Source organism: Aedes aegypti, chromosome 1 (assembly GCF_002204515.2).
Source record: "Aedes aegypti strain LVP_AGWG chromosome 1, AaegL5.0 Primary Assembly, whole genome shotgun sequence".
NCBI classification, from domain to species: domain Eukaryota; kingdom Metazoa; phylum Arthropoda; class Insecta; order Diptera; family Culicidae; genus Aedes; species Aedes aegypti.
Window position 1 is genome coordinate 251,201 of NC_035107.1, and position 121,896 is coordinate 373,096.

A 121,896-nucleotide genomic window follows, 5' to 3' on the forward strand; every position below is an offset into this window, starting at 1 on the left:
AATCCAAATCTAATCCAAATTCGATCTAAATCCAATTCAAACCGATCCAAATCCAGCCCAAATCATATCCATTCGAAATCCAATTCAAACATAATCCGAATCAAATACAAATCATATCCAATCCAATACTAATCCTAATCCAATCTAAATCCAAACCAATCCAAATTCGAATCAACTCCAAATCAAATCCAAATGCTATCTAAATCCAAACAAATTTCAATACAAATCCAGTCCAATCCATATCGAATCCAAACCAATTCCAATCCAATTAAAATCAAATCAAAATCCAATATACAATTCTATCCAAATTAAATCCAATCCAAATCTACTCCAGATACGATCTAAATTCAATTCAATCCAAACCAATTCCAATCCAATTAAAATCAAAATCCAATGTAAAATTCTATCCAATTAAAATCGAATCCAATTCTCCAGTCCAAATCATATCCATTCCAAACCGAATTCAATGCTATCCAATACATTCCAAATCTAATCCAAGTCCAATGCAAGTTCAATTAAAATCTATTCCACATCCGAATCCAATCCGAATACAAATAAAATCCAATCTAATTCAAATCCAATGCAAATCCTATACAAATACGATCCAACTCCAATCCAAATATAATCTAATTCCAATGCAACTCCGATTCAAATCCAAATTGATTCAATTACAATTCAAATCCAATCCAAATCCAATACAATATAAACTTGAATCAAATCCATTTCCAATCCAAATCCAATCCAATCCAATTAAAAACCAATCCAACCAAAGCTCAATCCAATCCAAATTCGATTTAAATGCAATTCAAATCTTACCCGATTTCGATCTAAATCCTATCCCAATTCCAACTCAATCAATTCCAACTCTGTTTGAATCCAATACAATCCAAATCCAATGCAACTCCAATCCAAATCCGAATCAAACCCAAATTTAATCAACATTTCATTCAAATCCAATAGAAATCTTATCAAAACCAATCAAAATACTGTTCGGAACTCATCTAAATTATAGTTCAACCCACACTCAATGCAATTTAATCTGATCAAAATCCAAATCCAATAAACGCAATCAAAATCCGATTGAAATACAAAACAACTCCAATTTAAATGCAATACCATGTAAACCGAAAAAGTATCAAATCCAAAAAACAATCCTCTGAATATTATCTTTGTTTTTGATCAAACTATCTTCGAATCTGATGCATTTTAATCATCGGAATACGAATTTAATCACAGTTATCCGATAAAGACAACCAAATTTCACTTCACATTTCCTTTCAAACTTTTTCCAATTATTATTGTGTCAGTTTCATTGGCAGTCAGAAAAAAAACTTAACAATCAATCACTTCTATTCAGAATCATCACAAAGCATAAACTTGGAGACCTGTCGCCCTAGAAAATCTAACTTCGGAGACCTGTTACTCCTGAGAATATAATCTCAGAGACCTGCCACTCTGAAACGTATCCTCGGAGACTTGTCGCTCAGTTGAAAGTAAACTACAAGAACTGTCGCTCCAGAAAACTCCAGAAAACCAATCCAAACAAAATCCGAATCAAATACAAATCATATCCAATCCAAAACTAATGCTAATCCAATCTAAATCCAAACCAATCCAAATTCGAATCAACTCCAAATCAAATTCAAATGCTATCTAAATCCAAACAAATTTCAATACAAATCCAGTCCAACCCATATCGAATCCAAACCAATTCCAATCCAATTAAAATCCAAATCAAAATCCAATATACAATTCTATCCAAATTAAATCCAATCCAAATCTACTCCAGATACGATCTAAATTCAATTCAAACCGATCCACATCCAGTACATTCCAAATCCTATTCAAGTATAATGCAAATGAACTCCAAATCAAATCCAATACAAATCCAATTCAAACCCAAATTCAATCAACTTCAACTCAAATCCAATTCAGTCCATATCAAATCCAAACCAATTCCAATCCAATTAAAATCAAAATCCAATGTAAAATTCTATCCAATTAAAATCGAATCCAATTCTCCAGTCCAAATATTCCAAACCGAATTCAATGCTGTCCAATACATTTCAAATCTAATCCAAGTCCAATGCAAGTTCAATTAAAATCTATTCCACATCCGAATCCAATCCGAATACAAATAAAATCCAATCTAATTCAAATCCAATCCAATCAATTCAAATCCAATACAATATAAACTTGAATCAAATCCAACTCCAATCCAAACCAAATTTAGGTCAAATCTATACCAAATTTAATTCAATTCGCATTCAAATTCAATCATGTTCCAATTTAAACGCAATCAAAATCCGATTGAAATACAAAACAACTCCAATTTAAATGCAATACCATGTAAACCGAAAAAGTATCAAATCCAAAAAAAAAAACAATCCTCTGAATATTATCTTTGTTTTTGATCAAACTATCTTCGAATCTGATGCATTTTCATCATCGGAATCCAAATTAAATCACAGTTATCCGATAAAGACAACCAAATTTCACTTCACATTTCCTTTCAAACTTTTTCCAATTATTACTGTGTCAGTTTCATTGGCAGTCAGAAAAAAAAAACATCACAATCAATCACTTCTATTCAGAAACATCACAAAACATAAACTTGGAGACCTGTTGCCCCAGAAAATCTAACTTCGAAGACCTGTTACTCCTGAGAATATAATCTCAGAGACCTGCCACTCTGAAACGTATCCTCGGAGACTTGTCGCTCAGTTGAAAGTAAACTACAAGAACTGTCGCTCCAGAAAACTTTCCGTTGGAGATCTGTCGCTCCTCAAATATGTTCTCAGAGACCTGTCGCTCTGGAAAATTCAGTAGCGGAAACCTGTCGTTCCGGAAAATAGGCAAGGAGACCTGTCGCTCCACAAAGCATTCCGCTGGAGACCTGTCGCTCCTTATTATATGTTCTCAGAGACCTGTCGCTCTGGAAAATTCAGCAGCGGAATCCTGTCGTTCCGGAAAATAAGCAAGGAGGTCTGTCGCTCCACAAAGCATTCCGTTGGAGACCTGTCGCTCCTTATAATGTATTCTCAGAGACCTGTCGCTCTGGGAAATATAGTATCGGAAACCTGTCGTTCCGGAATACAAACAAGGAGACCTGTCGCTTCAAAATCCGTAATTGCAAGAACTCATCGTCCTTGTAATTAACGAAAACTATTGATCCGGAAGTCTTCAACAAAAGCACATTCCCTAGTTTCCATCACTACATACCTACCGATAAGCGCCATTGTGATAACTGGAACCAGCCGAACTCAATTTTGCAAGAAATTGCAAAATAAAATTAAAGGTGATCGTTCACCCCAAATGCCGTTGACAAACTGAAGCAAACTTCCAATAGTTCCGTTCATCTTCATCATTCAATTCGCGTATCGTGCTCAAATTTTATCTCTTTCTCACTCTCTCCTTCATTCAAGGCATCATCTTTCTTCTATCAAGAACGCATCCCCTATGATGATGTTTGATAGTATGTGTGTCTGTGATTGAGCGTTTCATCAAACGCTTATCCCATTCTCACATTCACCAATACAACCGAAGGCTACCATCGTGCAAGGGATAAAGCTTTTGTCAGCTTGAATGTCAAAAGAAAAGTTCACGCGCATGCGGACAAGCTTGTGCGTGCGCATTCTGCCTTGTGAGGATACACTGAGAGAATTGTTTCTACTATTTTTAAACATATTTTTATAACGCACATTTGATACACCACACTTAGCACCATCCCTAATCGCACCATCAGTCCAATCTGAAGTCAATAGAGCATCCTTTGACTAGAAGTAGTTCTGGATCAGTAATGATTGCATTCTTAATTTCCGAAACGTCTACAGCCACTGAATCTGTAATGGCGCTAATGTAGAGTTGATCATCACATTTGTCTACGTCTTCGTTAATTGTCGTTAGAGATAGCCGAGATAATGAATCTGCTATATTTTGTTTACCAGGCCTATAGACAATCCTAAACTTGAACGGTTGCAGCCTAAGTACCCATCTTTCAATGCGTCCGGGAGGCTGTGATGTGAGATCTTTTAGTGAACACACGTTGTCAGTCGATATTACTTTGCGAACTAAATATTAATAAACCCTAAGATAATTATTTCTATATATATGCACAATTTTAGAAGTTAGTGAATAATATCACATATTTATTCACTAATTTCTAAAATTGTGCATATATATAGAAATAACTATCTTAGGGTCTGTCTCATTTGCGTTGTTAAAACGAGTTCGAACTTAAATTTGACAGTTCAGGAATTATTTCCCCTCCAATCAATTAATGGACTGTCAAATTTAATTTGTATCTGGTCCAATTCGCAATCGTTGTCGATTTAGGAAATTTCAAAACAAAATATTGTCGCACCGACACCAAGCCGGACAGCGCACAACTCACACTCGACACGCTTTGAAATCAAATGATTCAAGAGCGGCGCTGCATTCTAACGATTTTTTTGAACACAGTGCACTAATCACATATTTGTGCGACGCTCAGACAATTAGAATTAAACAATTAAAAAACGTGTTTGTCCTTCTTTATACCGGATTCACAACATCTTCAAAAAAATCGTTTGAAGGAGAGTTTATCCGTAATGGTTTACCATAATGTCATTAGTGTGAAACCAAAGAAGAGACCGTGAAATAAAGTTTTCTACATTTGTACTATTGCATAGCCAGCATGAGCGCAACATCTCTTAGGGCGAATATTGTTAATACCCTAAAGAGTTAAATAAACATCAACGTTTTACGTCTTGAAAATCTATCACTGCACGACACTTGCTGGAGACTGTGAAAAGTTTTTCACAAAGGATTTTTCAATTTGAGCAACAAAATTAATGCTTTTTTAAATTTTCTAGGGAGTCCTACGTAAGAAATATTTTGAATTTTGATACACCCTCTCCCCCTAAAAGCCTTACGATTTTTTCGAATGAATTATTAGTGTGGGATAAAATTCTGATTCTCAATCCAGCCCACTTTTCAGGTCCCGTTTGGGTCCTATAACAACTGTGTAAAATTTCATCTCGATCGGTGAAACTATAATTTAGCGCAAGCCGTTAAAAGTTTGTATGGGATTTACTATGACAAAACTCACTTTTGCAAATAAAAATCGTCAGAGGACGCTTATTGATTTCTATAAAAAAAAATTGAACGCAGACCACGATATGTAATATTATGATGAAGAACATTATCGAAGACCACGAAGCACTCCAACTCTTGACAAAAGCAAAGTTTGAAATATCTATCAAGCTCATGATGCTGATGACAACCCAGGTAACCAATAAGCACTGTCATAAGCGGTATATGGGACGTTCAACGGCTTTTCAGTGCCAACTAGCATCATAAGACATTTTTAACTGCCTCTAGGCACTGTGACTTTTAAGCCCTGAAAGTAGCCGTATATAATTATATAACGCTATGCTACAGGGCTTGTAAACCCTGTGCCTATAAGCAGTAAACAACGGCTGCCAATGCTTATGAACAGCTTAAAGTGTCAAAACGTTCATGTCAATTATAGCATAACAAATATCAACCAAAACAAATTTATTGTGAGCCATGATGAAATTTGGTAGATTTTCACCGACTAAAGATGCTATTTATTAGATCAAGATCTAATGTGACGATATCTGAAAACAAACTATTGTGTAGCGAAATATGGCAAAATTGTATAAATAGTGGAAATACTGTACTGATGAATTGCCTCCGCAATATTGTTTCTGAGTTGCCTTGGGATTTGCTGATTCAGGAAGAGGGAATTATACGAAATAGATTAAAGAACATTTGGGGGGAATGGTGGAGGTTCATGCCAGGATATAATTACATTGAATTCCTTATTAACAAAATATGTTCAGAAAACTTGTTGAGGATTTTGGTTCTCTAGCAGTATCGTATGCAATGAATCCAGGGCCAATTAATTATTGCGGGCTTTATCAGCATCTTCAATTCCTTTCGAATATAAACAAACATGCTGCAGCAACTTTTTTGCTTTAAATATGCTACCGGTCAATGTAAATTATCAGTACGTCGGTGGAGCAGTTGGATAATGTGGTACAAATCATCTAATAGTATTCTAAGAATCATTAGTTCGAGTCTTGACCACGAAACAAAAAAGTCGACTAAGAATAAAAAAGGAAAAGTACAGAACGTAAACAAAATATTTTTTCTTTTTTTTTTGATCCCTGTGCTATAAAATTTTGACACCTATCCATTCAGAGACTCGGAACGAGTAGGCTGCTTATCAGCCAAATAATTCGCCAAAAGTGGTTCTACAACAGCCCTTAATTATGATATAGTTCCAATCAGCCCTGTTAGCCAAGCTTTTAAATCGACTATAGAACCGACTTGATGCCGTTTTATTCGGCTTAGTGGTTACTTGGGAAAGATCGCTGAACATTTTGAACGATCTAGTTCTATTGGACAAAAAATGCACTGTAATTATACAATATTTGAACAATGATAAACATTTGATACCTCTCCAATGAAACAAAAATAATATGAAAAAATAGAGAACTGTCAAATGAAATAACCAAATTATTGGTTGTTGCTAACAAAAAAAAATGAACTTAATTTGATAATCGCAAAACTATCAAAACGGTTTTTTAGTTTGTTTCAGCCATTATGACATTGTGAAAGCAAACTAATTTTGTGTATGTGTAATATTCGACGTAGAATTTTCGTTTAAATAAACTAGATTTTGTTTGTTTTGGGGTATGCAAAGACCTGGACTTAAATGATCAAGATAGAGATTAATAAGTGATTTCAAAACTACGAGTTTTCACTCAAAAGAATGCCTAAAAACGAAAATGGATGTTATAATTGTTTTCAAAAATTTATCCGGATTGGCATCAAAAATTCCTCAAAGAGCCCCGACAAAACATTCGGACTTCTCGACAAAAATGATTGAGAACTATTCACCTGAAACTTTCCAGAAAGAGGCAAAAATCCCTACCTTTTAGGCCTTTCAATTTTAGTTGCAACTAGTGACTTTTTAGTTACAAGGTCAAAAGTGACTCGCTAACAGCCCTGCAGCTATTCCTTTTGGCCAACACAGAAATTTTCTGATTGACCATGACCATCCGGATTGAACAACCTACACCTACGGAAGCTTTATATTTTGGACGCGGCAAAAGTTAGAAACGGTTTTTCTTCGAAGTTGGATTTCTCTCGGAATGTATGCTAGATACCTAACTTCGGAAGTGGAGCATTCGATTCGCATCCGGATTTGCTCTAATGCGCCCTGCTTCCGAAGTAGGGTATCTTGCATGGATACCGAGATAAATCCGGCGAATTGCATTTTCTAACTTACAATAGTTCCTTGGTGCAGCTGGGAGGTCAGACCGATGGCCACATCGGTAAACGAAGCGGGACGAAAAACGTGGACGACACCCATAACAAGAAACACGAACTTGAGAAATAATTCTCGATCTGTCAAAAATAAGTCTCCTCTGCAGAGCTGCCAGATGATTTGATAGAAAATCTGTATCCACCAGGAAGTGTAGAACTAGCCCTCGTGCGTTAAAATACACTCAAATAAAGATTAAAAAAAAAAAAAAAAAAAAAAGTATCCACCAGGTTAGAAAATCTGTGCTCCATACAAATTGAATCTGTGTCAGAATAAGAAAATCTGTGTAATACAGATAAATCTGTATATGTGGCAGCCCTGCTCCTCTGTGGGAAGGCTTGACCACGAAGATGCCCACCAGGTACACAGTGGTACCGACAAAACCACCAGAGGAATTTTGGTACGTGAACGGGAAGAACACGGAAGGCACACAAAGTACTTTTGCTCGTCGCGGCGGTCGGTTTATTACTACAATAACATAACATAAACAACAACATACATACGAATCACAGGGTCGGCGCAAGGCAATGATGATAAACATCGTCAACATAAAACAGACTGGTCCAAAATTACAACACTCCTCCTCGATATATTCATCACTTGTCTTAACAGTCACAAAGTCTTGAACAGTTCTCATTGGACAACACAGTCTCCACAAAGTTCCTCCTCTTGCACCAAACACTCCTGCTTCGTCAAGTATACCACAAAGTTCACATAGTCTATTCACGATGTCACACTTAGCATCGGTTTCCCTCGTCAAAACAGTCGTAAAATAGTTCTTGTTCACAGCACTCCTCCTCAACGGGATGCCCAGCTGCAGTTGTCCGGCGGTTGCCACTCTCCACAACTTTTAAAGCGTACAGCTCTCCACGAAGATCCGCTACTGCTTGCACTTTCCCGCTGGAACTCACTATTTGGCACTTGGACTTCACAAAGTTCACTCTCAGTCCCTTTTGTGCCAGCTTCCGGACTGAAAGCAATCCACAGTCCAGCTCTGGAATATACAACTCGTCTTTCACTGCGATTTCATTCGTTTTTCCTTTTTCATCGACGCACTTCAGGAAGCCTTCTCCAACACCGGCGGATCTCAGCACTGAGCCATCCGCCAAGTTCACTTCAACCTTCACACTTTCTTCGATCTTATCGAAGAACTTCCTGTCGCTGGTCATGTGGCTCGAACAGCCACTGTCCACGTACCAGCTGCTCCGCTTCCACTGACCTCCAACACCGAAACAAATTCCCGGGTTTTTCTTTACAGCTTTCTTCACTTCCGGTACCTTTTCTTCACTGTCACGTAGCAGTCGGCAATCTCTCCGGAAGTGGCCTGGTTTCCGACAGTAGTAGCACACTCGCTGTCTTCTTCTTCTTCTTGTGCCTTCGTTACTCGCTCCCAGCGCACGATCACTGCGCTCACTGGACACATCACGCTTCTCCATCCGTCGGTGGTACTCGTCCATCAGCCGCTGCTTCACGAACTCCAGAGTCTGGTCGTCATCTGGCCGGCTTTCCAAAGCCGTCACCAACCCGTTGTACGACTCCGGCAGACTGCGATACACCATCGCTACTTGCAGCGAACTCTCGAGCTTCTGCCCCGCACACGACAGCCGATCGAACAACTCTTCGATCGCGAACAGGTGCTTCTCCATATCCGCACCTTCTTCGTAGTTGAAACTACAAAGCGACACTCGCGACGTCACCGTAGCCTTTTCGTGGTACTTCTTCAAACGTTCCCACACATCGACCGCAGATTTTGCGTCCTTCACTAAAGCTAACTGATTGTCCTCGAGATTCAGAATGATCAAGGCCTTTGCCTTCTGATCTTCATTCGACCACGCCACAGTTACATGTTCAGGTTTCACTTCAGAAACCGTATGCCACAGATCGACACTGATCAGTAGCATTTCCATTTTCACCTTCCACGTTTGATAACTTCGATTATCCAAACGGGCGATAACAATTTTCTCAGCCATTTCTGAAATTTTCGTTTTTCCGTTGGCGCACACTGTACTCACGAAGGTACAGCCAACAACACTTTCGAACGTACCCGCCGTACAATACACACGCGCCGGCGGTACACCACACAGAGTTACTGTTCGATTTCAATCGATCACCACCACGGCTACGGCAACGAATTCGCGGCACAAAATGGCACAAAACTTCTTTCTTCGGCTTCGTGGGACAAAATGGTGCAATCTAACCACAGCCTAACCGGCACTCTGGACGCCGTTCTGGTTTTGAAGCCAGACAAACAAACGGCTCCAACGACCACACCAAACACTTCACAGTCCCGGTCGCAGCTGTTCTTCTCATACAGCAGCTGGACCACTAGCCAAACGAGTCTAATTGAATCAATTAGCTCCCACCGACCGGCACCACACAGGATAAAAATGTTCACGAAGCGATTTACACACCGCGATTGTTCCGAGCCAAACTTTCCGGTTCTTTCACTACACTGGGCCCATTACCTGTGGGAAGGCTTGACCACTAGTGTGGGACAAAATTTAGATTCTCGCTCCAGTCCACTTTTTGGATTGCATTTAGGTTCCATAACAACTCTGCAAAATTTCAGCTCGATCGGAGAAACTATATTTTAGCGCTAGCCGTTCAAAATTTGTATGGGATTTACTATGGGAAAACTTACTTTTGCAAAGAAAAATCGCCAGAAATCGCCCATTGAACTCTATAAAAATTCTAAACACAGACCTCGATAGGTATTTTTACGATGAAGAATATTGCCGAAGACCGCGAAACAATCCGACACTTGTGAAAAAAGTTATTCAATGAAAACCTATTGTCAACGCGACGTTAATTAACCCGTAAAGGAATAACAATAATAACAAAATCGGGCAAAATTTCCGAATAGTCTATGCTTAATAACTTTCGTCAACAGCATCGGATTGCTTTGCAGTCTTCGGCAATGTTGTTCATCGTAGAAATACCTATCGAGATCTGTGTTCAGAATTTTTATAGAGGTCAATGGGCGGCCTCTGGCGATTTTTCTTTGCAAAAATAACTTTTTCCATAGTAAATCCCATACAAACTTTGAACGGCTGGCGCTAAAATATAGTTCCTCCGATCGAGCTGAAATTTTGCACAGTTGTTATGGGACCTAAATGCAATCCAAAAAGTGGACTGGAGCGAAAATCTAAATTTTTCATATAATCGTGTCCCAGGCTATTGACCACGATGATGCCCACCAGGTACACAGTGGTACCGACAAAACCACCAGAGGAATTTCGGTACGTGAACGGGCACACAAAGTACTTTTGCTCGTCGCGGCGGTCGGTTTATTACTACAATAACATAACATAAACAACAACATACATACGAATCACAGGGTCGGCGCAAGGCAATGATGATAAACATCGTCAACATAAAACAGACTGGTCCAAAATTACAACATCCTCTGGAGCAGACTTATTTTTGACAGATCGAAATCAGAGGGGAAATAATTCCCGAACTGTCAAATTTAAGTTCGGACTCGTTTTAACAACGCAAATGAGACAGACCCTTAGGGTTTATTAATATTTAGTTCGCAAAGTAATATCGACTGACAACGTGTGTTCTTCGCTTAATGTGTAAATCCATTCGTTTGCTTGGTAATAACAAGCTACACACTCGGTTACCAATGGCTTTTAGGGCGAGATTTCCAAGTTATGCGAAAACTATTCACTGAATGGATCGTTTTTATCCAGGTTTATCGCCGTGAAACTCGTTGCAGGATCCACCCTATTGATCAGAATTATCAGTCACAGGGGAATGTATGAAAAACAATAATAATATTCTGACAGTACAGATGTCATGAATTATTTTCGTTCGACGATCGGACGTGGCGATTGTTTTTCAATAAGCAATCGATTTTCTCTGGATAATTTCGCATTGATATAGCGAATACCGCGAATTAGAAGTTCCGTAATAACGTGATCAATCGATAATGGGTCTTTGCAAGTGTCCTAAGCGGCAAGTGACTACGCAATTCTGCTTCGAACATCGGGTGAACGTCTGCGAAAATTGCATGGTTGTAAATCACACCAAGGTAATTCCGGCCTCGGCTAAAATTCGGCTCTGACATCATGAAGGAATGGAGTGCTAATTACGCTTGTTTCCTTCTAGTGTACGGTTCAATCATACATCCAGTGGCTAAAGGATAGTGATTTTGATTCGTCTTGTCCATTGTGCGGAAGTCCACTTGACAACGAGGATTGTGTGCGACTTATCTGCTATCGTAAGTAAAATATGCACGGTGTCCCGCTAGACCGTTATTATATAAATAAACTCAATCGAAAATGCACATAGGGTCATTCTGGCCCTCTGGGTTAATTCAAAAAATTCCTAAGGGGAATCTCGAGAAATCTTGATTTGAAGAATTTAGCTAAGACATTTGAAAAAATCTTTATAAGAATAATTCTAATTACAGTGCCCGTTCGGTTTTGGTAACATGCTAAAATTATTCATGTTGCCTGAATCGAACCGTGCCAACATCAAACGGTTGTTTCAATTAAACACATTGAATTTATCTATTATGATCATGGTGAACCTCAATAAAGCTCACAGAAACATTGAGAATAATAGGAATTTGTGAGTGATCCTGAATCCATTTTTTATATGCATTTCCCTGTTGCCAAAATCGAACGGGCACAGTGCCCAATTAGTCAATTGTGTAGCACCAAAAAAAAAACAACTTAGGCAACACTATCATTATAATTTACTAAAACTGAATTAAGCTATTATTAACATTGGCAGTTCAGATTCAGAGTAATTCTTCAGTTATTTTGCTCAAAACATCAAATCAATTTTTCACGAGATTCTTCTAAGCGATTTTTCTTGAATTCTCGCAAAATTTGTGATCTCGCCCTAAAAGCCATTGGTAACCGAGTGTGTAGCTTGTTGTTACCGAACAAACGAATGAATTTACAAGTTATTCGACAATTCTAGGATGAAGAGAAGATACTCCTTTATCTCCCAGTGGTGATAGTTTTGATCCTGGTCCATTCATTTGCTTAGAAATAAGGAGCTACACACTCGGTTACCAATGGCTTTTAGGGCGAGATCACAGGTTATGCGAGAATTGAGTCAAAAATGCAGAGTGACCTCATTAATCGTCCTGTATTCGGTTTTAATGGGCAATAATTTAGTTTTTCATAATAACGGTCTAGTGGGGCACCGTGATATCCATCTGAATGGTTAGCCTTCTCAAATTGGGACGTATTTCTGATTCCAGATGTGTTTCATTGGAAATGTTTGAATGCGAAACAACAATCCTTGCCGGCAAATACTGCACCTGGGGGACATACATGCCCAACCTGTAGCGATCCTATTTTCCCACCAGTCAATCTAGTCTCACCAGTGGCCGACGTTCTCCGGACAAGATTGGGACAGGTGAACTGGGCGAGAAACGTTCTTGAGCTTCCGTTGGTATGTTTTCTTCAACTTAAATTTGCTGAATCCATTGCTAAGTCTTTACAATTTCAGCTATCGGAAGATAAACCAGATTATTACACCACTGCGACCACTTCGGCTGGGGTTCACAATGGAAATACCTTTGCGTCCAGTATGTCCCAAACCAGATCGAACGAACGACCCGAAAGTCCTCACTCAATTGTTAACATGGAATCGTACGTTAGTAATGCATCACCTGCTCTAGATTTTCACGGTAAATATCTTGTTTTATATTGCCATTGAAGTTGATGAATTGAATACTTTTCGTGTAGAGTATCCTAACGGCATATCTGGGATTGTATAACATTTTTCGGTAAACCACGTTGCAGTACCATTTCGCGGTTTTTATAACCCAAATTTGGTTTTATTTGCTAATTTATCTTTTCTGTACCTCATAATCTAACTATTGTAATCTTTTGGCTTGAATTTCCACAATTTTCTGCTGATTCAAATGAATTTGGCGCATCACTAAAAAAAACTATTCCAGTTTCTTGAACTGTTTTAGGAAGTTAAGCAGGATGGTCGATTCTGGATTTATACGAATACTGTTCGAAGGTCATTTGAGACATTTCCATAATTATTTTGCACGGATCGATCAGAATTGCAGTACCATCAGTGCACCAGATTCCGCTCATTTAAGGGAAGCTATGTGTGGAAAAGTTTATTATGAAATAAGTATTGGGTCGATCAATACTATTTTTATGTCACAATGTAGCTCCAAGTATAGGTAATAAGCGGCAAAATAAGAAGAATTTAAAAAACTTTCATAAAATAATATTTAATTGCATTTGTTTTGCTCATGGTAAACGGATTTCGTTACGAACTCACTAAAAACTGCATTATTTCGAATTTCGTTATTTATCCTGATATTTTTTATGGTCAAACCATAGCAACTACTGCAATAAAAAAGGCTGTATACTAAAATCGACATTTCTTTAGAATTTTGTTAAATTTTCTGCATGAGCGGTTATTGGAACACACAAAAATACCTAGTGACCCAATAACCGCTCACGAGGTCTTGTGTTTTCAATATAAATAATTATTTTATCAAATGAAAATAACGTCAGACGACTTCATTTGAAAGTTGTTAATATTGCTAGAATGTATCCGTGCGACGTGTTGGTTTTTGACACGAATTTTTACACTAGTGAGCAAAAATAGGGGCATAAGCGGATACTGGTACACTGATGGTATTCGTAATTAATTCATAAACCATTGATATATTCCAATTCATTTGGAACTATTCAGACCAGTTCCGGACTCCCTAGATCTGGTGCCTGGGACATCAATTAAGGACCAAAGCCTATCATGCGACACATCAATCTTCACTTTTTTTTTCGGCCGGAAGTATAAAATGATGCATATTAATTATGTACAATGTTGGTCTGGGTCATTTGGCATAAGGTAATTTGATATAATTTCAATCTTCAAGATTTTTCGTTGGAAGTACCCTCCCCTTGGTTATGCGACCTTGCCGCGATGGGAGGGCATAATCCATTAGCCCATATGATGGAAACCAAAGGCGTAACTTGTAGTAGTGGTATCACATTTTGGCATTTTTTGCTTAAAGCCGCGTTATAATTCATATGGCATAGACGCACTAATATCTCGGATGTGATCCAACAGACATTCTGCGTCATTGATAGAATTGATGCCCATTTCAAATAATTAATCTATTCGAAGTGGACATTAATACTATTAATGACGTTCAGTTTGTCTTTTGCTAACCAGAATGATCCGTAGCCACTCTTACTATTAGCTAGCTAGACACATCGTTATCATATACGACGTAGGGAATACTTAGGAACTCTTAGGAAAATGACTAGTAGATTCACTGATTAGAAATAAGTGGCGTCAATATTATTTTAATATGGTTTTTACATTACCATAATAAGAAATCCCTCATTTGTAACAGCTCTATAAATAATCTAATTCCAGCTTCATTTTCGCAAAATTTACAAGTAGAAAGTAGGCGTTGTGAAGCATTGCATTTGCCACCGAAAAGTTAATCTTGAAGGAGACTGTAATAGAAGCCTAAGGTAACTTTACTCTTTAATATTCACTATAAAAATGACTATGGAAAGCAAGACGCTGAGATCGATCATTAGGGTACACTTGCTAGTTTCGAAAAATTGTTGAACAGACAAGGAAAGCGACTTTTTTCTTTAACCCACCGTCGGTCGCCCTAGTGTACTGAGTACACGCACTTTGCGAAAAGCCGAAAAACACGTTGAAAATCTCTTCAAATTGATCCGGGTGTTGGTTCTATTCCAAGATCTACTCTTCTTGTACAGAAGAAATTTTTCGAAAAAATCACCGAAAAGTATTCGAAAACATCGTGTTTTTAACCTAGGTTTTTACGCGTGTACTCAGTACACCAGTGCGACCGCTCGTGTAACTTTTTTTACCGGGCCCGTCACACGAGCGGTCGCATCGTGTACTGAGTACACGCAGAGCAATTTTGCTTTTCAATCTAAAGCTAGGCAAGATAGAGTATTGATGTCTTCGGCAAATTTCTTCAGTTCAATGGTACCAATTGGTCAGTGAACAAATGAAACTTTGGAAACATCCTCAACTTCCAGTGGCCATCGGATTGTTCCCTGGGGGAACCGATGAAGGGGACATTTTGCAATGCAACTTCTCGAACACAAATATCTCAGGATCTAGATTGTTTAGCACGATGGTGTCTTCGGCAAAGTTGTTCAGAAGGTCAAGGACTAATATGTGATAGGCCGCTTGTTTCGGAATTCTGCCACCAGTTGGCGCTAGTGAGCATGTAATGTTTCAAACACAGATATCTCAGGATCCCGACTACCTAGAAAGATGCGGTCTTCGACAAAGTTGTTTAGTAGGTCATGCACTAACATATTATAGGCCATCTAACTTGAAATTCTGCCATCAGATGGCGCTAGTGAGTATACAATATTTCAATCACGAATATCGCAGGATCCCGATTTTCGGCAAAGTTGTTCAGTAGTCCAAGGACTAATATGTGATGATCTATTTGATTTGGAATTCTTTCACCAGATGGTGTAAGTGAGCATAACATTTTTCGAACACATATATCTCAAGATCCCTATTATCTAGAAAGTTGACGTCTTCAACAAATGGAGATGCGTACACAATTACATTATGTCTCCGACCTCAGAGTCATTCCGGCAAGAACCCAAGAGCTGAGAATTCGATAATTTTTAAAATCGAATCTCGGAACATATTTTACCGAGATATCGGCGAACCGAATTTTTCACAAAATAAGTACTGTACGGTGTTGGTAACATTTGTTTTTGACCCCAAGGCAAAGGGTTTCCTAAATATGTTATGATATAGCATTAATTATAAACAATGTATATAACAAAATCAATTAATAGGATGATTTACTATTTCAATATCTTAATAATTTAACTACAAAACTGAGTCACAAAAAAAAGTTAAATTTCAGCATGCTTCGTTTATAGCAACATAAATAATATTGAATTTTGTTGCACTGGTATATTGTGAAACCTCCATGAGTCAATTTTTCGCTACTCGATATCCACTCATAGAACCATAATAAAATTCAAATTTCATGTTTACTGTAATTATCTCCAACAATAGCTTTTCAAGGTACTGTACATAACGCGATATTACAATGAGTCGATGATCCCTTCAATTTTCAGAGCGATCATAGAGCGTTGACTATAATGATAAACCCAGAAAATATGATTATACTAGAGATGCACTGAGAGCATTTTGAATTTATTTATAAACCACACAGGCAGTGACTATAGATCGTTGCACGCCTGACGTAACCTCAAAACTAAGTGGTGAACTCGCCAAGGGCGAAAAGCCACTCTAATAAAGATAAATAATAATAATAACCTCAAAACTCCGTATAAAAAAAATGTCAACAATTCCAGCAGTGGATGACAGAAATGGGGAATTTTTTGTGACCTCACCATGCACTCTTTTATCACATTCGATGTGATTCGAACAATGTTGTAGTGTGCGTGTCATCCCGTGAGTCTCCATAATAGACCGAGCTAACCGGAGACGTCACTTTCACTAACACACACCCATATTCATTTTTGTGTAACAGCTTTCTGCCGCCCATTGGATAGGCCTTTTCATGAGACAGGTCCGTGTTTCCATTCGTTTCTATCGGTGGAGGACCGGTGCATTCAAGGGACTGTCATTTCCATTCAAGACTTCAAAGACCTTCCGAATCAGTTGATTTGAAACATCTCGTGAAAAGGCCTATAAGGCTATCCATGAGGACTTTCCGCGATAGGACTGACAGCTAAAAGTGTGCATGTAACTGAATCGAGAGGGTAAACAAAACATGCGAGTATGAGCCTATGCGTGCTATAAAACGTTTGACTTTTACTGTGCGCCCTGTTTTCAAGTTGCCCGTGAGAGAGAGCGAGACAGCACCAACACACGGCGCACAGTAAAAGTCATCAGAACAAAAGAATTTATGGCACGTACAGAGGCTCATTATAAGAGCTTAACGTTTTCCTTTGAAATCGAACGGTCACTCCGATCACGAAACGTCAAAAAATCATGGTAAACAAAAAATCAGAGGGAGTTGTGTACAAGACACGACCGCATGACGTTAACTAAGCCAAGTGATTTTTTGCAATTGAATTTTAGTCGATTTTCATATTTGCAGCCTTCCTTTAGTTCAAACTCTAACATAATATCGTGATGGTCCCAACATTTTAGATTTTTAATTGACTTCCAGTATAAAAGAAGAATGCGCGAAGAAGCAGAAATTGGTCTGCTTTTATAGTGCACTAGCTAACCCAAAGGAATCGTGGAAGACAATATGAACGAGTTTGGTTGCGTAAGAAAGGAGTCGACAGTCTATCGTCAAAAATCAAAAGTTTTCTCCGTCCGAGTAAAATATTGTATAAATTTCTGACCGATTGGTGGGAAAATATTGAAAATCTACCGATAAATGGCTGAGTTATTACCATTCAAAATCTTACATAATTTCGTGACGGTCGCAACATTTTAGATTTTCAATTGACACCCAGTATATTGCCGTAGGACGTAGTTAACGTCAAAACCAGCTGATATTGCCTCATTGCTCGATTGGAACAACGTTTGACAGATCTTTGATTCCAGTATTCACACATCTCTATATAAACAAATTCTGTGGATAACCCTACTTTCTGGATAAACTTGAACTTCAAGTAGTGAAGTAAAATACCTTAAATTGAATGAAAGATGACAGATTTGACAGATACGAGTATTAAAAAAAAAGACAATTTCGATCTCAATTGTAAGACCGTCTTCAGTGACAAGACTGATTTATTTATAATGTCTGCTACGTTTGCTGGCATGAAATTTCACTCAAAATGCCGTTTATACTTCGGTGTGATGCAAACGCAAAAGTTTATGGCTGAGATGGTCATGTGAGAGTTTGAACGGCTTGCGCAAGATTGATGTAAACACTGTTTAAGTGGAATTAGAAAAAAACTTAGCAATCGCAGACAAAGAAGACCGTCTCCGCGAGTTTCGTCTCAGGAATAAACAACTGAAGATGTCATTTTCATGATTATGTATTTACGATCCTAGACATTTGGGTTGTAAATATAGCATACTTAGTAGCACCATCTACTGGTAGAATTCCGAACCAAATGTGGCCCATCACAAGTTTGTACTTGATTTACTGAACCATTTAGCTGAAAACTTTATCTTTCGATGTAATCGGGAACCTCAGATATTAGCAATCATAAATCGGCATGCTCACTAGCGCCACCTATTGGATGAATTTTAAAACTTGAGGTCCTTCGCATTTAGGTTTCATCTAATGAACAACATTGCCGAAGAAGTTATATTTCTTAGTAATGAGGATATCTCAGGACATTTATTCATGAATCAGGATCCAAAGATATCGTTTGAAAAATTCCATGATCACTAGCACCGTTTTGTGGAAGAATTTCTAATCAAACGGCATAGCATATGTTTAGTCCTTGATCTACTAAACAGCTTTGCCGAAGACACCATCTTGCTATAATATCGCTATCCTGAGATAGTCGCGATCAATATACACCATGCTCACTAGCGCCATCTGGTGGTAGAATTTCTAGTTGGGTGGCCTATCACATGCTAGACCTTGACCTACTCAACACTTTTGTCGAAGTCGTCAACTTTCTAGGTAATCGGGATCCTGTGGTATCTGTGTTCGAAAAATGTCACGCTCACTAGCGCCATCTGGTGAAAGAATTCCGAATTAAATAGATCATCACATATTAGTCCTTGAACTACTGAACAAACTTTGCCGAAAACACCATCTTTATAACAAATCGGGATCATGTGATATTCGTGATTGAAATATTGTATACTCACTAGCGCCATCTGATGGCAGAATTTCAAGTTAGATGGCCTATAATATGTTAGTGCATGACCTACTAAACAACTTTGTCGAAGACCGCATCTTTCTAGGTAGTCGGGATCCTGAGATATCTGTGTTTGAAAAATTACATGCTCACTAGCGCCAACTGGTGGCAGAATTCCGAAACAAGCGGCCTATCACATATTAGTCCTTGACGTTCTGAACAACTTTGCCGAAGACACCATCGTGCTAAACAATCTAGATCCTGAGATATTTGTGTTCGAGAAGTTGCATTGCAAAATGTCCCCTTCATCGGTCCCCCGGGGAACTATCCGATGGCCACTGGAAGTTGAGGATGTTTCCAAAGTTTCATTTGTCCACTGACCAATTGGTACCGTTGAACTGAAGAAATTTGCTGAAGACATCAATACTCTATCTAGCCTAGCTTGCGATTGACAAGCAAAATTGCTCCGCGTGTACTCAGTACACGATGCGACCGCTGGTGTAACTTTTTTTTGAGCGACTGACGGAAGGTTAAGGATATATGAACGTAATGACCAATAAACACTTTTAACAACAAAAAACGAAATTAACTAGAACTACTACTAAACAGCCTAATTTTGTTAAGACTTGAAGACAATTGACATTTAAGACTCTAATCTTACGTAAAAGACAGGAGTAATCAGAATAGCACTTGAATGACAAATTATTCAAAACCATTTCGGCTAGACAGTATTAGTAATGACACTACTACACTTCTATTTCAAACAAATTCTGATGGAGCTGCTGATTTTCACAATGCTTGCTTTTCTCATTTTCTCAGATCAGTTGGCAGTTTATACTCGTCCAGTGCAGACGTGTTCTCCCATTCGCTCCAGTGCTTTTTCAATCTTGATCTCTGCCTATTGTTTCGGCTGATCCGCATTGTTCTCTTTTTTCCGCGTGTTTAACAGTCGTGCTGCTATAGTGGGGCCCAATCACGTGGCGACAGAAGTGACACAGACCTAAATCCATTTAAGTTGAAAAAGTTATCGTGATCTTTGAGCAGGTGCCAGTATCAAAAGAGTAATCTGAAGTTTTAAAGAAAAACCCAACCCGTCTCGTCAGCATGGCGCTGGCGGACGGATTCTCGCCCCATTTTGGGGATCCAGGTGGACCCGGAGGTGGACAAGGGAACCCGACGAATTTGTTCAACGGTGAGTACACCGGACGGCGCCTACCCGACTACATGGATCGTGATGGATCTTCTGGACCACTACAAATTCTGAGGATGCAGGCTATCAATGGTTCACTTCCGAATGATCCATTTCTCTTACGACTATCCGTCGAGAAGTGTATTGGAGGACCCATTGTTGGAGCCTACAAAGAGAACAAAGGGCTCTCCTATGTTCTCAAGGTAAGAAGCCAAAGTCAGTTCAAGCGTCTCATCAAAATGGATCAGTTAAACGACGGTACGGCCATCCAAATCTTGGAACACCCGCAACTTAACCAATCCAAATGCGTAGTATCAAACTACGATTCGGTTGGACTCTCTGACGACTACCTTCGTGCTCAACTGAAAAACCAAGGTGTAAAGGACATTCGACGCATCATGCGAAAAACCTCTGCTGGCACGTGGGAAAACACTCCCACTATGATCCTTACCATTGCTGGTACAGTGATCCCACCGCATATAGATTTCGGCTGGTCTCGTTGCAGGACAAGAAATTATTATCCATCACCCATGTTATGTTTCCGGTGTTGGGATTACGGGCATACGGGGAAGCGCTGCCCACAGCCGTTCCGAGTTTGCGGTAAATGTAGTAAGGTACATCCCGACGATGAAGTTGCTGCAGCCGTTGACACACGAGAAGGAACAACGAATACAAACAAGGAACGTCCACCTTGCACAAATGCTCAGTTCTGCAAGATTTGCCAAGTAGACGACCATGCGGTTTCTAGCCGTAAATGCCCCGCATACGTGAAAGAAGTGGAAATACAGCATATTCGTGTGGACCTGGGAGTTTCCTACCCCCAAGCCCGGAAAGAATTCGAGACTCGCCATGGTATCAACACTAGTAATCTTTCGTATGCCGGGGTTGTTAACAATAGCAGAGACAAGGAAGTAGATGATTTGGTTGCCACGGTTAAGCGACTACAAGCTGACGCTAAACACAAAGACCAACGTATTGCTGAAATGGAAAAAAGTCTTCAAAACCGTAGTGTCGCAGACAGATTTGATACCGTTCAGAAACACGGAACTATAGAGGAACTCGTCCGTAGAGTATCTGAACTCTCACAAACTGTCTTGAGGCTTGAGGAAACATTAGCAGTAAAGGACGAAGAGATTGCGAAACTTCGATCAGCAAAAACAGGTTCTGAAATTCATTACAGTAATTCCGCAGTATCCATACCAGAGACACCGGTTGCCTTAGACGCTTCATTCTACAATTGCTCCACCGTCACGCCAAACACCGAACAAGAAATAACCTATCCGGAAACGACAAGTCAGTGTGCAGCATGGCTCACTGGAAAAGCTCAAAGCAAAGGGAGCTTCTCTAAAAAGGAAAAGCGACAGAAAGAGGAACATGATGACGGAGCGTCAGACGCAAGCATGAGTACAGCTCATTCAGGAGGGTCCGGAATCACGGAGGCCTCAGTAAATACCCGTTCATCAAACACAGCAAAACGAAATCATCCCAAATCTTATCATAGCAGCGACTCCCAAACCCTTTCTCCCAAGGCCAAGCGTAACACCAACAACCGCAAGACAGGAAAAAAGAGTAAAAAATAGAATTCAATCAATCAGATCACTTTGTTCAGTCCTCCCTACAAAACCTGACAATTAGAACCGTTATCAGACACCATACTATTTTCGATTCCAACATAACAGATGCGTACGATCAGATCAGGGAGATGACTGAACAACCAAGCAAGTTCGTCGAGACTGGTCCCCTTTCGACCAGTGAAAGACTTAAAATTTTACCAAAAATAAATTCAAGCAGAACTCATCACAGAGTAACACGATCAACCATATTACATCCAGCCGCCTACTTTCCTCCTCTCGGATTAGAAGCAACAAATAGTGAATTATACGATTTGCTACACAAAGCTCGTTACGGAAACACTACAATCATAGATCCAGGACCATCCCGTCTGTCAAATAGTACGAAATACCCTTCTTATACTAGCTCGGTACATGCTGCATTGGAATCTACCAATTTGGTCTCGCATACCATGGAGTCTCATTCAGGTTTGACACTACACGATCAAGTAAGTTATATTTCACCTAACTTTGTAACGAATGGCGAACAGCCCCAATCCCTTAACAAGTCTTTTCCGTGTTCTACTAACGAATGTAATCATTCTTCAACTCAATCACCCCTTGCAAACACTAGTCTGAATAGACAAAAAACGTTTGCTCTGCAATGGAATTTGAATGGTTTCTTTAATAATCTCCCAGATCTAGAACTTCTCGTACGGAATAAACAACCTGCCATATTAGCTCTACAAGAAATCCATAAGGTCACCGCCTTAACAATGGACAACACACTAGGTAAAAAATACAAATGGATCGCTAAAGTCAAATCAAACCTGTACCACTCTGTAGCAGTTGGTGTTCTTGCCGAGCTTCCATATTCGGTAATTCCGCTAGATACTGATCTCCCTATCGTTGCCATCCGCTTGTCTTGGCCATTCCCTGTTTCAATCGCTTCCTTCTATATACCAAACGGAAAGATACCAAACTTACACAGTCAGTTGACAGAAATCATAAAAAAACTACCAGACCCTGTTATACTCCTTGGTGACTGTAATGGTCACCATCATTCTTGGGGAAGCCCCAAAAACAATCTCCGTGGTTCGATTCTGGCTGACTTTGCCAATGAGAACGGACTCACCATTCTAAACGATGGATCGGTAACTTTTATCAAAGGACAGGTTGAGTCCTCAATAGATGTATCACTAGTCTCTGCACATATTGTTCCTCGTTTCCTTTGGACAGCTAGCACAGACCCTCTCGGAAGCGACCATGTCCCCATAACCCTAGAGCTAAATGACAGTACTCCAGCAACATCCCGGCGTCCTCGATGGATATTCGATCGAGCAAATTGGTTGGGTTTCCAAACCAGCATCGACGCAGCGCTTGACCAATCACCACCTGATTCGATATCAGACTTCTCCAAAATGATCACGGATTCAGCCCCACCTTTCATACCAAAAACAAGCTCAACACCAGGACGCCGTGCCCTGCATTGGTGGTCGGAGGACACGAAGCAATCTGTCAAATCCCGACGGAAGGCACTGCGAGCCGCCAAACGTTTTCCTCCAGGGCACCCTAAGCGAGAAGAGGCTTACCAGATCTACCGCGAAAAACGTAATGCTTGTCGGCAAATAATCAGGGATGCCAAAGAACAGTCATGGACTAGGTTCCTCGATAGTATAAATGATCAACAATCCTCCTCTGAGCTTTGGGCCAGATTCAACGCCTTACAAGGAAAACGAAGGGTCAATGGAATAGCCCTAAAAATTGGGAATGTTACCACTCGAAACCCATCCACAATAGCCAATGCACTAGCAGACCATTTTGCGGAGTTGTCCTCATTGCGTAGCTATCCAGATTCCTTTTTGAAAAAACACCCCTCACCAGAGAAGGCAATCCAAGGCTTTTCGGTTCCACCTGACAAAGGACAAGAATTTAATCAACCTTTCACTCTAATGGAGCTGAAATTTGCGTTGAACAAATGTAAAGGAAAATCGGCAGGGCCAGATGAGATAGGGTATCCCATGCTGAAAAACCTATCGATTCGTGGAAAACATACTTTACTAGAACTTATTAACAAAGAATGGAATGCTAATACATTACCAAAAGAATGGAATCACAGCTTAGTGATACCTATACCTAAACCGGGGGGAAATTCTACCGATCCAAAAAATTTTCGTCCCATCGCTTTAACAAGCTGCGCTGCTAAAGTGATGGAGAAAATGGCCAACAGAAGATTGGTCCAATACCTGGAAGGAAACAATAAATTAGACCAACGACAGCACGCATTTCGCCCGGGCCAGGGCACTGGGACCTATTTTGCTACCCTAGGACAAGTTCTTGATGACGCCGTTAGCCAAGGAGAACATGTCGAAATTGCTGCTTTAGATTTATCCAAAGCATACAACAGGACATGGACACCTAGAGTCCTAAATCAGTTAGCTAACTGGGGAGTTACCGGACATATGCTGTTTTTTATAAAAAATTACTTGTCCAATAGATCCTTTCAGGTTCAGATCGGAAACCATCGGTCACAAGTTGTCCGAGAAGAAACAGGAGTACCCCAGGGGTCAGTAATTGCTGTCACCTTGTTTTTAGTTGCCATAAACGGAGTATTCGAATGCCTCCCCAAAGGCGTATACATTTTCGTATATGCTGATGATATTGTCATCGTGGTGACTGGAAAAAAACCCAAATTCATCCATCGAAAACTCCAGGCCGCAGTTAACGCTGTAACAAGATGGGCAGTGTCTGTAGGTTTTGATATCTCTGCGGAGAAAAGTTTCAGAATGCATTTATGTCGCCACAAACACCGCCCTTCTCCGAAACCCATCACCATTAACAAAATAGACATTCCTAGTAAAAAATCCCTTAGAATACTCGGCATCACTCTAGACCAAAAACTGAACTTTAAGGAACATTTCAGTCATTTGCACACTAGTTGCAAAGCACGGTTGAATCTACTGAAGACTATTTCGCGAAACCGCACCAAAAGTGACCGGTCTTCTCGCCTCCGAGTAGCGAAAGCCATCTTAAATAGCAGAATTTTTTATGGTCTAGAACTGACTTGCATAGCTTCGGAAGAATTGATCCAAAAAATGGGACCAATATACCATGGAGCAATAAGGGCAATCTCGGGTCTCCTTCCGTCAACACCGGCCCTCTCCGCTTGCATCGAAGCTGGTGTACTTCCCCTGGAGTACTGTATAGCCGTGGAAATTGGTTGTAAAGCGGTCAGTTTCGCCGAAAAAACAAGAGACGATGGATCGGTAGCTTTCACAATTCGTGAGGCCAACCGCATCCTTCAAATTGTGGCCAGCGTTACGCTCCCACCGGTGAGCGGGCTTCACTGGTGTGGATCTAGGAGCTGGCAGTCTCCCAATCTTAAAGTCGACCATTACTTCAAGCGTAGATTCACTGCGGGATGCAATCAGGACAAGATTAAATCAGCTTTCGTACAAAGGATTAGCACCAAGTTCAACAACTTCGTAATTAGATATACTGATGGCTCTAAATGTGATAATGGAGTGGGAATTGGTATCTTCAGTGACGAGTTTACAGAATCGTACAAGCTAAGAAACATTTGTTCGGTTTTTTCAGCTGAAGCAGCTGCTATTTTCCAGGCAACAAAACGACCAACCAACAAACCTCTCCTAATAGTATCAGATTCGGCCAGCGTCCTAGAAGCCTTGACGTCACAAAGTCCTAAGCACCCTTGGATCCAGGCCATTCACGTAGCTGCACAATATAGGCATGATGAAACTGTTTTCACATGGGTTCCAGGACATCGCGGGGTCCGTGGAAATGAGAGAGCAGATTGTTTAGCAAACCGGGGTCGAACTAGTGTTTTACTCACCAAGGAATCCCCTGGACAGGATATTAAGGCTTGGGTGAAAAATACAGTTCATCTAGCATGGAGCAATCGATGGAATCGGGAAACATCTCTTTTTAGCCGCAAAATTAAAGGTGAAACTAATAAGTGGATTGATCGAAAGAGCCGAAAAGAACAAGTAATACTTTCGAGGCTTCGGACGGGCCATACGCGATTATCGCATAACATGGGTAGTGCTCCCCGGTTCAAAATTCTCTGTGACACTTGCAACATTCCAAACTCAGTTGAACACTATATATCAGAATGCCCAAAGTATGAAGCCTTCAGACATACACACAATATAGGATGCATTCGCGATGCACTGAGAAATGACAGTGCAGCTGAAAAGTCACTGTTTGGATTTCTCAAAGAGGCTGACCTCTTCAAAAACATCTAAAACACCAGCTCAATGATGAAGTCGGACCTGAAACGAAAGCTGAAATCCAATTATTGATAAATAACAACTCACCTGTTAATCGTTTGCTTTTGAAAGCAAATAATGTTTCAACTAAAACCATTTAGTTTTGAAATAAAAAATTTCCCTGTCTTTTCTATCTGCATCGATGTAAATAATAATATTTTCCTAGTTTTATTTTGACAGTTCTCCCTAGCAACGGACAACCAACATTGCGAGCCACCTGCCATCTCGCGGCCGATGTGAGAACACTATTCGCTATCGCTTTGTCGTGATTACCGCCACCTAGATGTAAACCAATGAACCGATACAATGACACACTGAACGAGACGGAACAACGATGAAACCTTACACGGAATTAAATTACAACACGAATAATCGATTATTGTATACTTACATTAGACTGTGATATATAACTCTGTAAACATTTTTTAAGATGAATCTTATAGATTCATCTTTTTATTCAGAGACGAACCAGCCAAGGGCTGAAAGTCTCTCTAATAAAGACAATAATAATAATAATTTTCTCAGAATCAAGGGAATGTGGGTACTTTTCAAAAACTACCAGGTCGCAATACTAATAAAAAAAACAATGTTCATGTGGGCGCCATTGCCTAGTCCGTCTGAGTATTGGTCCTGGTAGAGGGGAAACTTGGCAAAAGCCAGACCGAGGTTGACAAGTTAAGCTGTCAGGCAGCTCCAACTGAATACCATACACAAAAAAAAATCAATTTTCAAGATTTTTTGCTGGAAGTAGGTATAATATACTGCCCATAATCGCATAGTTTATGCACTTTTATGAATAGAGAATGTAGAAGGAAGCGAAAACAATCGGAATTTAGTTGAAAAATACCGTTAGAAAGGCTTCCGAAGCGTCCGCCAATTCGAAGCAGCACCATAACAAAGTCGTGAATCGAACGAAGGAAAATAGGGGAAAAGAATCGGTTTGTTCTGTTTCCGGGCCACTTTTTGTCTGATCAGTGCCGATCAAATTAATCGATTTAAGGTGCAAGTAAAAGTGATGCGAATGTCGAAAATTAAAAAGCAGTTTTCGCCCTTGAAATCAACAAATCAAAAAATAAAAACACAGCCTGTTTATTTTGCAAATAAAACAACTGTGTCTTTTTATTTGTTTTCGATTTGTCGATTTTAACGGCGAAAATTACTTTTTCACTTTTGACATTTGCTCCATTTTTACTTGGGCCTTAATTGATCCGGATCTTATGGATAGCTTCGATTCTTTTTGCCCATTTTTTACTTTTTTTTACCTAATCATTTATTTATTAGGCTCATGCGCCATTAGGCATTACGGAGCCGAGTTCTTCTAATTTTTTTTAACAAATTCATGGTGTTTTCTTAATTTTTTACTTTAGCTTTAGGGAATCGTAAAACTCACGGTTTGGTCGAGGTTAAGGGTAACAATAATTTCATGGAAGGGATAGGATAATGAGAACGTTCCGTTAAAATTCAGCAGTTTTAAGTTGTAACGTGTTTGCTTTGTTGCTGGTCGTACGTAGGGTGGGCAATGACAACCTGTAACGATACAAAAAGACGGGTTTCGAGGAGACACAAAGTGGACAAAAGGACCGACAATAAGGGGAACTCAAACAATGCAATCAGCTTGTTTGAAAAATCGTACATAGCTTCATGTACACAAGGTCAAGTTTACCCAACACATCTCTAATGACTTCCTTTTCTGATTTCCCTTGGGCCGTAATACCGTATTCGAAGCACTCCCAAACTACGGGGTTGATACCTTGGTAACCTGCACCGCAGCTGCAGTGATCGCTATCTGCGAGCCCTATTCGATAGAAATGAGAGCCTAGTAGTTGGACATAAGTTGACACATTACTTTGATAAAGTCTTGACTTAAAGTGCAAGAAAAAATCAAACAGAAGTCAGAACTGAAAAAAGCAGTTTTTTCCTTTTAAAACAACAAATTGATGAATATAAAAACACACAGTCTTTTTATTTGGCAAATAAAAGTGCTGTGTGTTATTATTTTCTTCGATTTATCCATTTAAAAAGAGAAAACTGCTTTTTTAGTTTTGACTTTTGCACCATTTTTACTTGGGCCTTAAGTCCAACCCTTTGAACCACGGCTTCTTCAATACCTGCGGGAGTATGGATTGTAACCACCTGCCCAATTCTCCGGCATCCCATTTTTGTTGCCAGCTGTCTTGTTCGATAAAGCTTTAAATATAAGTCGATAATGCTTTAAGATAAGGTCAGAAATCAGATCTTACGGGTGGGCTCCCCACCATGTTCCTGTGAGTGTACGCATGAAGTTGATTCGTTGCTGGCACTTCTGATACAGAAATCTAATTTGTCTCCCAGGTACTTTTAGCATCAAACCAGATCCCTAAATACATATGCGATAAACCTTGAGTAAGTTCCTTACCCATAAACTGAAGCACCAGCTCCGCCGGATCACGCTTCCTAGAAAAGACAACTTACTCAGTTTTCTCCGGAGAGAATTCGATACCCAGCTTCACAGCCCAAGCGGACAAATTGTGCAGCGTATCTTGCAATGGTCCTTGCAGATTGTCCACCTCTGGTCCTGTAACAGAAAAAACGGCGTTATCCGCAAGCTGTCTTAGCGTGCAATTTTCCATGAGACAATCATCAATGTCTCTTACATAAAAGTTGTAAAGAAGAGGGCTTAAACATGAGCCCTGGAGGAGACCCATGTAATTTATTCGAGAAGTTGTTGAGTTTCCATGTGAAAATTTCATGTGCTTCTCAGACAACAAATTTTACAAGTAAAGCCTGATTCGTTGCTGACAAGTAATTTTCCGGCCTATCTTGATACGCGGGAAATTTCTGCAAGGAATCGATCAAGAATGCGCTTTTTTCTGATCGCAGTACGCAATTGAAAAGAAATGTCAGTTCAAATGGGAGTTGTTGTAGAAAATTTCTGCAAGGAATCGGCGAGAAATTTCTTCAGCGATTCCTTTTCAAGCCTGATTCGCTGCTGACAAGTAATTTCTTGGCCTATCTTGATGCATGGGAAATTCCTGCAAGGAACCGCTCAAGGAAGCACTTTTTTTCTGATTGCAGTATGCAGTTGAAAAGAGATGTCAGTTCAAACGGCCCTCCCCTAGGACGTGTAATCTTGCCGCGATGGGTGGGCTTACCCCATTAGCACTTATATGGGAACCAAAGACATGTCCAGTCGTGGTGGTATCACATCAGGAAATATTTGTTTAATGCCGCGTCATCAACCATCTGGCATAGATGCATCAATCTTACGGATGTGATCCAACGGTGATCCTGTTACCAGGCATCGGGGTAACAGGAGCCGTAGCCACACTTTGATGCAGATAGGTTAGATTTTGTTTAAATGGTTATAATATTGACTAATGAGGAGAATGACTGAGGATCCATCGAGTAGAATGTGACACAAATGTTAATTTGTTATGCTTCTCTCATTAGAATCATAATAAAAAACCACATTTATTATGTCGGTATCATAAAACTACAACAACTTCATACTCGCAAAATTATAATAAATAGATAGGGCTTAGGCGCGATGAAGCTTTATTTTGGCACCGAAAAGTGGATCCGGACAATAAAAAATGACTTTCTATTTCTTTAGTATTTCTAGTATAGTTTTTAACACATAGAAATGTATTCACGACGATTCTAAATGAAAACAGACGAGACCAGATTTGAATATGAATAGATGTATAAAACAAACTGATAAAAATCATTATTGACCAACATGACAAAAGTAGTAAACTTAAAATATTCAACTTGTCCAAGTACTAATAAACATGTTAAAAAGGACCTTTAGCAATACTGACCAACGGGACTGAGGAAAAACTAGATCAACAGTCAACACATAAAGTTTCCGATGTCGTTGACTATAATCAGCGATGTAGCCAAATGTAATTCAATGAAAACTCACTAAATCCTGTTTATTCCTAATACTAATAACTTTCTTTCTTTCTTTCTTTCTTTTCATGTATAACAACTAACAACAACACCATCACGAGGGAGCAAGTGGTCTGTCGTATGTATCAAACGTCGTGTTAGGAGCCGAAGCACATAGATCAGCACGGACACGGATCGAATTACCATCAAACTGAGGTAAAAACGATCCATATGCGTTGGTGGGTATGCTAAGAAAGGGGTAAGTAACATTTTTAATTCTTAGCGAACACATATTGTATATCATTTCAGTCCCCCTATATATTCATGATACCGTACCAATAATACCGTACCAATAACTTTGTCTATCCAAACTGTAAACTAACTTGAGACATTATTCAATTGAATTCTCATTTTGAGAAGACCTCAGAACAATAACAATAAGACGAACATAAAGCACATCGATGACCATACCAAACCCATTTACAGTACATTTAGATTTGATACTTCTCCTCATATTAATTATCTACAACTTGGATTCGGTACTACAAGATGGCAACATAGACAGTCATCTCTCCTAGAAAAGTATTGTATTGATAAGCATTCCAGTACGACCTTCGGAAGATGAAGACTATTTAAAACCAAACACTTGATTCATATTTTGAAATTTATTCATATAGTATAACACATCACGTTTAAGACTAGTAGCATAAACGACTAAAATACTAGAGAATACATGACGTACAATGACGAGGCACTTCAGATAGTTCTTGTTCGCGTATAGATGGAAGTACATTTCATGTTTTTCACTTCAATAACCTTCATTCCATTCGGGAAAAAAGGATCTCCCTATCGCTATCGTTTGATATACGACCGCATTCTGTATAATTAACATTTTCTGTCTATCATTGTCAAAAGATGCTTGGAGATGACATCTGTGCTACAATTTGTCAACATAGACTACTACAACATAGCTCTGTATGTCATTTCCAAGAAATGCATTAATTAATAACATATATTTTCATGTCGCTTCTCCATGCGTAAAAAAGAATCCGATTGCTCAGAACTAAAGGATGACTATACAAACATGACTACGGGAGGGAATCTGAAGCAAAAACAATTTAATAAAACTACTTCTGCACAATATTCATCCAAAATAGTGTTAAAGCGGGCAACATAGGCTATTCCGTCTAAATATTGGCAAAAGTAGAGGTATAATTTGCACTACGGGGTCCAGCACAGACAACGAAGCTGTCATACAGCTCCAGCTGAGTACACCATAAAAAAAAAGAAAAGAGATGTCAGTTCAAACGGGAGTCGCTGTAGAAATTTTCTTCAAGGAATCGGCGAGAATATCGGGGCAAGTTTACACTCGTGGAGTTTGTCTGAAAGGACATCAACGCAAACGGCATCAAAAGTCCCCTTAATATCTAAAAAGACTGAGCCCATTTGTTATTTTTGAGCGTAGGCCAGTTGAATTTCAGTAGAAAGCAACGCAAGACAATCGCTCGTTCTTTCGCCTCTGAGGAATCCAAATTGAGTAGGTATCTGAGAGAAGGCCATTTGATTCAACCCATTTGGCCATCCGAAAGAGAATCATCTTCTCTAACAACTTTTGAAGACACGGCAACATCGTAATAGGACGGTAAAAGTCGTAGTCCGACGCAGGCTTTCCTGGCTTTTGGATGGCGATAACTCTCACTTGTTTCCAATCATCCGGAACAATGTTGCTCTCCAAGAATACATTGAATAAGTTCAACAACCGCCTCTTTGCAACGTCTGAGAAAGTTTTCAGCAAGTTGAACTTAATACTATCCATACCTGGACCAGAATTATTACATGAAAAGAGAGCAAGTGAGAATTCTACCATCGAAAAAGTTGAGTCCATTGCATTCCTTTTGTCTGGATAATCACGAATAGTCATTTGAACTTGGACAGAATCCGGGCAAACTTTCTTCGCGAAATCGAATATCTATCGAGAAGAGCATTCACTGCGCTTCCCGTGATAATCCGTTGACGAAGTTTCTCCAGTAATCGCGTTTCTTCGCTTTCACGAGGTCTTGAACTTGCGGCCAAGAGAACAAAGCCGTAATTATCGCGCGTGCCACGTTTTCGATAAATATTCATTAAACTCATCTGATCTTTCGCGATAGACTCCGGTGCATTCGTCATCCCAACAAGGGGTGGGCGGCCGACGTCGTGCTGAAGATCCTGTAACCGGTTTACGCTAAGCTTTAAGAGCATTATTTATAATCAACGCGGATAGATAACGTCGATGTGGTGTGTTCGACACGAATTATTGCTAACTGAAATTTTGATAGGCAGGTGATTACTACCATGTGGATCTTGAATTACTTTCCACTTGCAATCCAATGATAATGAATTCGAACAGATTGAGAGGTCTAATAGGGTCCTAAAGTGTTGAATGAAATCTTGTTTTTATTTAATAACACGAAAAAGAATGTTACTGTAACTACTTTAGCAATCTTTCCCGCTCAAATAACGGCCTGTATCATATTTAAACTTTAATTTAAAAATTGGGTCCATAAATGAACCTTGACACTGTTGATCATGTTTGATGTTCGCTTAGTTGACAAAAACACCACAGGGGTTTTAGTTTTAGCACTGGGGTTGTTCCTATATGACATTTCGGAAGAGACACGGAAAACAAAATACACTGATAGGCAAAATAAAGTGCCCACCTCACCAGTTTTCGCATTTCTCTCATTGATTTGGTTCAAATTAAAGTTAACACACTTAAATCTTTTTTGAAATTTTATTTTCGATATACTTTTAAAGTTGCACTTACGAAATTTTGACAAAAAAAAAAGAATTTTACTCAAAGAAAAAGAAAATCAATTTGTATTGAGAAAAAAATAGTGACAAAATAAAGTGCCCACTTCCTTCTTGGCCCCAGAAAAGGTGATTTAAGAAAAATAAAAAGCAATTTAATAGTTAATGTGTCCTCCTTTGGCCTTAAGGACTTGCTGGAGGCGCTTCGGCATGCTTTTCACTAGGTTTTGTAGGTGTTGTGGATCTAGTTCTTCCCAGGCGCGCTCCAAGGCTTCAAAATAATTATTTTTGTTGGTAACACCAGTTTTGTCAACCCTGGCATCGAGAATCGCCCAAAAATTCTCGATGGGGTTGAGGTCTGGGTTTTGTGGAGGCCATTCCAGCAGTTTAATCTGACAAGACCGGAAGAAAGACTTGGTCTTCTTGGCAGTATGCTTCGGATCGTTGTTCTAGAGAAATATGAATTTCTCTTCAAGGCCCGTCTGGATCAGCGAAACCTCCAGATTTTCCCGCAAGATGTTGATGTAGGAATCTGCCGTCATTATTCCGTCGATTTTCACGAGGTTTCCTACTCCACTCCATGAAAAACACCCCCAGACCATCACATTTCCTCCTCCATGCTTCACCGTTCCTTGGATGTGGCGCTCTGCACCACACACGAGCCCGCCGCTTTCGGTTAAACAGTTCGAGCTTTAGGAACGGTGACGCATGGAGGTGTGATGTGATGAAATGTGATGGTCTGGGGGTGTTTTTCATGTAGTGGAGTAGGAAGCCTCGTGAAAACCGACGGAATAATGACGGCAGATTCCTACATCAACATCTTGCGGGAAAATCTGGAGGTTTCGCTGATCCACACGGGCCTTGAAGAGAAATTCATATTTCTCTAGAACAACGATCCGAAGCATACTGCCAAGAAGACCAAGTCTTTCTTCCGGTCTTGTCGGATTAAACCGCTGGAATGGTCTCCACAATGCCCAGACCTCAACCCCATCGAGAATTTGTGGGCGATTCTCGATGCCAGGGTTGACAAAACTGGTGTTACCAACAAAAATAATTATTTTGAGGCCTTGGAGCGTGCCTGGAAAAACTAGAACCACAACACCTACAAAACCTGGTGAAAAGCATGCCGAAGCGCCTCCAGCAAGTCCTTAAGGCCAAAGGAGGACACATTAACAATTAAATTGCTTTTTATTTTTCTTAAATCACCTTTTCTGGGGCCAAGAAGGAAGTGGGCACTTTATTTTGTCACTATTTTTTTCTCAATACAAATTGATTTTCTTTTTCTATGAGTAAAATTCTTTTTTATATCAAAATTTTGTAAGTGCAACTTTAAAAGAACATCGAAAATAAAACATCAAAAAAGATTTAAGTGTGTTAACTTTAATTTGGGCACTTTATTTTGCCTATCAGTGTACACCCAAAATTTGAGTTTAAGCCTAGGGGTGTGATAAAAGCTAAAAAACATAAAAAAATGGTTTTTGGACTTAAACAAACAAAAAACATTTAAAAAATGAGTAAACATGTGTTTTTGGCCTGATCTCAAGCGTTTGGCACTAACATTGAGACAGGGCTTTAGGACCCTATTGGGGGATCTGGAGGTTTTTATTCGTGTTGCTTTCCCAGTGTTCAAAATTGTCAGATTGAAGTAGTGGCAAGGATCATATATTAAGGTTACGTGATTGTCGTCCCTCGGTGACCCCCAGACTGTTCCGTGAGAATTAAAATCTCTTAGACTCAACCATGGCGCAGGCATAGCTTCGCATATAGCCGCTAAGTCTCTGCGAGATATTTTAGCGTTTGGCGGTATATATAAATTTTCTATGCTGAGGCTTTTGTTGGATTAAACTGATCTACCATCCAAGCTTCCCAGCGGACAATATCTAGACCGGCGGACACAAAGAACCGGAACAGAACCGAGGGATTTGGGAACTCGCGTAACGTGATCGGAAGAATTGAAGCAAAGCACTTACGAAACAAAACGTCCTTTATTATAAACGGTTCGATAGTAACTGTACGCACACTGCGTCTTCGAATTCAATTGTTCTTCATACTGTTCTTCTTTCCTCTCTTTTGGTAGCTGTTATTCATACACATAGGCGTATACAGAAAATATTGCTCTTCACAACAGCTTTTACCTCGGGCTGTAATGTGACATGCAATTACTTCAATGCTTGTCATCAAGGGAAATCAATTCTGTAAAAGGAGTGAAGCTTGCTAATCCCTAAGAGCACCCCTCCATATCCATCCCCTCGATCCAGACGAATAATATTAAAATCGTGGAAAAAGGTATTTTTTTATCAGAAGTTAGCCATGTTTCACAAAGAGCAAATATGTCACAGCGAGTGCTGTGTACTAAAAAATTTGAACGCCTCCACATTTTTATAAGACTACTACAATTCCACTTCGATCATATCTCCAACCCTATCGAAAGATATGAACGAGTCAAGAAGCGGCCACTTTGAAGCTATTTGCTTTATAAAAGATTTCGCCAAGTAAAGTGCCATGTTGATTAGGTTTCTCGTTTCGGGTGAAATTTGAAACATTTCGAAGATGAAATCCGCTATCTCAGAAAAAGTCAGTTTTCGGGAGCACTGTTTGGTTCCTGCTGACGAGTTGGTTGAGTTTCTAGGCGAAAAACTGGGACAAGTGGGGTTTTAGATGTTCCCGGAAGTGACGGAAATTCTCCAGCTGAAAATGTGAAACTTGGAGGAGAGAATTTTTTGGTATTTCCACCATTTCTTGATTTTGCAGTTTTGTTTGATCCTCGGACAGCCACCACGGGACATTTCTGTATAAATCCGAAACTGACTGTCCTACTTGGCTTCCTAATGCAGTTCATAGAATTTGAATAGTTTTATGGTGTTGCGTCAAAATTGTATCGAAATCGGAAATTGTAGAAATCAGAATCAAAGAAACTACGAAACCGGAACAGTTTCGACACGTGTTTCTAGTTGTTGCTATGAATATCAATTCAAATTATGATTTCAAAACAATTCATAAATCTCACTCATGATCGATCCCATTTACAAAATGGTTTAGTATAAACTAAGAAGGGTGTATATATGTATGTGCGTATATACTCGTGCATGTAGATGCGTATGCATGTAAGTACACGTGTGTAATGTGCACATGTGTAAGTGTGAGTGACTCGAAAGAATATCATGTACCTTCTTCGTGGAACGGTACAAACCGCAAAACGGTTGACCGCGGAACCGTTTACTGCAAAATGTTGGACAAATGTTTCTGTAGTGATCGGGTTTCTCTTTGAATTGGTATGCGAAATTCAGTCGTATTTCGTTAGATTTTACGCTGCAGTACGAAGAAGCATAAATAGCTACAGAAACAAGAATAACAGTTGAATAACAGTTGGCCTGGCCATCAATTAGTAACGAAAGAGAATATCAATCATTGCAGATACGCCGTTTCGATACCTACTAAACGCGAGACTTATCATCACTTTATATTCCATTTGCAGCGAGCAGTCGACGTCCACTGTTGGCTCGGGAGTCCCCAATAGGGGCATCCGATAGGGACGATAATAAGTATAAGAGAAGGACACCCCAGGAAATATTCTCCCGCTGGTCTAGAAGACTGTACGCGCCATCCTCAAAGCCACCATGGAGACGAACGTGGTTCCTTGTGCTTGGAGGTTGCATTGGTTTTGTTTGCATCATTTACGTTCTAGCCACTTTGGGACGCCGCGGCGGAGATGGAGAAGTGGGCCTGATTTACAACCGTAATCTGCCGCACGAAGAATGAAGGAATGCTAAAATGGTAAAGCACCACCATTCCAACACGAAAACAACACAGATCAGTCTTTTACTATTCAAATTATTTCTATATTTGTTATTTTGTATTATCTAATATATTTCTAGGGTCACATCTACCAATTCAATTAATTTCTTCGATGAGAACTTTCTTTGAAGGTTGTGTTAGGATTTCGAAATTGTTATCTTGCAGATTTGCGGTTTTGGCCTTCTGTACCATTTTCACAGTTTCCGCTTTCAAACTTTGCACCGCTTCGGGAAGTTTGTCTTTGATAATCTTTTTAGGCTTGACGAGAGCTGCATAGTCGTCGTCTTCGTTGGCAACCTCTTCAATTTGTAATGGGAAAGAATTTGCTGGAGGGAGATCTGGGAGTTGACGACGAAGATCTTCAATTGCATCGGTGGCAAGTTTGTTTTTCGAATCCAACTGTAAAATCTGACAATACGTCTGGTAGGCCTGCAATAACTGAGTGGTGAGGAAATATGAAAACAGGAAACCAACTGTGGATACAAACCTCACGTCGTTTATCGTCAAGTTTGAGTGCTTCAGCCTTCCTACACAAAGCTTTTAGATTGTTAGGTTCTCCTTCCAAACATTTCTCGCAGTCAGATATGGCTTCTTTGTACCGCATCAGTTTGATATCTACAATAAAATATATGTATAAGAATACGAAAATTTGAAAGAACCGTTAAAATACCCAACTTGCAATAGCACGATTATTGAAGCAGGCATTTAATGGGTAAAGTGCAATGCTGTTGTTGTATTCTGAGAGAGCGTGCTGGTATTCCTTGCTTCGAAAATAATCATTGCCCTTTTCCTTGTACTTTATGGCCAGTATTTTTCTCTCTGCTTCGGTCATAGGGGTTACATCATCTGGCTGAACTTCTTGAATCATTCTATCATTTGAGTTTCTTTCATTTCGTTTCATAATAAACTCCTTGTGACGTTCTTCTTCCAGGTCCATCTTTAGAATTTCAGCATCCGGGTCATATCGATCCCAATTTTCATAATCACTTGATTTAATTCGGTTTTGCTGTGTTTTGGATGAACATTTTTTGTCGTTCAGCGATGTGGTCCTTACGGGTGGCAAATATCTTGGAGCATCTTCCTTCCCATCAAGCATGGCGTTCTGTATGTTCTGCATGTCCTTTTCCCACTGGGTCAGGTCTTGATTAATCTGGTCCCAACGATCACTCGCCATACTGTTCTTCGTAACCAATGGAGTCTCTTGACGGAATAACTTCGAACCAGGTTTAATTGACTTAAGCTGCCGCATGGCGAATGCCATCAAATCCGGATAGTGGCCCTCCTGGCCAGAGCGCAAAATTTTTATGATTTTTTCTAATTCGCTTCCATCGGTACACTTTTCAATATAACCGTAATCGAGGTGTTCTAGCAAAATGTCGTATTTTTCCAACAATCGTTTCGGTTTGTTAGACATTTTTTGTGACTTTAACCAGTGTTTCTATATATCGATCAAACAAAACCGTCAGTCTTATGTGTTCAATAGTTTTAAGTCGCCAAGGGAACCGACCTAGTCTGCCTACTTGTTGGGCATGCGCCGCTGTTTAGAATTATGGTTCCGTCTCCTTTTTTACAATCAAACAAGGAATGCTGACAAGGGGGTGGTCACTCTACGCACTTCATTCGGCACAGCTGTGCCTTCAGAGCGCCAAAGTGTAACATGAGTCCATGTCCCATTAAATAAATTAAATTATTAAAAATAAATATTGTATTTGCATTGCATGGTTAGGAGATAGGATTTTGTCTTTATATTAGAATATTCTATTTTCACCCGCCCATCAACACGCCGTCCGCTACCAATACCGCTACCAGTTACCATGACCACCATACGGTTGGTAAGCGTGGTACCAGGAAACCGTTGGCTACCACGGGAGAGAACGAGAGAGAGAGGGCAGATAGTTGTGGCTTGTTAGAGCGATAGAGTTTCAGCACGGGCTGTTAAGTTTAAGCTCGCAAAGAGTACGGATCGAGCGTAGTAGTCCTAATTGTGCCCGCGAAGTTTTGTGCCGGAGTGAAGATACCGGGTGTGAGCCTTGGTAACTGGCGAATATTGAAAGTGTGTCCGAAAACAACTACGGAACCTTTGGTGTGGGAGAAGATAATACGGGCCGATACCCTAAAAGCGTGCACTCATTTTACCGCTTCGCGAGTGAGAAATCCGGAAACCGACGTCGGTTTTCCGCCAAGACCGTCTCGACGCGAGTGCCCCTTAAAAGTGCTGTGAAGCCGAAGCAGCGTCCCCAGAGCTTTCATCCGACGCCCATTCCCTCCCCACCGGCGGAAGCGACATCGCTGTGAGCGGAGCGGCGGCGAGGGCCCAACCTAAATGTGCTCACGAGTGGCAGAGTAGGCAGCCCCTGAGGTTAAAGGTGAGTTGCATGAACCTCTAATTTGTTATAAAAGTGAGCCAAGCGTGCCAAACGTGCTATAATAGTAGCATGCCATAAAATTCAATGAACTGAAATTCTTCTTCTTCTTCTTCTCTTCTGGGTGGCCGAGACTGCTGTACTGTCAGTCTATACTGCCAAGGAATGTCAAGTCGTGAAGTGTGTTAGAGCAACTCTATCGCTCAATTCTAAAATCGTTCGCGATCTCTATTGATCTTTTCCTTTCGTTTAATTAATAATGGGACCGAATTCATTAGATCGGTCATTTTTGTTTATTTGAAACCACGAGTGATTTTGTGTTTCTGTAGTGTTAGTCTAAATTGTAATGTTGTTTGTTTTTACAAATTCTGATATCTGACGGTAGTCTTTGGTAGTAGCATTATTAAGTACAGATTCCATGTCATTGTGTTGTGTAAGTATTTTGTATTTTCTTCTTGATTGAGAATGTTTTGAGCATTGTAGAAAGATATGGTTGGAGTCCTCTTTTACCCCACAGTGGTCACATTTATCATCTTGAACTAGATTCCACATGTGTAATTTTTCTTTAGTCATTATGTGATATGTTCTCAGACGGCCAATTGTTACTATTTGTTGTGTGTTTAGATCCAGTTTATGGAACCATGGTTTGAATGATGGGATTTGCATAAGGTTGAAGTGTTTTGTGCCTTTCTGTGTTGATGTTGTAGTATATTCTTGTATCCATTCTTGGAGTGTTTCAGCTTTGGCTAGGTTTAGTGTATCATTCAATGGGATTTTAGTATGAATTTTGTGTTCACTAGTACATCCCTCTTTGGAAAGTATGTCTGCTTTTTCGTTACCTGTTATTCCTTTGTGACCTGGTACCCATTGGAGTACTATTGTTTTGTTTGTTTTATTGAGTTTATTTATTATATCTTGTATTATAAAATTGTTTTTAATATTTTTATTTTTAATACTTGTTAGGGCAGATTTGTTGTCTGTGCAAATTATAAATGTTTGTTGTTCTTTAGTTTCAATTATCTCGATGGCCGTTTTTATTGCCATTAATTCTACATTCATTATTGACATTGCTTGGTTTACTTGACATTTTAATTTTTCATTATTGTCTTCGCACCATACACCCATTCCACAGGCGTCGGTAGTTTTTGATCCGTCGGTGTAAATTTTTTGAAAATTTCTATAGTTTTCGTTTAAATAGTTTAATGTTATTCTTTTTACTGTTTCGTTGTTCATGGTCTTTAGTTTAATGTTAGGTATTTCATTTTGTATGATTTCCTTAAGATTTATGTTGCTTTCGATTTGTTGTGAGGCATTATGCGTTTGAATTATTAGATAATTGTTTTCGAATACTGTTAATTCTAGGAATGTGAAGTATTTAGTTAGATTTTCTAATTCTAAAAATTTTGATAAGATTTGGGTTATTGGTTTATTATTAACGAAAGTGTTGATGGCCTCCTTTTTAGTCAACCATTTAGCTCTTTGGTAGATGGGAATTTCTCCTGCTTCTGAGTACAAAACGTTTATCGGGGTGGATTTTAAAAGTCTTAGGCTTGTTCGAAGCGCTGAGTTGAAAGATGAATTTAGTTTCAATAAATTAGTTTTTGCTGTTCCTCCATACAGTGTCAGACCGTAATCGACCTGAGATCTGATTATTGCTTTACTAATTTTCAGTGCGGTTTTTGGGTGTGCTCCACTATTTTTTTACAAATCATTTTCATGATGTTTAATCTTTTTTTAATTTTGGTGTTGACGTAGTTTATATGTGGTTTGTGGGAGAGCTTATTATCTACGATGTACCCTAGATATTTGTGGTGTTCTTTTTGTTCTATTGGAGTGTTGTTGATTTTAACATTAATTTTATTGTTCATTTTAGAATTGAACAAAACTACTGCTGATTTGTCCGGGTTTATTTCTATTTTTAAGGATGCTAGTTGTTCTCTTAATGTTTCTAAAACAATGTTCGATGTTAATTCTATTTCTTCCAATGAGTCCCCTATGATTGCTATTGAGAAATCGTCGGCAAATTGGATAAAAATCACTTTGTCTGTTGTTATGTTGTGTAAGTCTCTCGTATAGACGTTGAACAATATAGGGGAGAGTGGGCAACCTTGTGGTAGTCCTTTATTGGTGCTTTGTATTATTTCGCCTTGGGTGGTTTGCATGACAATTTTTCTGTTTTTTAGGTATAATTCAAACCAGTTTATGATTTTTCTCGGGATTCTTAGTCCTTCTAGTTGTTTAAGCAAAATGTTAATATCTACGGAATCAAAAGCTTTAGTGAGGTCCAAGAATATTGTTGCTACTTGCTGTTTTTGACGTTTTTGGTTTCTGTTATAATTGAATTAATATGGTTTACGCAGTTAATGGCAGAATATCCTTTCTTGAATCCGTATGACAAGTCGGGTATAAGATTTTGTTGATCTAAGAATGAATTGAGCCTTTCTTTAATTTCGCAGTTAATTATTTTCAAATTTATGTTTATTAGTGCTATTGGTCGATACGATGTTTCTTTCATTTTATCCTTACCCGGTTTTAAGATTGGTATGATCTTGATAAGAAGCCATTCTTCTGGTATTAGTTCGTCCATCCATACCTTATTGGTTAATTCTAAGATTTTAATCAGTAGGTTCGAATTGATGTTTTTGAGTATGTAATATGATAATTTATTTTGTCCGGCCGCAAATGTGTCTTTTTTCCCTTTTATTGTATTTATCATGTTTTTAATATTCAATGGTGCTATGTATTTCTCTTCAACCACATCGAAATTGGTTCCTATTCTTGAAATATCATTATTTGTTTCATTTTTAAAATTGAGCTCAATGAATTTATTAGCTAAATCTTGATTATTGATTAGTTCTGAGTTGTCTTTGTATTTGAAATTACCGCTTATACATTTTACAATTTTCCACATTTCGTTGACGCTCGTCTGTTCGTTAATTTCATCGAGCATTTTATTCCTGTACTCATATACTTCTTTTTTTAAAGCTTTTTTGAAATTACGTTCAGCTTTTTTGAATTCGTGTTTATTTTCTAATGTTAAATTATTTCTGAATTCTATGTGTTTTTTGTTTTTAGTTTCGTAGAGTTGCTTTATGTTTTCGTTCCAATATGGTTTGACTTTTTTCTTACTGTTAGGACGTATTGTAAATGTGGCCTTGTTGATTGCTTTATTTACTTCTGAATTTAGTTCATCTATGCTTGTTAATTGTCTGAAGTCAATTTCGTTAATATTTTCTATTGCTTGTTTTTTGCTAATTATCGTTCTTGGTGTGTCACTATCAAATTTGTTATAAGAGGTTATGCTGCATTCAATGAGCTTGTGGTCTGATCCTAGGTCGTCAGTACTTGTTTCCCAGTTTGTTAATGGTCCTAATTCTGGTGTAGTGATAGTTAGATCTATGGCGGATGGGTTATAGTTTAAGTCTTCCCACCTTGTCGCTATTCCGGTGTTTAATAGTATTATGTCATGGTTTTCTATGAGTTCACTAATTAGTTCTCCTCTTCTGTCTATTTTGTTAGATACATTATCCCAAGTTGGATGATGTGCATTTAAATCTCCTCCCAGGAATACTGGGGTTGTGCTGTTGTTTATGAAGTCAAAAAGTTTTTCTAATGGTTCTTTAACTTCGTTAAATGGCGTATCTGGTGGAATGTATATTGAAATGAATATTATTGGATGTTTGGTGTTTTTAATTATTATTGCTGTTAGTTCTAAGTCTATGTTAGGAAACGTTAGTTCTTCATAAACCAGTGTAGGGTGGACTAGGATTCCAGTTCCCCCATAACCGTCTAGTCTACAGTTTTTTATGAAATTGTAGTTGAGAAATTTGTATTTCTCGTCTGGCTTAAGCCAAGTTTCTTGAAGAAGAAAGATGTGAATGTTTTTTGTTTTTAGGTATGTTTTGATTGTTTCTCTTTTATGTAATGGTCTGATACTATGGATGTTTAGTTGGGATATGATGAGATCACCTAAAAAGCAATTACCCATAATCGTGTCTTAACTAAGGATTATTACTTTTTATTGTGTGAATTAGTTAGTTGAATTAAATTCTGTATCATTGACGCTATCTCGATTAGTAGTACGTCTGATTCAATTTTGTTATCGTTATTCTTGTCTGTGATTTTTTCGAAGATGTGTTGTAGTTGTTTCGTTAGATTTTCTTGTTCTGTTTTTAGTTTTTCTGTGTCTGTGACTTTATGTGGATTGTTTTCTATCACATGGACTTGTTCAGGATACGTTTCTGGTGTTGGGAAGATGTTTTTTTGTATTTCTGGCCTGGTCTTTGAGGGTTTGGGTCTAGGGTCGTTTGTCATGTTGTTAATGGTTTTCCTGTAGTCCACTTTCGTCGTATTTGTTTGATTAATTCGTCTAAATTGTGCGTTAGTCCTACTGGGTTGTTCCAACTGTGGGAATTCAACGGTAGACTCGAGTAAAGCAAATCTGTTAGATGTTTTGATGTTCGTTTTTGGATAGAGTTGTTCAGCTTCGGGGAAAGTCATTTTGTTAACGGTCATGGCTACATTAATGTGTTCCATTCTGATTCGTTCTGGGTAGTCTTTGTTTGTGGGGAAGTGATCTCCTCCACAATTTCTACATTTTGGTGTTAGGTGTTCTTCGTCGTGTGTATGGTTCTCTGTTACATATTCTCCGCATTTAATACATGTTTTTTTACTTTTACAGGCTATTTCTTTGTGACCGAGTCTCCAACATTTGGTACAAATTTTCACTGGGTAGATGTAGATTTCTGGCTTTTCGAGTACACCGTAGATGCATACTGTTTCGGGAAGTTCTGGTCCCTCATAAGTGATTTTTATCGATCTTGTGTCTACTAGTTTGGAATTCGGATCTTTTGGTTCACTACGTTTTTTAATTCGTTCGATTCGCGTGATTTTTTTGGCTGAAATTGTGTTGTGGTATATGTCTTTTTCCGTTAGCGATATTGGTACGTTTTTTATTATTCCGGTAGTTTCGAGCAACATACGTGGAATGAAAGCTTTGTAGTTATTGTTTTTTAGCGTTTGTGTTGAGTTTAGTATTTTTTCGGCATCTTTTGGGTTTTTGTAGATTAGCTTGTAACGATATTGACCTGCGCGTTTTAGTTCTGTGAACTGATTAAGTCCTATGTCGTAGAGAAATTTCCCTACTTCCATGGGTTCGAGCAACTTTTCACCTTCTTTGATTGAAATCGGTTCAATAAAGAGGACATTGTGTTGATTGTTTTGGATCCACATGATTTGGTCTTTTTTGTTTGTTTGTTTTGAGCTGTTTGTGAATGGTACTTTTTCGGTTGTTGAGTTTTTGTTGGTATTTGGTTGTTGGTCATGATTAGTGTTTTTGGTTACTTGTTTTTGTGTTTGTGATCGTGTGTTGTGCTGTGATTGTGATTGTGATGTTTTTAGTAGTTTGTTCTGTTTGTCTTGATGGGTGGTATTTTCCCTACGTTTTCGCTGTTGTGTTTCGTTTTGTGTTTGTAGTTCTTGTTCTGAGAATCCCTCAAAGGAATCTTCATCGTCCGTGCGGGGTAAAGAAGTCTCCATCCATTCCTTACCTTTGTCGGGTGGCAATTTGGGGTCGTCTGTCTGTGTCGCCGCCATGTTTGGTGTCAACCAAGCATGGGCTTGGCGTCTTTTTTCTCTGTACTTAACCTAACTTATACCAAAGGCTGATGATTTTTTCTCTTTTTTTTCTATTTACAACTATTGACTAACACTACGTAACACTAATTCACTTTAAATTTAAAATACACGATAACTAATGCAAAATATTAATTAAACGAATTTGAAAATCAATGGAAATTTGATTTGGAAAAATTTTCTTCTCGCACGCGGTTTGAGGACTTCACTACACTTGACGCTTGGTTAGACGATTTGCTCTTGTGGTGTTCCTTCGGCGACGGCTTGGTGAGGAATGGAACTGAAATTACGGAAAATCGTTCTCAGCAAGCATTGAGATATGTACACTGAGCCAAAAATTGCGTACGAATTTCATAAGAGAACGCTTGTGAATTGATTTCTTGACTGGTTTTCTCTCTTTCATAAGATTCTTATGAAACACAAAACGTCCGATATTCACAAGAAATTCTTGTCGTTATCATTAGAGATCTTATGAATATCTTTATTTTCCTAAATTCAAAGAGCGATTCTCTAAATACATAATGGTCCTAAAGAATTCCATAATTGATATCTATGATCCTTCATAAGAGTATCTTATGATATTATACCTATTTGTATTATGAACGCAATGATCGATTGAAGTTCACAAGTTTTTCTTATGAGTTTCATTAGATGCTTCTTATGTCTTTATTCCAAAAGAATTTCGTATGAAATTCTTACGTGGTTTTTGATAGGAAGTCGACTGTTTTTCACAAGTGTTACTAATCATTGTCATACGCGCGCTTATGAATCTCAATCGTGAATATTTTGTTATTAGCATCTCTCCACGTAATCCATAAGATTTTCGTATGAAATTGTTAAGAAAATCGTACTCCATTAGATTGTCTTATGAATGTCAATGATCAATGCGTTTGATATCCAAAAAGAGTTTCTTATGGAATTATATCTGTCTATGTAATGAGTGTTATTTCATAAGTCTGTTGTGGAATGTTATAAGATTCTCGAATGAAGAACAAAATACTTCTTATGTCGTTATTCCATAAGAAATTCTTATGTACCTCATACGTTCCGTTTCCTCAGTGTAATGTTTTTTCTTGTTTATCTCTCGTTCTACAAATTTGAGATGCTTTGTACTTCCATTAATCCTTTGGAAGTGTGTCTTAGGGGACGGTGCTACATATTCCGGGATACTTTTCACATTATCGCACGGAAAACCTACGAGAAAAGCGTTACGATTTAGGTACGGATACGTCGTTAAAGGGAAAAAGGTGCATTGCAAGTGAGCAATACTCGCTGAATTGTTCAATTGATGTACAGAGTGCACAGACATTACCCTTGGTCTCAGACCTTTTTCTCTTCGGAACCACCTTACGGTATTATTCGGGGAGAATTCTGTTTTTAACAGCTTTGATTAACCCACCCACCCCCTTGTAACGTTTTTTGTATGAATATTATTCAGCTTTTATATGGGCAGTAACATCGTTTGGACACCCACCCACCCCCTCCAGTGTTTTGAAATTTGTGAATGGGCCCTATAAGCTGATGACAAGATCCCTGACGCTTTTTCAGATTTATCTCTTAATATAAATTTTTATTCAATATCAATTGATTATAGGACTTGACCAAAGTCAATTCCATCACAGTTATATAGGTCCTGCCGATTTAGTGCCCGAACGCAATGACAGCGTAACGGCAGCGAAAGCGGAACCGGTTCGGTCAGAATGAATCACGCCATCTTGGCTGACATGGGACTTCGTTCTGAAATAAGAAGAAAGTTCATTAAGGCTAAATAGCTCGTCATTCGTTTTGACAACAATGATGATTTTTCGGCTTGCATTTCAAAGTGATAAAACTCAGTCTTGATAGTTTATATTGACTTCAAAATGTATCACTGTACGTGCTAACATGCATAAAGTATGCTAATACTTTTTCAGCTGTGTCAGTGCAAAACCAACTGATTTTCTTTGATTCGAAATCGTGAGATGAATTAAGCGAAGTATGCACTTCAACAGAAAAGTAATCGCCTATCTCTATGCGTGGAAAATTTCTCCCAAGAAATGGTCAAGAAAATCACTTTTTTCTGATCGCAGTACGCAGTTGAGAAGAAATGTCACTTCAAAGGGGGCTCTCTGTAGCTCAAGAAAAGCATTTTCCTTTGATCGCAGTACGCAGTTGAACAGAAATGTCAATTCAAATGGAGCTCACTGTAGGAAATTTCTTGACCATTTCTTGGGCAGAAATTTTTACTTTTCTTGAGCGAAACAGCATACTTAGCTTTAGCAACAATCATCAACGACGCGTACAGATTTCAATGACGGCCTACTTCGCCTTAATGTTAAATTAATATATGTAGAGAGGTTCTTCTCTAATGTCAACATTTTTCGTAATTGATACAAGGCAAACAACTAAGAAAACTCAATGATTGCTGGGATGGAAATTTCAGTTCAATTTGATTTTTATAGCAACCCACTTTATAAGGCTGTGCCAGTCAGTGCGCCGAAATGTGACACAGCTGCGCTAGGCACACTGCGTAGAGTGACCACCCCCTTGAATGCTGATAAATATGCAAAATATTTATTATCAATTCAATAAAAATCCTGAATTTTCGATTTTTTTTTTTAATTTTTACCAACATTTTGTTTTGGACCAATTTTTAATGCTTGTTTTTAATTATGAATCGTGGTTTTTACGCTTTCTATTTATATCCGTTCATGAGTCCTCTCATGGCGTAGTGGTAACGCGCCGCAACTAGAGATCGGGGAGTCGTGAGTTCGATTCTCACTGAGAAGACGTGTAAATTTTTCGCAAATCTTCACATCAATTTGCCCATCTAATCCAATTGCAAATTATATGTAATGTTTAGCTTTTCAGGAGTTGCTAAACTTCCACTCGGCTGGTTAGTCGTAAAAACCACGATTCATAATTAAAAACAAGTATTTATCGAGCAACGGACTCATGTTCCGTAACCGGTCGTTTGAGAACGTCGCGACCCATTGGAAGCCCACACAATAGATACCTCAGCCAGCGCAGTTGCTGGCTAGTGTAGTGTGCTATTCCTATACCTAAAAAACAATGCGCTATCGGGCTAGGCATTGGATATATATATAGAAAGCGTTGTGTTTGGATGGGCATCTAATTCTTCCGAAAGAGGTGTACTTTGCGAAAAAGGACCACGTGATTATTGAGCTGAAATCGAATTCAGGTTAACTTCTGCGTTAATGAGTCCTCTCATGGCGTAGTGGTAACGCGCCCCAACTGGAGATCGGGGAGTCGTGAGTTCGATTCTCACTGAGAAGACGTGTAACTTTTTCGCAAATCTTCACATCAATTTGCCCATCTAATCCAATTGCAAATTATATGTAATGTTTAGCTTTTCAGGAGTTGCCAATTTTTAAGTAAAAAAACAATTTCAGCTGATCGCTCACTGCGTATCGCATGAAAGTAACAGCAGTATCATCAATGTTTTCGTTTCGTAAAATGGACTATAGGGCCAGATTTTCTGAACCAGTTTTTTCAATCAAAATCGAAGCAATGTTCATGAAAATTTATCACTGCTCTGGACTTACTATCAAAAAACGTCTTAAGTTATTGAACAAAACGGTATATCATTTTATCATTAGGCTTTTGTAGGAAAAAAGTAGATTTATTTTTGAATTGATTTAACAAGAAGGTTCCTAAGTTTTGAAGTGTTTCTCCAACGTTAAGAAAATTACTTACGTCGATTCGAAATATTAATAATAAGTTAAGTAAGTTTGCTGTCCATTCTTTGGAGCCTTCCTTAGCCGAAAGGTTGGAGTCCGCGGCTACAAAGCAAAGCCATGCTGAAGATGTCTGGGTTCGATTCCCGGTCTGTCCAGGATCTTTTCGTAATGGAAATTTCTTTGACTTCCCTGGGCATAGAGTATCATCGTACTTGCTACACGATCTACGAATGCATAAATGGCAACTTTGGCAAAGAAAGCTCTTAGTTAATAACTGTGGAAGTGCTCATAAGAACACTACGCTGAGAAGCAGGCTCTGTCACAGTGAGGACGTAATGCCAAGAAGAAGAAGAAGTTTGCTGTCCATAATATGGAACAATGTGTATCCATAATTAGGAACATGCAATTGACAGATTATTTCATTTATGATTTTTTACATGATTGCTGATTGATTGTCCCATTTTATTTCCTACGTTTGTTTAGATTTTAGACAAATAATTGTGTCTTGTGACTTGTGTCTTTTGTTGAAGTTGCTTAGTAATTAAAAATGTAAATTTATGAAGAATAGTGGTGGGACATTTCATACATAGATTGGACAAGAAGATAGTAGACCCTTAAAGTCGTGATTCAGTTTTCAAATAGAACTTTTGCTTAAAATGAAAGAACTTAAGCACATTACCTAATCTTTCATTTAGTATTTTGAATACCAAACTTTTAACCGTTGAAGTCAGTAGTATAGTACTGGTTTCAATTTTTGTTCCACAAACTGCCCTAATGTTAATGCCTTCGGATATGACAATAGATGCACAGTGAAACATTTGAGTATGTGATTTGGAACTTCGAATGATGTGTAAATATTTCAACAATAATGGCAGATTGTTTTCTCGGAGTCGCATTTGCTGCATGTTTGTTCGACACATATTTTTCCTAATAGACAAGATATTTTAAGAACACTTCACTGTTCTGTTGAACGCGTAAGGTCGTTTTCTTTATTCAATTAATTGTATCCTAGACACTATAAAAATATGGCAAATATTGTTATATCTATTTCTTTGAGAAACTTAGCATGCTAGCAGACTATTCTCATCATCCTGGTATCATCCAGACTGTCGTATAAATTATTATGATAGTAAATTTAATAAATACTGTTGATGACTTAATCGAAATCGCCTAGAAGGTGGTTCAATTGAAATTTAACTAACAAATGACGTGCTGCACCATTTGTTCGCCGTTTGGTGCGTAACTAAAATTTACACAGATACACAGCCAGAAAATCCGTTGCTCTTTTTTGTGGATTATAAAATACGCAGCCATCGCGCGGTTGTAAAATCTTATAAACGCCTATGAGAAATTTGGTTTCTTATACACACACGAACTTGCGAGGCTAATTCAGTAGTAGGTATCGTAAAATTTATTTTTTTCTCCTATCGGTAATATGTACAAATATCGTTCAACAAATTTTCAAAAACTGCTCGAACTTTGACTATGGTTTAGAATGGAAAAGCTGTTCGCCCTCGCTAGTACATATTCATATGCAAGTCTTGGATCAATTTATCCAGAAACTCCTGTAGTTTGTAGTAGGACCGTGCTCGCCAGTGGATGTTATTGACAATTTGCTCCTCCGCCAAGTAGACACTCTTTTCGATGGTTCGCAAGCCCAGTTTTCGTGCCTTTCTCGCAAACCGATCGAATTGTTCCTTGTGATGCTCTTGATTCATCATCGAAGTGACGGAATCTATCATCTTGTTTAGAGTGGAAAATCCGTCTCCGAAGCTGAAAGAGAAAAATTCAAATGTTAAAATGTACTAGAAATACATTGATTAAGAGCTTACTATTTGGCGATTCGTTCGATGTTCTCATACAGGAAGTTGAAGGCGATGTCGTTGCCTGCATAGTTCTTCGCTACAGACTGGAAGGCTCTTGCACCGTCCTGTTTAAGAATTCCCGATGATGAGTCTAATGTCATGTTCAAGTATCTGAAATAATGAAACAGTAGAATCATTAGCACAGCTCAAACTATAATTGTATGTAGACGTACTTCGACAGCAACCATGGCTTGACCGTACATCCCAAAGCGTTTAGTATAAGCTCCTTTTCCGATGCGGAGTCTGTTTCCTTGTATCGTTTGTAGGCAAAGTTCCACTCTGGCACTCCGCCATCTCGCAACGAGGTGCAGTAGATTACCTGCTTCAGGTTGGGTGGAATCTGGTTATCTTTGGAGTCAGTCATCCAGCGCCTGAACAAAGTCTGCGCTCGAACGGAGCACTTATCAATTCCGAACTGACATGCCAGTCCAACTATCCTCTCGCGATGCATCATTTGTAGGTGATCGTTGTCCACGTGGTCATCGAAGCCGTATGTTTCGAAAGATTTTCTAAGTACTGATCGCATCACCGCTAGGAAACTTTCATAAGCAGGTTCGCGGGCCATCATATCGTTGATATATTCCAATCCTTTGCTGAGCGATGCCCAAGAAGAAACGTCATGCGGAAATTGCGACACGATCAGGATCAAAGTCAGAGGTATGTCATATTCAATGAATTCGGCACGTGCAAGATTGAAAGCGTCGTCAACAAGTTGCGATCGGGTTAAGGCCGGAAGACTTGGGAAATTGGTGGTCAGTTTTTTCCACGACGCGTAATCGTAGTTTACCCTGTAGTAACCGGTTCGATCTATGTTCAAATAAACGAAATCATTCTCTTCTGCTTGAATCTCTACTTCAATGCTTTGGTTATCATAGTTGAGCCAATGTTTCGGGATAGAATTGCGCGAGGGAACAGATTGCGTGACAATGGTTATCGGAATATACCACCGGGTTTCGTCGGACGCGTTTTTAGTAGGCAGCATATAGCGCTGTTGGGATATTTTGATCGATTGATCACCTAATCGCTGAACAGTGACTACTGGATATCCAGCCTGCAATGTCCACGTGTCCATGATTTGCTTGACATCTAGCTCTGCAGGCAAAGTGCCAAATTCATGCCCATGTTGGGTTAAAATCTCCCACAAGTCTTCCTGTTCGGCGTTTTCGTATTGGTATTTCTTCAAATACTCCGTTATTCCAGCCTTGAAGGCATCTTGCCCCAGGAAACTGTTCATCATCCGTATTATCGACGCGCCTTTTGAGTAGGATATGGGATCAAAAATACGACGAATATCTGATCCGCGGTTAACTGGAAACGAAATCGGGTGCGAATTTCGATCAGAGTCTTTTTCAAAGGCTTTTTGGAGCTCATTCTGTACAAATGTTTCAAAAACATGCCACTTTTTCTCAGCCTGAAAAAAGAATAAAAATACAATCAAACTCCTCGAGCCATATTTCTAAGCATTTATAACTTACAAAGTTCAAACACTCGTAGCTCATGTATGTGGCAAAGCCTTCCTTCAGCCAAAGGTCGTTCCACCAACGAGGAGTTACCAAATTTCCAAACCACTGATGAGCCAACTCATGTGCCACTACTGACGCAACACGTTCCTTATGTTTGGCCGAAGAACTTTTGTTGTTGTCCTCGGGAACCAGAAAGGCAGACTCCCTGTAATTAGTAGCAAATGTGAGTACACATGTACATCGTATATGAGGGTGCAGAATATATTCGGTAGCGTGTTTAATCAAAAGAAGGAACAAGTCGCTGGAGGTCGCGTGCAAACTTGCAATTAACATAAATCCAAAGGGGACGAAATAATGCTTCCATTCTCACTTACCGGAATGTGATCAAACCCCAGTTTTCCATTGCACTGAATCCAAAGTCTGGCACGGCAACCATATCGATTTTTTTCATGTTGAACTTGAGGTCAAAGTAATTCTCCAAGTAGGGTAGAATGCGTATTGTCAGTCTGTGCACATAATTCGTCATGCGAGCTACTTCCGGTCTGCTCCAAATGTTGATCTGTGGGGTAAATCCTTCGGACCGTTGCGCCAGTTGCAAATTAGATATAATGAATGCCACTAGGTACGTGCTCATCTTTGGAGTTATTTCAAAATCTTCCTTCAAATATCCCGGCCGATAAATGGTAGTCCTAATGTGCTCCGTATTGGAAAGAAACATTGTCTTTTCGACCGAATGCACCAGAGATACCTCAAATGTAGCCTTCATATCCGGACTGTCGAAGCAGGGGAACGCTCGTCGAGCATCGATGGGAGAAAATTGGGTACTTGCAAACCAACTTTTTTCGCCATTTTCCTCATCGGTGAAGGACCCTTTATATAAGCCCTGCAACGTATCACTGAGCTGGCTTTCAAAGTCCAATACGACGGTTATATTATGAATGTGTTCGCCACGTTCTTTGATTCGTAGCACATAGGATTGATTATTTCTACCGTAAAGGGCGTCAAAGGGTAGGTCTTGATTATCAGAATCTAACACTGCGAAGTTATAGGAAAAGCGTTGTAAATGTAAATCGATAATTAAGTGTTCATACGAAACTCACCTTGTGCAGAATGAATTGTAATTTGGTTGATGTCCAAAATGATGGGAAGCAAGTCATCTGATTCGGGAGAATCACGAACTATGGTTATCGCAACAGTTCCAAGGTTGATGGATCGATCAAAGTTGGGCTCAATAGTTAATCTGCATAAAAGAATCAAAATCAAGTGTTTAGATTAGGGCAAACGAACCACGAGAAAGCATGGATTTGAGAGTATGGAGAATAATATTACAATACAATGTTATGGGGGTGGGGGTGAGGGGGCTAGCAAATACTTGTTTTACAAAAGTAATGTCGATAGCAATAATCATGATTTTCACAAATATCGTCATTTAAGGTGAAGATGAATCGAAGCCAAACTTCAAATTTTCAAGAGCACGGATCTGGAGAACCAAACAACCGTTTGAGCTGAAAACCTAATCGATTGGTCACCACCAGCTAGTGACCAATCGATTAGGTTTTCAGCTTAAACGGAAGTTTGGTTCTCCAGATCCGTGCTCTTGAAAATTTGAAGTTTGGCTTAGATTCATCTTCACCTTAAACAGATTTACGTTGATTTTATTTATTTGTTATTTTGTTTTATTTCGTGTCACATCAGTGATATTTATAAATTTTAATTTTGACTACGGAAAAGATTCATGAAATCCTTCAAGAATTTCAGAAAAAAAAAACTCACGAGGAATGTCCTTTGTGATTGTTTCAAGAATTTTTCAGATATTCAAACATGTGCTTTGAAGAGATTCCTCAGAGAATTCTCACGGGGATTTCTTCATGAATTAATTTCGTAGTTTTCAATGCTTGCTTCAAGAATTCATTTTCCAGTTTTCACTCAGTTTGTCCTGGGAGTCCCACGGAAAATCATTCACAGACTTTCTGATATCTTGTAGAATTCCACCAGAGCATGCATTAGAAATTATTTTAATAATTCCTCCTGGAAAGTCTTTTACATACTTATTACATATAAGTTCAAATTGTAAGTTAAAAGAATCCTCCACTACTTTCAGCGAAAAAATCATGGAAAAATTCTAGGCATCTCACCAAAAATGTCTTCAAGATCACTAAGCAAGGAATCATTCCACGAATTCTTCTGAACCCTCTCAATTTTTTTTAATTTGTCCAAAATGCCCAACTAAGAAATGTTTAAAAAAGTCTAACATTCCTATGAAGTTCCTAGCGGAATACGTTCAACTGTTCTTTCACTCTTCCGCAAAAATAATCAAAGATTTCCCGAGTAATTTGTTCAAGGATTTCATAGAGGATTATATTATTGTTTCCCCAAAATACGTCCGAAAAAATTACCAGAGTGTTTTCTAAGTATTTTCCATAGATTTGTTTCTCTAACCCGCAAAGAACCGGGACGAACGAACTAAAATTTTCAAAATGCTCGTTCTCGGCAATGCTCCAACCGATTGTCGAGATTTTTGGCTTTTAGTGAAGGGGAATAGTTGTACTAGCTTCCAGCGTTGGTGCCGCCCCGTTATTTTGAGATGCAAATATGTCTGTGTTTTTCCCGTTTTTTACGCTGAGCTGACCAAATAGCTCTGGTTCTTAAATGTATTCGTCGCTCAGTTACCTAAATCTTATCAGAGAGGTGCCGTTCAGTGAGGGGATGGTTACAGACATCTCGAGAATCACTTGGCTCCGATGGTTTTTAACCTGGTTCTCCGGAAAATCCGGAATATTCGTGAAAATGGTCAATTCGTGAAAGTCATCCTCGACAGCTGCGGTTCATCAGAATTCATTGACAAAGAACGTAATAGATGATTGGAATTGCTTATCGACATGAGTGGCCACTATGACGGCCTCCAGAAGATCCGTAACATCCGTAAAAATGGTCATTTCGTGAAAACTATTCTAGACCATTGGGATTATTTCCAGTGATATCAAAATTGATAATTATGGAATATAATGGACGATTTGGACTGTTCAAGGACATAGCTGGCCACTATAATGGCATCCGGAAGATCCGGAACATCCAAAACAATGGTCGTTTGATAAGAATCCACCTATACCACCGTGATTTTTTCCAATGATATCAGAAATCATAATTATAGAACATTACGGATGATATTGATTTTTCACGGACATATGTGGCCAGTATAATGGCTTCCGGAAGATCCGGAACATCCGTAAAAATGATGTCGTCCCGGCACTTTGCGGGTTAAATGATATCATAATTTATGATTGTACAGTTAACTCTTCCTTACTCGTTATTGAAGGGACCATCGAGTTAGGGAGGTATCGAGTTATAGAACACAAAATCAGTGCAATTGCTATCCAAGGGACCATCGAGTTAGCTATGAAAACCAACTTTTCCTATGGTTCTCTAACTCGATATCGAGATACCGAATATCGAGTAAAGGAGAGTTAACTGTATAACCTAACGAATGATTTGGATATAAGTGGTTACTGTTGTGGCACCCGGAAGATTCGGAACATCCGTAAACATGGCAAATTTCGTGAAAATCATCATAAATTACCATAATTTTCCCAATGATATCAGTATTCATGAATATAGAACAAATGCATGATTTATATTGTGTACGAACATAAGTTGTCACTATAATGGCCTCCGGAAGATTCTAGACTTCCAAGATTTTTTCCAATAAATTCATAATTTAAAATTTTAGAACCTAACTGATGACTTATATTGTTCATGGACATAAGTGACTGCTGTGATGACAGCTGGAGGATCCGGAATATTCGTGAAAATGGTAATCTCGTGAAAATCACCCTAGACCTTCTGACTTCAATTATCTTGCATATATCTTAAGAGATAATCTAGTTACTCTGTTACTAGTTACTCTGATCTATTGAAGGGCGTTATAGTTGCTTCCATTGAATAATTCAAACCATCTGGTAAATACTATCTATTTGAAATATGTTATGATTTTTTGGAAGGATACAAAAAATCCATAAACAGTCAAAACCATCCCTTTGTGCTATTATCATAATTTCAGATACGTTCGGAGAAATCGCGGTGGTTTTGGATGATTTTCAAGAAATGGCCATTTTTATGGATGTTTCGGATGCCCCTACAGTGGTCACTAATATCCATGAACAATATAAATCATCCGTTAGGTTATACAATTATAAATGATGATATCATTGGAAAAAATCGTGGTGGTTTTCACGACACGACATTTATATACGGATGTTCTTTCCGGAGGTCATTATAGTGGCCGCTTTTTTTCACACCACAGATGCCACTCATGCCCATGAATACATAATACAAATCACCCATTATATGGTTATTATGATTTCTGATATCTTTGGAAAAAAAATCGTTATGTTCAAGAACGGAGGTCCAGAATATTTTTTATAAATAGATCATTTTATTTACAGATGTTCCGGATCTCCCGTAGGATATTATAGTGGCTACGTATGTCTGTAAACAATTCAAATAATTCATTATGTGTTAATAATTCGAATATCTTTAAAAAATCGAATCAATTCTTTTACAAAATGGCCATATTTACGGATGTTTCGGAGGCCACCAAAGCCACAACATATCTATATTCACGATTTAAAATAAAACGCGGTTTGCGGTTTCACAAAATAACCATGTTCATTGATGTTCCGGATCTTTTGGAGGCTATCATAGTGGTCACTTATCCACTTCTTCTTCTTTCTGGCGTTACGTCCCCACTGGGACAGAGCCTGCTTCTCAGCTTAATGTTCTTATGAGCACTTACACAGTTATTAACTGAGAGCTTACTATGCCAATGACCATTTTTGCATGCGTATATCGTGTGGCAGGTACGATGATACTTTATGCCCTGAGAAGTCGAGAAAATTTCCAACCCGAAAAGATCCTCGACCGGTGGGATTCGAACCCACGATCCTCAGCTTGGTCTTGCTGAATAGCTGCGCGGAAAATACGCGTTGGTCTAGAATGATTTTCACGTGATGATAATATATACGGATGTTCTGGATCTTCTGGAGGCCATTATAATGGCCACTTATGTCCAGGAATAATTAAAACCATCCGTTATGTTCTAAATTTATAAATTCTGATATCATTGGAAAAAAATCGAGGTTTTCTAATACAAGTCGAACTTGATTATCCACAGTATCTATTTTTTTTTTATTTCGGATAATCGAACTCTCCGGAAAATCGAATCACTAAAAAAAAAAAAATAAATAAAAATCTGCGATAAAAGAACTTAAATCTTTTTTCGTTGCTTTATTTATATTTAGCAGTGGCGTAGCCAGAAATTGACATTTTCCAGTAAAGAAGCTAGGCAAAATACAGGATGCTTCGATGCTTACTGACTTTAAAATGGCTTGCTCAATTTTCACCACCTAATTAAAAATTGTCAATCTTGTCGCTCCCTTGCGACGCCGATGCACCTATTCGTTTCCATCATTTGTTTCTATAGACTCCCTTTACCTTTGAGTCGCATGAGCGCTACAGCCATAAAACAAAAATATTTTAATGAATTCTGATATAAGTAATTGGAAAAAAATCGCGGTGGTCTAGGATAGTTTTCACAAAATGACCATTTTTACAGATGTTCCGGATCTTCCGGAGGCCATTACAGTGGCCACATACAGTATTGGACAAAACATTTGCAACTTTTTCGATTTTCCATACAAAATGACCAACTTTGGTAAGCTAGATCTCAGTTATTTATGGACCGATTTGAATGAAACTTTCACAGAACATCAGATATAACTTGAATTTTAACATACATTTTTGAATAATTTTTCCAATCACGAGTTTATAAGTAATAACGGTTTGACTAAAGTGAAGTTTTCGACGAAAAATTCTAAACTATTTATCTCAAAATCTGATAGCCCTACACAAAAACTGTCTTCAACAAACTTATTCATCTCATCAAAATCTACAACTTTGCTGAAGATACCATGAAGCTATTCCTTCAGTATGTTTAGTTATGTCAATTATAAAAAATCGTCAAAAAATTCACTTTAGTCAAACCGTTACTGCTTTTCAACTTGTGATTGGAAAAATCACTCAAAAATATATGTTAACATTCAAGTTATGTCTGATATTCTGTGAAAATTTCATTCAAATCGGTCTATAAATAACTGAGATATACTTTATCAAAGTTGGTCATTTTGTATGGAGAATCGAAAAAGTTGCAAATGTTTTGTCCAATACTGTATGTCCATGAACAGTCAAAATCATCCATTATATTTCATAATTATCAATTCTGATATCATTAGAAAAAATCCCGGCGGTCTAGGATAGTTTTCACGAAATGACCATTTTTACGGATGTTCCAGATCTTCCGGAGGCCATTATAGTGGCCACATATGCCCATGAACAGTCAAAATCATCCATTATATTTCATAATTATCAATTCTGATATCATTGGAAAAAATCACGGTGGTCTAGGATAGTTTTCACGAAATGACCATTTTTACGGATGTTCCGGATCTTCCGGAGGCCATTACAGTGGCCACATATGTCCATGAATAGTCAAAATCATCCATTATATTTCATAATTATCAATTCTTATATCATTGGAAAAAATCCCGGTGTTCTAGGATAGTTTTCACGAAATGACCATTTTTACGGATGTTCCAGATCTTCCGGAGGCCATTATAGTGGCCGCTCATGTCGATAAGCAATTCCGATCATCTATTACGTTCTTTGTCAATGAATTCTGATGAATTGGCAATAAACCGCAGCTGTCGAGGATGACTTTCACGAATTGACCATTTTCACGAATATTCCGGATTTTCCGGAGAACCAGGTTACTTACCATCGGAGCCAAGTTATTCCCGAGATGTCTGTAACCATCTCCTCACTGAATGGCACCTCTCTGATAAGATTTAGGTAACTGAGTGACGAATCCATTTAAGAACCAGAGCTATTTGGTCAGCTCAGCGTAAAAAACAGGAAAAACACAGACATATTTGCATCTCCAAAAAACGGGGAGGTTTTGGCGGGGCGGCACCAACGCTGAAAGTTAGTACAACTACTCCCCTTCACTAAAAGCCAAAAATCTCGAAAATCGGTTGGAGCATTGCCGAGAACGAGCATTTTGAAAATTTTAGGTTCGTCCCGGCACTTGGCGGGTTAACATTCGGGAATTTTCTAACGAAATTTTTCATCACAGTTACAGTTCCTAGGCTCTAGAAATAACTCCATTTTTTTCGAATGATAACCTCAGGATTCTTTCATGAATAACATTCAAAAATGTATCCACTCTTTTTTTTTTTTGTGCAAAAACTACTCCAGGAAACTCTCAATATTTTTTAGGGATTGCTTTACAACCTCCTACAAGCATGGGAAACATTCACTCGATTATTGCGTTCTCCTCGCTCACTTCCGCACGCAGTCAAGAGCGAGGTTGCCGTTTCTCCAACCAAGATGAGTGTTTCAATTTCCAATGCGGTTTCTACTTGTTCGCCGAGCGACATATGATTCACTAACGACTCCGTGTGCCGAAGGCATCCGATTACTGTAGCGAATGATTAGTTACTTTCCGATTTCGCATGAGTGGCATTCGTGTTTGAAAGCTGATGAGCGCTCCACTGACTAAAAATACACCTGGCGGAATGATTCTGTGAGCGCGGAATCCATACATTCCCCTGAATGCATTCAGCGACAGAATGGCGAACGCGTTCTTTCGTGTCTCACATTTAATAGTGGACTGATTTTCTCTCCGCTCCGTGAGTCTTTTGATTTTCGGTTAAACTCAATCGTTTGCGATTCGTCGGGATTGCGCTCACCCTACTAGCGTTCGGCTATCACTGAACATTCGGTGGCTGCAGATATTTTGCTGTTTGTTATCGGTAGCGTCCGGATGAGTGAGTGAATTTTCCCACGCTTGAACTCCTTTACGAATCACTCCATAAAAATAAACATACAAAACAAATTTAAAGAAGTTTTTTTGGTAATTTTTTGAATAATTAAAAAAAAAATTTTTTTATAAAAATACTAAATTTCTGTCGTAAAATTCAAGAATTATATCTTAGAATATCTGAAACTTGTTGGCAATTACCTTAGAGAAAAGCTTAAATGGATTAACTAACTTGAGGATTTGCATAATGTTTTTTATGAACTCGACAGTTTCATGATACTATGGTGAACATATTGATGTGAAACCCATTTTCCTACCTTTAGAAATTTTATACAAACCTTTTTGAAGGGTCTATTATCGACTTTTTTGTAATACTGTAGAAGTTTTACGCGAAAATATTGCCGGTATTTTTTAAGAACAATACGAAAGATATGTTGTGGTAAAAGTCGTAATGTAAAATTTTAATGAATTTGAATCTCAGGGAAAACTCTTGCATTACTTTGAAAACATGTTGAGGAATTCCTGTTGGACTTTCAGAAATTAAAAACCATACGTATAAAAATTCTGCATTTTTTCAAAACTATTATAATTTACCTTTTTATAGATTCTTTGAAATGTTGCTTGTTTGAGTATGGTAAGATTTTTGTACGAAGTTCAGCAAACATGATGCTTTGAAGGAAGGAGAAACAACAAAATGTTGAAACAAGTAGAACAATAGATGGGCAACGGTACTATGAAAGTTAAGTGATTTTTTATACTCTTTTCTCTAGAGGTAAGTTATAGGATAGTTATAATCTCTCTAATGAATTTACAAATAAAATAAATTTCTCAAGAAGTTCCATCAGAATCTTCCTTAGAAATTGTCCTTGAAATCTATACTTCCTTGACTTCTGGTTTTAAGGAATTTTGCTAAAAAGCCTCTAAAAATTCCGCACTCGTATCGCACAGAAATTCAAGCCAAGAATATGGATTCTGTCAAAAATTAGTAAAATTATTTCTGAAAAAGTGTTTTAAGGAAGATCAATGCTAATTTCTTTATAAATATCTTAATAAATCCTTTCTCCCTTCCCTGTTATTTTGCTACATGTTTCTCTACAGATTCCTTTACCGCTATGCTTATTTTGGAAGCTAAAGTTTTCCTGGGGTTTTTCATCAAATTTCCTTTAAAGATTCGAAGGCAAGAGACATTGCAAAAACAAATTCCTTTACAATTCTTGAATAATCCGGGCAAGCAAAATTTGTAAAATAAAAACAGAAGAATATTGGATGCATTTTTTATGTATTTTGGAAATATTTGTTAAGGACTTTCGATGAACTTGGCGGAATAATTTGTAATATTTTTTTTGGGAAAACTATGTAAGGAATCCACAGAAGAATTTCTTGTAGATCTTTCAGCGAATATAAGATTTGACAGAATCAATTATTTTTTTGGAGAAATTGTGAGGGAAAACTGATTTTTTGAAAGATTAAGTAACTTTTTTTGGGTAAATCCGGGAACATATTCCGGTATCAATTTGCTTATTTTGAAAAGTAGACATAGAAGGAATGGTTGGAAGTTTTTTGGAAAATGCTGCTACAAATCTGTTGGAAATTAATCACATAATTTATGAAATTATGAGTTTTCTTGGAAAAATATAGCTCAACCAATAAATTTATTCATGCGAAAACACTATGGTCGATTTTGTTATATTATTTCACACCAGGTTAAAATTCTGCCATTCACTTGAAGAAAACTTGCCGATGCCGATATTTTAAGAAAGTTATGCCTTATTTTTCGACAAAAATTCCCGCTATGTACTGTCTGAGAAATTCCTTTAGTAATGTTGTCTATATTTTCAATTATTTTTTTTTCGGACACTATACGAATTGAAATTATAACATTTACATTATAATGTATAGATTTCTTTAGTGAATTCATCACCGGAAACTTCGAGCAGTGTATCCTCCAAAAACATGAGAAATTAGAATGCAGTGAATATGCTGCTTTATGCTGAATCAGCATTATTTGGATTATTTAGAAAAAAAAAGAATTTTGGGAATCCAATTTCCAGGATATTGACGCTTTTTTGTACCACGATATTTTTTGCAACGCAGATGTCGAAAAATTACGCTTATCGCATACAACAAGAAGCTAGTTCTAACAAATTACGATTCGATCGACGGCCTGACGGAAAGCTTTCGGTTGTTGCGCGATTCACCGAAGTCAGAACCGCCACGCTGATGCTGTGGAAGACTAGCGAGGATTTCTCACTATAGTTGTGCAACATAAAATAACGTAACTATTTTTTGTCAATAACAAGAGTCTTGTACATTGAATCAGAAGATTTTGCTTCATGTTAAATAGTCTTTTTTTTATTACATCAATGATTTGGTGGCCGGGGGTTTATTATCGGGCCCCTTTACCCCCCTGTTTCTACGCCAATGCCTATTACGATGAGAATTTGCAATCCTTTCATTCCCGACCCATAACGTAAATTAAAGTATTAGTGTAAAATCGATATATCGGTGTAGAATCGGTATACCATATCATAATGAATAATTACATAACATAACACAATATGTGTAATAATTTCTAAAAAAAACAATCGGAAATATAAATTATTATCACTTTAATTAGTTTATCTTTCAACATTTTAATTTTAATTGTTCGTAATTTATGTGCTAGATTACTTACTATAATACAATCCTTCTTCTTTCTGGCGTTACGTCCCCACTGGGACAGAGCCTGGTTCTCAGCTTAGTGTTCTTATGAGCACTTCCACAGTTATTAACTGAGAGCTTACTATGCCAATGACCATTTTTGCATGTGTATATCGTGTGGCAGGTACGAAGATACTCTATGCCCTGGGAAGTCGAGAAAATTTTCAACCCGAAAAGATCCTCGACCGGTGGGATTCGAACCCACGACCCTCAGCTACAATGTAATACAATCCAGCTTTTGTAATTTAGAACCGGATCACGTGCGTTAAGTGCGTTTAATTTTGATGATAAAAGGATGTATTTAAAAGAGGGAAATCTTTTCATAATCCTATGTCATAATTAGTTTATATCTACTGGGGTATACGATATACCTAATAATACAACAAGGAACAAATTTGTTATATATTCAACTTCGCAGAAAGTCTGGACTCAGGAATGTTACGAAGTAATATTTATTCACCAAAAAAAGTCGTTGAGGAAACATGCCATCAGCGCCAAAGGAATGCACGTCGCTAACGAGTAAGTACTTTCGAGTACTGTAAAAATAACATCCAGTCTGTTGTCTCAGTTTAACGATAATTTGTATAAACACCAGCCAGTCTGAGTCTGATGGCGCGTGTAAACTAGGTTTCAAATGTACCAGCAAGTGGCCCGTTTCGTTTACGTTCGCCCCTTTTGTAGGCTGAAGTGGAGGAGACACCAAAGCTGTGTTCCGTTGGTCCTCCGACTGCCAGTAGGTTAGCTACAAAACAGGCCGCATTGCCTGCCCTGGGTTGTCACGGATGACATCATTGCATCTCTTCATGCCCTTTCCATGACTGGCTACGGCTACAGTAGTGGGAACATGTAAAGTGAGTAGCTTCCACTATATTTGATCGATTTGAATTGAAAGTTATGCTTTGAGCGGTTTTATGCCGCAACTATGTACAGACACGATATTTGCATTAGGGATGTAAATTGCTAATGGTTGCACACATTTTCAGAATGCTTTTGGCGTTGGCGGTTTGATTTTTAGATAAAGAGCACAATGGTCGGAAACAATAAAGTTTGGCCAAAACTAGTTTTATCGCCTCAATCGAAGAAATATGTAATATGCATTATCGATTTACAAACCAAACTTTTTTCATAGTTTCGATAAATTTAATTTTTGTAACAAAATAATTCATTCAAAACTTTCCAATTTTTCAAAACATCGAGAATAGTGAAAAGAAGGAGTAGAGCAATTAGTTTATCGAAACACTTTAGATTTGATAATTTGATAATTTTCAGATAATGTCTTAAACCAAAACAAATTTGAAAAAAGGATAAAAAAAAAAAAATCAAAATATTTGTGTTAACAACCTTTGTGCAATTGCAGTCTAGAAATATTACAATAAGCATATTTAAAAATATTGCTCATCTTAATCCTAGCTTATTCTTCAAGATTAATATAATGCGTCATGTTCTAAATTTTACAGTTTAAATGATTTGAAGTTTTAATGTTTAGCTTTGTTTATGTCTGAAATTGATTAAAATCTTAAAAAGATACTTTTTTACGTATAAAAAAGAACTCTTAAATAATATTATAATGAGCTGTAGAGTTTTAAATGAAAATACAAGTCATAGGTGTGTGTGAATGGACCATCGAGTTAGTAAAGTGTAGTGTTATGAACCACAAAACCAGTACAGATGCGATCCTAGGGATCATCGAGTTAGCCATGAAAACCATCTTTTACTATGGTTCTCTAACTCGATATAGAGTAAGGGAAAGTTTACTGTACTGCAGGGTCCTGGTAAGATTTAAAGGGGATTTGTGTTCTGTACCATGTGTAAATGGCGGCACCGTGACGGGATACGAGTTGTTTTTCAATTTTTAAAACATCAAATTTCTAAGGTCGTATATTGAATAGTACGGTGCCGGTACCAATTTTTTTGGCGGATGGATCGCCTGTAATGTAGTTGGCTTGTCAATTTCCAGCTTTTCATTAAATAAAAAAGTCATATAAATAAATAAATTTTCGTAAAATTTGAGCTCCCTGGTACCAGTAGTTACTGTCCTGTTCCAGTGATGGAAGCAGTTTTTAAGTAGATCTATAAAAATGAAAAAAAGTGTTATAGATAATCTTTATGCTTAAATTGAAAGATTTTAGTTGCTGCTACGATTAAAAAATGTTAAACCTATGCAGAAAAGAACTATTTTATTGAAATTTATTGAATTATTACCAAATGGCTACTACTGGAGCATTAGCGCAAATATTGGACCACGTGTACCAATAGTGACTCAAATAAATTTCATGCACAAATACATTGCATATTTCATTCCTTAATATAAAATTTGTACTTGTGGTGACTAGAGTCATAGTCGTCCATGCGAATACATTGAATCATCTTCATGCAGTACACTCTCATCCATACACGCACCCACGTGGTGACGCGAGAGCTATCATACACACTGCAGCTTAGCAGCGCAAGAGTTAGTCTTTTATGCACGCTCAAGCGTAGTGCACGCGGCTACCACAAATGGCGACGAGGAGAAAATTTTCAAGAAGCGCAGAACGCATTCGGTTTTCGCATTTTGCGAAGGTGAAATAGTGCAAAGTATATTTGAAGTGGAATTATTAAAAGAACACAATCGGGTAAATTTAACCAATTTGATGTGCTTATGATGAATAAAAAGGGGTTTAGAGCTGCTCAATGTGCGGATGAATCAATTGTGCGAACAAATGACCTTGATGCGACACGAGCTTGATGCAGCAAAAGAATGTTTTTTGTTTGGCTTGTGCGTGAAAGTGAAGCAGTGGAAAATTATGCTGTAGGTAGCCTGATTATGGTTTGCGCGTGTGGATAAGTGAAATAAAACTGAAGAAATAATCAAGGGAGAGTGGCGTGAATGTGTAAGCGTTGCAGTTGGTGTTTGTTAATGTTATTATTGGATGACAATTCACAATGTGGAATCTTCGAAGTAAAGGTATGTGTTGGCTAGATGGACCGTGATCGGTCTTAGCCGTCTAACTAGACACAAAAAAAATGGTATGTGATGATTAATGTTTTTGCAACTAGAAAATAATCCACCATGTAGAGCGTCATAGTTTAATCAATATAAAGTACTGTCTTGTTGGTGAGGGAAATAATCTAACAGCATGGATGATGGTTTCTTTCTAGTTATTGGTATGCTATACTTTGAGCAAATTGGCGATTTCTTTCGAATTATTTTCAACAGGAAGCATTCTGTTTGCTTGCTTGTTGAGCGCATGAAAAAATCGTGACAATACCTAGCAGACAATTGCTTCGACAGCTATAAGTGTGAGGTCTGTACTTTACTGCTGATGCTCGGACGTCCACCTTACGAGTGACCAAACAATTGTATTGATGTATGAACGGATTTGTGTCAGTCCATTTCATTCTGTTTTAGTAGATACATGTTGATGTTTTGCAATGTTTTTTTTTTCTTCAACTGTTGAGTTCGATACGGCTTGGCCGAACGCGTGGAAAAACCGATAGTGGTTTTCTGAATCGTTTGAATTTCTCTTTTCGTATTGCACATACTCACTGTGGATACTGTGTTGAACATGATAATGAAAAAAATCGACGAGCATTTGCGACATTGAAATGAGGTGAATACGACATTGATGAAATGGTGTCTAAAAGCAAGCTACAGTAAAGTCGGACAAATTGGTGATATTTAACGCGCATTGTACACAAAAAAAAAAATGCATTGGATGATTATAAGTTTTTGTTCAGCACCGTTTAGTATGTATTTCAAATGAAGGTTTGTATAATATTACTGGAAAATTCCAACCTTATACTCGTGGATTGATGGCTACTGCGCAAATGAATGACAAAGAAAAGCGATTCGGTTACAACGTATCGCTTAACGTAACGTACAATTTATTCACGAAAAATCACTTATGGGCATTAAAGCATCGTTATAATTGCGTTCACGGATTCTTATGATAATTGTTGAAGCTAGTGAAATCAAATGGTTGATTCAATTCACTAACGATAGGAAACCCTATGATGAATATACTGAAAGCAAGCAGAGCTGTGCTGCACAGTGAACATTGTGATTAAATTTACTGAGGATCATGAAAAGATGTGTGATTTGATTCACTGAGATAACACTGCACTGGGATCTAGATCAATATGGATCGAAAAACGGGTGTGATTTGGTTCACTACAAATAAGTTGAATAATAGTGATTGTAGCTATTCCCAATACCAATTATGTTGTAGTAGAATTTATTAGGAACGCTTGAAAATGTTATTGCCTAGAGAAAGATTAACACGAAGTTGATCATTATTATATTGTATTAGAGATATGGAGACACTACCTAGAAATTAAAAACGGCTTCGTTCAGAACCCTAAAGTTCTAATTAATATAAAATTTCAATATGGAACTTTTGAATAATAAAAAAAAAGAATGATTGTCGATATGATGAAAAAAAATACAGTTCTATAGAGCTATTCGAAGCATGCTGAATACAAAAGCATATGTTCCATCACTGGATTGTTATTGCTAAAACAAATAAATATTTTAATAAACAACTAATTAAAACAAGAAACATTTTTGTGGTTTTGTCTTTCTTAGGTTATTTGTCAAATCTTTCTACCTCTCTCGTAGATTAGAAATAGATCATAGGTAAAATGATCGATCACTTTTATTAATTTTGGCATATCTATCCCTTGAGGTTTTTTCTATAAGAAAATTGTTGCAACATACAAATGAGTTTCTGGAAATTGACGCTTGAAAATGGATTAGAAACATCAATTAGTTTGCGTCACTGGTTCAGAATTATATCCACCATCTATAAAATATTTTGTCTACCTTTGATTCCAAATCAAGCCCTATTATTTCAAGTTTGGGAAATGTCGCTTGAAATGTTGAAGTTGTGTCGCACACCATCGATATTTGCTAAAATGAATCAATCTTCTGAGGTCCAAGATATAGCTCTGTAATGCGTATGGTTCTATAAGATAGATGCTTTATTTTGATAAACAGTTGGTTGAAACTAGGTTCTAAGTATCATAACATTCCCCTCGAATTTGTGGAATTCACAATTCAGTGATGTTCTATCATTCGCATAATTAACTCAAAACCAGGTGCACTCTCAGACACCGCCCGTTTCCCTTAGAAATATGTGCTACAAGCATGCAAGCACTTTTAGGTTAACGGTCTCAGGTAATATAAAATACTTGTTATGTTTGTGCTGTTATTAAATTAACTGAGTGAGTAAACTGTTTTGTTAAAATATACATGAGTATTGTGATTGGTTCCTCAGGATATAATGGGAAGACTTGTTATTAAATTCATCAAATTAATACATAACCAGTTGTGATTAAATTCACTGCGAGAATACGAAATCAATTGTCATTAAATTGACATAAAAACTATAAAAAAAGTTGTGATTAAATTCACTGAGAGAACAGTAATTCTGATTTAAGTGACTGCAAAAACATAAGAATAGTTGTGATTAAATTCACTGAAAGAATACGAAAGCAATTCCCAACTAACAATTCAGAGCCACAAACAAGCATGCATGTTTAATTATTGTTCAATAATGGTAATGGCAGCTGAATAAAAAATTTGCTGTATAAAGAGCTGAGAAGGTGCTTTTTTAACACAAACTTAGATCAATGTTCAACGTTATGCATTAGAATGAACAAAAGTTGAATCGCCACTTATTAAACGTTTTCAAAGATTCTCATTCGACTAGTCAAGATTGTTCTACAAATGAGCTGAACAAGACATGTTTCCCCCAATTAAAAAGCCAATATTCCACTAAACAAATGTATATGTATAAAGGATATTCAGAAGACGAACTAACGTTTTACTTGCGTCGCACTTCAGCTATTCCCACATGTTTAACATAAGCATGAATAAGAGCTGAATAAGTATCTTATAAAATCCTAATTCAGCTTCAGTATATTATAAGAACAGTTGATCCAATAGAGGCCAAAATGACGAATAACAAACCCATTGTTCAGCAATAAATAAGCCTTGTAAAAGCGATCACACTATAGCTAAATTTCATAAAATGGACAAAATATCCGAAATTCGTGTTGAGTTCCGAATGCATTTCAAAGCTCATAAATTATGCTTTCTTAAAACTTTTGAAATAGCTGTTCAGAAAATAAACATGGTCAGTCTCTAGAAATGCAGAATTATTGTGAAAAACAAAAATACACATTTAAGCTAAGTATTCCGAGTAGGAGCAAAGTACTGACAAACAAAGCGTGATATTGACTTGATTGACATAAGAGATAAAATATCTGAAGACAGTATTAAAATTTTGTTCCTGGAACTTCTAAACCTATGAAAAATTTGATGTACGCAGATCTAATGAATAGCTCGCAGCTATTGGTAAAATCTTGCAGAATCTAAATATGACATGCCAATTTTGTTCTAGTAGTTTATTTTAGATATCATTTCCAGATATTTTATATCATATATCTATCAAGTTAATATCACTTTTAGCTATCCATATTATATTTTCTATTGCTAAGCTTTTTTCGCCTTCTCGGGATGTTTTTCCGTATAAGAAAAATGGAAATTTCTTTGACAGAATTGATTAAATAAATTTCTATAGCCAGCTACATTTGAAATGACATTTCTTCACAACTGAATAAATACTGCGCTCTAAGAAAAATGATTTACTTGGCCATTTTCGAAAATAAAAATCGCATCAAGATATTCGAATATTTTTCTATTCAGGTGGGTTCTGAGGACTAACCCTTCAAATGATTCTAATATATTCATACAGAGAACTTTTACTTCAATGCATATGTAATAGGTTTATGAAAAACACAAATAAAAAAATAATCAAACTATAATTTATAAAATTATTCAAGTTAATTAATCAGTTTTGAACAAACTAAAACATATTATGAAATTAGATTAATCATTTCAGACTGTTTTTACTTTGTGTAAATAAACATTATTTTGACAAACATCGACATAAATTTTCTCACTGTGCGCTAAAAATAGCCGACTGAACTCAGCTTGGATCAGCACTAAACAGCAGCTGAATAATATGCTTGTTCAGTTGTAGATTAGCGTACCATGTGTTGATTAGACGTTGTCGAATAGAAGCTCGAACATGGTCAATATTCAGCTATGAGAAGTTTATATTTTGCACTGGACGGTATAATCATCAATTCTAGGATGGCGCAGATGGCAAGGCATACCGCTGACGATTGGAAGGTCTCGAGTTCGAATCCAGCATAAGGCGATTTTTAAATAAGATTGTTATACTATCATAATAATAGTGCACACTACATTTATAAAGTGCCTAGAAAAATATTTTTTTGTTTTTATTAGTCTTTAATTATTTTTAGACCAGCCGTATAAAAGCTGAACTAAATGCTTGTAAAACGTTTTTAAAGCCGAAAAATAAAGTTGGTATTCAACGACATGCTTTAAAGTTTCTCCAAATTTGTGTGAACAATGCTTTAACAAAGGTTGGCAATGGAAATTATTCAAATGTTATAAAACATGATGCTGGATAAAACTGCCATAATGGTGTTTGTTAAATGAGTGAATGTTAGTTGGGTTGTCATTGAATTGACTTGAACACAGTAAGAAGATTTGTGATTAAATTCACTGAGCGAACACGAAACTAATTGTGATTTAATTGACTAGGAAAGCATAAGAAGAATTGTGATTAAATTCACTGAGAGAATACGAAAATAATTGTGATATGATTGACTTGAGCTATGGACTACTGTACTATTAGATGCACTTAAAGTGTAAAGGAAAGTGAATGCACACTCAAAGCAAACAGCATTAAAATGTGATATAATTCATTGACTAATGCAAAAAAAATGTATTGTTTGGATGAGGGCTGAAACAGCCAAATTATTGCGTAAGATGACCACAGTTTACAAAATTCCTCCATGAAAATGTTTGAACGGTTTCGCAAGGCAACCATTCATATGTTTGAAACAAATAGAATTTGTTAAAAAAAAAATGATGGAAATTAATTTAAACGCAATTAATTGACTCAGTCAAACTGAAAAAAATCGGAATCATGGAAATTATCCATTGAAATCTCTCAATTAAAAAGAAATGTGATATTGCGCATTTTGCACTGTCAGACTCCCGGCTGAAAAATTTTGTCACACTATGGCAGTTGAGTGGTGTCGTAGCTAAAAACCAACATTGAACGCACACTCTTTATTTGTGCATTGAACGCAAGGTCCTTGCATTTGTTTAACTGTCGTATTCACTGACTTGTGAGCAGTGGTGGAAAAAATCATGCCGTTTACGCAAAATGAACCAATATTAAGAAGAATCCACGCTCACACGCTCACGAACCAACAGCGACGGATTTGCTCACAGATTCTTGCGTCGGAGAACCAGAACAAAACAAATGTAAAAAGAGCGTGATTCCTAGATGAGCAAGGTCTGCTCACAGCCGGTTTTTTTTTCTGTTCATAGCTATTTTTGTAAATAATTGGGTGGATTATGATTATAACAGATAGATTACAAACGTGGTATTGAGAAAATTAACCGATATATTGTGTTATTGTAGAAATAACACAGGGAATCGGATGCGTGAATGCGATGCTCTCTACAGTATTTGTGTTCGGGCGATCGTGAGCAAAGAAAGCAAGAACGCAATCGCACAAAAAGGACCACCGTTGCGGTAGCATTTTACTGTTGTGCATGAACAGACTCTGTTCGCCGTTTTACAGCACTGCATGTGAGCATCCATTTCCCCACATTGAAAATTTGCACGAAAATCTATTCGTCATTAACAAGAGCAATAGAATTACCCCATTTTTGTGTCTACATATATTTTAATGCACCGAAATAAATAATCATTGAACCTTGAACCCTGCAAAAGTTTTTTTTCAGGATTTTGAGTAGTTTGAAAACACTGCAATCAAGAAAGGTTCACCAAATGTACTATGTTTAAAACTTAAATAAGACCGAAGATCCTCTATGGTCATGGTACCTGCACCATGTTGGAGGAGAACTTTCAAGCATATGGAGTCTTCGAGTAGAGTAAAGTGGGGCAAAAGTTCGAGTGGGGTAAGAGTTTCTTTTTAAGATTTCTAGCTCAATTCAAAACAAATCTTATAAAAGTCATGGTGGTTCGAATGCTATTCAAGTAAGAGACTTTCACTCCAAATATCATAAAAATCGATTGTGATTTGGAAAAGTTATGGCTATTTGTTGTTTTTCGACGTGAATATTGTAATTTTTGGTCAAACTTTCGTTGCATGGAACCAATTGAAGATAAAATCTTTTTCAATATTTTATGTAAGGGCGTTTCTAGGCCTATCATAAGGTTACTTTGAGGTGTATTAGTTTTTGCATAAATGCTTGAAAACAATTTTTGGCCCATAGTGGGGCAAAAGTTCGAATCAGCGGGGCAAAAGTTCGACCCATGTATAAAATCACGGAAAAATTTGCAAATTGCCTAAAATCCACATATTATCTTCAAAATTAGTTAAATTTGTCTGATCGTGTGAAAATTGTCACCAAAATTTTACATTTCCACTTAGTTTTGCGGAAAACTGCTATTTTTGAGTATATTACAATTTACTCCATTTTGGGCAATTTTTTGATGAAAATTTAGTGTGTATTTTTTGTTAAACTTAAGTTTACGGCTGGTGTAAGGTATGCCTGTCATAAAAGGGTCAATATTTTGTGTTTTAGCCAGCGAACTTTTGCCCCACACTAGATTCGAACTCTTGCCCCACCGGTGGGGCAAAAGTTCGAATAAGACAATCAATTTTAAAACTGTTATAACTAAAAATGAGTAAATATTTTGACACAAGTTTGTTCAGCAAAATTATAGCCAATATGTTAAAGGTTCACTGTACGGTATTTGTTTTGTTTTAACTACTATTGTTTTCCTGGAAACTTTGATTATACCACTAAGGTCGAACTTTTGCCCCACCTTACTCTATAGCGAGTGCTTAATGAACCACTTTTGGCTGTGTGTAGCAAAACAGTGTGTGGTAGCAAAAGCTGAACCACGGGCTCATTCAATTTTACGGCAAACCAGTAGAGTAAAGTGGGGCAAAAGTTCGAGTGGGGTAAGAGTTTCTTTTTAAGATTTCTAGCTCAATTCAAAACAAATCTTATAAAAGTCATGGTGGTTCGAATGCTATTCAAGTAAGAGACTTTCACTCCAAATATCATAAAAATCGATTGTGATTTGGAAAAGTTATGGCTATTTGTTGTTTTTCGACGTGAATATTGTAATTTTTGGTCAAACTTTCGTTGCATGGAACCAATTGAAGATAAAATCTTTTTCAATATTTTATGTAAGGGCGTTTCTAGGCCTATCATAAGGTTACTTTGAGGTGTATTAGTTTTTGCATAAATGCTTGAAAACAATTTTTGGCCCATAGTGGGGCAAAAGTTCGAATCAGCGGGGCAAAAGTTCGACCCATGTATAAAATCACGGAAAAATTTGCAAATTGCCTAAAATCCACATATTATCTTCAAAATTAGTTAAATTTGTCTGATCGTGTGAAAATTGTCACCAACATTTTACATTTCCACTTAGTTTTGCGGAAAACTGCTATTTTTGAGTATATTACAATTTACTCCATTTTGGGCAATTTTTTGATGAAAATTTAGTGTGTATTTTTTGTTAAACTTAAGTTTACGGCTGGTGTAAGGTATGCCTGTCATAAAAGGGTCAATATTTTGTGTTTTAGCCAGCGAACTTTTGCCCCACACTAGATTCGAACTCTTGCCCCACCGGTGGGGCAAAAGTTCGAATAAGACAATCAATTTTAAAACTGTTATAACTAAAAATGAGTAAATATTTTGACACAAGTTTGTTCAGCAAAATTATAGCCAATATGTTAAAGGTTCACTGTACGGTATTTGTTTTGTTTTAACTACTATTGTTTTCCTGGAAACTTTGATTATACCACTAAGGTCGAACTTTTGCCCCACCTTACTCTACCCGAAAAGTCGTCTAAGTCAGATGTAAATCAGACTAAAGTCGTAAAAAATACATTGGGCACGGCATGTTTTGAGAAAAAAAAAATGCTGGAAAACAATCGTATAAGAACGGTGTTCGTTTTAAATTCGCTTAAAACAAGAAGGCGTGAGGCACAGCGAGCTTGATGGATTGGTCAGGTACACAAGGACCTGGAAAAAGTGGCCATGAACTGAGAGCACTAACGAAGAAGGATAATGCTCAGAGTAGTTGTGATTAAATTCACTTTACTGTATAAAGTAGCTTTGTAATAAATTTCACAGAGTTGTGATTAAATTCACTGAAATTATTAACTAGAGAGCGATTCTGTTAGAATCTGAAGAAGTAAATCGGCGAAAGATTTAATAGCATCCCCTCAATATCACACTTGTTATTGACTTCATTGATAATTATACTTTCATTGTTCTAGTGATTGATTGGTTATCTCTCTCGAAACATTCATCACCGGCAGAATTTTCACTTGAGACTTTAATTATTGAGTTGAAGTTGAATCCAGTGACAGACTTTCAGGATATTTGTCGATTGTGGTGAAAAGTTTCTGTTTCTTTTATTTAAAATAAAAATTCAAAAATAAGAAAAAACATATGGATGTTCTTGCGAAATAATAATATAATAATAACAAAGTCGTTTGTATTCTGCATATATCCTGGAAGCTGCAAGGGTAAATAGCCTTGTATCACTTTTATCGCATTTATAAACGAAGTATTGTTTATCAAGGAACAGCTGCCCGAATGAGCATCAGAAATGATTTCATTGCTAGCCACGTCCGTTACGAGGAAGAATAAGAATGATTTGTAACTGACTAAGAAGCCTGCGATTGACCGATGTCCTGACAGATGACAAGAACTTGAATAATTGAGAAGAGGAGGACAAACATGTTCTTGAAGTAAAGAATAGACAGATACAAGAAATTCTAGGTTCTAGATATATAAGCTAAATAAGGAAAAGCACCACAAATAAGGGGAGGGGTATAATATTATACCCTTAACACAAAGTAAGTATGACTATTGGAATTGGTATATTATTAGAAAACTACATTGATATATTGCGTCAAATACTTGTTCAAATGAATAATTAACTATTTGTATTCAAAGACAAAATTAGAATAAAGAAAGGGGGATGTGGTGACTAGAGTCATAGTCGTCCATGCGAATACATTGAATCATCTTCATGCAGTACACTCTCATCCATACACGCACCCACGTGGTGACGCGAGAGCTATCATACACACTGCAGCTTAGCAGCGCAAGAGTTAGTCTTTTATGCACGCTCAAGCGTAGTGCACGCGGCTACCACAGTACTAATATCAACATTTTTGATTCATACTAATTTGATAATGCGAAATTAAAAAAAAACATTTTCACTACAATTTCAATCAAGGAAAAGTATATTTTAAAGTAATAAAAAAATATAAAAATCTTAAAATCATTTTTAATTGTTTTGGCCGTCCAAAACATACAAAAGGTAGCTCGACCATTGTGCAGTGCGCGTAAAAATCGTTAGGTAGTTTGCACGGCGATAGTATCTTCACTTTATCTTATCTGTAGAGATAAATAGTTTATTGTCAATATTAGCAAGACTAAGTATATTGCGCAGTTGTGCACATAAGCATTTACCATGTGAGTAAGCGTAATCATTAGAAACTTTATTCTTTACGACGTGACGTGGCGTGGCTTTAAATGAGCTCGAATTATCGAGAAATGTACCTCAGCGGACGAAAATCAAACCCACGCTTCTATCGATGGTGTTAAATGAGTCCTCAGAACGTGCTAACATACCATTTCGAACAGCATTCCATCCATTCATCATCGCCATGCATCGAAAGTGACAATTTCCCGGCGAAACTGTCTTTCAGCAGATTTCCGGAGGATGACGGCGTGTCATTTTATGCAAACAAAGTCGGCGGGCAATCATGATTACACGACAGACAGACTGCTTAGATTGGTGACGAGTGGTTGGTGACTAATTTATGCGCCATGTGAGGAGATGAGACGCAGCAGACGTCTCCCACCCCAACCCAACATACAAGATAGCCACTAATGATAGAGACGGTGTGTGTCATTAATTGTGAACGATGTTCCACCGTTCATTGAATTGTTCGATCTGATGACGACAGAAGCGTGTTCTGCATAGCATGGAGAACTTCGCCTTGAAGTATTTTGTAGCTTTAATTATTTGCCTAGATCAACCGGGGAAATAGCAAGTTGGACGTGACCCTATTCAACTTTCTCGTAGACAGACACACAATCGCACCATTGAACTCGAACACGCACTTTTCGCGCAGCAGATCCGAATCGTGCAAGGTATGGTATAGGAAGAAAGATCCAGGGGTCCACCGAAACACTCAATAATGTGGGAGAGTTAGACAGACAGTTGCACAAAGCTAAACTCGATGCTCGGGTCGATGAACCATGCGCTATTCGGGTTTGTTTATTTGGTGAACTAGAGGATCGTTTAATGGAGAATCGGCGTGTCTATATTTAGCACCCGAATAGAGGTGAATTCAATGCTGGAGCGGTAAAATCAGATAAGTTTGTTTCAAATTTATGGAATCATGGAAGTAGTGGGAATGTAGCTGCGTCTACAGTATGGCCCATATAAATTGCGAAAAAATGTACGAGCTTGAATTTAATAGAAGCAGTACATTCTGACTTCGTCGTTCAGCATATATTTTCATATTTTGTTACCGGGTGATCCAATGATACGAATTTTACGCACAATAATGTACAGTCAGAGTTAACAATTTATATTTTGAATTCAATATTGTTAGATACTGTAACTTTGATGTTTTGTCAAAAGTTTGTACTTACTTGTAGTGGGCCGGTGACCATCCGTGACTTCGCGTAATCAGGTCCTGATCGTCTTCCTCCTCTGCAAATATGCCATCGGTTTCATCAACTGTTCCGTCATCACCCTTTGAGCGTGCAATCGAACTATCGTGGTGCGTGTTCAGTCGAGGATCGTGGGAACATTTTTTTGGCACACCATTCGATACCGCATGTCCCCCATTGACGCTCACTGGATTAAAGATTGCTCCAGTTTTGATAGCGGAAGAATTTCCATTAGAAGCTTCTTTATCGTAAGTACATAATCTGTGGAAGAAATCATTGGTATCAATTATCGAGTATTTAAGGCTTAACTTTTCAATTAATATTATCGCATCAAATGAGTTCACAAAAATGGGATTGAAAAGTTTAGTCGGATGATGTGGCTACCGTTTCGGTGTAGCGAGAAATTGATTTGAACGTGTTAAGGCGGAAACACGAAAAGAAACACCCCGCTGACAGAAACCGTCAATCATTCAACATCGACGAAGATTCTCGGTGAGACTCCTATAGCTCGGTAGATAGATGCGGCGCTATCACTCAGAAGTATACGCGCATTGACCGAGTGAGTTGAAAGTTAAACGGTCTGACACATAACGTCGTCGTCATGGATGTGTGATTTGTATTGTATCTCTTGAGATGTCAGAAGTTGCCACGGTTGAGTAAACCAATAAAACATACTCGTTATGGCCGAAAACAAATTTGGGGCTAGGAAAAATCTGGTTTCTTTCAATTTAGTGACATGGTCACCAAGGATTTCTGAATCAACGCAACTGATTCCTATACAAACATTTGGGTCAGCACATTTACCATGTTTGGTCTGGAGTGGCCAATTTCGTAAAACGACGTTTTGAATGAAGAAGGACGTTCGGCATAATGGACATTTCATATAAAGATTTGAAATAACTCAAACGACCCAGGTGATCAATAACGATGATTTTCATACGAAATGTCACATTTTACTTAGAGTTTTTTTTCTTGCCCAATTTAATTTTAAAAGATATAAAATTGGTATCATCTGCATTTAGCTGCTATTAGATTCCGGGTTAACACCGACCATTTTTTTTTATTTTTGATTCGAAAATGTAAATACCTTTACCTCGATATAAAGTAAATATTTTTTTCGTGATTTTATTTGTTTATTACAAACGTGATTTATGAAGTAAAAATGGTTTTCAAGATTCAAGATATCAAGTCAGAGCGATTGCTATCGCTGAATACAGCCATAAATCGATATCTAGCTTGAAAATGTTGAAAATACAGAGTTCCAATGAAGATTTCATCGACTTCGAGGATTCCTCAGGTATGTTTTTCCAGAATTTTCCAGAATATTTGTCCAGAAATTTCTCTAGGCATTCCACCACAGATTCTTCACACTATTTCGCTTATGATATGTCCAGAAACTGTTTCTAAGTTTCTTCGCATGCAAGTTTTTTCGCAAAATGTCAACAAGTTATTTCTCTAGAATTACACTGTTCGACAAAAAAAGTCGATCTGAATGCACAGAGACCGGACACCCCGGGCTTGAAAGTATAAAAATAAACAAAAATAATGGCGTTTTCAGAATGTTCGTGTCTGCCCCAGGTCATTTTTAAAATATACTTGAACTTTTTGCATTTTTTAATTAAAAATCTAATCTAATCAATAAACCGACACAGTGTTTTATATTCGGGACAGCGGAATTCATGTGCCATATAATGTTTTCAACTTTAAATACAATATGAAGAGTTGTAATAAGATTTGCAGGGAGCCCTCCCCCCTTTTTTTGTACCCTCCCCATTTTTAAAGTATCGCAAATGATGAAATATTTGATATACAGGGGGTTGTCAAAATAACTGGGACAGGCAAAAATTGGGCCAACTTTGGAATGCTGTAACTTTGACAAAAATTGACCGATTTCAATTCTTTAAGAAGTAATGGACGGGTCAACTAATCTAGTTTTGAGGTGCATCCACGGAGATGAACTATGACCACCGGATACCGGTGATAATCCGGATTTCCGGAAGCATGTCTTATGCAGTAAAATTATGACGTGTTTTTAGCAAAGGTCTCGGCTAAAAAATCAAAATTTTATTACACATGAAGATAGAAGATCAAATTCTGAAGCGATTGGTGCGCCAAGTATTAAGATCGGTCCAGAAACAACCAAGATATGACCATTTCCCCGGAATCGGTGCCGGTAGTAGATCCGAATTGGGATCAAACAATTTATTCACTCAAAATATGTCTCGCAATATTGTTTTCTCCCTAGCTTATCATAAAATACCCTATTATAAATTGAAAAAGAGTCATGTACAGATTTGGCCACTCATGGCGCCGCCAAGTGCCCCGGGGGAACCTTGCATAGGGGACATTTCGATTTTGACACCAAAGCATATCATGCGACGGCTCATTCTTCATGTCTTGTCGTAAATAGGGCAACTGTAGACTCAAAATGGATAATTGACTACAGTGGCCACTTTTGGGACCACCGTAATTTCCCGGAGGAACCTGTCATTGGGGACATTTCTGTTTTTACACCAAAACATATCATACGACGGCTCTTTCTTCATGCCTTGTCGTAAATAGAGTAACCGTAGACTCGAAATGGGAATTTAATTGAATTGCCCACTTTTGGGACCACCGGGTGTCCCCTAGGGAACCTATGATTGGGGACAATTGGAATCGAGCTCCAATACTCATCGTGCAACTGCTCATTCTTCATGTCTAGTCATGAATAGGTCAACTTTAGACCGAAAATGGATATTTAACTAGAATGGCCACTTTGGGGACCTCCTATAGTTCCCTAAGGAACCTATCATTGGGGACATTTCGATTTTTACACCAAAGCATATCATGCGACAGTTCGTTCTTCATGTCTTGTCGTAAATAGGGCAACTGTAGACTCAATGTGTATATTTAAATATAAGTTTCTTCGCATGCAAGTTTTTTCGCAAATTGTCAACAAGTTATTTCTCTAGAATTATAATTCTAGAGAAATAATATATATAATAATTCCATCCATAGAATATATCATAGAATTCATCCTGTGATATCTTTAAAAAAATCCGGGTTTTGGCGGGAATTTGTCTAGAAATTTTAGTCTTGAACTATTCCAAGTATTTTCCATGATTTCCCTAAAAGAAATTAAAAAAATAGACGTGGAGTATCTCTGAGAATTAATTGAAAAAATAGTGCATGTTTTGGAACGTCCTGAGGCATTCGTCAAAGAATTTCTCCACAAGCTCATCCAGCATATTTTTTTCCAATTCTACAACTTTTCTAGCGCAAATTAGCAATACTTTTTTCAAAGTTTGCTCCTGCTAGTTCTTCAAAAATATGCCGGTAACCTGCTATATATTACTAGGACAGAGCGTGCTTCTCAGCTTATAGTTCTATGAACACTTCCACATTTATTTATTGATAGCTTCTTACAAAAGATGTCATTTTTAAATTGTATTTCGCATAGCACGTTGTGCCTGGAAACTCCCATTATTAAAAAATCCTGCAATATCATCACATCTCCCAATCATGGAAGTGATTGTAGTAGCTAATCTGAGATGTAAGTTTTAAATGGGTCTGGCGTTAGGTCCCAACTGGAATAGATCCTGCTTCTCAGATTAATGTTCTTCTGAACTCTTCGACAGTTGAGACGTAATGTTAGAAAGAAGAAAAAGATCCTCCACGTCTTGGTGATGTACTTTCAAAGTTTTGTCTTTCGTTCTTTTGTCCTAGATTCTTTTTTTTATACCGTCAATTCTCCCTAACCTGAAATTGAAGGGACCATCGAGTTAAGGAGGTATCGAGTTGTAGAACAAAAAACCACTGCAAATATGATCCAAGGGACCATCGAAGCAGCCATAAAAACCTACTTTTACTACACACTTAAATTATTTCACCGACTTCATTAAAAAGATTCTCGGTACTTATTTTACGGAGATTTCGGTGATTGCCACCGATTTTTATTCGGCAAATAATTACCGATATATCAGCTGTTTGGTTCTCGGCGAATCCGTTTACCGAGGTCGATTTCTGAATTTAAGTGTGCATGGTTCTTGGATATTGAGATAAAAAAAAATCGAGTAAGGGAGAGTTGACTGCAATAACATTTATTAAAAAGGTTTCACTGCGGAACACGTTTTTGTCTCCAGCACCAAAATACCGCTATTCACTTAATTAAGGGTTGCTGAATCCATTGCCGTTTTCAGAAATATCATAGCACGTCCAGTTTTTGAGATATTGACTGTTGAAAATGCAAAAAAATGACTATTTCAGCCAACTTGCATGCAAGTTTCCCAGCTTGTAAGGTAATATATTGGCTTAATTTGCCACTGAATTCAAACTTTATGTGTATAACAATACTTATCATCAAAGTTTGTATTATTTTCGATACGGAAAAGTTATTTTTTGATGGTTTAGAGAATTGTTGTATTTTGCCATATAGAAAAAACGAAGAATTCTGTATGGAGACTGCAAGCATGTTGAAAAAATCGGTTTTATCGAAATTTAATCGCGCAATTTCAATCAAATTTTGTCTGAAATGAAAGTTCAAGTTCTATTTTGCATGTTTGGTGGATTAGATCACATAAAAGTATGATAAATTGTACTTTAAATTTCATGTAAACATTAATAAAAGCAGTGTTTTGTACAACTTTGGCGACCTGTAGCTAAAATTGTGACGTGCTGGAACATTTCTGAGAACGGCATCAGATTCAGCAGCCCCAAATCTACTAGAGACACATAATTTGGTTCTTGAGACACGCAAACAAGTCATTTTTGTTACGCTGTGTTTTCAATTTAAAAGTCAGGTCACCTTTGCAAAAACACTTAGGCAAATCAAATTTCGTTATACTGTCCAATTTGTTTTAGAAACAATAATAATTTCTCTTGTTCTTCTGGATCATTACTTAAATATCACGAATTGAGTTCTTTAGCCCCAGAAAATCTCTGTCTGTTTGGTATTGAGAACATTGAGCCAATATATGTTCTACCGTTAGATGTTGTACTGAGCATAGTTGTGGTTGCTGTTCGCTGGAGGAGTCAGGGTGGTTCAATCTGGCCCTTTCCCACTTTAAACAAAATTCAATTGTACATATACAGTAATGCTATATCCCATTTATCTAATCTAATCTAATCTAAGTGCTTGCACAGCCAATATTGAAAAGCATCCTGAAAATACCTGATGATGTTTAATTTTATTGTCAGCATTACTGCCCATAACTGCATAACAGTCACATTCGACATTTTTGACAATTTCGAGTTAATACCGGGGAGAGTCATCAAATGACAAATACTTTCGATCCACTTACTAAAATCTGTGAGATTGTTCTAGAAAATTCGAAAAAAATACCAAGTTGTTTTGTCACATTGGCAATTGTAACCGCATAACAGTCATATTGAGATTATACATGAGCCTCATAATGCAGTGGTAACGAAATTTCTATCAAAAAACTTTTCTGACTATTCATCCAATAAGCGATATGAGTTGTACAAAATTTCAGCCTCAAATAAGCAGTTTTGAATTCTTAGTGATTTTTTGAAATATCAGTTCCCTCCCATACTGCAATAAAATGCAAACTTGGTACCCCATTTACTCAATGCCTACTTTTGTCGAATGTTACAAATATGCAGTTATGGGCAGATTAATATTTGCAGAATATTAACGATATGATACAAATATTAAAATGGCCAGGCCTACTGTGCAGACTTTGGGGTTGAAGATAATCGAAAAAAATCACGACGATCAGGTTATTCACGAATGAATAACATGATAGGCGAAATATTTTCAATTTAAAGGAGGAAGAAACAGAGATAACCGTTTCGATTCAGGGTTATAGGTAATCGTTGGGAGTGGCGTAGCTAAGAAAGTTAATGAACACTCCATCGTTGCAAGCTTTAGTTTTCCTGGAATGGGACACAGGCATTTCTTCCTCATGTCCTGGCTCTAGAGCCTTGGCTTAAGCGTCTTTGCTCGCTCTTTGAAAAGAGATAAACACTCATTCCGTCCCTTTCTCGTTATACAACAAATTGAAAAACATCATGATGTACTGGTCTGCAAGAAACATATAAAACTCCACATGTTGGAATTCAATTCGATTCTCTTTTTACACTGCTTTCATAGGCCTTGCTTGATGTTTAGAAATTCAATATTTTCAATATAATGCATCATAAAGCAGCGACAATCTCATCAAAATTAGAAGTATAATCTCCATTTCTCCAATAAAAATACTTTTCGTTGTTCTGCATTTGCAAATTTTTTTTTCGCGTTCAAAAGCTAAAACACCACATCACTACGTTTAATCTTATACACAATTTCAGCCTTTTTGAATTTCACACCAGTCGATTTATGATTCCACCAACCAAATTGAAATCATTTTAGGAGACGAAAAGAACGTGACATTCAGTAATGCTATACCTATTCCATTTATATGGATAAATTGCGGCACGAGCAGCATTGTTATTTGGGATATCTCCGCGGGCAGCGAGAAAAAATAAAAATATATGCTGAAGCCCAATTTTTTGCGTTTTCAGGTGGTTACGAAAAAGTCAAGTATTGAAGCACAAATTTAAGACTTGATCAGCTATTTGGCGCCCAAACTCAATATAACATCTGGGAAATGAGTTTTTGCCTGATTTTTGAAAAACTGTGCCTCTGTGCAGCAAGAACCAAATTGCATTTTCGGTCTAACAACCCATTTGACTCATCCAGTCATTGGGTCTATCATTTTGGCCTTATTACGAGCTGACCGTCGTCCGTTCGTGGATGTTCCGGTAGGACGCGCGACGGAATCAAGACAAATCGTGTTCGGTTCGCGTCATTCGAGTGCGGAAAAAAAGAAATGGACAATTGTGCGTGGTCTTTTGATTCGGTTGCATTTTCCGGAGGGACGAGGTATGGAATCAAGACCAATCGTGTTCGTTTCGTGATGATCAAGTGCGAAAAGCTTCACGTTCAGCCGAGGATGAAGTACTGGTGAGATCGTTTCATGCGTGTAATTCATTTTTATCGTTGCAAAGCTACTTTTATATTATTTTCAAACAAGCTATGAATGGTTCGTCATTACAAGTGTCGACTTTTTTGTGTTTAATTTAAATTGAATATACCTTTATGTTTTCATCATTGCTAAAAATAACCTTTGAATAATTCAATATTATAAATGTCGACTTTTTTATAATTTTTTTCAAAATATTTTTACTGCAATACAAAAATGCAAAACTAGTTTTAAGTGAAGGTCGTATTTCCCTCTTTATCCATGGATCGCATCACCGACCAAAGGTGACTCCCAGATCTTTTTCCTCCCTCACTAACCACACCTGTCCCGTGATGATTGTGGAGATGCAGAGGTATTCTTGGTCTTTAGAAGCAACAATCATTACACAATTACGTTCCTTCCCCTTCCTAACTGACTGTAAGGACTTGGCCGGCGCCGTTATTGATCAATAATATGAGAGCTGCTAAAATTGCACTTCGAGAATATGTGGAAAGTCCCATCCCTTATTCATTTGGATCGAAGTGCAATTCTTACCACGGAGTAGCAACCATTGACATGTATAGTCAGTCTATGCTATGCTATAACGAGCTGACCGTCCATTCGTGCCTTAAGACTCAAGTTCGGCTTAACGGCTTTCAGTCTCGAAAAAGAACCTATCTTACGCTTGTGAAAAGTTATACCTAGAAAAAGATGTATTTTTTCAAACACATGTTATTAATCATTGTCCTAGTTGAAAGTGAAACATGAAACATGATTTTGCTTGTGTCACATATCCCCATCATGCACGTTCAACCTTGTTTGCAAGCTGTCATCTGAATGTAGGCTAATTTGCATCTAGCCGATAGGCCATTCATGGCACGTCCAAAAAATTAAATACCCAGAAACAGGTGTAGGAGGGACGACGACGGTAGCCAGCAAACAACCGAGCGCACCACTTGACTTACTCACGTTCGGTTAAGGTTGGTCTCTTGTAAAAGTGAATGAATGAAGCGATCGTAAAAATAGATATTTACTCACCGGGGTTGATTAATCAACAGAACCAATAGGACGATCGTTAGCAGTGTCAGCGCGATGACTAGGAATAAGGTGAAGTACCAGCACCAGCTTGGCACGTACTTCCCGCGACGTGAATTGTTGACGATGTATTTTTGGCCGTTTTTGGTCTTCAGTTGTCCTCCTAGGTGAAAAAATGAGAAGGATTATGTTTCACTCGTATGCACTGGTTATAGTTATAATATTGGAAATAATGTAAAATTTATTCAAAATGAAAGAAAAACTCAAGAACACATAACAAGCAGCTGGTGATTAATTATCATGAATAGGTGCTTAGTACCATCGCTGGTCACCATCCCACGTAGTTTCATTTTTTGCAACCAGTTCTCAGAACCTGTTTGGAACTGGAGTTTGAGCCATTCTAAAGTACTATGGAGTAATTCATCTGCCGTTATAAAATATGTTTTTAAAGAACGATTTTTGGGTCTTGGCTCTGTACCAATATTTACAATCCTTTCACTGCTTCCAAGAATTTGTTACGCCTTCACTATTTTTAAGTATTGTATCAGACGGTTTTCAAAACACTTCGGCTTGCTCTCGTACAGCTTTACTTTATGCCAGGGGAACGACAGTAGAATAGTCAACAAAATTTTACATTCCTATATAACGCCAGACAAGAAATACCAACAGACTGACATGATAAATATTTCAATAGTATCGCGTCATCTCTAAAAATTTAAACTTGCTTTAAACTGGCGAAATGACTCGAGCTCTGATGATCTAACCTTTTCAATAAGATGCAATATATTTGTAATACTTTTCAAGTGAGTTCACACTTAGTGCGAGTAGTGTACATGTTGATCATGTGACGCATGGTGCAACAGAACCACCTTCACCGTATGATTAATTCAAACCATTCAGGTTCAAAATAAACGGCGAGGGTCTTCCTACGCAAAACACGCTGCAGATAAAGTTCGTTTACTCATGTGATCAAACAGACAACGCACGTTTTCTCTCTCTCTCGGCGTTAATCCACCACTTCATCGTGAGTAAGATGAGAAAGAACCAATCTATGTTTAGCAACTGCCTACCTGAACCGTTGTTATCAAGGAGGTGACGAATTTGATTCACTGATGTTGAATCATGAACCATCTCTAGGTCTTCTAAGATTGCTAAAATGTTTGACAAACGATTCATTCATAAAACGAGGAAGTAGTGGGGAAAACCTGACCATAGTAGGCACGGTATGCCGATGGTTTGCAAAGAAGACGCCCACGGCATTACGATGAAAATTGATTACATCAGCTTGTTTTTGCATCATGGATGGCAAAGATATAAAATGTTGCATGCAGCAACCAACCAGCTTATGAATTGAGGCAAGCGATCTGCACCGAGACTGGGAGAACATTATTCTCCTCTAATTAATTTGTGGGACGCGGTATTCATACTTTCCGATGACGAACCATACACGTTTGTTCATGCCTAATGATAAACTGTCTCCCTGATGGCTACTTTTCCTTACACTAGGAACACTGATCAGTATCGGTCAGTTGATGCTTCAGTCCAGTTGGAATGGTATTAGGAGCAAATGGAGACGACAAATTCTTTCAATCCATCGTCATGGAAACGTAATTGGATGACTTGATTTGATTTGTCGTCAAACGTAAAACTACTTTCTTCACCCTGTGAGCGAGCAATCGATGCTTGAGTGGAGATCTTTGCCGGCAGCTGTTGAATTAATAGGAACAAATGCGAAATTTATTATTAACACCATTGCAGAAGCTGTCAGATGGACGCGAACGTTTGACGGTATGAGCCAATGCGAAGGAATTTAATGAATGAGATTTTAATAACAGCTTCCTTATTGCTAGCAATAAACGTTGATATGTATGCAATGCGCCAGCTCACCTCAAAGAGGGATCAGCCTGAACAAGCACTGAACTTCACGCTTATCTGAATAAGACCTACTTTTCTTTACTGAAGCAAATGTGCCAAAAAGTACAACTTTTGATTTATTCGTGTATGAACAATAACGGCGGCGGTCACGTCCTTACAGTCAGGTGGAAATGAATGTTAATGTTGGTAGCTTGGTAGGCTCGTAGTCACAGGATTCACCATTATAATTTACCATGCCAAGATTAACATACACATTTGTTGAGTCATTTAACACCTCTCTTTCTTCGACATATATGTAAGGTATAATCTAAACACGTTGTTTGTCTTATGGTTCTATTGAAATTAGGAGCTAAAATATAATAAATTAAAAAAAACTTATTTCCCATATAAATTTCCATACAAATGTCAATGGCAATGCGTACGGCTCAAGTAAAACAGAAAGCGCTCAATTTTCTCATATTTGTTGACTCAATTGATCAATTATCAAAATATTAACAGTATTGTGTAGGGGATTAGTTGCACCTCGAAATGCATCCACGACGATTTGTATACCGGTGGCCAATCCGTATACACGATCGGAAATGTAGTGTACACCTCCTATTCCGACAGTGATTCTTGATAAAATTTGGATACATTTCGAATGTATTTATGTGAAAGTATATGAATATAGTATGTTTAGTATGATATAGTCTTGCGAGCTCATGTGAAACATTTTTGAACCACAATAATCACTTGGCCACTTGACATGTTCAGATACCAGAGACCGGAATACTAAGTATGCGAATCCGGTTAACCACCCAAAACATAATTTCACTTCCATTGTGCCAAATGAAATCATATTCATTTGATAGAATATAACTCCGGTATTTAGTTCCAGAATACAAATATTTTTTTAAAGAAAGGATTATCTTGTGGCACAAAAAGGCAAATTTGACTCTCATCCTGAGAAAAAAAAAACAACTGTTTCATAAAGATAAATTTATTGAAAGCTAAATAAGAGTATGTAAGATACGGTCAAACACTATGCTGGAACTCAGGTTTAGTCAAAAAAGTTCCACTTTTCGATATCGGAAAATCAAAGCTTTATTTTTGTATTTTCTATTAAACTGGGAGGGTTTCTTATGAGCATCCTGAAGAAATGTGATGAGAATCCTGAATGGATTCTGATAAGAATCCTAGAAGGCTTCTTATGAGATCCCTGGAAGATTTCTGACGGAATCTCTGGAAGGTTTCCGATAAAAATCCTGGACAGTTTCTGGTGAGAGTACTGGAAAGTTTCTGATGAAAATTGTGGTAAAATTCTGATGAAAATCCTGTGAATAGTCCTGGAAAAATCTCTTTGAGAATAACAGAATTTCATATGAGATCTTTGCAATGTTTCTGATGACTAGGCGAGGAATTTGATGAATTCAGATTTGAAATATTACTAGATTCTGATGAGAATCCCGCGAAGAATTTTACGTGAATTATGCGAGAAATTCACTGAGAATCCTGAGAGGATACGCATGAGAATGTATGGAAGTTTCTGACAAAATCCTGAGAAGATTCATCTGAAACTTTCTAGGATTCCCATCACATTTCTCCGGGATGCTCAAAGGAATCAAAATCTCAAAAATAAAACTGTGGAGCTTTGTTACTAAACATGAGCTTCAGCACAATGATTGAATAAATCGAAAATACTCGAATTTAGCTTCTGATAGTAACATGACAGACTCACGAACCGACTAGGTGTGAGTAATTCCGCACCCGTCTGCTCGGGGAACATGCAAAATTCTTCTGTAGCAACAAGCTCTGGAACGCGAGTAACCGAGCAAGGTGTGATTTATCGACAGTAAACAACCAGTTTGTAGTCAAAAACCCTTGGAAACCATAAATCCCGGAGGGGAAGCAGCTTTTTTTTTCCAAAAACACAATGGACTATGAACAGCTCTGCACACGTTCACGAATAACTTTAGCTTCGGTTACTCGGGAGCACGACAGATGCGAGTAAATCAGCGATGCTCGGGAGCATTTAGTTTTGTTTGTGTTCCAGTTCAGCATAAATGTTCGCCACTTTCCATCACTGTTAATCTTCGGGCTGTCGCGCTGTTGTACTTTGTACAACAGTTGTGATTTATATGCTATCGTTTTGTAACAAAGATATCTATCGACACCAAACCAAAATGTATTCCTCAAGAATCTTCTTAAGAATAATACTTGACAGTTTTTATTCACAGTATGGCCCTTTATAATACGGTAAAATCAACAAATGTACATGGAAGTCGCATAATAATGAACGCACTACATGCGGTTCGAGTGAACTACAGTTTGAAATCGGTATATCTCATAATCCAGTTAATATAGAAACTTGGGGTCTTTAGTAAAGTTGTTCTGCAGGTGAAGCGCTATCTGATGGTACCTTATTTAATTCGGAATTTGACCGCTAGGTGGCACTAGTGGGCATGGAAGTTTGACTTTTGTTTTGCAGATATTTTAGGATCCTGACCATTTAGCAGGTTGACGTTCTTGGAAAAGTTGTTTAGTAAGTTAAGGACTATCATTGTTCCAGCCAGTTGATTCGAAATTTTGCCACTAGGCGGCGCTAGTGAGCATGAAACTTTTGTTTGTAGAGGAGGACCTCTTAGAAAGATAGTATCTTCGGCAAAGTAGTTCAGTAGCTCAAGGACCATCATTATTTGAACCAAGAAATAGGATATTTTGCCACCAGGTGGCGCTAATGAGCATGAAATTTTTGTTTTGCGGATACTGCAAGATCTTGACTTTTTAGACAGGCACCTTTGGCAAAGTTGTGCAGAAGCTCAGGGACTATCATCATTTTACAAAATCTCGAACTTTATGGATTAAACAAAGAAAGAATTTAAGCTACTGAACAACTCTGCCGAAGACGTCATCTTTCTAAGTAATCAGGCTCCTGATATATTTGCGAAATAAGTGTTTTATGTTCACTAGCGCAGCGGTGGCAAAATTTTGAAACAACTAGCTCAAACAATGATAGTTCTTGAGTTACCGAACAACTTTGCCGAAGACGCCATCTTCCTAAGTGGTCAGGATCCTGAGATCTGCGAAACAAAAGTTTCATGCTCACTAGCGTCGCCTAGTGGCAAAATCCCGAATTTTTTGGCAAAAATAATGATAGCCCTTGAATTACCGAACAAATTTGCCGAAGACGTCATCTTTCTAAGTGGTCAGACTCCTGAGATATTCGCGATACCAAGGGTGTTGTACTCGTGTTACAAAAATTCGCGCGACGACCGAAAGGTTAAAAAGGTGGTCAATGGATGTGATGAGAGTATAACGTCTGTTTGTCTGTGGTTTTACTTTTACGGAACAGGTTTACGTTTATGAAAATTGTCCCTATAGTTTTCATTTGCTACAATAGTGTTGTTTGATGTTTCGCATAATGGCAGTTTTCTTAACCCCTCTACCGGCAGCTTCATTTTTTACCATCAAAAATATATTCAAATTGCGATAACTTTTTTATTTCTCGATATTTTTGCATATTTTTTTCCACAAGATCTCAAAAAACTCTTCTAGTTTGAGAATCCGTGTCGATATTAATAATTGGTGATCTAGTTTTCAAGATATTCCGATGTTCCTTTTGGGATCCACATTCTCCATATAAAATTTCTTTGGCGGCCATTTTGTTTTTGGTCAATTTATCAAAAAAATAAAATGTGTACTATACAATAGCAGGTAATAAGGAGCTCAGTGTTGATAGCTTCACACTCAAAATCTCAATCAATACGCTCTCCCGTGAGAGCAAACTCATTAGAGATCTGCTTCGCAAATCTCACGCTTGAGATTTTGATGCAAAATCAACTCAATCATCTCAAACCGTAAACAATGATTCAGTCGCAAAACCCGGCAAAACTCGTGAAATCCGAATGTTGTTGTTTACGTTAGAAAGGATTACTTTAATGTCACCAAACTATCAAGAAATTATTGCCGTCTGTGAGTGAACTGTGGAAATACGAGACACTGAGTCAAAAAAGTGAGCCAACTCATCCATGATTTTTTGACTGCTGAGTTGCATGATTGACAACTCACGCATGAAAATTCTCAAGCGTGAGTTTTGAGAAATTGAGTTTTTCACAACACTGAAGGAGCTACCCTGAAAAAATCATACAAATCGGTTCAGTATTCTTGGAGAAATCTGAAAATTACGATATAAGGATTTTTAAGTTTTCAAGATTTTTATTTGTTCTAGTGGTACAAGAAACATAAATGCTCATTACTCAAAGACGGCTGTATCAAATTGCTTCATTTTTTTCACAACATACTCGCATTAATGTATCATTCCGAGGAGTGAATATTCGAATACGATAAAAATGCTGTAGCCTGAGATATTTACGTGGGTTATGGCTACGCGTCGGTCCCCCAAAGAATTTGGGAATATCTCCGGATATAGATAACCAATTATCAATATCGACACATATTCTGAAACTAAAAGAGTTTTTTAAAAACTTGTGAAATAATGGTGCAAAAATAATGAGGAACAGAAAAGTTATCGCGATTTGAATAGTTTTTTAGCGGCAAAAAATGAAGCTGCCGGAGAGGGTTTAAGTTAAAAATTGGTCTTTTGGATCCTAAAACGTGGTTCCGAAACTGGACCTAAAATGGTAATCTGTAATCAAAATTATCAGGAAGGTTTTCGATGACCATCTTTTGTCGAATAAGTTCTTCTTCTTCTTCTTCTTGGCATTTCGTCCTCACTGGGACAGAACCTGCTTCTCAGCTTAGCGTTCTTATGAGCATACCCCTTGACATCGTAAATTTAAAAATGCCTGCTGAGCCAACAGAAATTAAAAAATGCTTTCAAAATACATTTTATTTACTTGAAACCTTGAACCTTTTTACAGATTTTTAGGTTTGCAAGATCTATCAAATTAATCTTACAATTTCTGCCGCATCTATTGATAAATTGAAGATCAAAAATTCATGGACATTTTTCTAATCTCAGAGGATTTTGTTGTGGAAATTAAAGAGGAATTTCCTGTAGGTCATTTTTATAATTTAGGATTTAAATCTAAAACGTAATTTTCAAAACAATCGAGGTTTCTTGAGCAATGAGGAATCCAGCATAATCTGGTTTCAGTGATTTGTAGCAAAAATATTGTATCTTAGGATTTTCGTAGTTAGCTTTGCACTGAAAACCTAAATATTTTATATTATTATCACTGTTATTACTTCGCAACCGGGACGGATTTAGCTTTTTCAGCTTAATGATTTTCTGAACATCTCCAAAGTTATTCATCGGAATTTTCTTTGCACATTGACCGCATTTGTATATCGTATGGAAAGTGCAAAGATGCTATATTCAGCATGTCTTAGCATAAGGTGGTAAGCAATTCTATCGTCTCAGAACACTTGGAAGCGATGAAATCTTGCGTCCTGAGGTGATTTTTTTAACAAACTTGTTTATTGTCACCATTATTTACCGAAGTGAAATCGTTCATGTTACTACCCTTATTCTTCGAAATTCATGTAGGGATTAATTTGAATATTTCTTCAGTGATATTTGAACTAACAGGCTTCCCGAAAAATGTGGACTTCATGGCCCTGTGGTAAGTGGCGTCAGTCGTTTAGGCAAAATGTGCCAAACAAAATATTGTTCAAAGGATTTTTCCAAGACTTATCAAATTTTTTCTCAATTTCTTCAACAAATATCCTAAAATATTCTTCCACCGAGTAAGTCACCGTTTTTGAAGATTTCTGCAAAAACATCTAGTGTGATACGTTGAAGGATGTTTTCCGGAAGTTCTTCAGCATTTTCTACAAAAAAGTTAGTTTATTTTTGTGGAGTGTTTGATATTACTTTGAAACTAAGAATAATTATTGCTGAACATATTGGCTATACCCATTCTTTAAATCAGTGCTTCCCAAACTTTTTCAACTTTCGCCCCCTTGAGGCCAACATTTATCTGGAATCGCCCCCCTGATATACGATTTCAATATTTTATGCAATTGAGTGCTGTACGTCAAAAAATGTCCTTGACTCGCATATCTACAGAATCATGATACAATAACTATTATATACATTTAAAAATATTTTCCTAAATATCGATATCCCAAAATTATTAGGATAGATTTACTAGATTGCAATTAATAATAGCAATTTTATCAATATTTTGCGTGCCCTACAGGCTATTGAATCAGTTTTTGATATATCAGCTCAGTTTAAACTATTTGAATGTAATAAATGCATAGGCGCCAATTTGTAACGTAGTTGGGGATGATTTGTTAATGGTGATTACATACTGATTTATCTTTAATTTCTAAAATTACTGCAATAATTTTCAAAATTTGTTAATAATAAATGTTTGACGTTTCTGGGAACGTTTTTTTCTCATTCAATCCAAAAACATTGAACAAATATATGAAAATCCAGAATGTTTCTCAACTCATATTTCAATGCAATATGTAAAATGGGTATTTTTCTATCATTAAGAAAAATGTGTCTCTAAAATAATTTGTACCATGAGAAATGATAAGAAAGAGTGCAACCGAATCTTCTATTTTTTTCTGTAAAAAAGCTGGAAGCCCATGAAATAAATATTAACTTCTTAACCTCAAAGTTCCCTCATGAAAAAATCCTTACTGATCAACCTGCCCACATTGAAAACCCGTAGAACTTATTTACAACGACTTTTCATCTTTGATCACCTCGAAAACAACATCGACTGTCCTGAATTGTTGACGCGACTTCGTTTTAATGTCCCAGCAAGAACTACTCGCAGAACGGAATTCTTTCGACGCTCCACGCATAGAACGCAGTACGGTCAGAATAGTCTCCTTTATGTTTGCTGTCAATCTTTTAACGATGTGATTCAATATTATGAATTTAGAATAAGTAAACTAGCTTTCAAATCAAGAATTAGATTTTAAGAATTAGTCAGAGCGATTTTTTTTTAATCGAAGGCTGTAAATAAATAAATAAGTAAATAAATAAATGAAAAAATCCTTATATAGAATATTGGGCATTTACAAAAAGTTCTAAAAATTCTCTGATACATGTTTTGTACATCCAAATATGTTGTGTTTTAAATGTTATCTGTAACTAATCATCCGACCTTGTGAAAATCTCAAATACCGACTATTCTTAAAACTCACATGATATTAAAAAAAACTGAACAACTGAATTATCAAGTGTAAGCTATCATAATTTTAAAATACCCTGATTGGAGATATATCGATCCAAGGTAAAATATTCCTGGAATTAGTTAAGTTTGGAATTGATTAACCTTCAGATGTGTGTCCTAAAAAAATATGAGTAATAATTTTCAAATGCTCACGTGTCAGCCTTTCCATCCCCTTTCTGAATGTTTCGCCCCCCAAATTATATTTTACAAATTTTCGCCTCCTTGAGCCTGAAAATCGCCCCCAGGGGGCGTAAAGTAAAAGAAAATCGAATTAGGTACTATTTCCTTTAATTCGAACTAGAATTGGTATCCTTTGGCAGATACACATATTTCGAACTCAACTGTAAGGTACTAGGCTGTATACTAAACTTAAAATCGAGGACAATTTTTAGAAATTTAGAGAATATCAACTTTTTCCCTATGAGAAAGCTATGCTTTCATATGCTGTGCATTATGCAGCTTAGATCAATAATAAAACATAAAAAATATCAGTTGTTTAGTAGGTACACTTTGATGGTTCTGCAATGTTGGTTGAAGAATCGACTAATCGATGTTCCGCCTATTTCGCAAAGCACCGCTGCATATCTAACTATTATACGGTAGGGTGAAAATTTCTATTTTTAATATGTGATTGTACAATGCATCGCTTCAAAATAGGACAAACCATTTTTCGAGTGGGAGAGGAAAACCGCGACCGTGTGATAGAGACCGTCGAAAATATTTTTCTTTGCGCATACTTGACTTCATTTGTGGATAGATATAGGTGGAAGTTACAAAATGCCGCAGCGAAACGAAAGCCGTATAATTTTGAATCGTACCACCTAACAGTGCAGGATGAATTTAGTGCTTTTTGGTCCGAATGGTTTTCCTGCACCGGACGCGAAGCGAAACAATCTCTTGGGGTAGGTGCAATACCAGTTGCCCTGTTCCAACATATTGCACATGTTGTTTTTACAAATCTCGTGTAGCACAAGCTACATGGATATGGCTCAGTTGTAAAAGTTGGCGTCACTCAAAGGAGCATTTTTTCCAAGTCGTATACCGTCAGAAAGTATGAGGTGCTAATTGGAAAATCGCGTCCGAAACCAAAACCGATGAAGGTCCGCTGAGTGCTACTACTGTATGGGGAGCACTCTTTTATAGACAGCAGTGCATGACAAATACATGATGTCATCCCACAACCTACACGGCGGCCGGCAATCGTTGTTAGATGTAGGTGAATATAATAACGAGCGAGCACCGTTCATTTCGATGCCTTCGAATTAGCATTGTAATGTTAGACACGCATCAACCATGTTCAGGATTGTCTTAGGAATGCATTTTCGGTTTCCCTAGAACGGATTTCACCCTAAACAGGACCCAGATAGCCGTAGCGGTAAACGCACAGCTATTCAGCAAGACCAAGCCATGGATCAAGCTGTGGATCGTTTTGATCGAGGACCCTTCGGTTTTGTAAAAATGGTCAATTGGCATCTGTGGAAGTGCTAATAAACTGAGAAGCAGGCTCTGTCTCAGGGGAGACGTAACCCTAGATAGAAGGGTTCTTCCTAATGTATGCTCAGTTGAAAAGTATTCGTACTACTAATCGTGTTTTGGTTTGAATTGCTCGTTGAATAAAAGACTGAGGATCAAACTCTGTCCCAATTGTGATGTTGTGCCGAGCAAAGGCTGGTTTCAATAGCCAATATCGAGCTTATCGTTCTCTATGATTTATTTATCCGGGTATTTGTTTCATTAACGTAAACCAAACTGTATCGATTTGTGCGATTAAATAAACTATAATCTATAAATATACAACCAACATAACTGCTTCAAATTACGGAAAGCAGAGCTGTGGTCTTTCCCTGACCGTGTCGATTATGTATACACATATGAGTATTATATTCACGGAACCATCAACTGAGACCCAATGAGTGAGGCCCGATATATGTTTGATGGCTTCTGGGTTGAACGGCCGGTCAGTAGGTACCGACAGAGAGTAATAAAAACACATTCCCTTATTTTCTTCGCTTTTGCTTGATGTGTGCAACCGGTGCAACCAGAAACGTTTAACCGTTTTCTTTTTGAATCAAAACCTCGTAACAATCAACACCCAGAATAGAACACAGTGACTAGACCATAGGAATGTGCTGCGACCAGCATCATTAGCACAGCTTGTTTTAAAACTGCTGACTTTGAGCCACGTAAAAAGCATAAACAAAGTGTCTTTGTTGAGTGCTGAAGCTCTTGATGATAGTACAAAATTTCTTCTGAATCGTGACTCAAATGTTTGCTAGCTGAAAATGATTTTTCAGCAGACAAGCGTCTCTATTTTGATTTCTTTGAGAACCGGTTACATGAAACCCTATCTCCCACGCTTAACAAAACGAAAGGTAAATAAATTACTCCCCGATGGGACACCAAACGCTCTCAGACACTGGATTCAGCTGATTGAGGTTCAATAACGTTGCTTTCATTAATTAAAAGCAGTAAACCTGAGCGGTGTTGGCGTGACCTGCCTTCCTAACAATTGTGGGCGTAACAGCGATGATGGTCGCCGTCCCTGTATCTTAATGCGAATCGACTACCACCATGCAGTTGCAGTTTCATTCTTGGATAGCGAGAGACAGATACGCTGGACCATCAAATCCACCCATTTGTGAGTCTATTTCACGACGAAAATATATCGAAGAATAACCTTTGAGTCATAGATCAATTAATATCCCAAATCGTGATAACCCCTCTGTTTCAAGATATTCCAAACCATTGATATCTTATGAGACCCTCCACTATGGGCCTCCACTGATGACCCCTATAGGTGCAAAGAAGCAAAATAATTGTATTCAATAGCATTACGATTAAATTTCAAGGATATTATTTCACATCGTACATCATAGAAAAATATCACATAGTCTTTTATGAGTGTAAACCATGTCAAACCAAACTACCACCACTATTGGAGCGTTTACCCTATCTACAGTGCTGTCCTAAATAATAGCAGCGTTTGTCAATTTTTATACAAAATGCTCAACTTTGGCATGTTCCAGTTTCGTTCCCATTCACGCAATCGAGCTGAAATTTTTTCCACAGAACTACAAATATGATCAATTTTGTAACCACCAATTTCAATTTTTTTCTAACCCTCTGCCACTATACCGTTTTTGACACTTAATAAAATCGTTCGAAGTAATAGCAGTTTTAAAAATTTGAACTTCTGCTTAACAGTGAGTTTTTTCATTTCATATCGCATTCGATGTCAACAAATTTCACTTAATTAACAAACACAATTAGCACCATAGACAAAAATATTTGAAATAATTGTAGATCTGCTATTTTTGTAAATAATTTCGACCAGTATCTTACTTTCCGGCACGGACTTATAAAAAAATAGCATTAGCATTAGCATTGAGCAATTCGCACAAATTCGTAGGTGACACAGTCCTAAACCGTTGTATGAGGGTTGCCTCCTTCCCGTCCATTACCAAAGTCAAAGATTTGGGACTAACCCTCAAATCTTAGACAAGATTGACGCATCCTCCAACAGTTAAGAGCTGTCTTGGCCACGTCCTTGCGAATGCTGAGGAATGGGAAGGAATGATTAATTGAACACCTACTTTAGAACATTGGCGTAGGAACCCCCTGGCCCCCCTGGCCCCCTCCAGAATCATCCAGGCCCCCCCCAGATTTTTTTATGATAACAAAAAAACACAACAAATTAACACGTAGCAGAATCTTCTGAATCGATGTAACTACTGAAGAGATTTTTGTCAATAACAAGAGTCATGGTTATTGACAAAAATCTCTTCAGTAGTTACGTTTTCTTATGTTGAACAACTGAAGTGAGGACCTCGCTTGTCTCACATAGCAGCAGCGTGGTTGTTCTGACTTCGGTGAATCGCGCAACAACCGATAGCTTAATCGTTGTTGTAGATCGAATGATGACTGTTAGAAATAACTTTTTGTTGTATGCGATAAGCGCAATTTTTCGACAACAAAAGCGTCAATATCCTGGAAATTCGATTCCCAAAATTCGTGCCAAATCCAATTAATACTGATTCAGCATGTTCCCTACATTCTGATTTATTATGTTTTTGGAGGATACCCTGCTCGAGATGTCCGGTAATGAGAATTCACTAAAGAAATCCATACATTAACTCCAACTCGTGTAGTGTCCGAAAAAAATAATTGAAAAATATAGACAGAATATCTAAAGGAATTTCAAAGACAATACATATCGAAAATTCTTGTTTAAAATAAAGACATAACTTTCATGGAATTTTGGCGTATCTAAGTTTTCTTTAGATGATGTGAAAAGATGTATCACAATTGTTGCTTAAACTATGTTTTTCAAAGAAAACTTATTACTTCATAAATTTTAATTTGATTAATTTCCAACAGATTTGTAGAATTTTTTAAATAACTTCGATATTCTTCACAGAATTTTAGTATAATCAAATCCCTCAAGGAATATTCAAGGGTGGCTTCAGAACTTTTGAAAATGTCTTGTATATAAGTCAAATAATATTGTGGGACTTGTTCATATTTTCATAGTGAATTCCTCCTTGTTGACATTCATTCCTTACCGAGCAGAAGAAAATAACTACTGAATACCAAATTGAGGTATTCCATACCAGATAATTGCCAATACTTACAACCTGAATGAGGTATGAATGAGCCCTGCATAAGAGGTAAAATACCTCAAATAATACATTCTGCATATTCTACAAATGCCAAGCTGATAATTAGATCAAGTATTGTAATACCTAAATAATATTTGATGGATTTTCATATAAAAGTGATTTTTTTTTTCAATAATAGTTCACCTCCAGCAGTCCTCAATACCTTTCGAATACCAAAATGAAGTATTTTTAATTGTTTGAAACATTTTTTTAAATACCTTTATAATACCAAAACGAGGTATTGAAAATATGGTATGCATAAGTTATTGCGAGTTATTCTTTCCTCCTCGGGTTGTTTGTCTATTTTTCATTGACAAATTGATTTCGGAATATGTTCCCGGATTTACCTAAAAAATGTTACTAAATCTTTCACAAGTCTGAAAATGTTACTAAATCTTTCACAAATCTGAAAAAGTTTTTTCTCGCAATTTTTAAAAAAGTTAATTCTGTCAAATCTAATACTGAGATATTTTGCTGATTGTTCTACTAGAAATTCTTTTGCGAATCTCTTTAAATATTTTTTCCATAAATTTTATTACAAATTCTTCCGCAAAGTTCATAAAAGTCCTTTACAAATATTTCCAAAATACATAAAAAAATGCGTCAAACATTCTTCTATGTTTTCTTTTTCGAGAAATTTCTCTTCAAATCCCCGGATTATTCTAGAATTGAAAAAAAAAGGTTTTTAGATGTCGCTTGCCTGCGAATTCTTTAGAGGAAATTTGTTGAAAACCCCAGAAAAAGTTTTGCTTCCGAAATTGGCATAGCGGTTCAGGAATCTGTAGAGAAATATGTAGCAAAATAACTGAGAAGTAGAAGAGTAAAGAAATTTTTATTGATCTTCCTTAAAACACTTCTTTGGAAATAATGTTATCAATTATTAGCAGAATCCACTAGGGCGGAATTTCTATAGGCTCGCTGGCAGAATTCTAGAAAACCGGAAGTCAAGGAAGGATATATTTCAGAATAATTTCTATAGAAGATTCTGATGTAACTTCTAGAGAAATTTATTTTGTTTGTCAATTAATTAGAGAGGTTTTAACTATCCTGTAATTTACCTCTAGAAATAAGATAAATAATCACTTGACTTTCATTTTACCATTAACCATCTATTGCTCTACCTGCTTCAACCTTTCAACCTGCTTTTGTTTCTCCTTTCTTCGCATAACGTTTCGAGGAACTTCGTAAAAAAATCTGTCCATACTCCAAAAAAATGCAATATTTTAAAGAATTAAAAAAATGGTGAATTATAGGAGTTTTGAATTTTTGTACGTAGAGTTATGATCTAAAAACATACTGACAATGGTTTTGCGTTAAACTCTTACAGTACTATAGAATAATAGACTTGAAGGGTCTAGTTTGTTTTGAAATTCTGAACGTAGGAAAAATTCTACATTAATATGTTCACCAGAGTATCATAAAACTTCGGAGTTGATACAAAATTTAATCTAATATTTAAGTTACAAATGCTTTCAGTAAAAACACCAATAATTTTCTATTATAAGAGACAAGGAAAAAACACAAGATTTTTTGTAGTAAATCCTACAAGGACCACTTAACTTTTCTATGAGGTACATTGTCAATTCTTGAATTTTATGACAGGAATTCTGTATTTTTTTCCGAATAATGTTTATTAACAAGATTACCAACAAAGTATTTTCAAACCTTTTTTTGTATGTGTTTCTCTAAAAATCTGATATGAAGTGATTTGTAGGGAAATATGTAGAGCAATCTCTAAAAATATTGTGATATTTCCGGAGTAGTTTTTGAACCAAAAAATTGAGAATGGATATTTTTTTTTAAATTTAATTCATGGAAAAATCCTGAGATTACCATTACCAAAAAATAAAGTTAATTCTAGACCCTGAAAGAATATTTGATGGAATTTCTAGATAAATTTTTAAAAAGTTCCAGAATAAATTGCAAAATATTAGTATATCTGATGGAAAATTTATTCAAAAATTCCGAAAAGCATCGTTAGTGCGGTTTAAACAAAAAAAATCTCTGGAAAATATTCAGATGAATCTCTGGTGAATTTTTCGGAAGAATCTTAGGGAATCTAAAAAAATATCTGTGAAAATAATGCAGATACAGAATTTCTCTGAAAAATCATGAATAAAATTTTCTCAATTGTATTTTTTTACAATTGCTCATGAAATTCTTGAGAAATATTACAAGGAATTCTTAGAGCAACACCTGGAATAATCATTTGATTGTTTTGCAGGAAGTCCGGATAATTTTTAGTGCGGTTTATTAACAATCCTGTAGAGACATTTAGGAAGAACTTCGAAAGCAAAGTGGGAAAAACTGTTGATGAACTATCTGAAGAATTCTTGGAATGAATCCTTGCTTGTTGATCTTGAAGACATTTTTAGTGAGAGTCATAGAATTTTTTGTACTATTTTTTGATGAAATTCTCTGTTATTCCTGAACATCCTAATTAAATTTTTAATGGACAACTGGAGGATACTTTTAACTAACGATTGGAATTTATATGTAATAAGTATGTAGAGGACCTTCCAGGAGAATTTATCAAAAGAATTTTTAATGTATTCTCTGGAGAAATTCTTCAAGTGTTTTTTTTTTTATTTTTTAGCTATTTGATAGAGAAATTTTCTGGTGATCAATAAGTCTAGGAATGATTTTTCGTGAGAATCCCAGGATGAGCTCAGTGGTAACCGGTAAAGGAATTCTTAGAGAAAGTACTAAAAAGTACGAAAATAATTGAGGAAGGAATTTCTACTCCAAGAAGGAATCTCTTCAAAGCACATGATTGAATACCTGAATAGTTCGTGGAAGTACCACAAAGGACATTCGTTGTAAGTTTTTTATTTGCTAGAATTCATGAAGAATTTTTGACTGGATTACAAAAAATCCAGTAGCGAAGATTGAAATTTACAAATATCGCTGATGTGCCGTGAAATGAGACAAAATAATAAACAAATAAAATCAATACAATTCTGGTAAAACTACGAAATTTGGGAAAATCGTGTTTATTGTGACCGACATTACTTCTGTGAAACAAGTTTTTTCTAAGCCCCCCCTGGGCCCCCTCCAGAAAAAAATCCTAGCTACGCCAATGCTTTAGAAAGATGCAGAGAGCTCTACGACCTCTCATTGAATGCGGAAAAATGCTTGGGCTTCCGAATTGAACTGCCCAGCAAAACGCGAAAACCGAACACTTCTTGAGAGGGAACAAAACTAGAGTAACTCAAAGTTGAGCATTTTGTATAGAAATTCACGTGCGCTGCTGTCATTTAAAACAGCATTAATTTATTTTTGAAAAAAAAACTGTTTTCTCGCTTCTATCAATTTAATCAATCTAAATAAAAAATAAATACAAAAAAGCTGTGGGCTTCGTGACCATGCAGTTAATGTCGTCAGGCAGTAAGCGCTTCATATCATGGGGTATGGGTTCGATTCCCACTTCAGCCATTGAAACTTTACATCAGGGATGGTTCTTGGCTCCTTCGAGATCATATATCTTTTCCAATTCGTAGCATACACAACATCTATTCTCCATTCCGGCAATAGGTTTCACTAGTAGAACGATAAAGGACTGACGGAAGAACTTGAAAAATTCAAATGGTGATAACTTTGAAATCAATTCAACTAACCATTTCAAGTTTTTTTCCGTTTAATAGCAATAGTCTCAAAAATATGTGAATCGTCTAAATAAAGTAACTAGGGCAACCTACTTTAAGGCTAAGTAGCCCATCATTCGTTTTAGCAACAATGATGACATTTCAGTTTGCATTTCAAAGTGATAAAACTCAGTCTTAATAGTTTATATTGACTTGAAAAAGTATCACTGTATGCACTAACATGCATAAAGTATGTTGATACTTTTTCAGCTGTGTCAGTGCAAAACCAACTGATTTTCTTTGATTCGAAATCGTGAGATGCATTAGCAACAATCATCAACGACGCGTACAAATTTCAATGACGGCCTACTTCGCCTTAATACTTTGTTTATCTGAAAGAGTGATACACATTTATTTCGAAGGGATGAAATTTTTTTATAAATTGTCGTTAATTTTCATGTAAACCAATAATCTGCAATGAATTAAATTCACAGGAAGGGTTATAGGCTTCATCCTTTAACATTTCGGAGTTCTAGCAGGCGTGAAGCAAGAGGTTCCTTTGACATTTGTCAGGCATTAAGAATTCTCTATGAAATATGTACAAAGTGTGCCTATAACATGAATATCTCAATTGCTTCACATCTTTGGCTTATTGACAAAGGGAAATCGTCAAATTATTTTTGAGGCAAATTGTCAGAAAATTATTTTTAGAACCTAATGGCTTGTACGATGTTAAGGCAAAAATGGGATAATAAGTGCAAATAACTTTCACCCATGGCACAATAATCTGGAGCGTATTTTCAAGCTACAGTAACATTTCAAGGATGGAAATATAGCTTTTTGAAGCGGTGCAGGACTTTGATTTTTCCAAGATTAATTCATTTTAATCCTCACTTTAGAAAATAATTAAAGATGAACGGAAGACACTTCGAGCATTTAAGCGTTTCTCAGCCAATCATCCCAAAAAAGAAAGTGGTATTACGCCTATCAAAGGCATCACAACAAATGCATCCAAAACTTGTGCTAAAGGAGTAAAAGGTTTTCATCCTCTTACCCTCTGATTTCCAAAGTATGATTCGTATTGCCAGAGTCAGATGCACTACTCGCGACCATTGCGCTCATCTGGAATATATGACAAATGTTCAAAAAACAAAACGTCGATAGGACAGAAATCCGCAAGACGTCGCGTCCGCATGTGCAACGTGTGCTCTGCACAGGCTCAAGAATCCATTATTCAACCATCATCAAACATCATAAATTAAAAATCAATATATTTGCTCAAATCAAAACAAATCCTAATGAAAATCTATCATCGTATTACAGATGGCACATTCAATGCAATGATAGATTTTCTTGATCTTCAATTTTGAGCAAAAAACTGGTTCTGAAAATTTGTAGAACAATGATGGTTATTTTCCTCTTAAGGGGGCAGGATCCGTCGTTGCTTTCGGAATTTTCAAAAGCAGTTCAAAATCAAGAAAATTTACAGGAAAATGTGTTCACTGTATTCTATTCTCCAACCGAAACACCGTGAACACATTTTTTTTTTCGAATAATTGTTAGTTTTGAACAGAAAAACTGCTTTTGAAGTTTCGATTATGACGATGATTACGATGACGGAGCGTTGATCGTTAACCACCTACAATATGTAATGCTTATGCTTGAGAATGCTCAACAAAATTTAGCCTATTACAATTATCTCTATTATTCATTGCTTGCAAAATATTTGTTGTCAAATTTTTGCTATGCGAATTAAATGACAGGTGTTTCGTGCGACGCGCTATCTGAGACCTAATCTTCACTACGCGACGCGTAGTACGCGTTTAGCACAATAAATGCTGCACGACACTTTATTCCATGTTTTAAACGCTGCCTTGTATCGTACACGCAATTCTGTATATGTTCACATCATTCACATATAAGCTATATGTGTTAGAATAGTAGTTTACACAACAAGTTGCAGAATGATGATTTTTACAGCACGAGTTGTACATTACGAGGCTCGCCGAGTTGGATAATTACAACAAGTGCTGTAAAATTCGAGTTCTGCAACGAGTTGCGTGCACCATTTTTTTGCAATTTCGTAGAAGACCACTTGAGGGTATCAGAAATCATATCAGAATGCATTCACAATTAATTAAGCAATTTCTGAAAATTGTTATGTAATGATTCATTACGCAACTCAAAACAGTTGCATAATGAAAAAGCGTTGCGTAATATTCATTACACAACTGATTTCAGTTGCGTAATGACTATTACCGCACTGCCTAACTCAAGTGCAGGAAAGTAGGCCGTTTCATGACAGATTGGCGTGATGAAAAACAGCCTATTACGATGAGAAATTGTAAATAGCTTTTTGAACTACAAATGCCGGTATGTAAGTAGCCAAAGTGTAAACTCTGACCGGTGCACATTTCTGCTACATCACCAATTCGATCAGTGCGAGCGTGCCGATGGGAGAGTCAAGAGAGCGATCAATCAACTAGAGAGTTCCACTTTGCTTGCTCTCTTTTGAGCTTCGCACCTTAGGTTTTACCACGCTTGTGGTATGAAGCGCAGGCGTGATTTTTCAGGCGGTTGACGGTATGAAGTTTTTTCAAACAGGCACTCAGTAGGTACTCGCGCTGTTGTTTTTTTTTATACATACAGCATTAGCGCGATAGTACTTGTGATCAGAAGACAAACAGAAAAATTAAATCAAGAGCGTTCGCGCTCTCCGGCATCGCCAGCAAATTCACGCTTGTGGCTTTAAAAGCAAGAATTTCACATAGTGCGTGCACTAAGTACCCGATGCGGCCGATCTTGTATTAATTCTATGTAAAGATATGTGGGCTATGATCGCAACGCTGTAATGCTAGAATCCAGTGCTGTATAAAACGTCACTGATGACCCGCATTAGAATTATTTTCACAATAGATTTTAAAATTCGACTAGAAGAAAATAATTTGAAAACGAAGGATAGTAACAACGGGTCAAAAATAAAATTACACTAAATTAGAAGTGTACAGGTTTATAATTGGGCCACGCGACGTCTCTGATACACACTTAACCGTCAAATCTCGGCATTTTCCAAAGCTTTTTACCGAGATTGGCACTGTGGTGCGCTCAGCAAACATCTTTTCCGACGAGATCTCAGCCAGCGGAGTGGTTGTTTAATGAGATTTGGGATTTTGTTTTGCCAGAATTCTAGAACTCAGTGTATAAGTTTGAATATTCTTTTTATTAAAAAAGGCTAAAAATCGCACCAAGCAAATAATTTTTGGCCTATTGTCTTTTTAACTATTTGTCCTTTCGAAGTCCTGTTTTTTTACCATCAACCTTGCTCGATTATCGGCAATTGATGACTTGTGTAACATATGTCGAATCGTGGACGAGAGAAGAGTCCGCGATCTAAGAGGATTCCTGAGCTTCTTGACTTGTTCGGGTTCTTGCAGGATATTGATTTCCCTAGATGGACGAAGAATACACATGTATCCGTTTCTAGTTAAGGAGTCAGCATTGACATTTATCGATTTTTTTTATTAAGCTGAATTCGCCATTGGGCATCACGCCAGCTGAGTGCAGTTTGATATCTGAACACTTGAACAGTATCTGAATACACACTACTACTACTATGATGGTCTATTTTTGGATCTGACCGCGACGATTATGCTTCTTTACCTCTGCACGCAGGTAGAGTGAAGATCACGTAGATGTTGTTTGCGATGTTGCTGTCAGTCCATCAGAAGGGAACGATGAGAAGTTGTACATTTTCATTGCCATTGGTCTGGTTGCCGGTTATCAGGATCATTAAGAGCAGATGCTCTAGGAGAGGGGCAAGGTGCCAAGCCGTTTCCATGCAGCTTGACGAAAAGTTGTGTTAGGGAGGCTGGGAATCAAGCCCATGATCATCTGCATATGAAGCGAACGTGCAGCGAACTACGCCACATCGACCTCCCTATTTATCAATTTATCGACCAATTTATTATTATCAACCGATACTGTAATTCACCAACTCATCCATCACTTTGTCGGTACTTAAGGGGCGTTGCATGCTGGTCCGTTGTCTAGTGTGGTGCTTCCTTCAAAGGGCAAATAGCCCACTGGAAGCATTAACGTGTAGTGTCTTAAAAAAAAGTAAAAGAGATGATATCTATCAACGTCCAAGCTGTGATTGAAGAATCAAGCGTCATTTTCTGTCGTTATGTCAGAGCCGATAATGGACCCCAGTTGAGCGAGAACTGCAAGGTGGAGATGAATCGAAGCTCAAATTTTCAAGAGCACAAATCTGGAGAATCAAACATCCGTTTAAGCTGAAAACTTAATCGATTGGTCACTAGCTGGCACCTTAAAGCTGAACCCTCTTCTAAATCATGGAGAACAGACACAGTTTTTGCCTGGGTCCGCAAACACGTCGTGTCCCAAGAAATATAGCCATTGGTCTTTTCGCAGGAACTGGGCCTGTTGTTATCCTCTGATGGGTATCTAAGTCACTGCTATCAGTTGTTAGAGCTATAGACGAATGTCCCATTTGTAAATAGCTTTGTCTTATTCACGTATCGTATTTAGTAATTTGGGGCCTTCCTTAGCCAAGTGGTTAGAGTCCGCGGCTACAAAGCACAGCCATGCTGAAGGTGTCTGGGTTCGATTCCCGGCAGAGTGTGGAGTTTCTCATGTATACCTAAATGAGCTAGTGTGCCATGCGATATTTCATATCGCAGCTCACAGAACATGTGAGACACGAGATGTGGATACGTACAAAATATATTTTAGTGCGCGAGTCTCGTCATATGCGCTTATTAGGAGTAGGGTAGATGTATTAATCTTCGCCATGCTTTAGTTTTTGCCCCCTTCATACAAATTTAGACTTTTTTGTATGAAGGGGTGAAGATTAGTGCACATTTCTTGGGTGGCGAAGACTAGATCTTTACCCTACTTTTATGCAGTTATGTTTGCCTACTACAATAACCCCACGGAAGCATACTACTTCGCCTATGCTTCTTCAGTGGCCAGCACAAGTTTTTCAATTCAAATGCTAGAACCTAAACCGTGTTGAACCACATCAGTCCTTTCAAACTGGCTACGGGCAGTTTAACTCATAGTTTAATCCCTTTCCCTTGATTCTGTATCCTTCGCCTGCGAGGCGGAATGGAAATTTCCTTGACTTCCCTGGGCATAGAGTATAATCGTACCTGCCACACGATATACGAATGCGAAAATGGCAACTTTGGCAAAGAAAGCTCTCAATTAATAACTGTGGAAGTGCTCTTAGAACACTACGCTGAGTAGCCGGCTCTGTCCCAGTGGGGACGTTAATACCAAGAAGAAGAAGATTTAGTACTTGTCAAGGCTTGTCTACAAGTTTTTTTCCTTTTGAACACGGTGCAATTTCAAACTGTAGAATTTAAAAGTTTTTAGTCCTGGTGCTTTATGGAATGAATTGCTGTCATAGGAAGATTCAGTTGATTAGCATGATCGGTTCTGAATCGTTAATGCTGAATAGAGAATAATAATCAGAATGATGCATGTTCAGTAGACTGATGCAAATTTTGAAATTTTTGCTCCCCTATGCTTAAACGGTGTCAATTATGATAAAAATCATTCTCCTAAAATTTGAAGTGATTCGGAAGAAATTTGGCCGTGCACACGCCATTTGAAGTTTATATGGAAATTTCTATGGGGAAGGCAAAACTTTTCTGTTCAGTCCGCTAACTGCTTGTCATAATAATCTATAGAAAAGCGAACACACTCATCTCATGTGAATACTTCCCAGCTACAACTTTGCCGAAGACCACATTTTGATGGGACGTAAGGATAATTTGTTATTATTGATAACATAGTCTGTATCATGCTGAGATGATCATTCAATTACTTTCAGAGCAACACTGCTTTTTTGCTGTAGAACATAGTAGCCTGGATTACTTTGATCTATTCTTCCCGCCAGGAGCACCACTGCACTATGGTCCAGGAATCAGTTTTAGGCGGAAAGATGCATTTTGAGCTTTAGAATGAAACATTAGACAAAAACGGTCTTCTACAAAGTTGTTTGTATTAGTTAAGCCCTTTGTTTGGTTTTATTGAAAATTAGGGTGGACCACATTTTCATAGAAATTGTGTAACTAACTTTCTTATTTGTAGAAATTATATTATACATGCTTCAGCAAAGTTGTAGACCATTCAATTTCAAGCAACTTTGCTAAAAAAAGTTTTTTTGTAACTCTTAAATTGACCGATTTAGAGCTTTTTTCCTACGGTGACATAGGGTGGTCCGAACAAAACTGGTTTTCTGGCTCTAGAGTTTTCAATTCAAATTTCTCATCAAAGTAGTCTATGAAACACTTTCAGAGCTTTAAAAAATGCGTAATTTGGTGAGTGAAGAAACTCGCTATCTCCTTCCGTTTAGGAGTTATTGTTGTTTTTCTCTCAAAAACATGCCTACTTTGATTGTGAATATCTCTGATTGGGGCAAACATAAAAAATATCTTTTGACGGCATTCAAAAGACAAAATTAAATTGTATATTATATCAAAAAATTACAGATGTGTTATTTTTGTAACTCTAATAAAATGCCTTGAAAAACAAAGGATTTTAAGTAGAAAAACTTTAATAACTTTTGAACCAAAATAGATATCATCAATATTTTTGCATGAAAATGTGTGTTTTGTTAAGTTCTAAAAGTCGTTCATAGACGACTTTGACGAGAAAATAATATTAAAAAAAACTAGAGTTGAAAAACTTTTTTTTGTTGGACCACCCTGCGATGATTAGGAAAAAATGCTCTAGATTGGTCAAATTTTGAGCTACAGAAAAACTTTTTTTGGCAAAGTTGATCAAAATTTCAAGTTCTACCGCTTTGCCTAAGAGCATATACCAGTATTTTTGCAAATAAAAAAGTTGATTATATGATATGTGTGATATTGTGGACCACCCTAGTTTAAAATGACACAGTATGTAAGCTTACATTTTAAGAAACAATTTTGTAGAAGACCATTTTTGTCTAAAATTTCATTTTCATGCTCAAAATGCAAAATAATAAAGAAATACATACTATGAAAATCTTCAAAATAGTTTTAGAGCCCTATGTTTCTTATTTTAGATTTCTCGTCAAAGTCGTCTATGAACGACTTTAAGAACTTAATAAAACGCAAATTTTCATGCAAAAATATTTATGATATCTATTTTGGTTCAAAAGTTATTAAAGTTTTTCTACTTTAAATCCTTTGTTTTTCAAGGCATTTTATTAGAGTTACAAAAATAACACATCTGTAATTTTTTGATATAATATACACTTTTGTTTTGTCTTTTGAATGCCGTCAAAAGATATTTTTTATGTTTGCCCCAATCAGAGATATTCACAATCAAAGTAGGCATGTTTTTGAGAGAAAAACAACAATAACTCCTAAACGGAATGAGATAGCGAGTTTCTTCACTCACCAAATTACGCATTTTTTAAAGCTCTGAAAGTGTTTCATAGACTACTTTGATGAGAAATTTGAATTGAAAACTCTAGAGCCAGAAAACCAGTTTTGTTCGGACCACCCTATGTCACCGTAGGAAAAAAGCTCTAAATCGGTCAATTTAAGAGATACAAAAAAACTTTTTTTAGCAAAGTTGCTTGAAATTGAATGGTCTACAACTTTGCTGAAGCATGTATAATATAATTTCTACAAATAAGAAAGTTAGTTACACAATTTCTATGAAAATGTGGTCCACCCTAATTTTCAATAAAACCAAACAAAGGGCTTAACTAATACAAACAACTTTGTAGAAGACCGTTTTTGTCTAATGTTTCATTCTAAAGCTCAAAATGCATCTTTCCGCCTAAAACTGATTCCTGGACCACTGTGCACTGTTGCCTACCGAACAATTGGTGAAGCATGCTACATGCAAACCAACTTTATAATGGTGAATAACAATTTATCCTGACGTCCAATCAAAATGAGGTCTTCGGCAAAGTTGTAGCTGGGAGGATTTCACATTAGAAGAATTTGTTCACTTTTCCATAAAATATTATGACGAAGAGATAGAGAGCTGAATACAAAAGATTGGCGTTTTCCATAGTAATCTCCATATGAACTTCAAATGGCGTGTGCACAGCCAAATTTCTTCCGAATCACTTCAAACTTTGGGAGGATGCTATTCACCATAATTAAAATCGTTTAAGCATAAGGGAGCCAACATTTCAAAATTTGCATCACTCTAGTGTTCAGCATCTATTCGGATAATCGCTTTGTCATACAAAAACCAACGGCGACTTCAATAATTGTTTTTTTTTTTCAGACAATGTGACTTGCAGGTTGTGAAAGATTGTTCTTCAATTACGATTCTTTTGTTAAAATTATTAACTCGATGCAAATTTTGTGTTACGACCAAACATACACGGACCAATTCTCATATGTATGACGCGGCAGAAACTCGTTTGTTTTTGTTTTTTGCCGGCAAAATCTTGCGCAACAGAAACCGGGATGTAATAAAATGCATAGCGTGAAAATAAATATTTGGTTTTCGCATATGCGAACACAGCAGATGCATGAATAGCTAACATCCCAACAGAGTGGGACGCATTTGTATGCATAGTGGTTTAGACTGTGAATGCGACTTTTTGTGGGGAATAAACGCCGCTATTCTAAAACGTCTGGGTTCAGAGATACATGCATCTGATCGCGCATTGAGAAAGGTACGTTTCTTCGATCTTGATAAAGGTCGTACAAACATTTTCTTGTCATTGAAAAAACTTCCACATGTACTCAAAGTATGTATAAGTATTTCAACTTGTATAAGCAGAATAACGCAGAAAAGATTGAGGTTGGGCTTCATCGCTGACCAACCTCAATCTGTTCTACTATTTACAAAAATGGAGACGAGATTATATTTTCTTAAAATACAGTGAATTCTCTATATAACACTATACCTATTATATAGGGATCATCGAGCAAGGGAAATTCAGCTGCAATGATCCCTTGACTAGCATCTGAATCTCCCTTTGTTGTCTTAGAAACCAACTTTATGTAGTTCATTGTATGCGCTTTAGCTTTCATGTGTTGTAATATTGGGACAATTTGCGATCCTTTGCTAAAACTAGGGAACAATACTATAGAATCGTTATTCGCATACTAGGACCTCTATTTGTATGTAATTGATCGATTTCTAAGACTCAGTATAAAAGATACCAGAGAATTCCAAATCTGGATCACGTGATTTATTGACACCCGATTGTTGGGTCACATTCTATTATGAAATGAAACGATTGTTATTTATGCTGGCTCATATCCCTAAAAACGTAAAATTATCTTGTTTAAACAAACGATGTTTTGTTGTGTCACGTGCCGAAGAGGACATGTGGTGAGCGGTTTACGCTGTGATCAAACAGAAACCCAATCTGATCTGGTTTGGATTCTGATTCGTGAGAAGATCAAACAGTGTTGTGGATGAGTATGGTATGATGTGGGAGAAGTGCGGAAAGTGGCAATTGGCAAAGAGCTTTGAATTTATATGGGTCATTCATTTATTGGATTATACTCGCGTTTAGTTTCATTACGGCGTATCTTCTGTGATAGATTTAGAAGAAACGATAAAAATGTCCTACTGAAATACGAGTAACTATCGAAAACCTTCGCCTGGAAAAGCTAAAGAGAAAATCTATGAAAAGAAATCGATCTCGGTAGATATGCCGTTATGATACTGAACGCGAGATATGACACATCTGTGTTATTGGAATGCAATAGTGTCGAATTTAAAGAGAAGTGGTGGCGAGGCCTCCCTATTTTAGAAACGTACAAGTTTCAGCTTTGATCGTAATTTGAATAATGCCTTCTTTTGGCTGAAATTCATAGTCTTATCAACATACACCGGAAACCCTCAAATATGAATCTGGCTCTGACTCTCGGGCGTCAAATGAGGTAAAGAAAAATCAATACAACACCTACAATTTTCAATGCACATTGTTAAATTGTCCATTATTTGACTATCGATTAAAGTTTTGTGTGCGAGCTGAACTGAACTTGCCAGGTTCTTGATAACTAGAAGATGGTCGATTTCTTATAAATTTGATAGATAAAAAAAGTAGGCATACCAAAGCTTACCAGGATAGCTGGTAAAAAATAGTAATTCCAGTAAATCCCTAGTCACTTTTATTGTAGCACCGTGTTACTTATCACCCAAATCGGTTCAGATATGCGGCTGAAATGCGTAAACGAAAACTTAACACTGGCTAATCGATTGTGAATTAGTAGAATCGTAAACCGACACAAGCTAACATTATCATCACATTCGAACAAGCAAGCAAAATGGATTACCGTGGCGATTTACGACTTTTTCTAGAGGGGAAACAGCACTAAAAAAACCTTCAGACTATAGAGCTTCTTCACGCAAATGATAATCGCAAAGGGGCAACCACAATATTCACGAACATTCACGCCAGATTTACGACCTCTTTTCGTAGAAGTGTACATTATAGCAAATTGTTTGCCTGTGTTTACCGCAGGTAATTAAACATAAAGATATAACGAAACATGCACATGCAAAAAAATATACGCAAATTGTCCTCTGTGGCTTTATTTTATTTACGAATATACGTTTCGTGCTTTGTCTGACATGGGCGTAGTGTATCATATTGGTAGTCGGCACGGTTGGAGTCACCATCAGCATGCAATATGTAATTCAGAGCATCGATTAAAAGCCAACTCCGCCTAGTGCCACACTAATACCTTTTGGCTGGCCGTAGCGAACGAAGGGAAAACTCAATTACCTTCATCTTCCATAACCGGCTCCAATTCATCATCTTCGCGGTTGGTCGAGTAATTCAGTTTCGGTTCGGAGGTTTGTTTTTACGGACCGAAAGCGTTCAAATGATTCGAGAAAGATAAGCGCAGGCACCACGCGGTAATCGCGTTCACATCAACGCAGTAGGTTGTGAAGTTTCCAAATATCCAAGGAGCATAAATGGCAAGAGAAAGAGATCGGCAAAGATTAAAGGTTGCTTTGTTTTTCGATAATCTGGAATTCGTGGCAGCTACAACTTTATCATAGCGAAATCGTAGCAGTCATGAATACCACAAATCAACTGTCAAAGAGTCGAATAAAATGTGTAGCGATATACAGTTTGAACTCACTCTAATTTGACATATTCTGACAAGGCGAAAGAAAGCGTCGGGTTAAGAATTTTTGACATGATATACCTCTATAACAGTGAAATGAATGCAAATTTATTCACGGACTGTCTCTTCGCTCTGGGAAATCACAAATTCAAAATCATATCTTTGAATCGAAAATCAAAACAAATATACGCATTATACCTTCTGAAGTCGTTTCTAAGACGAGATTCGATACTGTGAATAATGACAGAGGTCAATCATAAAGACGCATGGGTAAGGGAGAATGTGAAGAGACAAACTAAAGAAGATAGATACAGTTACTTTGAACTGGGATTTTCTTACCACTAATATTGAAACAGCATAGCGTCCATTGATAACAGACAGACGCCGTCTATGTCAAAAAAGATAAGATACGCAACTTTTGACGTAGCGGCAATTTTGCGTAAACGTCTAGTGATGTTACGTTGTAGAATGATAACTAAAATATGTACCTTCGTTGATGTATCCTCCTGTGTCCATTTCGTGCAACGATTTCATCTCTGTTCCGTTTATCAACCTGCAATATAAACAAGAAATCATTTATTGTCGATTCGACATTGCGTCAATTGTTTTATATCAGCACATTGATTTGTGCATTTCAACTAAAAATATCGCAGCAATTCGTATGAAAGTGTATGATGCATACAAAACACATACACCAATGAATAGGGAAAATTGAGTAAGTCTGGCTTTTTTTTCTTTTCCATATCAAAGATTTTGGTCAGCTAAATTGTCTGACATTTATTTATTTATTTATTTATTTCGTCAAGCATAGGTAGACTACATACAATAATTACAATAATTTCTTACATGCTTTGGATTACTTCTATTGTTCTTTGGCTGTGTTTTAAGCTGCTCTTTGGACATAGTAATGCCAATGAATTCGCAATGTACATTATACTGACGCATCATACGGTTTATCGGACCGTTTTGAGCATAATGCGTTCTGCATGATTTTTCTGAAAATAATTTTCTTGTTCTTAAATTCCGAGAGGGTGTGTAGAAGTTTAGTTGAGAAAGAAGTGCAGCAGAGTCTACACGGTTCGAAATAATGTTGTTTATAAAGAGAATCATTGCGAATTCCCGGCGTTGCTTAAGTGTTTCCAAGTTGATGAGCATGCAGCGTGCTTCATACGACGGAAGTGGCAGTACAGTCCAATTCAATTTCCGAAGGGCGTATAAAAGGAATTGCTTCTGTACTGATTCTATGCGTTCTTCGTGTAAGACATGATACGGGTTCCATACTAGGTGACAGTATTCCAAAATTGGTCTTACATATGTAGTATACAATAGTTTAATAGTATATGGGTCTTGAAAATTGTTGCTGAACCTCTTAATGAAGCCAAGCATGCTGTTTGCTTTGTTTATTATGGAATTATAATGTTCTACAAAAGTGAGTTTAGAGTCTAGGATTACGCCCAAATCCCTTACAATTTTACACTTCTGCACTACTTGATTTCCTAAAAATACTTCAATTGGTGGTGTTACATATTTTCGACTAAATGCTATTGAATTACATTTTTTGATATTGAGCTGAAGTAAACTTTTTTGGCACCAAGTGAAGAATAAGTTAATGTCAATCTGGAATTCTTCTGCTTCGCTAGAATTACTTACTTCCATGAAGAGCTTCATGTCGTCTGCATATATAAGAAATTTTATTTTTCTAAGTAAAAAGGAAATGTCGTTTACATACAAAATAAAAAGAAGTGGGCCTAAATGAGAACCTTGGGGTACTCCAGAGGTTACAGAAATGGGTGCTGATAATTTATTTTGAAAGCGCACAATTTGTTTCCTATGTGATAGATATGACTGGATCCAACTCAAGAGTCCTGGCTCCATTCCTATTTTTTGCAATTTGAAGATTAATAATGGTATGTCGATTCGGTCAAATGCCTTACTGAAGTCAGTGTAGAGGGCTTCTACGTGCTTGCCATTGTCCATTGCGTTGAGAATAAAAGATACAAATTCTAGCAGATTGGAAGATGTTGAGCGGCCTTTAAAAAAGCCATGCTGCACACAAGTAATTTGGTTTTTTACTTGCTGGAAAATTTTGTCGTTTACGAGAGATTCAAAGAGTTTGGGAATACATGAGATAATGGCAATTCCGCGATAGTTCCGTATGTCAGATTTTGTACCTGATTTGAAAACAGGCACCAAATATGAGGATTTCCAAGCTACTGGGAATTTTCCATTATTTAGAGACATGTTGAAAAGGCGTTCTAAGGGAAGGGTAAGTTCTTCTGAGAGATTTTTGAAGAACACGGGTGCAATGCCATCCGGTCCTGCTCCCTTAGTTGCGTCCAGGTTTTTTAGTGCCGATAAGATTTCTTGTTGTGATAGTTTTTCAATAGATTTAGCTTATAAGGCGCTTTTGTGCAATGAACAATTAAGTTTTGGTGTGTACTATTTAGGGTTCCTAGTACCGACCCCTTTTAACGAGTACCGGTTCTACGGTACTGTCACTCTCAGTACCGGTAGTACCGGTAAAATACCGGTACTGGAAGATTTTTTTTGCAATAAACTTTATGTTGCATGCATACATGTTGTATGCATACAGTATTTGACAAAACATTGCAACTTTTTCGAATTCGTCAATAAACACAAGATTGCTGATGCTTAGTCTCCATTTTTATGATTTATCACAGTTAAAAAATATGGTCCTTCAATAATAATTAGTTAACTGTTCTAGATTTATAAAATATGTGTTGAAATTAGAGTTTTTTTTCTGACTGGATGGATCTTATTTATTTAAATATGTCCTTTAACCATCCACAGTTGACTATTTTCTAGGAAATTCGAAAAAGTTGCTGATGTATGTAATGTTGTATGTGGTGCGAAAAATCGTTCAAAATTAATAATTTATTGACTTAACGTGTATTCACCTTTACATTCATGGAAATACTACTAAAAATGCAAAGCGTATTAAAGATCAATGTTCAACTACCATTCGATTGCGTATATTTATGATAAAACTTTCAGATACGTACAAAGTTCTTTTAGTGTTATCCGAACGTTGCTCGAATTTTTGACCATGCATCGTGAAATGTCAACAAATATTTCGCTTAGAACAGACTTATAATACACGAATTAAGTCGAATAATTTCTATTCATATTTGTACCATATTACTTAAAACTTCTAAATTCTACAATATCCTGAAACCTTTATATTTGTGCCTAGTTTTCTAGAAAGCTAGATATTCACCATCAGCAGCTTTATTTGTATCATTTCCGTTCAATAACTTCACCTTCAGTCTTTTTAAATATTCCAAAACATATTTCAAACAAGATGCAAACTATGAGCGTACTTTCAACGTTTTAATGTATGGAGATAAACCAAACTTCGTGATGGAAAGATGATAATTCTTCTTCTTCTTCTTCTTCTTTCTGGCGTTACGTCCCTACTGGGACAGAGCCTGCTTCTCAGCTTAGTGTTCTTATGAGCACTTCCACAGTTATTAACTGAGAGCTTACCATGCCAATGACCATTTTTGCATGCGTAATATCGTGTGGCAGGTACGATGATACTCTATGCCCTGGGAAGTCGAGAAAATTTCCAACCCGAAAAGATCCTCGACCGGTGGGATTCGAACCCACGACCCTCAGCTTGGTCTTGCTGAATAGCTGCGCGTTTACCGCTACGGCTATCTGGGCCCCTGATGATAATTAGAATAAGCTATTATGTAATACGTTCCTTGGTTGACCAGCGAAATTCGCCATTAACGAACTTAACCAAACTGACGTAACATTCATTGTAAAGGAATTTATTGAACCAATTAATTATTATATTTTACATCAGTACCGAAAATACCGGTACTCAATGTTTTCCAGTACCGGTATTTCGGTACCAAAGAATTGTCGGTAGTACCGGTACTTTCGGTACCGGTACTCCCGGTACCAAAACCCTAGTACTATTCCAACAACTACTGGATAGAGGGCAAAAATAAAAAAAATAAAACGTTTAAAAATACCTTTTGTGCATTTGTATGACAATTTTATATAAGTTTCAGTTATGAAAAAACTGCTACAAAAACTTTACTTCACAAAAGCTTTACTCCAAGACTCGCTCCGACCGTTCTATATTTATTTTTGAATGAATCGACTTTCCTCTGGATTTTTTCGATTCATCTTTTACGTTTTATGTCGAAGAACATGTTTGACTAAGTGTATTAACAGGAAGTAAGGGATTGGAAACGGGAATCAGTCAATATATTGAAAATAAATTGCATTAAATGTCTCCAGTTGTCAGCCAACGCTCGATTCGATAGGTTGTCCTCCGCGCTACCGAGCAAATAATCCTTTTCGATTTTTGCAGTGAAGTACTATTGTTAGCTTGCTTAACAATGAATGCAGTACGAAATAATACACTGGTCATAGACTTAAGTGTGCTTCTCGTTCGACCAAGTGCGAGGATAATCAAACAATTTCTTAACGAGAATCTCAAGCTTGACATGATAAAATGCATTTTGGTCTAAGTCGACTATTCGAACATGGGCAGTATAATCTGACGTAAGCATCATGGAGATTTTTAGAAATTGCTAGAGTTATCCTTAGTGGGTCTTCTTCTTCTTCTGCTTGGTATTACGGCCTCATTGGGACAAAGCCTACTTCTCAGCTTAGTGTTCAATGAGCACTTCCACTATTAAGTGAGACCTTTCTTTGCCAAAGTTGCCATTTTTCGCATTCGTAAATCGTGTGGTTACGATGATACTATATGCCCAGAGAAGTCAAGAAAATTTCCATTACGAAAAGATCCTGGACCGATCGGGAATCGAACCCAGACACCTTCAGTATGGCTTTGCTTTGTAGCTGCGGACTCTAACCACTCGGCTAAGGAAGTCTCCACCTTCTGCAATCGAATCAAATCTGTAATTAAACTTCGAAAATCCTCTTTGAACAATTATTTTTAATTTATTTCAAGAAAAACATGTTTCACTGTCTACAGAAGAATTTCTTGAGAAGTTCTTATAGAGAGATTCTTCGTTGGTTTCTGTACACATACAGTTGCCTCTCCACATCTCGATATCGAAGGGACCATCGAGATAGGGAGAGATCGAGACAAAGAACAAATTTTTTGATGAATACTAGATTGAAAAACACTCCGTTGCCAAGAAAGTAATACACAAACAGACGTCATTTTGCGCTCCTAATTTGTTTTGAATCCCAAAATTTTGGTCTAGTAACCTTCGATATTGGTCATATCGACATACGGAGAGAAAATTGAGAACAAACAATCAACAGAAACACATCGATATATGGAGATATCGAGATAAGGAGGATATCGAGATATAGAGTGTGAAAGTGTATGCAGAGTGAAGGGACTTATGAAATCATCGACATAAGGAGAGATATCGAGATGTAGAACATCGAGATGTGGAGAGTCGACTGTAATTTATTTCACCCACCTCAGCAAAACGGATCTCCAAGAACTCAATACCTGAGAATATGATATTTTTCAATACCGAGTCTCGGTACTTAAAGGTGCTACTACTCGGGTTCAGATTGGGTACCACTTTTAGTAATGCATTTGATCTCTTGGTACTGCAAAAGGTACCCAAGTTTGACAGATCGCAGTGCACTTTTCACGGCATTATAGACTTCGCTCTATAACTTTATGTGCTATAAAATTTTGGACAACTGCAAGGGACATGTAGGTCTTTATTTTGTCTTTGGTACTTATTTATACAATACAATACATTTTGATTATACAATACAATAAATTTTGATGTTACCGACATTTGGTAAACCTTTACCGTGATCTCGATAAAAGTTTTACCGAGATTCGGCAAATAATTACCGAGATATCAGCAAATAATTTTCCGAGATTTCAGACTTTTAGTGTGTGGGAAGAATTCTGAAATGAAAAATCTGCTTATAGAAATCACTGTAGTAATAACTGGAGGAAACTGTTGGCAAATTACTGAAGCAATCTACGAAGTAATTCTTCCAAATATATGCTGAGAGTCGTAGGTTCGAATCCCATCAGTCGAGGATTTTTTCGGAACGGAAATTATATAGACTGCTCGTGCTTGCCACATGATATACAACTGCAAAAATGTTATAGAATTTAAAGATGTTATAGAATTTAAAGGGGTTTATACGGAATCTTTGAATGTATTTCTGGTCAAATGCTCGAAAGGATACTTTATAATAAATGAGAAATTCCTCTATGATTGTTCCAATAAATTTCTCACAAAACCACTAAAAGAGATTGAGATGGAATTCCTTTGTTATTTTAGATGAATTCGTGAAAGAATTATTAGAGAAAGCTTTGGAGGAACTCAAAGGAATTGATCGAAGAATCTCTATATATCATGTAATCCAATCCAATTCTGTGAGAAATCTCTTGTGGCAAATAATCAAGATTTTTATGTTTTGCTGTAAATAGCAGTGCCGTGTAATTGATTCATCATATTTAGGGTAGATGTACCAATAGTGGAGGTACTAAGCACGATTGAACTTCATTTAACCGCCTAAATTCAAGAAACGCAATTAATGTACATGTTGATGTTGTAACGGGAATTGACGACCATTGACTTAATGAGAAAAATGATTTCATCGCAGTAATCCACGGCATGTCAGTGAAAAATAATACCTTCACTATTGGTACACTGTTCCATTAGTTGCGGTATAGGGTAAGTGTTCCCTTAGTTGTAGGTGTTCCTATAGTTGCGGTACTGCCGTTTTCACTGATTTCATTGCATTAGTTACAGAACAGACACTGCCAATCGACGTATTGGCTTGTTGATACACGGAATAGTTGAAAAGAGCGTTCAAATTGCTTTAAAACTGATGAAATTACACTAAAATTGCTAAAACTTGTCCCACATGTACCAATAGTTGCGGAAAAGTGTTCCTATAGTGGAGGTTCCCATAAGAAAACAACGGATACCGCAACTATAAGAACACAAATTAAAAATATACCGCAACTAAAGGAACAGTATACCAATAGTGGAGGTATTATTTTTCACTGACATGCCGTGGATTACTGCGATGAAATTATTTTTCTCATTAAGTAAATGGTCGTTACTTCCCGTTACAACATTAACATGTACATTGATTGCGCTTCTTGAATTTAGGCGATTAAATGAAGTTCAATCGTGCTTAATACCTCCACTATAGGTACATCTACCCTATTTTTAATTTGTGTTCGTATAGTTGCGGTATCCGTTGTTTTCTTATGGGATCCTCCACTATAGGAACACTTTACCGCAACTATTGGTACAAGTAAGAAAAGTTTTAGCAATTTTAGTGATATTTCATCAGTTTTGAAGCAATTCGAACGCTGTTTTCAACTTTTTCGTGCATCAACAAGCCAATACGTCGATTGGCAGTGTCGGTTTTGTGGATAATGTAATAAAATCATTGAAAACGGCACTACCGCAACTATAGGAACACCCACAACTAAGGGAACACTTACCCTAGTTGATTTATAATGTTGTTAAGCATAGATTTTTTCATAGTAATTTCTATACAAACTTAAAATCACGTATGTAAAACTGAATCTATCTTCGAGAAGATAGTTGTATTATAAATAACATCGTTTTAGTATAGAAAACCCAACATTTGTAAAATGGCATCGACTTAACATGCGCACAGTAGCTTCTTCCATAAAAAGGCTTTATTTATAAAACGATTTTTTGCTGTTTAAACATTCTCGCCCTTCTCCAAATACACAACACACAAGTCGGGCGCTGTGGCCCCAAGTCGTTTCACCGAAGAAGCGTCAAACTTAAATTATTACACTTTGTGGCCTACGACCAACAACGCCACATAAACATCTGGTTACGGGATGTCATTCATTTGAATTGGCGCTCTGTGCTCCAAGCGGCCGGGAAGACTGATTAATAGACACAAGTAATAAAATTGTCTCGCACTATTCACAGTATAGGCAAACTATGATCGCAGCGGGACGATGATGGGCGTCAAATAATCAGTTAACCGTCAATTGAGTAAGCACTCCTCTAAGTAAGCTAGATCAATTACACAATGAACGATAATACCGACGCCCATCACTGTAATTATGCATTGTGCAATTATGTAGACCATAGCTTGAAGTCTTTTATAAAAAAAAACTATGCTATTGATACTAGTTCTATCAGAAAAAATTTAGCCCAAAGCAAACTCATCCCTGGATTCTATTAGTGTTTTCAAAGCAATTAAGTAATTTACAGCAATAAAGTTTATTTTCAATAATTCGCATTACTTAATCATGCCTCATAAGCAATCGAAAAGATATTGTATGAGGAAGAACTGATCCTAACTGAAAAATCTCAAGAGTATCAGTCTCAAAATCAAGCCAAAGTGAGCCTTCTTTATGTTTTGAAGACGAGTGGAAGTCATTAAAAATATTTGCTTTTCTGGTTATTTCCACACTCTCGTCGTGATGAGTTTCGAGAATTTCGTTGAGAGTATTTCATCGTATCTCCATCCACCATCCTTCATGACACTTCTCAAAATCTGCATTCGACTCTTCGCTTGTTTTCTTGCAGAATAAAAATTGATCCCGTAATGCGATAAGTGATTCGAATTTTGCATGCTATACGTCAATTAACCTGCGGAGGCCTACTTCGTCCATTGGAAAGGAAGTTTACTGCACTTTCCGTTGACATGGGCGAAGGCATTTTGCGATGCTTTCAACTTACCTTGATCGAAAGACGTTTGGGCCGGTTCAGTTTTTGAATCAGCGCGACTGGAAGTAATTGACCCGATTTCGTATGCACCTCTGCGCCAAAAATAAACGTAATCAGAATCACTTGGGTGGTTGCAGAAATTTCTGCAGTGTCAAGGTATCCAAGAGTGCCGTGTCAATTGCTGGCAGCTGGAAGACAACTACTACTGGAAGGCAGCACCGCGTTGACATCGATTTAGTATCCACTCTCCAATTACGCCACGGAACGAGTCTCGTAGCACTAACTAATCACTATGCAATATTGTTGTGCATGGTCATTTTCATTTCATTCATTCCTTCTTATATGGTACTCTAGTAGATCATAAACTTTTACGATCACTTCTAATATCAATTAAGCTGCATGCGCGAAAAAATCTGCCTTGTTTTATATTTTGTCACAAAACTGTCGAAAATCCAAGCAACCACAATATACGATCAAATCCACTTTTTTACAATGCAATTCCCGGTTTTCTTCACTTCTTTATTTCACCAAATATCATAAATTTTCACTACGAGCGCGCTTGAAAAAGAGCACAAACAACCGGCACCTTTCTTCACATCCACGCTGCTTGAGACCACGAGCGAATCGTAACCGCGACCATCTGTCGAGAACCCGTGTAATCAACTGAACTGCGCGAAGTTGAATCGAGTGGAGCGATGCTCTCCTCAACCGGGAATGAATCAAACCGTTTTTTTAACCCAGAAATATGCGAATGAAGCAATAGAGAGCAGACATACCTACATCAGCACCAGACCCAGCAGAAGTCGAGAGAAGAGCGGATTCCCGTTGAATTAATTCGCCGTGGTGCGGACATTCGCAGCTCCGTACAACAACAGAGAGAATTGAGAGTTCCGCGGTGTTTGCCATTCCACCGGCAGAGCATTTCCTTCAGGGATTGAAAAATTCCCACTGTTTGCAAATTGTATCACAGCGAGTTTAGAAAAA

General features: G+C 37.4%; 3 protein-coding genes and 1 non-coding gene across 5 annotated transcripts; 2 read left to right on the forward strand and 2 right to left on the reverse strand.

The window, feature by feature from the left end:
- The first annotated feature begins 11,125 nt into the window (after positions 1–11,125).
- LOC5575829 (zinc finger protein-like 1 homolog) lies at positions 11,126–36,676 on the forward strand. Its single transcript, XM_001655802.2, has 5 exons — positions 11,126–11,372; positions 11,450–11,561; positions 12,558–12,751; positions 12,809–12,989; positions 36,262–36,676. Exons 1-5 carry the CDS (start codon positions 11,271–11,273, stop codon positions 36,543–36,545), a joined length of 873 nt encoding a protein of 290 aa, XP_001655852.1. The 5' UTR covers positions 11,126–11,270; the 3' UTR covers positions 36,546–36,676.
- On the reverse strand, positions 36,636–38,176 carry LOC5575830 (sperm-associated antigen 1). Its single transcript, XM_001655801.2, has 3 exons — positions 37,257–38,176; positions 37,069–37,196; positions 36,636–37,010 (listed from the first exon to the last, which is right to left on the reverse strand). The coding sequence occupies exons 1-3, from the start codon at positions 37,993–37,995 to the stop codon at positions 36,678–36,680; spliced, it is 1,200 nt and encodes a 399-aa protein (XP_001655851.1). The 5' UTR covers positions 37,996–38,176; the 3' UTR covers positions 36,636–36,677.
- A 9,605-nt stretch (positions 38,177–47,781) lies between these two features.
- Positions 47,782–47,854, forward strand: Trnas-gga. The gene has a single exon. It is a non-coding gene; the product is annotated as a tRNA-Ser (tRNA).
- A 1,227-nt stretch (positions 47,855–49,081) lies between these two features.
- On the reverse strand, positions 49,082–121,624 carry LOC5575831 (aminopeptidase N). Of its 2 annotated transcripts, XM_021838758.1 has the most exons (11): positions 120,925–121,624; positions 112,735–112,799; positions 111,898–111,930; positions 83,919–84,078; positions 75,916–76,197; positions 52,687–52,826; positions 51,961–52,621; positions 51,599–51,791; positions 50,297–51,534; positions 50,091–50,234; positions 49,082–50,031 (listed from the first exon to the last, which is right to left on the reverse strand). In XM_021838758.1, exons 2-11 carry the CDS (start codon positions 112,778–112,780, stop codon positions 49,776–49,778), a joined length of 3,153 nt encoding a protein of 1,050 aa, XP_021694450.1. In that variant the 5' UTR covers positions 112,781–112,799; positions 120,925–121,624; the 3' UTR covers positions 49,082–49,775. The 2 variants fall into 2 exon arrangements, with proteins under 2 accessions (XP_021694450.1, XP_021694451.1); XM_021838759.1 differs by lacking the exon at positions 111,898–111,930.
- Positions 121,625–121,896: the final 272 nt, after the last annotated feature.

Bases quoted from the DNA above. Each gene is read 5' to 3' on its own strand.
- LOC5575829 (XM_001655802.2), top strand. From the start codon at position 11,271: ATGGGTCTTTGCAAGTGTCCTAAGCGGCAAGTGACTACGCAATTCTGC. The intron at 11,562-12,557 runs GTAAGTAAAATA...TTCTGATTCCAG, and splicing joins TGTGCGACTTATCTGCTATC to ATGTGTTTCATTGGAAATGT. The intron at 12,990-36,261 runs GTAAATATCTTG...TTCCATTTGCAG, and splicing joins ACCTGCTCTAGATTTTCACG to CGAGCAGTCGACGTCCACTG.
- LOC5575830 (XM_001655801.2), bottom strand. From the start codon at position 37,995: ATGTCTAACAAACCGAAACGATTGTTGGAAAAATACGACATTTTGCTA. The intron at 37,197-37,256 runs GTTGGGTATTTT...ATTTTATTGTAG, and splicing joins CAATAATCGTGCTATTGCAA to ATATCAAACTGATGCGGTAC. The intron at 37,011-37,068 runs GTTTGTATCCAC...CAGTTATTGCAG, and splicing joins TTGACGATAAACGACGTGAG to GCCTACCAGACGTATTGTCA.
- LOC5575831 (XM_021838758.1), bottom strand. From the start codon at position 112,780: ATGAAATCGTTGCACGAAATGGACACAGGAGGATACATCAACGAAG. The intron at 52,827-75,915 runs GTAAGTACAAAC...TCTTTTATGCAG, and splicing joins TGGTCACCGGCCCACTACAA to ATTAACTATTGAGCCCAACT. The intron at 51,535-51,598 runs GTAAGTTATAAA...TTCTTTTTTCAG, and splicing joins GCTACGAGTGTTTGAACTTT to GCTGAGAAAAAGTGGCATGT.